Source organism: Camelus ferus, chromosome 11 (assembly GCF_009834535.1).
Source record: "Camelus ferus isolate YT-003-E chromosome 11, BCGSAC_Cfer_1.0, whole genome shotgun sequence".
NCBI lineage: Eukaryota > Metazoa > Chordata > Mammalia > Artiodactyla > Camelidae > Camelus > Camelus ferus.
The window spans coordinates 68,106,546-68,250,724 of NC_045706.1; the positions used below are offsets into that span (position 1 = coordinate 68,106,546).

Sequence of the window (144,179 nt, forward strand, 5' to 3'; positions counted from 1 at the left end):
ATTTTTTGAGGTTTTGTTTTATTTTGTTTTGTTTTTGGTGTGGGAGGTAATTCGTTTGTTTGTTTGTTTGTTTGTTTGTTTGTTTATTTATTTATTTATTTATTTATTTATTTATTTATTTATTTATTTATAGAGGAGATACTGGGAATTGAACCCAGGACCTCGTTAACGCTAAACATGCGCTCTACCACTTGAGCTATACCTTTCCCCTCTGAGTTTGGTTTTTTTTTTTTTTTTTTCATTATAGATTCTATTTCAAAAGCCCAGCTAGTTTAGATAGCGAATTGAAGGCCAGACATGAGAGATAATACCTCTACCATCAAATGGCCTCTCCGCAGATTCTCACACAAACTAGTGTCTCCCATTTTCTGTAATAGACCTTAGGGGTTCAAACCTTGGATGTGCCATTTACTGACTGCATGATTCTTGGTGAGGCACTTGTCTCTCTATGTCTGTGAATTGCACCAAGTTTGCAAGGAAATATGTACTTGATGCTCTGCCCCCTTGTGACTTAGCCTTTATGGAATAGTCATCAGTGCAGTGTTAGACAGGCTTTCAGATAACAGATGTTCCCTGAACAGCCCCTGAACAGGGAGCAGAGCACTCTAGGAACTCGTCTCTACGTGCAGAAAGCATACTCCGAAACAGACCCCAGTCCTTCCTTACACGCTTGGTCTCACGTACTTAGAAGAAAGATCATAGGATGACAGCCTGCCTATGGGCCCATTTACTGACCTCATTGGTAAGACACTGGGAAGAAAAGTTTTATACCTTAACTCATCATATTTAATGCAAAAGAATAACAAAATCAGGAAATAAACCTTTTCTACAGTAAAGGTCAGAACACATGTGGGGATTGAAACGCTGTGGTTTATAGAAGAAAGGAGACAGTATTAGCTGTTACAGCTATTTGCATATCTAAGGCTTGATTTTCTGGCATAATAACCACCACTGTTAACAAATATGAACATAAAAGTCTAACCATCACCACCAAGAACGGTTCAGGTGGCAACAGCTATTTGGCACTTCTTAGATGATGCTCTTTCATCTCATTACAATTCAGAGCAGTTCTTTGATAAAGGCCAATGCGTTTCCATGGAAACCTGCTTTATTACCGAGGCAACTAAGGGCCTATGCGGGCACTGTAAGATTATTTTAAAATTTTCAGGAAATTCAGGTCTACTTAGATAAAAATTATGCTTCTTGGCTAAGTTGAGACTCTTATTTCATTATTTCTCTCTGCCAGATTTGAAACTTTCCAGTTAGCCTCAATAAACACAAACAAAAGTGAAGTTTCCAGTTGATCTTGTGAATTCTACAACTCTTTATATTAATCAGATGGATATTAAAGGAGTTACAGTTGAGCAAACATTTTATGAAGGATCTATTTGGTAAAATCCATACTTTCTTTGGAGATTGATTGAAAACCAATCAATTCAAGGTTGAGATTCCAGTGTCTGGGACAGGAGAGACTTTGCAGTTTAAAGGAACACACAGTAAATTTCAATCACTTCATCTCAGAGAGCTAGTGAAAGGTTTAAATAAGATAATGAGTGTAAATCGTGTGTATTGAAGTGAGCAGTCAGTAATACCTGCTCTTATGTTGAGCACTGTGGACTGGATGCTGTTAATATGAGCATTACCTGGTTGGATAAGCATAGCCAAAGAATCTGAATATCAACCTGGAGGGAGGTCGCTTTTACAGTTATGACTAGGGCTGTGGCTTTTACATGTTTTGTAGTCAAATTAGAGAAGCATAATCAAGGATGCTTACCAAACCTGCATGGAGTCTGGAGATGGAGGAGAAAGCTTATCGTTTAATGAAAGACTCAAGGATCTCAACAGACTGGAATGATGGACTGGAATAAACAAGATTTGATCATGCTACTCTCCTGCTTAATCACTTCTAGTGGCTTCCTCTTGCCGATCAGCTGGCATCGAAGACCCTCACATTAGGACTTGGCCTGTTTCCTGACTTAATCTCCTGCCACTCCCCGTACCGTACAGACGCCCATCTCGTCGTCTGAGCTGTTTGCTGTTCCCAGATCTTGCCCCTAACGTTCTGCCTGTCTTCCTGCTTTTCCATTCATCTGAACTGCCTTGTAATCCACCTGTTTCTGAAAATGTGATTCATCCTATTAGGTCCAAAACTCACAAAGTTTTTTCCTTCATGACGCAGTTTCCAATCCCTCCGGATCAAAACAGCACAAAGTCTGCCCCTGAGAGGCAGGTATCTCACACTGCGTTGTATTAGAGGTCTTGGTGACCTTGACCAGTCCTATTGTTAATTTCTAAGTTTCTCAAAGCCAGGAGCTGGTTCAGTTATACAGATTCCATTTTTAAAGTATTTATGGGGCAAACAAATAAATGATGTGTGAAATCCTGTTTGTGTCCAAAGCAAAACAATTTCAGGAGAATAGGATGGAATGAACATCTAAATCTTGAAGTCTGGTTGATTTTAAGTAAAGTGAGTACAAATACTGTAGGCACTAAAAGCTAACATAAACATAGTAGGCTACCCTATCCCGATGAGAGAACTATTGTGTAACCAGATGTGAGGCTGGTAACCTCTGTGGGCTCTGATTATTGAATGCTTAAAAGAACTGCTACAAAGTGTGCTTATGGTGGGAGGGGGCTTCACCTGCAGGATGGTGAATTATCACTTACCTTGCCAACAACAGCATACTCCTCACCCTGGAACTTGATTATATCTCTCCACATCTCAGACCTCCAGGGACTAATAAGCTTGAAGTCTCTGGCTATGACTGGAAGAGGGACACACTGGCCAAAAAAAGGAATGAGTTCATCTTAATGGTGGGAAATAAAAATGTTGGCGACCCAAAGGGACAGGCTGAGAACCATGAATTAGAATGGGAGGGTAAGAAGGGTGACTACTGTGGGAGTTAGGCTGAAAAGCTAGGGGTCAAGCCAAGAGCTGTGAGGGAGGTGACCCCTGGAGGATGGGGAAGAGCAACCTGAAGCCTGCAGAAAGCAGCAGCCCCATCACTGAAGGACCAGGGAGGCAACTGGGAGAGTCATCTATGTCTGGAAAGATTAGTGTTTCTGTAATCATTTCTGCTTTGCTTCACCTCATTATTTCTAACTTTTTTTTTTTTAAGTAAGGAAAGCCCTTCTGGTTTCCAGTTTTAAGCATAAGGACCTTAGAATTTGCCACTCCATCCTAACAAGTAGAAAGCTGAACAGACTGAAACATCAACTCTTCTAGGATTTGTAAGAGAGCTAAGGACACAGGGTAGACCACTGCCCTCAAGACTGGAGAGACAGACAAATACAGAGGGTACTTAACCAGAGCAGTGGCAAACACGGGCACTAGTGCCGCGATGGGAAAGCCAGAACTGCAGTTCACAAGTGCTGGAGGCTTGGTGTGAACAACTCTGGGAGTTAAAAACTCAGGGGGGAACCCATTCACAGGGGGCCTCCACAGCATTGTGAGGTTTACCTCCAGGAGCTCAACCAGTTCCCACGGGAGACATCAGAGAAAAATCTTCTGAGCTCCCAGCAGTGGAAGGGGAAAAGGAACCCTTTTGAAAAATACCAGATCTCTCTGTTCTTCTTAATGAAGCTACCCTCCGGAGAAACTAGTTAATCCGAGCATAACCTACTGGGGTGTTATCAGAGCCTAACTGACCTGGGGAAGGGGAAATACCCAGCTCCAGTCCGTGATAGCCTTTCATGTGGAAAAAGGCAATACTCAACACTAGCCCACTGCAGCCATCCTCTCCCACCTAAGAGAGGAGAAAAAAAAAAAAAAAAGGACGCATTTGAGAATTCAGTCTAGAGCTCAGACTCGCTCAAAGACAAAGACCTAATCATAGGATTATGGAATGGTTCCCCTTCCCTCATAACTCATTACTAAAGTCCTACTTACATTGGTTCCTTTTACCTGGCAAATTGTATCTGGCTATCAAGAAAGAAATTTACAAGGCATATCAAAAGACAACATAATTTGGAGAGACAGAGCAAGCATCAGACCCAGATACAGCAGGGATGTTGTAATTTTGAGACCAGGAATTTACTGCAATGATGATGAATATGCCAAGACCTCTAATGGATAAAGTAGACAGCAGGCAGGAACAGATGACAATGTAAGCAGAGGTGGAAATCCTTGAGAAAGAACCAAAAAGAAATGCTGGAGATAAAAAACACTGTAACAGAAATGAAGAATGCCTTTAATGGGCTTCTTAGTAGACTGGATATAGTTGAGGAAAGAATCTCTGAGCTGGAAGATATATCAAAAGAAACCTCCAAAACTGAAAAGTAAAGGGAACAAAAACTGAAAAAAACGGAACAGAATATGCAAGGACTGTGGGACAACTACAAAAGGTGCAACACACCAGAGGAGAAGAAAGAAAAGAACAGAAGAAGTCTTTGAAACAATAATGGCTGATAATTTCCACCAAACCAAAGCCAGACATCAAACCACAGCTCCAGGATGCTCAGAGAACACGAAGCAGGATACACGCAAAATCAGAATGAATTGATCTAATGGATAACAGTTTACTAAAATAATAATAGCAACAAGGTACTCGATTATGTATGTGTATGTACCTTATATTTATATTTGTGTATGTATATGCTTATGTATGGTTGTGTGTAAATAAAATGAATGACAGAAATGACAACAAGTTATGGAGGAAATTAGGATTATTTTGTTATTATAAGGTACTTACACTACACGCGACATGGTATGATGTTATTTGAAAGTGGTTGGATTAGTTGTAAATGTATATTGCAAACTCTAGGGCAATCACTAACAATAGTAAAAAAAAAAAAGTAAGTATAACTGATATGCTAAGAAAGGAGACCAAATGGAATCATATAAAATGCTCAATATTGAAACCACAAAAGGCAGAAAAAGAGTGGAAGAGAAAAAATAAGAACAAAGAACAAGAGCAACTACCCAGTGAAAGAGACCCGAGCATCCCCTATAGCTAAGCCCCGTGCCAGCCCAGCGCCCTGCCCAGATAGACCCTCACCTGCTCAGCTGAGCTGGACCTGACAGCCACAGTGCTGTCACCTACACGCCCGTGAGCCTGGGCACACACCTGCTTGTTCAAACCACTGAGAGCAAGGTGGACTTTTAATGCTGCGTTGTCGTGGCGATATCTGACTCAGAAAAAAGTGCCTCGCAGCCCTGTGCCCTATTCTCTCAGGGGTGTATTGGGTGACTTACTGGCCAGTCATTGAAGCACAATCTGATTAAGTAAATTAATAGGATCCATGAGCTGAGTGGGTGGCTCTTTCCAGATTCTGACTTTGAATTTCAAAAAAGGCCTTTCTGGAGATGATGTGCTTTGCCTCATAAGAGTGACTTCAGTGTTTTCCAGTGACCAAGGTAGTGAGCTGATAGCTGTAGGCATGGACCTAAAGCAGATCTAAAGAATCTTTTCTGCTCTCCCACTCAAGGGGGTACTCAGAGGCTTGGTGTAGACTGGACTGAAGCTGCAAGCCGTTGAATATAGCAACTGCTGCTTATTCTTGTCACTGTAAATGTATCGAATATTGAATTTAATTAATAGAACCTCAAAAGTAGTGCATTATAGCAAAACATAGATGATGAAACAATCACTTTAGTGTCTAATTTTTAGTATCAAATCCTTAAAACAACTCCCAGATTCATACATGAGAGTGACAGAGTAAGTAATGCTCTTTCACATACATGTCATGTTTAGAATTGATTTCTCAGTCATAAATGGAGCATAAAATAAACTGGCACAGCCTAGAAGAGCCTTAAGATTCCCTATGGTTGAGTTGTTTGGAAATGTGTAGTGTTTCCTGCAAGCATCTATTATTAATTCTGATGTTAATAAAATCAACCATGTAGTATACACTTCTGAGTTCCCATAAAAGTTAAAAGAGTTTCCATTTTTAGTTGACTTTTCCGCTTGCTGACTTTTCATCAGAAATCCACACGGAACTCTCTCTGCCAGACCTTTGCTGGGGAACTGAAGTGCCCTCCTTATTGATTCTTTGCTGTTTGTATTGTTGCATGATTGATCTGGTCACATCTCTGTGCTGAAAGCAGCCACTCTCAATTCCATTAGCTCATTTTATGAGCATGGCGCCCAAGGACAGTCCCAGGTGGGATTCTGGGACCAGCCTGCTTCCAGCTGATCTGACTGTGAGCAGTCGCCCCTGCCTCTGCCCTTTATAAATACTTAGACAGATGTCTGCTGGCTGCTCCCTCCTAGAGTTCCATCCTGGTGCCTTGTGAAGAAGGGATACATCCCCACTGGTATTTTTGGCATTATTTCTTTTTAGTCACAGTCAGTTTATGTATCAGTCAGGAAAAGGTGGATATTTGAAAGAATATTCATGATTTGTGTCCTACCTATCTCTCTAGCACTGTCTTCTGCCATAAATATTTCTCTTTCCTCTGTTTTTAGTACTTCTCTTCCACTTTGTTTATCTTAAAAATGCCCACTTGAGGAGTATCTCCTCGTAAAGTCTTCCTGGGCTCTTTCTGTTCTAGGCCATCAGTCAGTTTTAGTCCCACCCCCTTCATCCTTGTATGTATGACTGTTTTAGTACTTACCATATCCTATTTTAATTTTTCTATATGGTATAAGGTAGGGTTTGAACCTCATTCTTTTGCAAATGAAGATGTATTTTTCCCAGCACGATTTATTAAAGAGACTAATCTTTCCTACAGCATCCTTGTCAAAAAGCAATTCACCATAGACACATGGGTTTATTTATGGATCTCATTTCTATTCCATTGGTCTATATGTCAGTCCTCATGCCAGTTCCACACTGTTTTAATTACTATAGCTTTGAAATAAGTTATGAAATCAGGAGATGTGAGCCCTCTGTCTTTGTTCTTTTCCAAGCTTGTTTTGGCTATTTGTGTCTATTGAGATTCCATAAGAATTTGAAGATCAGTTTTTCCAGTTCCACAGAAAAAGTTTGTTGGAATTTTGATAAGGATTCGGTTGAATCTATATATCAATCACTTTGAATAGTACTGATATCTTAAACAATGTTAAGTCTTCCAATCCATGAACATAGGATGTCTTTCCATTTATTTAGATCGCTTTAATTTTTTGGGCAGGGGGCAATGTTTGTAGTTTTCAGTTTCACTTCCATGGTTAAATTTATCCCTAGGTATTGTATTCTTTTTGGTGCTATTTTAAATGGAATTGCTGTCTAAATTTCTCTTTTGGATTTTTTGTTGCAGATATACAGAACACAATTGATTTTTGTGTGTTGATCTTGTACCCTGAAACTTTGTTGAATTAGTTTACTGGCTCTAGTAACTTTTCTGTGAACTCTTTAGAATTTTCTGTATATAGGATCATGTCATCTGAAAACAGAGGTAGTTTAAATTTTTCCTTTCCAATTTGGATGACTTTTCTTTTTCTTGTCTGATTGCTTTGGCTTGAGATGCCATTACAGTGCTGAAGAACAGCGGTAAATGCAGGTATCCCCGTCTTATTCCTAACCTTAGGAAGAAAGCTTTCAGTCTTTCACCATTGGGTATGATGTTAGCCATGAGTTTTTCATAAGTGCCCTTTATTATGTTCAGGAAGTTCCCTTCTATTCCTAGTTTTCTTATTGCTTTTTCATGAAAAGGTGTTTGATTTTGTGAAATTCTCTTTCTGCATCAATTGGGATGATCACATGGGTTTTTCTCCTTTGTTCTATTATTGTAGTATATTACATTGATTGTTTTTCATATGCTGACATACCATTGCATTCCAGGGATCAATCCCACTTGGTCATGGTGTGCAGTCCTTTTAGTATGTTGTTGGATTTGGCTCACTAGCATTTTGTGAGGATTTTTGAATCAATGTTCATAGGGGATATTCTGTAATTTTCTGTTTTTGTGATATCTTTATCTGGCTTAGGTATCAAATTAATGCTGGCTTATAGAAAAAGTTAGGACATGTTCTTATCTTGTCTATTTTTAGGAAGAGTTTGAGAAGGATTGGCATTCTTCAAATGTTTGGTGGAATTCAACAATGCAGCCATCTGGTCCTGGACTTTTCTTTGTTGGGAGGTTTTTGATTACTGATTCAATCTCTTTACTTCCTATAAATCATTGAAATTTTGTTTCTTTTTGAGTCAGTGTAGGTAATTGCATGTTTCTAGGAATTTGTCTTTTCTTCTAAGAGCATTAAGGTTTTTCTCTTATATAGGTTTCTAATCCATTTTGAGCTAATATTTGTATGTGGTGTAAGGGAGGGTTTGAACTTCATTCTTTTGCTTGTGGTGGTTATCTAAATTTATTAGTGCACAACTGTTCATAGTATTTTCTTATAATGCTTTTTATTTCTGTAAGATCAGTAGTAGTGTTCCCTCTGTCATTTCTGATTTTAGTTATTGGGTATTCTCTTTCTCTCTCTTTTTTTCTTTGTCAGTCTAGCTAAAGATTTGTCAATATTATTAATCTTTTAAAAAACCAACTTTTTGTTCTGTTGATTCTATTCTCTGTTTTATTTATTTCCACTCTAATCTTTATTATTCCTTCTGTTAGCTTTGGATTTAGTTTGCTTTCTTTCTGTTGTTCCCCAGGTGTAAAGTTGGGTTATTGATTTGAGATCTTTTCTTTTTTAAGTATGCATGAACAGCTATAAATTTCCCTCTGAGCATTGCCTTTGCTGCTTCCCATAAGTTTTGGTATGGTATGTTTTGTTTTAATTTGTCTGTAAGTATTTGCTAATTTCCTTTGTGATTTCTTCTTTGACTTGCTGGTTGTTTGAAAATGTTGTATTCCACAAATTTGTGAGTTTCTGTTTCCTTCTGTTACTGATTTCTAGTTTCATTCCACTGTGGTTGGAAAGGATAGTCTGTATAATTTCAATCTTTTAAATTTATGGAGGCTTGTTTTGTGGCCTAGCATATGGCCTATGCTAGAGAATGGCCCATGTGCATTGGAGAAGAACTTGTATTCTTCTGTTGTTAAGTAGAGTGACTGTATTTGGAGATAGGACAAAAAACCTACCAGTGACTTCAATTAGAAAGCAATACCAGAAAGGAACTTAGGGGCATAATGGTATTTGTAGAAAACTTCCAGCCTACAGAGCTTTCATGCTAATTGAGATCTTTCAAAGTCCCAGGAGACCTTTCTTCCAGAAGGGTCCTAGACAAAATCACGCAGCAGAGAAGCCTGTCCTAAGAGCCTTTCCCTTTGTGCAGTCTCACCACAAACAGGGCCCAGGGGACGGGGCCGTCTGCTCGGCCTCTCCCAGCCACATGGCCTTGGGCAAATCCCTTGGTAATTACTTAATAGAGCCACAGAACATTCTGCAGATTGTAAGTTGCTTTCACAGACATATCCTTGACAACCCTGGGGACCAGGTTTCATTACATTTTCTGTATTTTGATTGGTTTTAGCAGTTGACATTTAAGAAGCACATGTCCCTCTTTTTGTCTCTGGCCTCAAAGTCTTTTCATTCATTTTGTGCTCAGAAGTCTTGATCAGATGTTTTTTATGTGACCTCTTGGCATCTGAAATTCTAACAGCATTTGTCCTGTATGGGAAAAGATGGCAGAACCTGGGTTATTTTCTTAATTTCCTAGAAACACTAAGCAAAATACTCTGCAACAGATAAAACCTAGAATTTACTAGAATTTCATCTTACTAATGGTCATTAGTAAGAGCAAAAGATCTGAGAATTTAGAAAGGTAGTTGAGATCACTAAATAATAACTTGACACCTTCTCTCTGATAAAAAAATAGACAGGAAATTAAATGCTATCAGAAAATACAAGAAAATATAGACAAAAGCAACATATTAAAGCTTTTGATGCAATAATGCAGCTAAATGTCCAAACATGCTTTGGTCTTTAAATTGGTACTAATGATAAGATTTGACTTTTTAAAAAATTAAGCTTTGGAGAAAAACATCAGGGCCACCCTAAATGGTGATTGGATACAATAAGGGGTTAAAGAAAGTCAACAGGTGGTAGTTGAGTAAGTGTATGTCTAACTCTAAATGGTATCATTAAAAAAGTTAGTGATTATTATGCAGTGATTAGTTTGCATGAATTATTTACTTAAACAAAATTTAAAAAAATAGAAATAAACTAATTGGTTGGAAAGATGTGCTAATCAAAAGCCTACAGTAAATGTGGCAAATGCATGCGCGTGCGCGTGCGCACACACACACACACACACACACACACACACACACACACACACACGGGTCCTTGAGGAAATCCAGCACCTGGTGCAGCACTGTTTAGCAGGGCTACCCACTAAGTACAGATCCTTACAAAATCCTGGAAAAGTGCTAGGCTCCCAGCATCCCCACAAGGCTGCCTGCTTTACACACTCCAGATTATAAAGGCAGGTGTGTCATAAAATGCAGTTTCTCACTGCGGGGGTGAAAGCAGGTAACAGGGAGAGCGAGGGGACACTGGGTAAGTAAGTGCATCTACTTGGTGTAGTTGAATTTACAGTCCCCACGAATGGAGGTGCCACAGGAGGGTGGTCAGGGGCACAAAGAAACAAACTCTAATCCCTGATACACAGGTGTATGTTGAAAAAGAACACCATAGTGATATGCCAATAGCTTTTATTTACACCCCAGCTTCCCCCTTCTTGGTGTATAGACACTGGCCTGGAGGTTCATCGAATAGATCCATTTCCTGAGCTGTGAGCAGAAGGGTGGTGAGCTACCCCTCACACAACAAAGACACATACAACAAATGTCCTTTCTGCTTGTAAGATTTTGGTGAAGGAATTTTAAATCATTTTATGAGGCAGCAATTTATTTATTCATCAAGCCACCCGATTGAGATATACTTCACATACCAAAAATTCACCCATTTGAAGTGTACAACTGATCAAATTTTAGCATATTTGGAGAATTGTGCAACCACCGCTGCATTCTAATTTTAGAACAAATCATTTCTTTTCATCGTTGAAGATAAAGAGCTCCATGTTATGCATCCTTGGCTAGATTTGGAAACACCCTTGCTCTTAGGTCTAGACTCTGTCTATCCTTGGCAGCCCAAGTGAGGAAGAGCTCAGGGTCTGCACAGCAGGGGGGTTCCTAAAGATGGCTCTGACTCATTGTGGCAAGGGGCTGGCTGACCACTTTGCACCTTCTGGCCCCAGAAGTCCACATTCTGAAGGGGCGGCCTGGAGCAGAAGGGCCCCACATTCTCTTTGTATCCCTCTTAGTTTTACTTTTATTCCTTAAAGGAGCAAAAGTAGAAAAATCATTCCATTGCGTTCCAGACAGGCCTCTAGAGGAAAGACACTTCCCCAGAAAGAAAAACTGGAGCCTGTTTCCCAAAGCCACCCCAGGGTTCCGTCAGGAGGAACCCCTGCCTGAGATTTTCTAAACTCACGGATCCCTTCCTGGTTTGGCACAGCTCACCCCAGTTCTTGAAATCTGCGTGGCGGGGGTGGAGGGGCTGGGAGGGCTTGTGGTTTGTATTCTTTCTGGACAGAAATCTCTCAAATCCCCCTACCCTCAGCCCAACTCATGTTTATAATGCCCTGAAGGGAGCATTAACCTCTCCTGAAAGTTTTAACCTCTTTATTTCACATATCTTACCCTTCATAGCCTTTTTAAACATTGGCGTAAAATATACAGAAGATAAAATTTACCGTTTGGACCGTTTCTAAGCTCAGTGGTATTAAGTACAGTCTCATTACTGTGCAACCATCACCACCATCAACCGCCAGAACTTCTTTATCTTACAAAACTGAAACTCTGTACCCACTGAACAGTAACTCCTCATTCCCAGCCCCCAGTAGCCACCATTCTACTCTCTGTCTCTATGAATTTGAATCCTCTAGGGACGGCATACAAGTGGAATCAAATAATATTTATCCTCTGTGACCGGCTTATTTCACATAGGATAATGTCTTCAAGGTTCCTCTACATTGTAGCCTGTGTCAGAATTTCATTCCTTTTTCAGGATGAGTAATACCCCGTTGCATGTATTTACCACATGTTGTTTATCCACTCATCCTCTGAAGGACATCTGGGTTGCTTCCCGCCTTGGCTGCTGTAAATAATGCTGTGATCATAGGTACACACATATCTCTTTGAATCCCTACTCTCAATTCTTGTGGGTCTTCACAGTCTTTTATGGCCATGGAGAATAAGGCAAATCTGTTCTAGTGTAGGGTTTCCCAAGTTTTCATGTTAAGGATTACAAAGGAAATATCTGTTTGGCTCCTGGGGAAACTGGAGGAGTTGGGAGCCCAGACGGAGTCGTGGAGGTGCCTGGCTCCGGCTCCACTGTGGGGCTGAGGGGTCCCCCCTTCACAGCACACACCGGGATGTGCGCAGGGAGCTCTGTGATCTGGACAGCTGCTCGTGTCCTCCAGAATCTGACCCCCTGGAGCAAGTGGTGCCTGGTGTGTAGACGTTCTACATGTGGGTGGCAGGATGAAGTGTCTTGAGAGGATGTCATCTGCTCCCTGTTCACATGCCCTCTTAGAGAACATGACCCTTTGTGGACATAGGATGAGATATCAGACCTCACAGTCCCTGGCTGCAGCTGCCTGGAACAGTGGTGAACATGTTCAATCAAATTCTCTCTAGAGCCAAGACAAGTTAGGGCACCCAAAGCAGAAGTCAGGGGTGGGAGCTGAGCTGGGAGACGTCACTTTAGGGACTGAGGCTGCCACTTTGAGGCACCAGCATAAGGGATCTGAGGAGCCAGTCTGCACCGGAAAGGGAGCCAGAAGCATCACCAGAGCTGCACTGAGGGCAGGCACTGGGGAGATGGGGAGGTAGAGAATGGGGAGACGACCGGGAGAGGAGGGAGGGAGGGAAACGCTGCCTCAATATGTCTTTCCTTTGAGGCCGGCTCTGTCCTGCGTTTGGCTTTTGTGAAAGTCAACTCTGCCTGCAATGAGAATTTTCTTCCCTTGAGGTAGTTGGGTGGCTCTGTGAGCCCTGAAGGAGCAGGAGGGTGGGGCTTGCTGGGCGAGCCTGTAAGGTGAGGAAGCCAGAGTCTGGACCAACACAGCAGGAAAGTAACAAAGTCGCCACCAAGACAGCACTAAATGCTTCTTTTTTAAATAGTTTATTAATCTGTTTGGCCAAACAGGTAATGGAAACTGAGAATAATAATTTGCTAAAAAGTTCAGGTCGTGAATGCCCCTTTCCCCTATGAAACTGAAAGATTCCATGGGTACAGAGTGCACCATTGGGTTATGACAACATTTCAGAATAAGGTTTCCGTTTCGTATGTAACAATGTAAACTTCAAAAATAGTAAACTCTACCCCCTTGTCCCTCCTTACAGATCTATCACAGATAGAATTTTCTGGCCGACCTAAATTATGGAAGTAAACAGCCTGGTGCTTAAAAGTTTCATAAAAAGGTTTGCAGATTTGGTAAATAATTTTTCGGTCTTAGTCAGGAAGTAAAAGCAACCAGCAATTCATCTTCTGCAGAGTCTACCTCAGATGCACACCGTGCCCCGTGCTCCACTACACGAGGCATCAGCTTTGCCATTTTTGTACACACACACACACACATATATAGTGTTTTATTTGTTTCTAAAGATTTATACATCTAAATGATAAGACGGCGCCAGTGACTTATAATGTCACCTTGCTTCACATAGTTAAAGACGGAAATTCTGTAGAAGGCACTGTAATTTCTCCTCCATGATTTTACATAGACACGTGAGGGCAAGCCAGGTGGGGCTTGGACTTCACTTTCCCTTTCTGCTCCCTGGCTCCTCCTCCAATTGCCAGTCCCAGAAATCAGCCAGAGCTGATGGTTTTCGATGTCCAATATCCTTTTCTGCTCCACCTCTTCACAGTCCATCTACCCATCCATCCAGCTATCCATTTATCCAAAGTTAGAATTATCTTTTGGTTCATTGAAATCCCTTAAAATTAAGAGGACAGCTCTGGTATAAAAGAAAATACGACCTACCATAGCTGAAAAATAATCACAGTGTGCAATGTAATTTTCAGTTGCTAAGATTCAAAACACTTGCCCTGCCTTGTCAGGAACACCTGCCATTCAGAACAGCCTAGGCAAGGATAGTCTGAACCTGCTTTACATTCACTTAAAAAGAGCGGAGAGGTTCTTCTTTTCTCTTTCACACTGAATCGGTACCCTTAAGTGAGAGGTCTGATGTGAAAAAAGTGCAAGCAAGTCGGACATGCCAATAAATACCGTATAATTTACCGCAGATTACCAAGACTGTACAGGTATGTACACCTGACCAACCCGAGGTCCCCCGTCAGGAGCAGACGTCCGAGTCGGCAGCCTGAGGGTCCCCGCGGAGTTCGGAGCGGGCCGTCAGCGGGCGAAGGAGGGGCGGGCTCGTCTGCTCTTGCTCTGCGGTCCCAAGCCCAGGTCTGCGCCGCCCTCCGCCGCCTCCTCCTTCTTCCTCACTTTGAGGCGAGTGAGCAGCTTGATCAACCAGACGTCCCACTCCTCGGGCAGGAGCAGGAGCAGGAAGCCCAGGCCGATGATGATGATGGCGATGACCCGGACCTCGTTGAAGACGATCTTACTGGTGTAGTGATCGACCACTGCAGGGGACGAGAGGAGAACTGGGTCACTTGGGGAGGCAGGCCGGCAGGCACGGGCAGAGATGGGGCCCCAGTGGGGCGGGATCCTGGGCGCCCCTTCCTGGGGGCAGCTGTCCTCTCTTGACCAGGCCGGCAGGGGCTGCCTACAGTAAATCTCCCTTAACGTTATAGCTCTCGTCTGGTGTGAGGCTTTGCTGTACTTCACTTTCCCCAACTGACCTGGCACCTTAGTTTCCAGGTAGATTTGGGTGAGAGACAAAATGAGACATGAGGGACGGCTGGAGATGTGTGTACGTATCAGAGTTCGCTGTGGCCCCCTCTGGAGTGGCAAAATCCATCATGGAGACAGTAAAGAACAACAACAACAACAAAAAAGGTGGCAAATTAAAAAGCAAGAGCAAAGGCAATTTTTCCATGATTAAAAAATACGCTATTGCTTTCTCTATATTCTTGGTACTGTTCATGTTTTATACAGTGACATGTTTTATTTTTATAATTTAAAAGCATCATTTTATTTGTATATAAACATATAAATAAATACACACACGTATATATATATTGGAGTCTTTTTAAAAATTGAAATATAGTTGATTTACAGAGTTGTGTTAGTTTCAGGTGTACAGCAGAGTGATTCAGTTACACACACACACACGTAAAACCTATAATGGAAAAGAATCTGAAAACGAATGGAGATATATATATGTTTTGAAAGTCAAACCTGACCTGGTTCTTTGAAGATGATAAATACAAATTTTTGTTCCATCCCAGGGTATTAGTGTGAGGCTCTGAAGCCATCCACGTCATCACCGACTGGTAAAGTTTATTAAAGGCCCAAGGGCTTATCCCTGACTCCCATCAGGTGAGGGAACAGAATGAGAACAGGATTCGTGTCAGTTAGTAAAAATCCAGATCATCATTCTTTTCACAGCTAAAGATCAAAAGCATTTCAAATGTTGGTTTTCTTTTCTTTTCTTTTTCGCTGTCTTTCTTTCTTTTCTTAACTAGACTAGACAAAGCAAATTTGGAGCCTGCTTCCCCGCAAGAGAGAACCAGATTGCTTTTGTTTTATGTCATTTTGTGAAAGAGGGTCTTCTGACTCGAGTGTGCAGCTTTTGAAAGCTGACGTGCTGGACAGCTCCCCCAGCTCCCCGAGTTGGGGAGGGGGCTGCTCCTCCCTCCAGTCTGTAGCTTGGCCCTGTCACCCCGCCTCCTGTTCCTCCACTTCCTCCTGCCCCTCTTCTTCCCTCCCAGCCTGCCTCTCACCTCGGTCTTCAGGGTGGCCAGAGAGGGACAAATTACACCTGAAATAAAAGCACTTTGTTTTGGTAGCCTTTTTGTGGAATTAAAGTGCCTCTTTTATCTCATCGTAATTCAGAAATACTTTAATTTTTAATATTGGCAGAACAGTCTGTTAATTCACAGATGGGACAGTCAATTAGCAAATCATGTGAACTGCACTAGAGACGGGCGTCAGGGAAAGTCAGAGAGCGGAACAACGGCTCTGTTCTGACAGGTCCGGTCATAGCCGACCCCTCAGCTTCTCTCCTGTGCAGAACTGAACGCAATTCCTTCCTTTGCTGCATTAGTGAATCTCTTACATGGCAGAGAAGTAGGAAGAAGGGACTCTGAGTAATCTCTCACACCCTATCACACCATAGGGTCAGAGTGGCTTCTGCACAGGGGCCCCTGGAGTAGGCCTCCTTGAAGTAAGAACCCTGTGCGGCCGTAAAGACGCACTGAGATGTCGTTGGGGCAAGTGGGTGAGTTATTTTCAGAAGCGGGTGGTGTGTGGACCACTTTTTACAAGCTCTCCTGGAGCGAGGGGCTCTCTGTGTTTTGAAGTGCTGCCTCAGATCATTTCACATGTTCTCACATCAACCAAGGTGATGACATACGGATGCTCTCACTTCTGGGGGACAGGGAAGGCCCAGAGAGGCACTGAGTGGGGACCGCCGTCCTCCAGCGGGCAGAGGTGGTGCTGGACCCCAAGCGTCTGGGCCAAGGTGAGGCATATATACAGAACGTGTGGGATGAAACAGAGAAGCCAAATCCCAGGAAGAGGTTTAGGAAGTTGAGAGCTGCTTAGCCAACGCTTCCGGGCATATTAACAGCAGACTGAACGGGATGAGGGTCTGCCGTTCCCTGGGGTGAGCTAAGCCTCTGATGGCCCGGAGGTGCGTGGGTCGGGAGGTGGCTTTGGAGGAAGCTGTGCCAGGGCCAAGGAGAGGCGTGTTCTGGGGAGAAGTGATTTACACACAGATTCCACAGGGAGGTCAGGGGTGGGGTGGGGGGCGATTCTGGGAAGAAAATCCAAAATTCATATCCGAGTGAGCCAGGAAAGGGAAGGAGGTAAGGGGTAGGTGAGAGAAGGAGGTGACGACCAGCTTTGGAAGAGCTGCCCACCGCATGTGTTGGAGAGTCGCCAGGGAAAAACAAAGCACAGCCTCGCGCAGCTGAGAAAGGGCTCTCTTCTGGGAGGCGGGGGACACGCCTGCGCTTCTGCAGCTTGTGGACACGCCTCTGTGTCACGTCCACTGCACTTGCTCATCTGGAAAGTCACTCACAAAAAGTGCAGTTTTTCCTCTGCTACATATTTGTCTATACTTATCAATAATATGAATGACTCTTATCTCTGACCCTCACACCAGATCGGATCGAGATGGCTTTAGACTTTCTGTATCTTGGTGTGGGAAGTGAAAACCAGTCCACTCTGGAGAAAACACTGCAGGTGTAACAGACATCAGTATTTTGCCTAAGCGCTTTCTTTCTATACAGAAGGTTAGACATGCACAGCGAGAATACAGGCATGTGTACGCATGTGCGTGTCTGTGAGTGTGTGTGTGTATGTGTGCCTGTTTGTGTGTGTGTTTACAAGCAGATACAGAAAGCCACGTAGGTTTACCTGCATTCACAGGTACACTGAGGACGATTCCAAGAGACATCAGAGTGGGATATGTAACAGCAATTCCAAAATTTAATACAATATTGAATGCTGAAATAAAGAATAAAGAAGTAGGTGTTACTCACGACTGGCCCCAGACTTCCCATCCTACCTGGTCTGTCTGACCCCAGCTTCCCTGACAAGGCTGGAGTCATAAGCATCTTGCCCTTTGCTCTGAATCAGTGAACTTGGGGTTCCTGGAAGGGCTCTGGGACTGGGGGATTAGGGACAAACGTCCTGACTACCCAGATCTCCTCTCTTCCCTGAGCTTGAAGAAGGGAAGAGAAATCTGACAAAGGTAGCCAGTGAGAAGGCACCAGGAAAGAGGACTGGGGCGTCCTACTAACTGTGCCCTTCCCTGTTGCTGGCAGCGATTCTGGGATGACTACGAACAGGAGCTTTGGGATATGCATTTTTAAACGGAAATGGGGTGAGGCACTTCCTTGGTTGCTCTTCTGGTGATGATGATGACAATGACCAAGTAATGATGATAATAGTGACAATTGATAATATTTGCTGAACATCGACATTTATCAGGCAAGGTTCTAAGAGCGCTGCCTATATTAGTTCGCCAGCTTCTTACCAGTCCTATAAGGAATGTACTATTGTCAGCAAAAAACACACAGCTCACTGGGCTACAGGGCAGCAATGACCACGGCTCCTGCTGCAGTGACCGTGGTCCTGGAATTAAACCCAATGTCATCATCACCAAGGCTTGCCTTTGCAGGACCGATGACCTTGAAAACCACCAGGAACCGAAGGATAACGATGGACTGTTTTTCCTCCTTCAGGGCACGGGTTCCCAAAGACTTCTCCTGAGCTGCACAGGATCATCGCTTTCTGGGAATCCCAACAGGGTGCTCACCACTTACTCAATAAGAGGACTGAAAATCCACAAAGGTTCCCCCATGGAATGGCGTCGAAAGAGCTCCAGTATTCCACTTTGGTAAAGTAGAGGACGACAGGAACACAGGTGATGAAGAGGACGTTAAATACCCCCAGCACAGACAGAAATAAGGCGGCTTCTCCAAACTTGGCACTGCCCAGGAGGAGCTTGAACAGGACCTGCGGAGGAGAGCAGAGGACAAGGGGTCACGCCTCCAGCTTGCCGCCTGGAGCGAGTGCCCTGAAGGCTGCAGCTGGACCACAGGACCGACAACCACGTGACAGGTAAACTCTACTCTGCGTGGCTTTCCGTGAAGGGCGGTGGGATTTAACCTGATCTCAGTAACATCATGCTGGAGGGTCACTCTGAGTACCGAGAGCATCTTCAGGAATTCTGGGTTTTCACACTAGACCTGATTCTCTGTGCTGTATTCATGACACTGTATCCCAGCTTCAGAGCACCGAAGATGAGGAAGCCACGTAAATTAGAAGTAACTGCCATGATCACACACTCCTCTCAGAGACCCCTACAAGTGACCTCTGACCTTGAACAACACAGTTTGAAAACCAATGCCCCCAAGAGAAAGGGCTTTGGCTGCAAAGACATTGCCTCAAAGGAGGCAGGATTATAGCACTCAGCTCATCCCCGCTCCATCCCCCCATCCCCATTCCAGAAGGGACACGGGTTTGGAGGGAACACACCCAACTTCGATTTCTCGCCCCTGTTCTTGTTTATACATATTTCAGATGCATGAGAAGTGGGAGAGGGACATGTGTGCCTGGAGTGGCCGGGGAGCTGACCTCGCAGAGGCAGAGGCCCCAGCCCAGCCCACGTGTTTACTGAACTGGTCACGGTTAGGGAACTGAGGGTCCAACCTGCGTCTCTGCAATGTGGTCCCTCCTACTCTCCTCCTTCTTCCTTTTCCAGCCTCTCACATCTCTCTCGGGTATTTCCGGGCATATGTGCAGGAAGCATGGGAAGGGAAATATGGTAAATTGCTTTCAGTCTTCCGGCCTCTCTGGATAAAGGTCAGGCAGGGGAGGAGATAGAAATGGGGGTCTAAGTCGGATATTTGTGTTCATCAGGACTGCGTTTCTATGCTCTCCGCTTCCTGTGAGCACGCAGTTAACCGAGGACAGCAGAGTGTGGCTTTTTAATATTCTCTGCATTTGGACAGTGGCTTTGAAGTCCCAGAATGGTGCTAGGCTCTCACATCCTCCGGGAGATGTGTTCCAGAGAAGGAAGATGATCTATGTGTCTTGGTAGGGAGTGATCAGTGAGGGCCAGGAGCTGACACAGGGGAAGAAAGCACAGACATGTCACTTTCCAGAAGCATCCAGTGTGTCCTCACAGTGCTGGAAAAAATTCCTTTTCTTAGAACTTCCTACAGTCTTTGATTTTCTCTGTCCTACTGTTTGGATCCACAAAGAGCCAATATGTTTCAAAGCTAAAATCTCATTTCTCATTGAATCCTTCAGCTCAGTTTCCCAACCTGGAGACCAGAAAATATTTTCATTCTTTACTATGGACCCAACGAGGTGGGGAATGAGGGGAGAGGGGCCAGGAGGCAGGATGGGACTGGGGAGACAGTGAGGGATGGGGGCCAGATAAACATGGTTTCATCTAGACCTACCATTGGCACATGCCTTCCAACGGTCCCCAACATTTTGTCAAAAATATTTTATAATTTCCACATTATAACAGTTGTGCTTTTATTTATCCAGCCTATGGGCAAGGCGTGAAATGCATATAGATTCATGCTGGGTCCTGGTGGCTGCAAATACCATGTGATAAAAGATTTCAGTGACAGAGCTGTAGCAGATTTTCAAATTTTCATGTCCAATCTGGTGGGAAATTATCTGACCAGACACTGAGCCTGCCCCTGCCAGTTAGGGCCCCTGATCCTTCTCCAGTCTTTGCTGAACCACGGAGTCGCCAATCCGACTCGGCCGATCAATTGTTCACCTGTTTTATCTCAAATGCCGCAAATGTGCGGCCACCAATGGAAAGATCCAGAGGGCGAGAGCCCAGAGCTGCTGCGTGTCTCAGCACCGCGGCTCGGTGTGCCCAGCACACCTTGAAAACGACTGCTTGTCTTAACGCACAGGCACCATCAGAGACCCCTGGGGCAACGGGCTGGCCGTGCCGAGGCCTGCAGCCGCCCCCCCCGGAGGGCCCGGGGGCCTACCTTGTACAGGGCAGACATGGATGCGGAGCCCACCACCAGGGCTATGCCGATGACGGAGTGGCTGCGGAAGCCGTCCGCATAGGTCATCATCACGATGCCAGCGATGGCAAGGATGGCGGCCACGATCTGGAAGAAGGAAGACATGGTGGTCACGGCAGCGGCGGGAATCGGAGGGACCCCGAGGGCTGAGGAGAGGGCCCTAACGGGAACGGGCGGAGGTGCTCCTTTTCAGCCCTTCTTTGGAGACCAAGCAAAGGCTGCTCTCCTGCCTAACATCTGCTTGAAGGGGGCCCTCAGCACAGCCCGGCATGACCAAAGACCCTGAAACGGCTGGCAGCAAGGGTGTGCCCAGCCAGCCACCGTGAGTCCTGGGAGCTTGAGAGGCGATGCTCAGAATCCCAGCGACAGGCGATTTGGTCGTGACAGGGCCTCGTCGTCAATACCTGGAAACCACCTCTTAGTTCCTTCCCAGCCTTCCGAACGCTCACGTGGTCTCCTATGTACTTCACATCTCAACAGAGAGGGCGCGGTGTCGACCACCGATCTTGGCCTCCGTTTTACAGTAGAAGATGCAGCAGGAGCATCTTCTGGGAGAGCGTGTGTCACCCCAGTCGGGGCTCCAGTATCCCAACCTTGGATGGAGGGGCAGTTCCTTTTCTTGGCCGCTGCCAGGCCCAACACCCACGGCCCCCCTTAATCCTGTTCCTGTCCAGATGCAGACTTCTCAGGCGGCACGGACACTCCGGAGAGATGTACACCTTCCCCTGCACAAAGTCAACTGTCGGAGTGCACGAGGGATAAACTAACTTCGGATAACATTTCCCAAAGGAGAAATGCGTCAGCGGCAAGAATAAGCCCCAGTTCTAACCTGAGCTGGTCGTGGAGCTACGTGAACGTTGCTGGGTGGGAAAGAGCAGAGGCTGCCGCAGCCAGAACACGGGGAGGAGGGAACAAACGTGTGCAACACAAGTTTCGGCCACTGGATTTACTGGGAGTTTTAGTCCTCTCAGTGGATTATTCAGAATTGACCTCCACTGTATCTAACAATATCAAGTAGCTAGCGTTTACTGAGCGGTCATGGGATAAGGGTTTGCTGTGTATTTTCTCATTTAATCATCGAAACAGGTAGATAGATAGCATCATTCATTTCATTTTATAGACATGATAACAGGGTCAGAGAGGCCCAAATGCACAAGGCCGGTGTGTGGCAGAGTAGGGACACACATTTCAGGTCTGTCCACGTTCATATATACAAACAGGAGAGTACGATTCACACAGTAAGCCACTGGCAACCCTACTCTGAGATCTGAGTTCCCTGCCCAGTCAAGACACACCATGTTTAGGTTAGTGAAGGTGATTCGGTTGCATCTTGGCAGTTTGTCTCAGTTGCGGTGTCCGCATATAATGACCTGTCTCCCTACCCCAGAGGCCCTGAGAGAGCAGGTGATCACCACTCCCCAGAGAAGCGCCAGGCCCTACTCTGTCCAGCTGCCTCATTCTGCATCACACAAGGCACATACTTCATATCCACAGCTACATACACTGCGTACTACTCATTAAGAGAAAGAAACGGAGGTAGCAAGGCAAGAAGCAACTTTCCCCTCCAGGAGAGCAAAAGGCAGGTGAAAAGGCAGACAGGGAAAGGGGTGTGGTTTCTGCTCCAGAGGACACACACCATGCAAAGATGCCGCGTGGAACAGTTCTGCCCGGCTTGGCAGCCCGGTAAAGAGAACTGATGAGAAAAAGAAGGGGGGGGGGGGAAGAAACAGCTACGAATCGGACGATGTGTCGCATCTCCAAAGATACGTGAGTCTTTCCAACCTGGAAGATGATGCTTGGGGAAGTGAAGGAGAACAGGGTGGTTATTTTTTCCTGAAGGTTTTATAAGGCAGATTTCTGACCTCTTCTCCTCTCTTCTCTATTGATTAAATAATAAAACAGCTAAAAGCTTCCGCCTGAGCGGTGCTGTGCAGGAGAGCTGAGGGAAAGGGCGAGAAACAGAGCGTGTGGGTGGTCGCTGGCCTTCCGGCCAACATTTGAGAAGCCCAGGCAAGTGGGTTCATTCTGACAGGTGGCACTGGGGGGACAGTGACACCCACCCCCGTTCATGCGTCCAGGTCTTGTCCTCTTGGGGGTCCCAGCCACAGGTCACAGGATTGAGCGCCCGGGCTATGGGGCACACTCTCCGGGCATCAGTGGCCCAGCTGGGACCCCCCAGCCCTGAGCCTGGGGCCTGACCAGCGTGCTGGAGGAGAAGCTGGTGGCTCACCCCATTTCTGATACCCCTACCAGCAAAGCAGGGTGGAAACATTCCCTACAGGTCTAGGGGGCAGAGCTCAGAGCCCTTCCCTGAGCCTGAAATGCCTTTGAAGATGCCAGTCCTCTCTTTAAAAAGCAGGTGTGCATTTACATTTTACAGCATGCCGTGTCTGGCTTTCTTGGTTTACATTTGGAAATGTCTCCCTGCCTATTTCCTGCACTAAGATGAACTGTCCAAGAAGACAGACTGGAGCTGCGGCCTCCCGTGGCCCTCATCTCCATATGGGCATCCCCGGGAAGAACACTGCGTCCCAGATGGAATCAGGACAAGTGACTGTCCCTACCTCCCCTCGGCCCTCCTTCCTTTCTCACACGTTCCTGTCTATGCACCACCCCCCACGCTTATCCCACTGAACAAGGACTTGAGCACCCAGTCACAGGGGCCTGAGACCAAGAGGGATGAGAGCCGCCTCTCTACTCTGGCTGGGGAAAAATCAGCTGAAGAAGAGAGAGGAACAAGAGCATGGGGGCTGGGGCACCAAGGCACACTGCTCCCATCAGATGTCAGGCCGGGAGGGAAGGCGCACCAGGGACGGAGGCAGGCGGACGCAGCCCTCGGTGACGTCTGACCAGCACCGCTCCTGCTCCTGCTCCAGTGTGTGACGGCTGCCCGTCCTCTGCTCAGCAGAGCCCCACTTGCGAGGCATTTGAGATTTGTGCAATTTGGGGCAGTTTAAGAAAGGGAAAGGACAGACTAACTTTTTGACATCCTTCTCCCAACACTTCCCCTCTTGACTCCTGGACGGCTCGCTCTCTTCAACACTAAGAGTCTGGAGGTACTTTGAGATCTTCTTGTTCATCCCTCTTATTTCCGAGGCTGGAAAGGGGGCTGGGCTGTGAGCGCCCTTGCCCTCCTGCACCCCACCCCATGCTCTGTGTGCTCTGTGCCCGCCCCAGGGGCAAGGGGACAACCTCCGGAACAGAAGTTGGAGTCACGGTTCAATGGTCAGGTGACCACCGCTCCCTAGAGAAGCGCCAGGCCCTGCTCGGGCCTGGTCAGGGATGGCCCCCTGTGAAAGGCTGCGAGCGTGCAGTGACTGAAAACGCCAGCTGGAATCCAGCTGAGGTGGGCACTGCTCTCAGAAAAGGTTCGGGCTCCCCAGGCACATGCTGCTGGGGTTTGAGGACAACTAGGATGCTCTCCCAGCTCTGCCTTCTCGCTCCCTCGCCCGTCCCTCCAGGTTGGAGCGTCCTAGCTGTAGCGGGTGGTTCTGACCAGCTGAGAAGCCCGTCTTCCGTCTCGTCTCCTCTGGGACGTGGGCTGGGGGTGGCGTGGCCAGCCAGTCCTTTCTTTACCCACTGCTGACCCCAGCTGGGCGGGTTTTGGCTTAGGAGGGGCCATCCCTCCCCCCCCAATTCGGCTCGCTCTCAGTCTACTGCTGCTTCTGCTGAACGGAACGGCCTCCCTAAATGTCTGTCAGCTGCTGACACTGTCAACAGATTTGGGCTGATCCACCAAACCCCTCGAATTGAGAAAGAATATGAAATTAATGACACCAAAAAAAAGAGAACATTTATGGGGTTTTATGTGTCAGGCAGGCATCACCTTATTTTATTCTCACAACTGTTCACTAAGATGAATACCAACATTCTGTTTTAAAATGAGATAATTAAGGCTCAGAGATGTTAAGGAACTTGCTCAAGGGCCAACAGCTTATGAGAGTGGATCCAAATCTTTGCCACTTGACTCTAGGCTAGAGCACCTCCCTGTTGCTTTATAATCCCTGAGCCCGGAGATCCAGGAAACATATAAAGCACATCTAAGCTTGGAGTCAAAGGGTGACACGAGGGCCAGCCTGAGCGCCTCTCAAACAGTTGCCTCTGATGCCCTAAGTGGCCGTGATCTCCCCGGCATTCGAAGGTAAACATTTGCTTCTTTCTGGTCTGTCCACATGACGTGGACCCGTTGGTGTCTCCCAGGAACCACAGTCCTTGTGATTGGAGTCACTGCCTTAATGACACGGGGCCTCAGCGTCATCTGTTTCACAAACGTGGTGCTGAGCCTCCGTCACGTTCTCTGTGTCTGTGTGACTCGCAGGCTGGTCTGCTCAGCCCTCCGGGATGCACAACAGTTGTCAAGCCCTTTCAGTTTCTGGAAACTACCCTGTGGAAGGTGCTCGCTAACCCAGGAGTCTGAGAGATGCCTGAGAAAACCCGTATGCTAGTTAGATCTTATCTTGGGCACAAATCTCCATCTGTTTACCAAGGGGGACCTTTCAGTCACTCTGGCCAGATGCTGGCATCTTACAGGTGTTGCTAGCTCTCTGAACTCTTGCAGATGAGAAGCAGGTGCTCCTCCTTGACTCAAAGTGGGACTGTCTTAGATAACAGGTCACTTATTTCTAAGAGAAGCGATGATTATCAGAAAGACCCACAGCTGCGCGAGGCTTACACGTTATGAAATTCCACCACCAGCACCAGCTCCTTGGACCTTCATTTCTGTGCTGGTCTAGCACCGAAGGCTTCAACAAGACACTCGGTTCAGTCTAGAATGGTTAGCACAAACCACGCTGGTCAGGTGGCCAGGATGGCTAGACTGAATCACGGCTCAGGGATGTTAGGAGGAGACCCTCTTACCCACGAATAGCGACAAGGAAAAGCTCTGGGAGCGCTGCACTGTTCTCTGTGAGTCCGAGAGGGCCTCAGTATTGTCATACCTTTTCTTATTCTCAACAACTTCATTTGCGTCTGCTTAGATGCAGAATTAACCTCGAAGCGTCTCTTCCCATTTGGAAGACAGGGCGTGATTAGGAATTTGCTTTGGACATCAGAATCATGCCCCCAAAGCACCATGAATTCTCCTGGGTCTCTGCATCAAAATGAAGCCACCAGGGGCCCTGGGACATCCAAGTCTTCAGCATCCAGGCAGGCAGGCTGCTGGGCAGATTGCTGCTGGACGCATCTCATTTCTTGCGGGGATATATTAGATGGTTTATTTGCTCTAAGCTTTTCTGGGTGGTAGGACAGTGAGCTGAGATCTTATTCTAAAATTAACACTAAGCTTCAAAACAAATTTTCCCCCTACTGCAAGCTAAAAATACGCCTCGGCGGTTGACTCATGTCCTCACTGCTGTTTGAGTAACCAGGTGGGTGCGAAGCCACCATTAAGGGGATGGCATTGTTCCCAGGCCAGTGAGCAAAGGACACAGTAGAGGGCCTGGAGTCTGCACCTTGCTGGGTGCCAGCACGGTTCCCTCTAATGAGGCTGCCCATCAGAGGGACTCTCAGCTTCACGGCCGGCCTCCGTGGTCTGAGGGTGCAGCGATGGGGCAGTAGCAGCTCCTGGCCACCAGAGGGCGACAAGCGGGAGCCGCCAGGACCCTCAAGGCTGAACGTCACCTGTTCCTTCCTTCTATCCAGGGTGAAATCTGATAGTGCATTTATCGTGTTTCATACAACTGTTATGAAACTTGACTAGCTAAACTTGACTTGGTTTTCATGGAACTGACTCAGACTCCGATGGAATAACCAGAGGGATTTCAAGGGATATCATTTCATTGTCCCTTCGTCTGGGGTGTGAAGGGAGTGAGACGGTCCCTCCAGTTTGAACTCAGCCCGAGTGGGTCTGGCCCGCCTTGGCATTGTACACACGGTCCAGACAAAGGTCCCCCAGGGCTGCACGTTCGTGTGGATGCGGAACGACCTTTGGCTTTCGGATACAGCCTACGCGAAGAGCTCAGGCGGCAGGGCTCCGCTCGCTGCCCGGGAGAGACGGGGTGAGCCTGTCACTCCTGTCACATGGGTCCCCGACCGGCACACGCTTTAGAGAATGCTTGCTGAAAATGCTTGAAATGAAAGGCGCTTTAATGAAGGCTTGTCTAGGATGGTTTGCAAGCAAGAAGGTTTGCAAGGCACACGGAGCACCCGGCCCTCCAGCTGGCTCCTTTCCTGCTGCGAATCGGAAGGAAAGTGGCCAGCAGCTTAGGCTTACAGTCCAGCACATGGAGCTAAGCAAGCCGATGGGCAGGTTTTGGGTGGCATGACCGAGTGAGGGAGGAAGACAGAGAACAAGGAACTTACCCTCACGCCCATGAACCTGTCCCTGAGAACAATCCATGAGAGCAAGAACACAAAAGCTTTGTTGCAGCAGAACAACACGGAGGCATCCGTGGTGTTTATTGTCTTTATTGCATGTAAGTACAGGTAGTTTGTGAGTGTCCAAAGAACACCAAAGGGTGCTGCCTTGGTAACAAACACCTTCAAAGTCAAGCCATTGTCTCCAAAAAATCGACAGCATTCCCTAAAACAAGGAAAGAGAAGCAGTGTTATTATATTCTCGGGCTGAGACAGACCATTTATATTTTTTCCCCTATACCCAGTTTATTTATTTACTTTTTAGCAGATAGAGGGAGGGGTGGAGAGCCTTTTTAGTTCTTCTTATTTTTAATAAACATCTTTCTATTCAAGCTTCTCAATCGACTGCTTTAGTCCATTGAACAAAGGGTTGCCCAAGGATCTGCTGCCATGGGTTCTTCCTTCTGTTCTGTTGGGGCTGGAACTGATGGTTCTAGTGGGACTGTTTGACGGAAGGAGGCCCAGTCCCATGACTAAGGGCTAGAAAGAGAAGGGACTCATCAGACCTTTTCTTCTCAGGAGAGTGGATACTTGAAGAGGAATCACTGAAATATATTTTTAAAAAATTCGCCCCCAAGTGGAATTGTCTGTGTGGTCAGACAGCGCCAGTCATTTCCTGGCTACACGGAACGCGTTTGGGCTGTGGTGTACGTGGAGTTAGCGATCTACACATTTCCTCCAAGAGGCCACTTTAGAGTTGGCCATTTTACCATGTGGCAGGTCCTGCCTCCAGGCTGTCTGAGGCGCCAGCACAGGAGGAGTGAGCAGATCCAAGAGCTCAGCATCTTAAGAGAGAAGGAGATGAGGAGACACCTGCAGAAGAACGTTTCCCAACGCCTCCGTTCTAGATTCTAGGGGAAGGAGCATTGCTATTTGACAGACTACTTAAGAAAAATAAAGGCAGGTTTCCCCAGGCAGAAGAAGAAGGGAGAGGAGACTGTGGGACAGAGAGGGCAGAGAGAGCACAGAGAGGGGTTGGCTCTACACACAGCTGCAGCGGCCCCGGGGAGCGGGGAGCAGAGAGCATCGTTCTGCTGGGCCCCAAGAGCCAGGCCAAGGAGCTGGACTGGTGAGGACACACTGTCCCCACAGCCATCACCGTGCAGCCTCATGGCAGGGCCTGGTGTGGCCGATGTACCGGTGTGGCCGATGTACCAGCGTGCTAAGGACGGAGGCAGAGAGAAAAAAATGGAACTAGACTGAGCCAAACACACTAGGGTGGGGAGCAGCTGCAGCCTATGCCTCGTAGCATTAAAATGCAGCAGCAAAGGGGGAAAATGGAGAACAGGAGTCAAAGGGGATTTGACATGATTTGATTTTACTTTACTGGGGGTAATTAGGTTTATTTATGCATTTACTTTTGTATTTGTTTATTTATTCAATGGCGGTACTGGGGATTGAACCCAGGACCTCGTGCACACGCTCTACCACTAAGCTCTACCCTCTCCCCAATGATGTGATTTTAAATTTAATTTTGTTTGTTCTTTTCATCAATTTAAAATGAACTCTGCCTTTGTCCATTACCCAGCTGTGGGTTACCCATAGAAGAACACTCATCACCCTTCACTGAACTCAGTGTCTTAATGTTACTTCTAAACTAGCAACAGGTGAAACGTTCAAATCACTAAATTTACCAGGAAACCAATTCAACTGGATTGATTCCATTCTGACTTTATATGCAAGGAACTTTCTTCTGACTGCAGGTTGATATTTGTTTGCAATGTAATTTTCACACAGTACTTTGGCTGCGTTTTCCATGGGGTTTTCTCAAGCCCCGATTCAGAGAACAGTCTTCTTTCCCTCGGGGACGGTGACCAGGGGCATCTTCACTCATGGCTGTGACTATGGTGGCTACAAAGTGATGCCGGTTGCCTGAGTACGATCAACAGGAAATACAAACATTCTTTCCTGTCGTTAATGTCAACCTATTTTAACTAAACTTAGAGGTTATCCTTTTTATGGAAACGTAACACAGGGAGGACTTCCAAGTTCCCCCTATTATAAAAAAATTGTTCATGTTGTGACAGGGGCCACACAAAGTCAGCTGGACCCCTCACTTCCTCTTTGAGAATCTATATTTGATTCATCCAAAGTGTGCTGGTTGTTGAAGTGGTGGGGAACAGGAGGCGTGCAGACGTGGCTGTGCGGTGACGGCCCAAGCTGCTGACTTAAGTGGGAGGTGAGTGGGGATCCATCTCTGGGACGCTTTGAGGACCCAGGGTCAGAGAATTACAGAGCAGGTGGGAGGATTTTGGTTCTAATGAGACCAAGATGATTGCCCCAGTGCCAGTGAGCCTAGTGTGGTTTTAAGACCAAAGACTGTGCACTAATCCACATCAGCTGGCTTGGGTACCTGCCCCGCGCATGCCCTTGATGACAAGGGCGCGTGAGAGGCATGATGAGCACAAATCCATTTCTGCCAAAGACTTCTTCTCGGTACACCAGGAACAGAGCATGGTAGATATCTCTTGACTGAATTCCACTTGGCTGACTTGACAGTCCAGCGCCCTTCACTCCTGGCGGAGTAAAGGTCTGAGGCCAGCAGGTTGCTGTTCAACACGCCCCTGCCCTACTGACTGAATCACGTGTTGGCCAAGATTTCAATGTGTTTGCTTCCAATCCTGCATATGCCAATTGCTCTTGGTTGTTTTAAGAGTGTAATTCAATTAAATATTTCCTAAACCAATGAAATATAAGTGAGAAAAGAAAGTTGCGCTTTGCCTATGAAATCTAAGTTGAGAATTTCAAGGAAGACTTAATGAAAGCAAGTCACTGAACTACTGCTGCTGAATTAGGTGTGAATGAAACACTGTGCAAGGGACGGAGAACTAGCAAACCTTCCAAGTTCTACACTCATATTATCTATCAAATACCTATGATTTTGATGCTTTTTAAATAACCTGACAGGGGTGAGCCCGGCTTGGTGGGATTAGGACGGCTTGTCATTTATTTAAAATCAACAAGAACCTACTTACCACTTGTTAAAGTCACAATTCTAGACAAGGCACTGGAGCAGATACAGATCAAGTAAACAGTCCCTCCTCTTGAAAAGATTACGGTACAGCTGGGGAGACAGGATGATTCCTCACTAGGAAGCAATGCAGGTTTCAATGAAGTTACCTATTAGATCTATAATAATGCTAGAGAATTCTAATCTAGTGGAGAGAGCTAGACCGATTGGAGAAGGTCTCATAATAGGATTTTGAGTTGGACCTTGAAGGCTAGGTAGGGTTTACCCAGTTGGGGTTGTGGGAGAGATAACAGCCTTAGAGAGAAAAGAGAAGAAATTGCATCCACGACACAAGGACGAATGGCTATAAAGATGGAAATAATCTTGCAAATTAAATAGAGAATAGCCAAATTAAAAGAATTAATAGAAGAATTAGAAGATAAAGTCAAGACAATCTCGAGGTGGAAAGAGTGAGAGCAAGAGAGAGAGAGAAGGAAAGAAAAGATAAAATGAGGTCAAGCCAGAAGGTCCAATATATATTTTTAATATAAAGAGAGAGTTCTTTATTTTTTCACTCTTTATTTTTATTGAAGAACATGTAAGGTCCAATATTAACCTAAAAGAAACAACAGAAAGAGAAAGCTGGGAAACATGAAGTGGAGTATATTCTAAAATAAATGATTCAAGAGAGTTTTTAGAATTATGGAATTTAGAATTATAGGATGAGTCTTCACAATGCAAGGGCCCATCAAGTACCAAGGAAAATGAAATAAAGAACCACGAGTAAAAGGATAAAGATAAGATTTACAGGCTCCAGAGAGAAACGAAACAAAATTGGTCAAAGGACAGGAAATCACAGTAGATCAGAGCTCTCAACAACAAAAATGGAAGCCAGACAATAATGGCTTCTATTAAAGTTTGCAAGGAAAAATTTTTTCAAGCCAGAATTCTAAAACCAGCCAACCATCAATGGGATATGAGGGCAAAATAAAGATACCCTCAGTCAGGCAGAACTGGAGACATTGTCTCCAAGCCCCTGGAGGATCGGCAGCACGGAAACCAGGGCGGAAACCGAGGAAGAGGAAACCACAACAGCAGGGCACAGGGCTCCCCCACAGGCAAGGATGCAGAGCATCCCGGGATGGGACAGTGACCAGGGAGCCACGGAGGGCTGGGGGAGGGGTCTCGTGACTGAGCGAGCACAGGGAAAGTGCTGACGGGTTTCTGAGACGGTGGAACATTTCAGGAAAAGCTGCAATCACAAACGGAAATCAAGGTAAATGAGACAAAAGAGGCGAATGCTGCTGGCAGGGGAGACACAGGCTGTCCTCAACAGGGGAGAGGAAGGAAGTGGTGACATCTGCATGCTTATAATAAACACGATCAACCAAAAGCAGGTGGCTTTAGGTTGGAGGGAACAGAGTCAAGCCAAGTGAGGATGGGGTGGAGCAGAAACCAATGTATGTTTACATTTACGAAACACGGTTAGGTAAAGGGGCAGAAACACCAAAGGAAATAAATACCCACAAGAACTGGGAGTGGCTGAGAGTGAGCAGGTGTGGAGCAGGAGTTACTGTTTTTTTAAATGCTAATTCTTTTACTACCATTTGGCTTTTCCAAGGTATGTACATGCATTAAATGGCGAAAATAAAAATTGTTTAAAAACACACGGGAGGTCGAGTTGCTGTGGTTGAAGCTGAAATGTGAATGCGCTGAGACAGCTTTGAGGGGTGCAGTTTGAAAACCACAGACACAGAGAAACCCTACCACTTACAGGTAAGGATGCTGTAGCCCAGATTAGGCGGCGCACTCGAGTTCAAGTTCAACCAGACAGTGGTGGAGCCAGACCCGCAGCCTGTGCTCACTCCTCAGTGAACACTCCCAATGACCACCCCACCCCCTTCTTCTGGGTCCTTTCCATCACCATTTAAATACGTCTAAGCCTCCCCAACCTTAAAATACCTCCCAAAGCAAGAGCAAGCATGTCGGCAGCCCCTTTTCCTCTCTCTTTCAGAGCCAAGCTTTAGAACAGTCATCTGCATTCATGCCCCACCCCCATGATCACCTCTTTCTCTCTTCAGCTCACTCTAAGCCAACGTCTCCTCCCATTACTCACCCAAACCCCTAGATCAATTGCCCATGATCTTCCAGTTGCTGAATCTAATAGGCACTTGCTGGTCTTCATCTTACTCTTGGGAGCCTCTGACACGGTTGACTATTCCTCCTTGACACCCTTCTTGGCTTCCAACTCAGCACACTCCAGGTGGTTTCCTCCCATCTCTCCACACCCTTCCAAGGCTTCCTCCACCAGGCTTCACTGGCATTTTCCCAGAGATCTCTTCCAATGGCCCCTCTTTTCACCCTGCAAACAGTCACTGAGCAATCTCATCTACTGTTACGGTTTCAAAGCCCACCAGTGACTTTCTAGTCCAGACACATCTCCTACCTGGTACCATCTGCATCCTGGACGCCCAGACACCACAAATTCAGCCTTCCCTAGTGCAGGCGACATCTCCCAGCTCAGTCCTCAGTCAGGACAGGTACCACTATGCACATTTCTACTGGCCAGGTCCTTGGGAATCATTCTTAGCATCTCCCTTTTCTTCTTCCCATCTGATTCATCACCAAGGTCTGTAGAGTATTTCTTCTAAATATCCTACTGCAGTGACCGCTACCTGCCCCCTGCCTCTGTCCCCTCCCACTTGGACCACAGACGGAGGAACCTGAACATCCCTCCACGGTCCTTTCCTCCAACTCAACCCGTCCCATGATGTGTGCTACAGTCAGAGAGGGCCTCCTCTTCCCTCACTTTCCCTTAGGAGGACGGCCAGGCTCCCCACAGGCTTACCAGGTCTCTCCTGACCTGGCCCTCGCCCGTCCAGTAGTTTCATCCATTGCCATTTCTCCACTCCGACTCTAAATTTACGCCACCTTGAACTCATTTCAGTCACTTGAATCCAGTGCTCTTTCCTGCTCTGCTCTGGGACTCAATGGATTCTCTATTCCCCAGAAACACTCGTCCTCCTTTAATTGGTTTCTTTCCATCCATTGAGTATCATTTCATAGACCCTGCTTCAGTGAAGTGCCCTGGCATGTCCCCAAATGCCCTGTATGCCCTATGATATGTGTAGGACCCTTTATTGTAACTGAATAGTTTTTTTGATTGTAATATAGTCAGTTAACAACGTGTTAGTTTCTGGTGAACAGCACAATGTCCCAGTCATGCATATATATATATATTTGTTTTCATATTCTTTTTCATTAAAGGTTATTACAAGATATTGAATAAAGTTCCCTGTGCTATATAGAAGAAATCTGTTTTTTATCTATTTATATATATAGTGGTTAACCTTTGCAAATCTCAAACTCCCAAATTTATCCCTTCCCACCCCCTTTCCCTCAATGACCAGAAGATTGTTTACTATGTCTTGGAGTCTGTTTCTGTTTTGTAGATGAGTTCATTAGTGTCCTCTTTTTTCTTTTTCTTTTCTTTCTTTTTTTTAGATTCCACATATGAGTGATATCATATGGTATTTTCCCTTCTCTTTCTGGCTTCCTTCACTTAGAATGACGATCTCCAGGTGCATCCAGGAACTGCTTATTTAATCATCTGACCTCTTCACTAGAACATAAGCTCCCACATGGTCACTATATTTTTATTTTATCTTATATCCCCAGAACTTAGCCCATAATATGTGTTAATTAATTATTTTTTACAGAATGAATGTGCTTACTCCTTTATGAAGGACCACTGGTTTTTAAACAATGATGCATAGACCACCAGTCTTAGAAATTCCAGGGGACTTTTAAAAATACGAATTGCTCGGATCCAACTCTAGACACAGCCAATCATACAGTCCTGTGAAGGGCCTAGGATTCTGTACAGAATGGTGCAGTTTATATGAGGGTCACATTTTTGGCAACATTCCATAATTCAAAATTTACAAACCTTGATTTGTTTTCCCACAGCAGCACTGTATTTCTGTCAGCTAATGTTAACACTGCCACCTGGCTTTATCGTTCCCTTGGCCTCCCAGAGTTGACACTGTGATTCTTGTTTAACTTTTAAAATCTCAAGGGAGTCACATTATTTGAAACTTTATGCATAAATGAAACATTAGTCATAATATTTTGCGACTACAAATTTGCATTAAAATGTGACTGTGCTGGAGTTAAATTTTTTTTCCAAATGATTCTCAGGTGCAACTAACTTGGATCCAAAAGTTGATGCTCTCTCTCCTCACTTTATTTTTTCTAAAGAAATTCTTAAAATGTGGCAAAATCCATACAACATGTCTCCATGATGTTAGTGGTGATGACCTTTTTGGAAAGAGGGCCGAGAGACATGAAGGCATCCACAGCTCACAAAGAATCTTGTTCCCTGAGATTCCCCCCCAGGAATGGTCAAGTCCTAACCACGTCTTGGTGAGGGACCACTTAAGAAGCACAGATTGCACACGTGTCCCACTAACTAGGAATTTCACAGCCTCCTCCAGAGGAACGTGGTCCTCGTTTGGGGCTCAGCTGGTTTTGCAGGCACAACCAAACAGCAAAAGTGTCTGCAAAAAGCAGCGGGAGTGCTTGCTCCCGGAGTGTCTTCTTGTCCACAGGGCTCCCGGCTAACCTGATGGTTACAGTCAACCAGTTCTGTGTTCCATCCAGTGGTAAAGGCTGAAGCAGCAAAGACAGAAAGGACCAAGAGCTTCTATTACGTATGGAGACTAGAATGCCAGCTGAAGCAGTTTGGCCGCTTAGGAAAGAGGGGGCCCCAGAACTGCTATGCAGTTCCTCCCAATCTGAAACAACCTCTTGATGTCAGAAACCACTCCGCTTGCACTAGGGAGTTCATTCGAATATCTGCTGCACAGAATAAAGCTGCTCGGAGAATCGTTGCTTACAGTAATGCACTTAACCCAGTGAGACCGGACACAAAGGTTTCCGTAGCAGGAAGACACCACAGGACCATCTGTTGCGAGATGGGAGTCCTCTTCTGTGCAGGGATGAGGCAGACAGGCTGAAGACGGGCTCTACTGAGAACCGTCCGTGCTGAGATGGGACCAGGGGTTCAGGAAGAGCCCACCTCCTGCTGCGATGAGGCACATCCCGCTGTGAAGCAGAGGGACACCTGCACCCAGCACTCGGTCAACAGGTCCCAGAAAACAACAACGCTGGGCTTTTTCTATTTTGCCGCCTTTTTTGCTACTTCCACCTCAGTAAGGACTCATTCTGAGCTTCACTAAGCTGTCCAGAGTTGAACCAGGAATACATTTTTTTTTTTTTAATGGAGGTACTGGGGATTGAACCCAGGGCCTTGTGCATGCTAAGGATGTGCTCTATCGCTGAGGTAGCTCCTCTGCCGACCAGGAATACATTTTTACAACACACGAGCCAACAGCATTTGCTTCACAGTAGAGAAGGCGTGGGTGACCTGGGGACCTTCTGAAAGAAGCTGAAGCTCAGACTCTGTAAGGGATGGTGGGGTGATGTGGGACCCAGCGGTGCCCACCGGAGTCCCAGAACTGAGCCCCACAGCTGCGTGCACCTGCTGGCCGGACGCGCTTACTTCCCAGTGGGCGGTTATTTGCTTGGGGCTTTGGCGTGGGAGAAAGAGACACATTTAGCTCACATTGCCAGTAACTGTTCAACAAGAGAAGAGCCTTGTTCAACAGTTGAGCCCACTTTTGCTCTCCCATGCGGGAGAGACGACCGGCAGACATTCCAAAAATCTGACCGAATTTCCTGAAGACCTTGGGTGAGCAGCCCTCCTCTCTGTCCCGGCCCGTCTCCCAACTTTGCAATAGAAAGTCCAGGGCTCGAGACTGAGGCCTGGGACCGTGACCAGGGCGGTCCCTGCTTCTGTCACAGTGAAAGGCAGAGGCATTTGGTCACTGGGCAGAATGGCAATGTTCAAAGCCCAAGCTTTGAAGGGAGTAATGCAGTGTACAGTGAGCTGTTTCATACAGCGGCCTCACACATCCCTCCGCAGATACACAACGACAGTATATGGGATAGTTAAATTACACTATGGGGATTCCAAACGTCCTTTAGTCTGACTTTAGTCCCTTTGTCACTTATGTTAGATCTGCTGTCCGGGGCCTTTCTCAGAGGAGCGAGAGCAATAGTTTGTCCTGATGCTCTGTCTTCTAAAGTTGGCTGCAGGAATTCAGAGCTCCCGTCACGGGGTCCAGCTAGGACAGTGGAGCACAGAGGCGAGGTCCCGCCTCATTAGGGATCAAGGCATTTCTCTGCACTGGGCTGAACTTGGTTCTCCTGGGCTTCAGAAGTTCAGAGACACCCCTCCACTGCTGGCCCCTTCACAGGACCACCGGCATCTCCTCCTCCAGGGCTTCCCCTTCGACCTCCAGCTCTGCCCCGCATCCTGCAAACCTGCCCCCACAATGCTCTGTGTCCAGCTCCCTCACGTCTCCCCGGAGTTTCATAGCAGCCGTCTGCATCAGTGTCTCTTCCCGTTGATTGCTGGTCTCTTCCTGGAAGCAGCAGCCTGTGCCTCAGTCACATTTGTGCCCGCCAGGACCTAGGACAGCGCCTGACTCCGAAGTTACTGGGGAATAGACGAGCACAACTCAGCTCCTGACATTCAGGCATATTTGGCAGCATCAGCACGTTTATACTGCTAGGAAGTTTAGCAGGTGGATATCGTAAAACCAGACTATCCACGCTGGCGGGGATGTTAGAGACCCTTGTTCAGACGTGGGGAAGCTCGAGCCCAGAGGTGACTGAGTTCTGCCCAGGGTTGTGGAGTGAGTTAGGAGCAGGACTGGGTCTAGAACTAGGTGCTCCCAATTCACTCCCCTACTCTCTGCACTTATGTTAGTGAAAGCTTCATGGTGGCTGATGTGCCAGGTAAAGTGGATTACCTTTACCACGGAGAGAGCAGGTGCACACCCACGCGGCTGGCTGGACAGAGCGAGGAAACCAAGCGGACCCTGTTGCGATGGTTCCTTGGCCACTTCCTGCTCAGTGATTGTGGAAGGAGCCTGTGTAGGGTGCTGAGCATAAGGGACCTGTTTCCCTGGATTTTGCAGGACTGCGCATACAGATTTAGGGCATATTCCCTGCAACTAATTATGCAGAAGTGTGGGCAATGCTCTTTGCTGTATTCAGGAGCTGTGCCCGAACTATTTAAAACTACGGGCATAATTTGTCTTCAGAAAGAAAAATTCAGGGAAGTTATCCTAAAGGCTTTCCCTCTGGCTTTATCAATGGGTTTTTACTTTAAAAAAAAACAGCTTCCTTCAAACTGAAGAGATGTAAAGATTTGTGTAATTGAACGTCAGATGAACAGGCTACGTTCTCCTGATCTTGAACCTGGAGAAAAAGAAATGCCACAAACTCAGCAGGGGCTGAAAAATCAGGGTTTTACTAAGGAGAACAATTTTTCAAAAGTTGAAATGAAAGTTTGTTGTGTCTCAAGGACAGAAATGTTTCTGGATACGGTCAATTCCATAGTGCGCCGTTTCGGAAGGAACTGATTTATTTTAATGGTGAAGTTTTCCAAGGTTGGCATCAGGAGACTGGTGTGTGGATGTGTGTCTGCTGATTTTCGAAGGCGGTTTTCCTTTCTGTGTCTCTCTCTCTCCCTCACACAAACAGCCAGAACTGCCTCCATCCAAATGAACATCATCAAATTCTTCAGAATTGGACGGATTTCCTTGGCATACACCAACAGCTCTTTGAAAGATAAATTAGACTGGCCCCTAGGAACAGTCTAGATACATACTGCTTGGCCCTGACTATTGACTGGAGACACACACTGGGTACCCTGGAAGAAGACTCTGGTGGTTCTCTGAGATTCAAGGGTGTTCCTAGCTTAGCAAAAACTGCAGGGGACACCTGAGTTCCTGCTCTCATTCCCTCCCATCCTAAACCCAGGCCTGCACCCCAGGAGCTGTGTTCTCAGGGGTCCTGTTTCCTCCAGGCACTTCCTGATGGGCCTTCCTGCTCTACCAAATTCCGGACTGTATTCAATCATCTCAATTTCCTTATGCTGCGAGTTTCACCATGCTCCTTGAGGTCTCAGGTGCGGTGCTCTACCCTCGAACATCTGGGTAACAAAAGACTTGCCCTACACCGACGTCAGCACGGAGGCAGTTGTCTTTCAACAAAATCAATGCAAAGGAAGGAACTGGAATTTAAGCTGGAAGTAAAAGTAAAATGATCTTCCTCAGATACTGAGGTCTCACATACTTGGGCAAAAGTTCTGACTACACTCCAGCAGCCTTTCACTAATGCTGGGAATGCAGAGAAGCAGCAAAAAAATGTGGGCTCTTGGGCCAGACTGCCCGAGTCCAAGCACTGGGTAGGAGAGTTCCCTGGGCCAGTTACCCAGCCTGTCTGTGCCTCGACTTCATCGTCTGGAAAATGGGTATAATGGCTGTGACATGAACTGCTTTGTGTAAGATGCTGAGATGAGTGCCTGTACAAAGTAAGCACTCAATAAACACTAGCTCTTATTACTGTCATTTTTATATTATTACTAGCGATTTGAGGTGCAGAGAGCCCTCCTTAAGAAGGCTCCCTAGGCAACATGCCCCAGGAGAGCATGGATTTGGGTGCTGGGCAGACCTGGAGCTGAAACTTCATTCTTCTGCCATTTGCTGTGTGCCTTGTGTATGTGACTGAACCTCTGCGAACCTGTCTCCTCATATAAAACATGGGTGGAAGGCGTAACTTTCAGGATTATTGTGAAGGTTAAATAAGAGCACGTGAGAAACTGCAGTGTCTGGTTGGTGCTTCAGAAATATTAGTCGTTCTTTCTATTAATGCAAAACTCCCTATTTTTGTGGAAGTCTAGAGCTCTTTGGAGAGCTCTGAGCGAAAGCTCCTTTTATCCTGATTTATGACCTAGCTTCATATACACATACATCGATGGTGGTCCTAATTCTCCTTCTTAAAACCAATTTCACACCTTTTCTATTTAGATAGACAGTCAAATATTTGGAGGTCCCTTTTCTCCAGACCAACAATGTAACAATCTAACAAGTTTCTATCATGTCTTAGGGAACTTGATTTGGGGTCTTCTTGCAGCCATCGCTGCCACTCATCCTTGCGTCTCTTAAAACACGGCCCCACACGACATCACCAGTAGAATCTGATCACTGCAGGAAAGGACAAAGCTGTCAATTTCTAAATTCAAATTATTGTATGCTATTACATAACTTGGATTAAATACAAATTTCTGATAGCTTCATTATGCAAATAACCCATGTCACAATTATCATCAATGGAAGTCCTTTTCACACATGTGGCTGGCAGGCCGCACTATCCCCTCCATCCAGCCTGTTCCTGTAATTTGTGAGTCCACGTGGGCATGTTACACTTATTCCTGTTACATTTCTTGTTGTATCTGGCCCTGCTTTCTAGCCAGACAGATCTTTTTGGATCCTGGTTTTACCACACAAAACATCATTATCCCGCCTAGAGTTTGGGTCATTTACAATTTCGACAAATGTAAACTTCCATGATTTTATCAGTCATTGATAAAGCTATCCAGCAGACCAAGCCCAGCGAGAGGGCCTGAGAAATCTCCCTTGGGGGTTGTCAGAGCTATTCGACATACATCTTTGGGGGCTGTTATTCTAACCCTTACGTGTCTTGCTCTCAATCCTTGTTTCTCCACTCAAGCTTCTTACAAGACGAGGTCGGGTGCTTTTCTGAAGTCCAGCTATACAGTGTCTACTCTATACTCCTGAGCTACCACTAAGGAATTCTCACCAAAAAAAAGGAAAATGGTGCTAGAGGACTCGACACATCCTTGGAGAATATGAGCTCCTCCTAGCGGTCACCTCTGGGCTTAACGTAAAGGCTCACAAGCCACCCCTGCAGTAGTCAGCCTAGCACTTGGCCTGCGGTCCGATCTTGCCCGCAAGCTGGAATCTGCGGAGTCTTTCCTTCTTGCTCATCTCTGTCTTCTGCCCTCCTTCTTCCCAGAGCTCCTCAAAGACCACCAGCCGTGAGCCAGTGTTCTCACCTGCTAGTTCTGTGGATGAGAATGTCACCACTTGGAATCAGTGATCTGGACACTTAGAGGAGCCAGGCCCACTCTCCCCTCTCCTCCTCACTCTGGACCTTCACTGTCCTCTACTTTTTCCTCCTATGCTTCTGAGTTCCTTAACACAGGAGACAGAAAGACAGTGAAAGGCTTTCTGCCTTCCCCTCTACATTTTCCCACATTCCTCGAGCCACTCGAACAGAGCCAGGCACGCAGAAGGCACTCGATTAACATTTGTTAAGTGTATGAATTCTATTTGAAAACTGAACCAGGGTTCCAAGTTACAACTCATAGGGGTGGGGTGGTGAGGAATATTTATGTGGAACACAGAAGGGAGCAGCGGGAGGAGTGGACAGATGTCCTGTGCAAGAACTTAGAAGTCAGACACACCGGATATGAATTCTGCCCTGATCACTTCCTAGCTGTGTGATCTTGGGAAAGTTCACTTCCCTCTCTGAGCCTCAAATCTGTCATCTATAAAAAGGGGGGTAATAATATCTATCTATAAAAGCTATGATCAATATTTTATTAGATATTGTGTCTAAAGCTTCCTGACATGGAGTAAAATGCTCCAAAAGCTGTATCTATTATAATGGTCACCATCGTAAGAGTGACGAGCGTGTTCTTCATGGTTCCCGGTTCTGAGGGTGACTGTTCTGATGCTGCAGTGCCGGGGCACCACGCTGTCTGCCACCCACCAGCGTCTCTGCCGCAGAGTGCCCGCACGTCCTTGCTGGGGAAGAGACGTGAGGATTGAGCCTCCGGGCCCCAATTCCCTGGTAGGCTGGATTCTCCTTCCTTCAAAGATTTCTGCCCTGTCCAGCACTCCAGAATTTGGGCTGTCTTCCGGTGGTGAGCCACACTAGGGAATCCATTCACTCTCACGTTGTTAGGATCTGCCTCAGGAACACCTGACCCAACCAGTTTTCTCTGGGCCCGCAGTGCTGTTCTGTACTCCCCTCCAGGGACGCTTCAAGTAGACCTAAGCTCACGGCTACTAATTAGCAGTGAATTGTGCAGTTGTTTGTTATTTGTGGAGAAAACGACAGTAATTAGCAGAAAATACCAGTCCTTTGCGTTTTAAGAACATTCGTTGGATAAAGCATAAGGAAGGGAGATAGTTTGTTAGAAATAGTTCCTGCAAAATCAAGGCCTGGCTTGTGGTCATGTGCCCTCTGGCGCGGGGCCAGCCTCCTCAATGGGAGATGGCCACGGAGTCCAGCCTCCGACAGGAGGGCCCCTGGGGAGGCTCCGTTCTAGACCGTGGGGAAGGGCTCTCCTCCGAGGTCAGACCCAGATCAAGAGCAAGGTGGGAGAAACCAAACCTTAGGGACTGCGCATCAGTGGGGTGGGTCCTCTGAACGTTTCTTTCCTCCAGAACCGAACGCAGTAGAAACTGGTGAAGGAGTCAGGGCTGTTTCTTTCCTCCGAGAGTGACTGGCAGGGGCCTGTGTGCATCCCAGCACACGAGTGTCAAAAGGTACGGAGAGGGGCCTTATTCTGCCCGGACCCTCACCGCACAGGGCTGAGGCCAGGATCCCCCTCTGCACCCTGCACCAGGGCAACGCACGCTTTGCGAAAGGCCAGGGAGCTTCAGCTCAGCGCAGCCGGCAGTCCCAGCCTGCCTCTCGCTCCCCGCTCCCTGGGCACGGCTGCAGTTCTGACAGTAATTTGACCCGATGCGTAATAGATGAGCGAGTGCTTGGCTGGGCCTGCACCATGCCCTCTAATCCCGAGGCCAGGTTCACAGAAGTCTTCACGCTGGCTGGATGCGACTGATTCCCCGGGGCCGCCAACACAGGGCTTCGCCTCCCAAGTGCAAAGCTGAGCCATTTTGAAGGTCACCTTGGGGATGGGGGGGGGGGGTTTGACTGCTCATCAAGGACCTGTTTCCAGTTCAAGATAAAAACCGAGCTGCCGACTTTGTTTACATACGCTTATTCTATGATGTGTGTCTAAAGATTTGATTTTAAACCACCGGTTATTTTTTTGGTGGTTGTTCTGAGGCTTTGAAAAAGTCTGCTTTAGCACCTCATGGCTTCCCTGTTTTTCCGGTGGAGGATCACAGTTGATGGCAGCTGACTTTATGTGCATTCTCCTCTGCCAACCGGCGACAACGAGGAAGCAGAAGCCTCAGACCACGTGTATTAGCCTGCGAGGGCTGCCGTAACAAAGCTGGCTACGCGGCTGAGCCAGCAGACGCCTGTGTCCTCACCGCTGTGGGGGCTGGAAGTCGCAGATCAAGGTGTCAGCAGGGCTGCGTCCTTCTGGGGCCGCTCTCCTTGGCCGGCAGACGGCCGTCTTCTCTCCTGGTCTTCACATGGTCCCCGCTTTGTGTGCGTCCGGGTCCTAATCTCCTCTCCTTATAAGGACGTAAGATTGGATTAGGGCCCAGCCTCACGACTCAATCACCTCTTCTAAAGGCCATGTCTCCCAAAAATCAGTCCGATTCTGAGATCCTGGAGATTGGGATTTCAGCACAGGAATTTCAGGGGCACACAACCCCCGTCGCACGAGTGTCCGAGAAGGCTGGCCCTTGTTTGTGGTGGTTGTGCAGACACTGAACAGAGTGGAGTCTAATTTCTTGAATTCAAATCCTGCTCTGCTACTTCATAGACTTGGTTCCTGTAAATGTCGGGTGTGACGGTGAACATTACGTTGTTGCCACACAGGGCTCAGGAAGGGGAGAATGTCTCGGTCCTGGCGCTGTGTGATGGGGGATTGCCCTTCTCCCAGTTCCTGGAGGCACCTCTGAGCTTCTGGAACTCCAGCCATTGCTGCTGGAGGCGAAAGAGGGCAGGATGTGTGGCAGGTCACTCAGAGGATCTCTAGGAGGTGACTTAAGGCTAAAAGGATCTGAGAGCAGAGAGTAGCCATGGGTGGGGGTCTACCCCAGGGGACCTCTCTGAGGCTGGGAGCGGGTACCAGCAGAGAAGAGTCTGTGTGGAGAGGAGCAGAAACAGGAGCCGCTCAGGGTTGCTGGCAAGGACGTCGGTGCCTCCAACAGAACTTCCAGGACTTTGTTGGGCTGATCCACAGACCGCACTAAGTCAAGGTCAGGAAGCTGTGCGTGAGTCATTTGGACCTGTACTCCCAGGACTGAGGACCCAAAGAGAAAGCCGCCTGCTTTCCTGAGGACCCAGGGGTTGAAGAGGATGCCTCCTATGTGGTAGCACTTTTTAAGAAACAGTAAAAATGTGCCCCTCCTTGTGCATGACAGTGCCTTAACATGCCAAAAATGCTGAAAAGATACCCTTCTCCAGGCCCTTTCTCTTCATGTTAAGCATTTTAAAATCTTCCTAAAGCTAGACTGTACAATATGGTGGGCTAGCCATATGTGGCTTTTAAAATATAAATTAATTAAAATGAAAGAAAATCAAACATTCTGTTTCTCAGTGGAACCAGCCATTTTTCAAGTGGGCAATGATAATGGGTGCTGAGTAGAGGCCTTACTGGACGGCGTGGCTGGAACATCTCCATGGCAGGGAGATCTACTGGACCGTGCTGCTGTGAGGACCCCCAAGGGCCATATGCGAGTTGTTTGTTTGTTTACTTATTTATTTATTTATTTATTTATTTAAGTGTAGTTAATTTACAATGTTGTGTTAGTTTCTGGTGTACAGCACAGGGATTCAGTTATACATATACATACATATATATATATGTTCTTTCCCATTATAGGTTATTACAAGAAATTGAATATAGTTCCCTGTGCTGTACAGTAGGACCTTGTTGTTTATCTATTTTATATACAGTAGTGTGTATCTGCTAATCCCGAACTCCCAATTTATCTCTTCCCCCTCTTCCCCTTTGGTAACTTTAAATTTGTTTTCTATGTCTGTGAGTCTGTTTCAGTTTTATAGTTAACTTGTTATCATTTTTTAGATTCTACATATAAGTGATATCATATGTTTTTTATCTTTCTCTTTCTGGCTTACATCACTTAGAATGACAATCTCCAGGTCCATACATCTTGCTGCAAAAGGCATTATTTCATTCTTTTTTATGGCCGAGTAATATTCCATTGCATATATATACCACATCTTTATCCAGTCATCTGTGGATGGACACTTAGCTTGCTTCCCTGACTTGGCTATTGCATACAGTGCTGCTGGTCCATATTCCAGATGCATCACCATCACGCTCATCCTCCTCTGTACATAATTTCAGGGGGTGGTGAGCGGACCTCTGGCCACACACAGATCTTGTCCCCCTAGTGCGGAATTCCAAGCAACTTGTTCTGGCTCTTGTTGTGAACACACTCGTGTCTGCTACACACACGCTGTGGCCGCTGCCTGTGATTCACAGTGTAAGCCTCCTAGGGCCATGCCAGAGAGAGTGAGCACGCCCTTCTAGGTCTGGGGCTTTTATTGGGGATCATATAATTTGGATCTGAAGACTGAACTGAGTTCCAGGGTGTAATACCTTAGACTGGGACTGGGGTGGCTGGGGGTGAACTATGACTCATTGCCAAATCCTGTCTGACACCTGGTTTGTAAATAAAGTTTGACACACAGCCATGCTCATTCGCTTCTGTACTCTCCAAGGCTGCACATGGCCTCCTCGGTGATAGAATTCAGTAATTGCCAAAGAAACCCAAAGTATTCACTACCTGATCCCTTTCAGAAAAACGTTTGCCAGCCCTGCCTTAGGTCCAAGAGCTCCGACTGCCTCGTTAGACTAATACACTATTACAGAGGGAATCGGGGGTGCACACAGCACACAGGAACTGAGGGTCCACTTCTGCCAAAGAAGCGTGTCTGCCACCGTTAGGGCCTCTCCGGCGTTCTCACTCTAACCCGTATTCTCACAATCCAGTACCTTTTGGATAACAATTTCTAATACGTTTAGTTGGGTTAACTATGGTGACTCAGTCAGACTGGGACATTCAATCGCTGAAGCCAAGGAGCCTACTTAGGAAATGGGTTGGTCAGGGAACATTTGCAAAGCGAGTGGGCCCCAAGAGCCTGATTTTAGCAAGCCTCTGTGGGCCCTGGGTTCTGCATCTTCACAGGCTCCCAAGTGGTTTGTTGCAGGTGGACCACTCATCAGATTTTGAGAAACCCGTTTCCTTAACCAACCAGCTCCCCCAAGGTGTCCCCTTGGACAGCAGAGGTTCCCTTCGACTTTCCAGGAACATCTGTGCCCAAAGGGGCCTTTCTCTTGCAAATGAAAGCGGGGTTGTCACTTTCTCAGTTCCTTCTTTTTACCCGGGTCACCCCTGGAGCCCAGTGAGTTTGTCAGCCCTCCAGATCCCTGGACCCATGTCCTTGGGAGGTGGGGAGGAAGATGTGACGGCTGCCGGCGGGAAAGGCAATGCCATAGAACTCTCTGCAGCTTAATGCCCACTTGGGGAGCACGTCTGTGCTGTGATGCCCCAGTTTACCCCGTGGACGATGGACTGGTCCACGCTGGGTGAACAGCTCTGGGCAGCCGCAGAGTGGGGCTCCAGAGCTGGGGAAGCTGGTGGCCATAGGCGTGGAGGGAACTGAGCCGGGCCGCTGGCTGAGGCGCATGGGGTCGGGGGTGGGAAGAACCAGCAGTCGCTGCAGGACCAGAGGAGTCTGAATGGAAAGAACCCCCCCCCCCCGCCCCGGGTGGGGAGTTTGGAGACTGGGTCCCAATTCTGGCTTGGGTGATCCCTTAAGCAACTTGGATTTTATTTCCCCATCATTAAAACCAGGGAACTGGATTGGATCTATGCCCTCTAAGACACATCCAGTGGAAGTCTGGTAAGCTCGCACAGAGCTCTGCGAGTCCTCTCCCCAGTCTCCCGGCGGCGCCCCACGGCAGCTGGAATAAAACCGGAGCTTCTCCCCACAGAGTCCCCCACTCCCTGCGCTTCATCACTCGGCACTGCTCTGTCCTTCTAACTTTCAAGCTTCCTATCACCCAAGACTCTTTTTTAATAATTTTCTTCCAGGGACCCACATCATGTGAGGTGGCAGGAATGCGTGTACTATGTATGCACGCACACATCTTTATATACGTCATCTGTATACGCATGTACCTGCGTGTGTGTGCCCATGTGCAAGTACGTATGTGTGCCTGTGTGTGTTTGGATGTGGTGTGTGTGCCTGTGTGTGTTCAGTGCCGCCTCCACAAGGAGAACAGTGGTCTTGGCTGTGCTATCACCAGCAACTGGAACAGGGCTTGGTACGTCTTAAATACGCAACATGTGTCTGTGGAAAGAACAAGTAAGTTATGTGTCAATTATATCTCAATAAAACTGGGGGAGAAAGGACGCATAAGTGGTTAAATACATCAGTGAATACAAAATAAAGCAGAAAAGGTACACGGGAGCTGTAAAGAGCCTCTTCCCATTTTGCAGACGAGGCAGCTGGATGGAAGAAGGACAAAGTGCTTTGCTCAAGATCCCATAAAAGCCGGCAACCTCCAGGGCAAAGAAAAACCCCAACCCAGGGTGGTCCGCTGTTCCTTCTGCTCCAACCGTGGCGGGCGGGCGCTCTGACCAAGCTCGCGGCCCCAGGGGTGGTGCAAGGCACACCGTGTGGGATACGTTCCTGCACTGAACGGGGCTTTTTTTTTTTTTTTTTTTTTTTTTTTGCTGATAATGAATTTATTCAATATTTAAAACATGCATTCTCACAGAGAAAAAAATGTGACAATGAATATATATATGTTCATGTATAACTGAAAAATGGTGCTCTACACTGGAATTTGACACAACATTGTAAAATGATTATAACTCAACAAAAAAATGCTAAAAAAATGCATTCAATATGCATGCAGTATTGGCCACACTGGAAAAATCTGGGAGTCATGGTTTGTTTTATGGATGTAGACCTTAAAAGGTTCTGGTCTTTCTCCTTTTCCTCTTAAGCAACTGCTATTTTAAGTCACCGATGTTCAGAGCCCAGCATGGGGGAGACAAGTGGGAAAGTTCTGCATGGGCCCCTTTCCCACCTGCCTTCACCGTTGATGTTGGTGGCAGGTGGCCAGATGTTGGCCTCTGTGGGCACCAACTGCCATTCATTACAGGCCCCTCGCTGGAGTCCACTAACATCCAAAGCAAGATTTGACCTCACTTTTCACTTAAGTCGAATAGAATTCCTACCTATTACTCTGCGCGAAGCTTTTCTCTTCTCCGTGGGCTTCCTCCAGGCCTGCAAGCCGATATAAAACAAAGACACGGAAAGTGACCCGCCTCAGGAATGAATCTTCTAAAAGGAGAGCTGTTATGATGTGTCTGGGGGCAAGTCCCTGCTCGGGGCTCCGTGTCCACCCCGGCCTGTTCGTATTTAATGATCTCCTGTCTCAGACGCTCATGGTATATATATACAGACCAATCAATGGGAACGGGGTCCTGTCTTCATGGAGCTGACCACTGAGTTGGTTAGAAAGAACATTTGATAAACTGTAACGTCAGGCTCTTTGCATAACGTGCCTCAGGCAGAGTGGAGACAAAGGCCCACAGAGACGTTGGGAGGGCTCCCGGCCGCCCCCAGGGCACCACGGTGGGCTGTCTCCTCCGCCCGGGGTCTCTGTTCTGAGCCCCTGCAGATTCTGGTGGGCACGTCTCACTGCGGACCGGGAAGGCCAGACAGGCCTGGAGGGCTTAGCTCTGGTCCACGGCCAGGTCGGGCCTGAGGCCCTGGAATGTGCGCTGTGTTTCAGTGTTTCTGGAACAGAAGAGACTTAGACCATTTGTACGACAACTGTTCCTGGTTTCTGCTGCACAGAAGTGCTCCCCTAATCGCCCGTGAAGACAGAGCAATAAATGCCAAATCAGGGACTACGGCCCGTCTCACGGAGCCACCTGCCGCAGGGGTTCTGAATGCTCGTCTGTCTCTGCAATACTGAAAAAAGAATCTGTGCGCCCTTAACTGGGAGTGACATAACATGAGAAATTTCAGGACATGAAATTGGAACCTTACTGAACTAATGAGATGTGAAGTGCGGAATTCTTCGTTCTGTCTGCAGCACTGAAGGTTAATGTTGGCGAGGAGAAGACAGACGCCGACTAGAGGCAAAGCCGCCAGCCAGGGGGTTCTTCCTCCTCTGTGGACGCTGCCCGCACACCTGCTGGGCTCTGCCGGCCCTTCTCTTTGGGGCTGGAGATGCCGGGTCACCGACAGTCACACCTGCCTGGGCTCGTTCGCCCGCTTGCTCCCTCTCCTGAAATGACTGCCTGTTTATCTCACTTGGCGACTGACTGCGTGCTGTGTGTCTCCTGTGAAGTTTCTCGGGTTTCTTTTTATGTATCTATATGTATTTGTTTTATGTTATCTATGTGTCGTTCTTTTCCTAAACGGAGCCAGATTTCCCCGGGAACACCAGACCACGTCTTTTTTGCGTCTACTCCCATTTTCCCTGATTCCTACACTAGTGCCTCTATGTGTTACGGTTCATATTAAGCCTTTATTAAGACTTCTAACAGCCCAGAGACTCCAACAGGACACCTTTAATTAGAGACAATATTCCCCCGAGAACTCTCAAGATTTTACTGCCAACAAGTCTAGGAGCTGAGCTATATCATAAGTTACTTGTTTCATTTCTGCTTTTTTTTTTTTTTTAATGGGCTTCAATATATACGGATACACCTTATTTATTCATTTTGCTTTTTTAGGAGGGAGAGGGAGGTAACTAGGTTTATTAATTTATTTTTAGAGGAGGCACTGGGGATCGAACCCAGGACTTCCTGCATGCTAAGCGTGCGCTCTACCACTTGAGCTATACCCTCTCCCACTGAATACATTTTAAATCAAAATGCTATGTCCTAGAGTACGGCTTATTTTGTACACAAATGTTTCTAAACGCAATGAGAGAGGCTCAAGCTCTCTCTACGGGTCAGTCTGACCTTCTCCTGGACTTGGACGCCTCCTGGAGCCGTTTCCTGGCACCCCGGGGGTACAGGGCTTCCCAGTACTTCCTCCCACATCTCCAGCTGCTCTGGATGTCATTTCATGAATTTGCCATCCTTCACCAAGGCCCCATGTGTGCTTTCAAATATCTCCCCGACCCATTCCTACCTGATTCCAGACTCTCATCACTTTGTGCGTGAATTACCGCAGCAACCCTTCTGAAAGCGTTCCCAGCCCCTCCAGCCTTCACTGTGCCCTGTCCCGAAGCCCTGTGCCATTTATAATCTGTGTCACAGTTGACCACTCACTCACGCCTGTGTTGGCATCACTGATAAAGGGTGAGTCGAACGAATCTATCGCCGACACTCTGAAGTCTCACAGGCAACTGCCCACAAGAAGAGAAGGAAAAATAAGTAAAGACATAGGGGAAGGCAGATGTCTGGCTTTGGGAATGAGTCAAATAAAAATCAATGCATTGAAGGAGGGAGGTTCATCTACAGAAAAACAGGCAAGGACAGCCAGCGGGAGCCGATACTGGTAAATGCCTAGGATGCAGGAGGTATCAGGCGAGAACGTAAGAGTCACATGATGAAACGGTGGGCTGGGGAACAGGAGGAGGAGGCTGCGGGGAAAGCCAGAGAGGTCCTGGGATGTGCTGACCCCGCAGGCACTTCTAGACTCAGCCTCTTCTTGTTAATGAATCCCAGGGTGGCACGCATCCTATGAGGACTTTAAAGTCCTTTTGATACTTCTGGGGCTGTTCTGACTCCTGTGGCTCACCAGGGGCAGCATCCCTGTTGTCCACGCAGGCAGAGAGAGGCAGCCACCAGGCCAGAGAAACCACAAACAGGGGCAGGCACTCAGGTCCCACCACGACAGCACACGGAACCAGGCAACGTTTCATTTTGGAAAGCAAATGCACCCAGGAGCGGTCACCGCTGTAACAGGGGAGGAGGGTGGGAAAACACATGGGGTTTAAGAAAGATCCGACACTGCCTTCACACGTCGTCAGAAAGAGCGGTAAGGCTCCGATGAAGTCCCAGGACACAGACTCTCGGGTGGAGGAGACCCTAAGGGCGCCAGGCCAGCCCCACACGCGTCTCCTGACCGCCTTCGCAGTCCATCTGATGGTGGCTGGAGGCGCCAACGCTCGCACCCCACCCTCACCCTACCCTCCAGCCCACTCTGTCTCAGGACAGCTTCCAAGGCCGGGGAGGACCACAAATAGAGAGGTCGCAGGTGGAACAGTGCTCCGACAACTATGTGTGCAAAAGCAGTGCTGGCGGCGTCCTTGACGTGCTGCTCCTTAACCTTTCTGAGCTGGCAGACTGAGGTTGGGGTGAGCTGCTCTGCCTCTGGAACCCCTTTGTGTTCTATTTTCCATCTTTGAAAAGTTTCGTTGACAGTGATCCACCGCTCTCTCATCATCCTCCTTCCCACACTCTGGCAAGCACACACAGTTTTAGACTATTCCAATTGGGACGGGGGAGGGTAGAGCTCAGTGGTAGAGTGCGTGCCTAGCATGCCCCAGGGTCCCCCCAGTCCCTCCATTAAATAAATAATAAATAAATAAATAAACCTAATTGTCTCCCCCTACAAATAGTGTTAAAAATTAAAAAAAAAAAAGAATATTCCAATTGGATGGCCAGCCAACGATCCACAAGTACAATGGGTTTATCACTCTCTGCTTGAGGTCCTCACTCATTTACTGAGTAGAGCTCAACCACTGAATTAATCAATGGCCAAGGTATTACCAGTATTCACTGGGACATTGACATCGGATTGATTCATTGGTGATTTTTAAGTTTTTCTTTGCAAGCAAAGTCTAATAACGCTATGATGGAGCTTGAGACTCGAATCTCTGATGAATGAGATTTTTGCTTCAGGCCAGATTTTTATTTTAAATAACACCCTTTACTTTTAATAGCATTTTTTATGAGTCTCAAAGGACCTCACAAGCACCTGTAAAATAAAAGAGTAAAGAAGAAGGCATTATTTCTGTTTTGCAAAAGGAAGGAGCTCTGAACCAGAGAAGGTGAGACATTTACTAATAACCCCAGGGACGAGTGCCTTAATCAGTAAGACCAGACGCTAGACATTTTCAGTTTCACAAGATTTCAGTGCCCAGTATTTCAATAACTTTATTTTTTTTTAATATCTGATAAGAATAATGAGTGACTCATCACCCTGTTGGTGCTCTGTACATGGTACTACATAGCCGCTCCTCTTCTCAGCCCTGTGTCTGTCCGGGACCCCTTCCCAACAGCAGAGAGAAACCTAGACAGAAAATCCCTCTCAGCGGCAAGTGCAGGAGTCACTCGGTGGACGGCGCCCACTCATGTTTCCCCACATCTTAAAATTTACAGCTCGTCTCCTAATATTCCAGGAAGCCTATGATTTGAATCTCGCAATGGAATCCCAGTGGTACAAAGAATCCAAGAAGGACACGCACAGGCTACTGCTTACAGCAAACTGTCCTGCTGTCCGAGCTGTGCTGCTGGAGAGAAGGACCCTTCTTCCCTAAAAAGGGGCCACATTTCCCCATTTCACAACCTGCATGGAGCTGGCGTAGCTAAATGCTAACCCTCCCATAAGCATGATGATAGCATTTTTGAGCGATTTATCCAGACCCCCTCCCCTGGACTGCCATGACACCTGCCTCCCACCTTCACACGACCCTGAACCAGGCAGGCCTCATCCCCATTTGGCCTTGATAGTTGTTACACAGAACATCCTTCAAGAGTGAGACCAAAACCAGACTTCTCACTCCCAGCGAGCCTCTCTTCTGGCCGCAGCCTGGGAGGACCTTCTGTCACGATTAGGAAGGCTGGGCCAGCACGCACCTCCAGAATGTGCGGCCGCTGTGCAAAAGAGTAGGATGGTTCCTCTAAAAATTAAAAGTAGAATCATCGTATGATCCAGCAATCCCACTTCTGGGTATATATACTCAAAAGACTCGAAATCAGGGTCTCAAAGGAGTATGTGAACAACCGTATTCATAGCAGCATTATTCCCAATAGCCAAGAGGCGGAAGCAACCCAAGTGCCCACTGATGGACGAGTGGGTACACAAAACGTGATACGTACACACAGCGGAATATTATTCAGTCTTAGAAAAGGAAGGCAGTTCTGACATATGACAACACGATGAACCTTGAGGACTAACGCTGATTCTGCACAGTGCTGCGTGGCGTCACAAGTCACACAAGAGGCATGATGCTAAGTGAAACAAGTCAGTCATAGAAAGACAGGTGCTGTATGAAGCATCTGGAATAATCAGACACAGAGAAGCAGACAGCGGAATGGTGCTTTCCAGGGGCTTGTGGGAGGTGCGGGGTGGGATGCTGTTGCTTTAATGGGGCAAGAGTTCCGGTTGGGGAGGATGAAAAAGTCCTGGAGGCAGACGGTGGTGATGGTTGCACAACAGTGTGAAGTACTTAATGCCTTCGAACTGTACAGCGAGAAATGGTTAAGAGGTCAACTTGACATCACGTGTACTTTACTACTGTTGAAAAAAAACAATCAAGTGTCAATTCTCTGCCAGGCAGCATTCTAGGTTCTGGGATGTGGCAGTGAGCACAGCAAAGGCCCCTCCCTCACACATCCCAGAAGAGAGAGTACACACTAGTAACTCAAGACTGTACCAGATGCTCCCAAGTTCTTTATGCATGAGATGATATGCTGGCTGCTGGGGTTCGTTTCAAAATAACACAGGAACAAGTAGGGGTAGGGAAACAGGAGACATGACTGGCCATGAGTTCATAATTGTTGAAGTTGGATATAGGAGTCCACGGAGAGGTCCCTGGACTATTCTGCAGTCTTTGTAAATGTTTGAAGTGGTTCAGAATAAAGTGTTTAAAAATTTCCTCTGAACATAAATACCTGGCCTTTGGCCACAGGCATCAGGAAGGAGAGAATCTGCATGTAAATAATTGGTGTAGCTGGAAGTTTGGAGCTACAGAAAGGAGCTCGGGTGCTGAGAGCTACAGAAAGAGCAGGGCTCCTGGCGATGATGGAGCAGGTGGGGGCATCTACCCCCAGGACCCCTTAACAGCAGCGGGAGCTGGATCGGCCAAATGCAGCTCCATTACTGGGCTCTTTCCACACATTGTGAAAGAAACTGGCTTTCAAACCATTATGATATATTACTTAGAAACTGTATACCAACATCCTGCAGGCATTCAAACGATTACTATGAAGACTGTAGCACCACCAAAAAAAAATACTGTTCAAAGCAAAAATCAGGATGCAAAATTTGACCTCTCATCTCTGCTATATTAACATATGCAAATGAAGACATGTCAGGAAACCCATCAAAGTGATAGTAATGGTTGTGCTTGAATTACATTTGATTTTTTTCTTTTATTCTAGTCTATTATTATTTTGGAATAAAACAGGCTTTTATAATTCAAAACACACATCTATTATTTTCTTTTAACACAAAGCCAAGTCTTACGGAGTCTGCCCAAGAGAGTCTGGTTCTCTGTGTGGAGTGAATTTTTTGACTTGGTTCCCCATAAACGGCTGGGAGTCTAGCTGTACACTCCAGCAACACCTGCCTAAGGCTCGGTGACATCCATTCCCTGTATTCGGGGTTGAAATTTCTAACTTTATCTGGAGACTCTGTTTTCCCTGACACTAGATCAGGACACAAGGAAATCACCTGGAGGGCTGCCCGGTCCTCCCCACAAAGCTCCTGGCTTAATTGGTCCGGGGTGGACTCATCAAAGCCCCTATGGCGATTCTGAGGCCAGCCGGGGTGCAGCATCCCCGTCCCTGCCCGCTGAGTGGTACCAGCGCAACACAGGTGTTGGCGATCGCTACGTGCTGCCTCCGTCAGACACCAGCGCTTCTCAAACTTTACTCTGCATCACGACCAACCAGACAGTGTGTGAAAACATCCACTGCTGGGCCCCAAACCCGGAGGTTCAGATTCAGGAGGTCTGGGGTGGGGCCTGAGCACGTGCATTTCTACAAAGCTCCCCAGTGGTGCAGACGCCGCTGCTTCAGGGACCACGCAACCCTCAACCATGGCTCAGAACACTGCCTGCTCCCCTCCCCAGCAACGGAACACGGAGGGAGCGGGACACATTCTGCTTAAGGGAGGTCGGAGAGATGGGCTTATTTTGCACACCAAACACTGTTGTTATAAGAATACAAATTCTCATTAGAAATGTCTGTTTTCCTTTAAAATCCTCCCAAGCTCTCTTGAACCTTCTTCTTTTAAAATTCTTCTCGCGTCTAAGCACTCCTGCTTCTGGCTCCCAAAACAACCAAATCTTCCCTGCCTCCTCGTCCACAGCTCCCAGATTCTCCCTCTGTGCTTCTCTCTGTCTATCCCTCTCTTGCACAGAGCTTCCCTGGTCTCACCCGACACCCCCTGTGAGGTAAGCAGGCGTAACAGATTCCTTCGTTTGAGTTCCTGTACATAGCAGCTCTCTGCTTTTATCAGCAATTTTGTGTGTGTGTGTGTGTGTGTGTGTGACCCCACTGGCAAGGTAACCAAACACAGAGCCCCGTGACCAGGGCCACACCTGCTCCAAATACGAACCCTAACCCAGAACTGTGACAACCTGGACACGCACACAGGCTGCTCCTGTCCCAAGGCCAAATAGCTGTCAGCCCAACAAAAACTCAGCTCTCTCTGGCTAACCGAATGCGAGAACACAAACAGTCCTGTTTCCCTAAAGTAGACCGAGTTCCAGCAACCCCCCACCTGGGAGTGGGCGGGGGTGCAAGAGGAGACAGCAGGGACCAGAGCTCTGTGCCTCGGCAACTGCCCTGAGGCCAAAACCGGAACCCCATTCCGGGCCCAGCTGTGTGTCATTCTGAAGCTGTCATGTGGGATGGGCACGAGAGAGGCTCCAATCTGGCACGTCCAGGCCTGATTCTGCCACAATCAGATGCCAGGGGACTCCCCAGGACCAGGAAGGGGGGCAACGAGGATAGCTCTCCTGAAAGGAAGGGGGGCTGTTTCCTTCTCCTGAAGAAGAGCCAGACCTGAAAGCTGCCACCATGGTCACCACCACCATTTCTCGAGTGCCAAGCCCACGCCAGGGCCCGGGCTAGGGTTTTCACGTGCACTTTTCATTAGCGCATTGATTCTCAAATTATTTCGTATAGTCATAGCAAACCACCCTGTCAGGTCAGTCTTATCAACTCCATCTCCCAGGTGAGGAAACTAAGGCTCAGAAGAGTAAATGCCTTGCTCAGATATCCCCCCAGTCAGTGCCACAGCAGGTCCGCCCCTTTGCCAGCCCACTAGAGGGTGCCTGGAGAGTTCAGGCTATGTCTTAGTCATCATTGTACCTTCTGGCTCTCAACACCGAGCTTGGCACATAGCAAGTTCTAAGTAAATACCTGTTGAACACCAAGAGCCTCCTATTTACCTAGCCAGTGATAGTTCTGGGGGAGACGTAGAGGGCGGAGATGTCAATCTCATGAGGACATAAAGGCATAGGATTTCTTGCCCACACACCCAGATTTGAGTCTTTGACCTGCTGGCCCTCTGACACCATTTAAATCCTTTAATTTTTCTCAGTTTCCTTATCCATGTATCTCCTTCAGGGGAGGTACAACGGTGTCCCCAGACAATACCATCTCATCCCCAGCAGGAGGGTGACCTCCAGGATTCTAGGTTGGCCACAGCCTCCTCCTGCCCAGAAGAGGGTGTGGGAGGCAGCCTGGCCCATCTGCCAGCAGCAAGCCCTTGCTGCCACTGTGTTTGCCCAAACTTTACTTAATAAAATTATTCTCATTTTTAAGAGAAAAAGAATTTCAGTCCATAAAGCTTTGTTTTTCTGGTTTGGTCTCATGTTAAAAAAAAAAAAAAACAAAGATAAAAGAAAAGGTGTCTCTACTGATGTTTTGATTTGTAACTTCTTCCCTCTAATGGGCCCCCTGTTGTGTGTACCTGGGGCTAAAATGAGGGAGCAGAGAGGTCCAGCCAAGCACCATTCCTGCTGCTCCTGGTTAATGCCGGTGGCGGGGGGGCGGGGAGTGGAGGAGGGGGGAGGGACTAACGTTGTTTGCTGGCTTCTCCCGTGAGCTACGTGCTCACCCGCGAAATGACTCATCTTGGCTAATCCTCATGTTAGCCTCACTGTGTTACGATGATGTGTTTTCCCATCTCAGTAGGTGAAAAAGGGACTCCAGAGGTTCTTCCAGTGACCCCTGGTACTCAGACATTTGAATTCCATATCCCAAGCCCGACACCAGAATTTCATTCCAGCTAGCCTAGCCTAGACAGTCTTCACCACTCTCAACCTAAAAAGGAGGATGCTGGAATCCAACAGTGAAGCCTCCCTCCAGGGGGCTCTTGGGGACCCCGAGCAGACTGACAGAGTGCACGCCTCAGACTCCCTGAGTGACTTTGACCTTAATTCCAGATGGTTATCACTGCATTCATTTCTGAATTACAGAGCAAAATTTCACTCCTTTGGTCTCAACTGGTAGACTCGGTTTTTTCCTCTTTAAGTGAGAACATATTGAAGAAGATCAGAGGGGCAGGTTTTCACTTCTGAATCCACACAGCATCCTCTCAGAAACTGTGGACTCACCTGGGGCACGTCTTATAAATTATGAGCCCCAGATCCACTCCTGGTTGAGAATAAGGCCAGGTAGACAAGAAGCCTCGGAATCAGCATTTTAACCAGCTCCCTGGGTGACTGTCCAACACTGAACTCTGAGAGTTGCTGAGGAACAGTAACCGGTATTAAAAAGCATGATGTTGCTGTAGTTTAATTAACACAGATGAGAATTAGCTCCTTGTAGAGCTGTCTAATCCTACTGGCTTGCCTGATCTGGACAAGACCTAAAACTAAGACTTGTCCTGTAAGCACCGGTGCGACCAGCCACAGGTAAATCTACGCTCATTGTTTGAAATTAGCCTCTTAACTTAAATGGGAAACGTGTGTTAAACCTCCCCTTGCTGGTTTAGGCTGATCCTTCCCATTTTGTCAATATCTTTCCGAATCCCGATAGAGCAATTCACTGTTTTACCCATTCATTCAGCTTGGTTTCATCTACATTATTTGATTTTAAAAAATGCATCCAGTTTCTCCAAGGCATTCTCACACCTTTATTATTGCAGTCTGCAGTTACAAAGTCATAAAGGAAAGCAAAAAATCATCTTAATGTGAAAGTCTTCCCTAGTGAACCAAGTCTAATGCAATGTAAAAGTACTTCCTACTCAAATATCTTTCCCTAGTCAACACTACCATCTATGCTTATCCTTTGATTGAACATCCTTGTCCACCTTCTTTGGCCGAGTTGCAAAGCGTACAGCAAATTTTGTGCCCCAAAAAACCCCAAAACAAAACAAACCAGTAGTCCACGACACTGATTTTGGAGAGCAAATCAAGTCACACACTGAACCATGGACCAAGGGAGGGCAGCAGATTTAGAAGACTTAGCAACTAAAGAAGAGACATTTAACAAGGATGATGACTTCAAAGAGGGTTTAAAAGAGAATGGTCTAAATATTAAAGTATTTAAAGGAGACTTGGAAAAAAACTGATAAAGCTCTTGTAAAAATAATTCTCTTTAGAATCATGCAGTAAAAGTCAAGTACAAAGTGAAGGACTGTGTTTTGTGCTTTCACACAATTTTGGCATAAAAATGACATCCCCAGGTCACTCACCTCACTTAGAAAAAATTCTTCATTAAGGTATAATTTACATACAATACAATGGATGAATTTTAAGGCATAAAAATCCATGAGTTTTGATTCATTTATACAACCATGTTACTATTACTCTCAAGACAGAACATTTTCATCACCCGAAAAAGTTACTTGATGCACTTTTTTATTCTTTCTAAGAATTCACAGTTGTATTTATAAACTAAAATTTGGTAATTAGGTTTATTTATTTCGTTCTTTTTATAATGGAGGTGCTGGGGATTGAACCCAGAACCTCATGCATGCGAAGCATGCACTCTTACCTCTTGAGCTACGCTCTCCCCCTAGAAACTAAATTTTAAAAGGGCCTATTTTCTTAATTCTCAGTTTTATTTTCAGAAAAGCTCCCAGTCAAATACTTTTTCTACTTTTAATTTTGACATTTATAAAATAAACTGACCTTATTTTTTTAGAGCAGTTTTAGGTTTACAGAGAAATTGAGCAGAAAGTCCGGAGAGCTCCCATATATTCTACCCCCTCTTGCATTGGAAGTGTACCTGTTACAGCTGGTGAACAAGTACTGATACATTATTATTACCTAAAGTCTATAGTTTAAGCTAGGGTTCATTCTTTGTGTCGTGCAGATCTTTCTGTGCTTGTTTTCGGTTGCTACAAATGCATAATGTCATGTATCCATCGTCACAGCATCGCACAAAACAGTTCCGCTGCTCTAACTGCCGTCCCCCCTCCCCATCGCTGATCTGGTTTTTACTGTATCTATAGTTTTGCCTTTTCTAGAATGTCATATAGTTGGAATCACGGTATACAGCCTTTCAGATGGGCTTTTTTCACTCAGCAGTGTGCATTCAAGGTTCCTTCCTGCCTTTCCAAGACATCTCGGCGGCTTCCACATTTTGGCAATGGTGAATGAAACTGTTATAAACATCTCTGTGGAGGCTGTTGTGTGGACGTGAGTTTTCATCTTATGAGTAAACACCAAAGAGTGCAACTGCTGAATCATACTGTGAGCGTATGTTTGGTTTCATAAGAAACCACCAAACTGCCTTCCAAAGTGGCTGTACTATTTTGCACTTTCACCCGCAGTGAATGAGAGTTCCTGTACCTCCACGTCCTCATCAGCATTTGGCGATGTCGGTGTTTTGAATCTTAGCAACTTTAATAGGTGGGAAGTGATATCTTACTGTTGTTTTAATTTGCAATTCCACGATGATATGATGTGGAGCGCTTTTTCATATACTTATCTGCCATCTGTATATCTTCTTTAGTGAGGTGTCTGTTCGTGTATTTTGCCCATTTTTAAGTTGTAGTTTTCTATTGTTTTTTCCTGCTGCTTCAATTTGTTTTTCATTGTGGTAATAAAATACCCATGGCGTAAAATTTAACATATTAACTGTTCTAAGTGAACACTTCAGCCATTCATCTTTATAGATCTTTCATCTTGTAAAACTAAAATTCTGTATCCATGAAATAGTAACTCCTCATTTCCCCTTTCCCCTAGCCTCTGGCAACCAACATTCTACCTTCTGTCTCCATGATTTTGACTACTCTAAGCACCTAATATAAATGGAATCACACTGTCTTTGTCTTTTGTGATTGGCTTATTTCCCTTAGAATAATGTCCTCAAAGTTCATTCATGTTGTAAAATATGTCAGAATTTCTTTCCTTTTAAGGCTGAATAACATTCCACTGTACATATAAACCACATTTTCCTTATCCATTCATTCATCAAGAGACATGTGAAATGCTTCCACCTCTTGGCTACTGTGAATAACACTGCTGTGAAAATGAGTATTCATATCTCTTTGAGATCTTGCTTTTAATTCTCTTGGGTATATGCCCAAAAGGAGAATTGATGGGTGATACAGTAATTTTATTTTTAGGGTACCATCATACCATTTTCCATAGTGACTGTACCATTTACACTCCCACTAACAGTGAACAAGGGTTCCATTTGCTCACATCCTTGTCAACACTTGTTATTTTCTGGGTTTTTGAGAGCAGCCGCCCTAATAGGTGTGGTGAGGTGGTCCTATTGCTGAGTTGTAAAAGTTTTACATTTTGGATACCAGTTCTTTGTCAGACGTTTGGCAAATATTTCCTCCCAGTCTGTGGCTTAGTCTTTTCATTCTCTTACCAGTGTCTTTCACAAAGTAGAAGTTTTAATTAGTTATGATTTTTCAAAATGCATTATGTTAAACAGCATAATAATGGGATCACATAGCCCTTTGCTCCCTTGCACATCTTAGTTACTGACGGAAGTGTTGACTAGGACAGTTCAAAGGTGTTGAACATTGACTATCTCCCTCCAGGTTGACAATGGTCAACCGAAACAAGCTGACAAAGATTTCCCAGCTAATCTGGCATATTTTTATAAACAAATCATCCTGGCTTCTAGTTACGCATTTCTTTGTTCAGCGCTCACACCCTGTTTAATAACTCATTCACGAGTTTTACTGGGAGTCCACGTTGTGCCTACTTGGTGGAGAATATATTTTCCCACCATTTGAAAAACGGAGAAACTATTCTCCACAATCCTTGCTTTTCTTATAACATCTTTCACAGTCGTGTTCGCAAGCATTTTTGTTCCCCTGGGATAGAATTAACCTGGACTTGAAGACTTGACACTACTCAGTGCCCAAGTGCACTTCAACCTCGTCTCCTTTCGGAGATGTTAACTGCTTCTTGGTGAAGTTTGCCCTTCATTTTCCTTATTCTATTTGAAGATTATCCTTCTTGGACTGGAGAAGATAGCGACGCATCTCTCCAATGGTTTGGTACCCAAAGAGCGAAGCCCACATCTGCACTGCTAGTGCCAAGGCCTGGCGGGAGCATTCTTGGCTGATTTAGCGGGTCTAGTGCAGCTGGCTGCAGGCTAAAGTGAGTTCCAGAATGAGTTTTGAGACTAGAGGAGAGTGTAAACGCTACTCAAGGACACATAGAGTTAGAGCACATTCTGAAGGAGCCAAGAGCAAGCATAAAGGGGAGAGTCAGGAAGATGGTCTAGCCAAGCACAGTGCTCCCAGGTTATAAGCAAAAAAAAAAAAAAAAAAAAAAAGAGCACAAAGCAAAAAACTCCAAAATAACCCCCAAACAACCAGGGCCAATTTTGTCAGAAGACAAGGAACCCAGACAGCCACACAGGAGCAAATAACCTGAGTGCCTGGTGAACTCGGCAGGATTGCTCCAAGTCGTAACAGACTTTCCCTGGCTTTGGAAATGAGGCAAGCTCAGAGGGTCAAAGGGTCATAACCAGGGAGCAACTCTCCTTGCTGTCTGTCGCCAAGGAGCAGTCTGCCATCTTCCCCTGGGAGTGGTGGCGTTAGCCTTTCTTGTTACGTTTTCACTGCAAACAACCAAAAATGTCCTCGCTCTGGGCATCTTCCACAAGGCCAGCTCATCCCGGGAGTTATTCCTGCCTTTACTAGGCACCCAGCCTTGGTTACGTGCCTCTCCTATTATCTGTATGTACCTTTTTTTTTTTTTTTAAGAGAAGTTTTTATTTGTCTTTTTTTTAAATTGAAATATAGTCAGTTACAATGTGTCAATCTCTGGTGTACAGCACAATGTCCCAATCATGCATATACATACATATATTTGTCTTCATATTCTTTTTCATTAAAGGTTTTTACAAGATATTGAATATAGTTCCCTGTGCTGTACAGAAGAAACCTTTTTAAAATCTATTTTTATACATAGTAGCTAATGTTTGCAAATCTCAAATAAAACCCCCTGAGCTCATCAGAGAAGAACCTGGGTAGTCATACTGAAGTTCTGGGTGCCCCTCGCTTTTTGAATTTGTTTAATTAAAAAAATTATGTATTTCTTTTTGACTACATCATGCAGTCAACCATTTTCTCTGTTCCAATCCCACTGTTAGGTAACTAGTTTTTAGTTTATTGCTCATCCTTCCGGAGATTTCTAAACGCATATTAATGAAGTACAAATAACTATTCTTTTGTCTTTCTTCTTTTTAGTATTTTTTTAAAATACAAACAGTAGTACACTTTTCTTTTTCATTGAACAACATTTCTTGGAGATCTTCCTTTGTCATTGCATATGCTACTGCTGTTCATTTATTCACTTGCTAAAGCTTTGAGTTTATTTATATTGACGAAGTTTCACACGGAATTGTATGCAAAATTTCAAAAGCACATCTTTTTGGTGATGAAGTACAAGACATAAAAATTTCAGGTAAAATATAGGACAATCAAGTGCTATTTGAAAAGCATCAGAAGATTCTTATAACTTAAATTTCTTCATATTATTCTATTATAACAAATAACACGAAAGAAACTAATAGCCAACTTCAACCATAGTAATGATATTTCTTGGTGCAATAGAAATGTATGACACAGAGTCTTGATAATGGGGCTTTAAAAAGTCATTCTCTGAGCCTGGGATGGTGGGAACAGTCATCTATATTAACCACAAACTGCTTTTCCCTCTTTGTATTGGATAGCTATTGCTGCATAACAAATCACACCCCTCCCCCAAACTTGGCAGCTTAAACGAAAATGCATTTATCATTTTACAATTTCTGAGAGTCAGGAATTTGTGTTTCAGTGGGTGTTTCTGGTTCAGAGTCTCTCATGTAATAGCTGTTAAGATGTCAGCAGGGGCTGGCAGGAGGCCTCAAACCCTCAGTAAGGAGTTTTCTCTACAGGCTACCTGAGTGTTCCCACCAAAGGGCAGCAGAACTCCCCCAGAGCACACACTCCAAGAGAAAGCAAGTAAGATGCCACAGTGTCTCCGAGGACCTAGTCATCCACCATCACCCCCACCATATACTATTCATCAGAAGAGTCACTACGTCCAACCCATACTGAAGGGGAGAAAATCAAGGTCCATGTCTTGAGGGAAGACCATCAAAGAATTTGAGGGTATATTTTAAAACAACCATATACTACATGCTTTCCTGTCTCTACTAGCCTTTTGCTTTTTTAGCTCAGTTTTTTAAAGTAAAAAACTATTTTTTCCAGATAATTTTTCTTTAGTAAATTTCTTCAGTCATTTAGGGCAAATAGACTATCCTCACGAGAGATCTCCTGGCTGTCACCATGAGAGGAGTTTGACACTCTGGGCATCCTCTTGTCACCACTGGGAAGCTAATGTTCCAGACTAAACGCATCAGGACCTGTCTTCTGACTGCCATCCAGTATTGACCCAAAAGTCCGGAGCCAAGCTATAAACCACCTGGTGAGCAACCTTATACACACAGGTATCCACAGGTGTCCTAGAAGTGGAATGGGTGGATTCATGGGCATTTAAAACTTTAATAGACATTGTCAAATGGACCTCCGAAGTGTCATGTTCATTCAGCATCCATGATGGCATTTTACTGGTGTTTAAGAGTAGAGGGTGGGAAGTGAGGTCAGAAAGGTGGGAGATGGGTCAAAATGAGATGGGAAACAGCTTTAGCTGACACTGGCTGAATGCACCTAATCTTTATTTACGGCTGAATAGCATTCACCATACTCTCATTAGCCAGTCTCCCACTGATGAATATTTGGGGCTGTTTCTAATCTTCAGCTAACGGCAGACAACGCTGCAGTGCTCCCTGGTTTATACTCCATGATCTGTGCTTTCTTGTAGATCCTGTGATGTAGATTTCCAGACGTCAAGTCCTAGGCCAAAGTGGATACTTTGATTTGTGGTTTTGCTCAGTACAATTATACCAATTGCCCTATACATGGTTTACTAATTTACACCTCACCAGCAATGCACTAAAGCACTTGCTTCTCACAGCTTTGCGAACACAGCATATTATCAAAACTTCATTTTGTTTATTTTTTGTTACTATCACAGGGTAAAAAAAAAAATTACAAGTTTTAATTTGCATATCTCTCATTAATGGGTGAGATTAAGCATTTTTTCCCGTTCATTTATAAGCTATTTTCATTTCCTTTCCTATGAACCACTTGTCACATCCTTTGCACATTTTTCTATTGAGTTGTTGGTCATTTTTATATTGATTTGTAGGAGCTCTTTATTTATTAGAGAGCTTAGCTCTTTGTCTATTATATGAATTGGAAATATTTTTCCCAGTTTGTCAGCTTTTTTTTCACTTAGCTTATTATGGTGATTATTATTTTTTTGACAAGTGGTAGTCTTTAAACTTTTTTAAAAATGTAGTTTAATTAATAATTTTGTTAATCTTTTTTGATGATTTCTAGGCTTTGAATACAGTAAGAAAGGTAATGAAAGAAAAGCAATAGAGGATTATCTCATATTTTATCTAGCACTCATAAAATTTTAGGTCTTACAATTAACTTCCATTTGGAATTTATCTAGACTTATAGTAGCCAAATTAATTTTTTCCTAGATTGCTTACCAGTTGCCCCAACATCACTTACTAAACAGTTCATCTTTCCTTCGCTTATGTGAGACATCACATTCATCAAAAGCTAAAGTTCTTTATGTATTTAGGTCAACCTGTGGACGTTCTGTTATGTTTGATCCATCTTCCGTCTAAATGTGTGCCACATCGCTTTCATTCCTGAGGCCTCCCACCACATTTCCCCTCTAGAACAGCTAGTTCCCCTCACTGCTCTTGTTTTTTCGGGGCTTTCTTGTCCATTTTGGTATTTTAATTGGGATACCATTATCCTCATAAATGAATGTAGGGAGGATGGACATTTTTACGTTGTTGCATCTCAAGTGTTTTGAAGTTTTCTCCATAGAGGTCTCATAAAACCTTGTTCTGTTTATTACTAGGGATTTAAAGTTGTCTTGGGTGAGCCTGTAATGGGCTCTTTTCTTCCATACACTTTCTATCTGTTCGTCCCATTACTCATCTACAGGGCCAAAGGGCCAAACTCAAAGGATCTCTTAATTGACCGTCTCTCCATGCCCACAGATGTGTGCTTCTCTGACACAAGCCTTAGGATGACGTGGTCACTTTCTCTTGTGTCCCTGTAACCTTCACCACTAAGCTGTTTCTCCTTATTGGTTCAATAACCCCAGTCCTCACTATTTCCTTTACCTCTTGGGCAATGAAACTGTTCTAAAGAAGGTCAAAGATTTCACAGAGGACTGAAGTTTAGCTTCACGAGGCGGCCAGCGGTAGTCAAGAATACCCCATGGCTCTTGCGCGTTCCCTCCGGTGTTTGCTGGCACTGTCATCTGTACAAAGCAGGATTCATCTCTGGCCTCGCTCTGCTGGGAACCCAGCTACCCTCCTCCCTGCCTCTGCTTCAGCCTCAACCAAATGCTCTTTTTTCTACCCGCCAGGCTCACCAACTGCCACATATTACATCTCTTTTCACATTGGGGTTCCATCCATCTCTTCTTCTTCTATTTGGAACAATTACTTAAATATCATCTCCAAAAGCATGCTTCTTCAGATGTTAGAATGTGTTACATTCAGCAGGAAAAGGGCTCAATAATTAGCTATGCTGGGAGACAGCCCATGTTATGTGCCACTTGTAAGGTCTCAGTGTGTGCTAACACTTTCAAGACTGAGAAGTTCTGGAGTAAAGCATGATGCATTTCACCAATGGATCTGACCACAGAAGCCTGTTTAACACCCCGTGCTACTCATTCTGCGGATCACATTTTGCAGGAAGCAGGCTCAAGACAATAGGCACCCAAGCCTGCCTGAGCCACTCTGCTGGGGACCCCTGTGATAACACTTAGCTACCTGTGCTGACGTGTCAAGTTCACCTATGAACTATGACCTGGGAGAGAGCGTTTAAATTAAAAGTTGCTTATTTACCCTGAGGACAACCTCATAATTTGCAGGGCCTAGTTTCATTTCCAGTAAAAAAAAAAAAAAAAAAAAAAAAAGAGGCCCTGCCTTGGGGCAGGGCAGCCAGTCCCTCTTTCCCAAAGGCACGCTGCCCCAACCCACAGCAGACAGGTGACTCCAAGAGGTTGCAACCTCCATGCCACAATGCACACCCAGATGGTACCTGGATAAGGGTGAACAAGGGGCCCCCAGTGAGACACCCACCAAATGTACCACCAGAGGTGAGAACCAGAGGGATCTGCTCAGACACACAAGGCAAGGGGGAGGCACTGCTCCCTCCTGCAGGGTCCCCAGTGATGTGAGGTGCACATGCTGGCTGGCCTCCCTGCTGGGGAGAAGGAAAAGGAAAGGAGCGATTCCTCTTCCTCATTAGAGGGATGGAAGCTTCTATGTGGGATAGAGGAAAAAACTAGCAAAGAAGCTAGAACTACATAAGGAGGCAGAGGGTACCAACTGGAGGAACGCAAGCCTTCCTGCCCGGAGCTGTGACAGGCACGGGGCTGTCCCTGCAAGTGAAGGTGAACCTGTTCGGAGGAGCAGCCACCAGAGCCGGCAGACAGAGGACCCCGCAGCCCTAGTGTGTGCGTGGGACAGGATGCCCTCCCGGCGCCGGCTCCGCCTCGGCCACCCCCACGAGGATCGCACCCAGGAGGACACAGCGCACCCTGGCGGTCAGCGGCTCCCCGCGGGTAACGCGCGGCTTGTGACTTAACCCACCAGCTTGCTTCCCGGGTTAAGTTCCCTAAGCCTCACCCACAGAACTAGCAACTCTCCCCTCCTCCTGATAGAAGTGCAAACAAGAGATCGCATCAGAAGAGACCTAGAACACACCTCCCGTGTATGCCGAAGTCCCCACTGTGGCTGCACAGGGGAGGTTTGCCCTTGCACCCGAACTTCACTCTGAGCGGGGGTCCCTGCCTCCGGAAGGGCAGCGGGTGGGGGAAGACATCGTGTTCACCTAAGCCGCAGCAAAGAACAGAGTTTGGTTTCTGGGCTGTGATGTGATGCTTCTGGCGGGAACAGACCAGCATCGCAGGCCTCAGCATCTCATCAGGAACAGAAGCACGTGGGACAACCATCAGTGTCTTCTGAAGACAGAGCAGTTCCTCATGAATCTCGTTTTCTGTGTGGCACTTCCCCTGTGATTTTTTGTTTTAACTAGAAGAAAGTATTTCTCTGCTAAACACCACCAAACCAAAAACTAACCAGCCAACCAACCAACCAACCAACCAATCGACAAAGCAACTCATCAGACAGCCAAGGTTAAAAACTCTTGCTATATTTCTCTCCCTCTCTGTCCGTCTCTTTCTCTTTTTTGTTTCCAGCAGGTCGCACCCACTATGCCGGCGCACTCAGCCTTGGATCTGCTTAGTGCCTGCACTCCACCCATATGGTTCCACACCTTGGTTTCCAGCCCCATGGACTCTGCCAAGTCTTGGACTTGGATGTGGTTTTCCATCCTTCGAGACCATCACATCCTGCCATGGTCTGTCACTTCTCCTGTGCCCCTCCACCCCCAGCTCCTCGGACAGCGCACCGTCTCCCTTGCCCCTCACCTCTATCACCTGCCTTGACCACACCTGGCAGCCAACAAAGGCTCCCGGTCCCCAGAGCCACCAAAACATTCTGTCCTGCTGTCCTTGCCGCTTCTGAGCGATTTCCTATTCACACTGTAACCCATCCTAGTGGCTGTTTTTGTCCTATGTGTGGTTTTTGTTAACGTTGGGTCTCCTGGCAGCTCAGTGCATAAAAGGACCTGACTTGAGTTATAAATGACTGCGCTGTCAGCGGCCCGTAACACCACAGTCCTGGAATATTATTTGCATAAAAGGAATTCATGTACTTAGAAGGGGAAAAGTCAGTACGGACCAAGGTACCAGGGAGATACCTGGGTGGGAAACACATTCCGCATCTGCTCTTGGAGTCTGGCAGCTCCAGGCAGTTTTCCACTCTCTGAATCAGTCACTGTTGCCTTCATTAGCCTTCTCTATCTGGGCTGATATGATTTTTCTCCTTTAGTGAGAAAAGTCCTGATTCTCAAAGGAGGGAGACGGTGGAGGCAGCGGTGGAAGTCTGGGGAGGGGCTGGAGCAGACGCTGACTGAGACCCCGCAGGTGTCCTGATGGGCTGGAAGGCTGGTCAGGCGCACGTCCCCCGGCTTCAGGAGAAAGTCAGGGTTCTGACGTCTCCCCAGGCCAGGACAGACAGAGGTTCCTTGAGGACCTGCTGCTTCTCTGCTAGAATCCCCTTCCAGGAGCCAGTCCTCCTCTGCCTCCTAACCCCAAGCCTCCTGCCTGCCTTCTGCAGCCCAGAAACACCTCCTTCTGACAGAGGTGAGCTTGCCGCCCCCCCCACCCCCAAACCACATTTGCTCTGGATGTTGTGTATTTTCCGGAGGTGGTGGCAACAAAAACCTCCCATCCCACGAGCTCTTCCCCCAACTGAGAGATGGGGTCCCTGTTCTCCCTGAAACTGGGCGGGCTGGTGACTGTCTTGATGGAAGAAGTCCAGCGGAAATGTCGCTGGAGGCTTCGGAGGCGAGGTCCTAAAAGGAACGAGGCCTCTTTCCATGGGGACACTCGCCACTGGGGCACTGAGCCGTTAGGAAAGCAGTCTGCCTCCCCTGGGCCACCATGCTGTGAGGACGCCCCGCCACCCGAGGAGGCCACAGCAGGTGACAGCCGGCGTCAACCACCAGACATGGCGGGGAGACCTGCCAGATGACTGTAGCCCCAGCTGTCGAGTTACCCCACCCAGCATATCTTCCCAGCGGAGGCTCCGGGCATGGTAGAGCAGGGAAAATGCATCCCTGATGCCCCGTCGGAATCCCCACCCCCCACCCAGAGTCCCAGAGGATAACGACGTGGGTGTTGACGCCGTTAGGTGTTGGGGGTGGCCTGTTAAATGGTAATGTATCGGGAACAGATGTAAAATCTCAAGCCCCACAGCAGGTTAAAATGTCCACAAGTCAGTTAAGACCCTAAATGCACGAGTCCTCTAAATGCCTTTCTTCTGGGGTGCAGTGAGCAGGTAGTTTTAAAATAATGCAAAATTCGAGCCAATGAAAAGGCCAAACTGACCTTTCATGAGGATGGGCTTTCACTCTGGCTTCAACCAGACGTGCAAAGGGTCCTCCGTGGAACTGGAGTCAACTCATTTCAGAACTAATGGCCAAAAAAAAGTCTGAAAGTCCAACACTTATTTTCTTTCTAAAACAGTTTTTATAATGAAAGAGGTCTTTCTGAATTGAGTCTGTTTATCATTCCTGCTGGGAGGGAAACCGCCTGTTGTGAGGATGGGCTGTCTTTCGAAGGGCTGCCCCCTTGAAGGACGCCTTCTGCGTGCTGGTCTCAGCATCCCGCTCGGGCAGTCAGCACGAGGATGGCAATATCAACGCTGCCCCCGTGATAGCTTCTCCCCAGCCCGCCTGCCCCGCCTCCTACCAGCACCGTCCTGCGCCAGGCCCTGGGCTGGCTGCTGGGGATATGCAGGTGAGACCCCGTCTGTGTGTTTAGAAGTTGGCATTATCTGTCCAGGCTCACTGTCACAATTCTCCTTCTATTCAGAATTAAAAACAAAAAGCCACATGGGCACTTTTGGGTAGTGGGACGCCCAAGCGCTCGTGGTGGAGAGCGTAGGTTTTCAGAGGGGCTCCCGCCCTGTGGGTTGGGGTGGGGATGGGGTCTGCACTAAATGGCATATTAGCTGCGCGTCAGAGTCCTGATTCAGACGCTCAGCACAACAGAAGCTCAGTCTGATTCGTGTTGTTGGAAGACAGGTAGTGGTCACCCACCTGGCGACTCTCCTGTTTGTGGTTCTGCTACTTTGGGAACCTGGGGGCCCTGTGTGGGCAGTCGGGGGAGCACCTTTCCTAGAGGAGGGTGGGGAGTGCCCATCTGGTCCTTATCTGCTTTGGCCAACACATACCACTTAGAGGGGGAAGTCACCTGGCCCAACTTAGATGCCAAGGACGGCTGGGAGATGTAGTCGGTGACTGGACAGTCTGTCCTGGCAGCAGCCCCGCACGGCAGTAGGAGGAGCAGGGACCTCTGTCCTGCATCTCCCCATCTCTGCTGCAGGAGGTTCCCAAGTCCTCCGTGGTGCCAGCCTGCCATGGGACGCCAGGGTCTGGGCTCCCCCCACCCCCACCCAAGGGCTGGAGGTTTGGCCAAGAAGCTCACACAGCTCCACCCCTCCTCTCCAGGGAAGATCTATGAAGCCTCACAAGTGGCCCCAGAAAGGATTCTGTAAAATGCATGCCTCTCAGTCCAGGCTGTCAGTTCCCTCTGCTCCTGACATGGGAGGAAACATCTTCAGCAAGAAACAAGGGCTCCCTCCGAGCTGGGCTTAAACACACCAACCTCATCTACCTTTCATAAAACCGAACACTTAAAAAATAACCAACAGCATTTAAAAGACCCAATCCTCCCAACTCATCATAATAAAATATTCACAAGCTGTCTCTGCTCTGTTGGTGGAGCACACAAAGTCTATTACTGAAAACATTCACTTCCATTTCCTCCTCCTCCAGAGAAACACACAGCAAAATATTCCACATAATGGTTCTAACGAGATGTTCCTGTAATGGGGGTGCTTTAGTTTCCAGGGCTTTTAATTTATTTTAAGTTATAAATTAATAATGCAGGTACGATCGTGAGTAACTCATTCAATGTAAGTGTCAGAAAGTCGGGCATTTCGATAAGAGAAGAGTGGCAGGACTGTGATGTGCTCCTAAATGTTCCATTAAGTGCGTAAATCCCTTTGCTTTCTCCCTTCTTAAAGAAAACAGCTGAAGAGGTAAATGTAATAACTCTAATTTTATTTTTTTTCACTTTAAAAAAAGTTGAAGTATAGTCAGTTTACAATGTGTCCATTTCTGGTGCGCAACACAGTGTTTCAGTTGTCCACAGACATACATATATTTGTCTTCATATTCTTTTTCTTTTAAAAACTTTTTTTTTTCATGGAGGGGAGGTAATTTTAGGTTGATTTACTTGTTTATTTTTCATATTCTTTTTCATCATAGGCCATTACAAGATATTGAACACAGTTCCTTGTGCTCTACAGTAGGTCCTTGTTGTTCATCTCTTTTATATTACAGTAGTGTGTATCTGCTAATCTTCCTCTAATTCTATTCTAAAAGTCCAGGAAGCATGAGAGGAGGATTTGTACAAACATCCAAAAAGGCAATCAGATTTGTCATCTTTTGTGATGAACTCAACAAGCTGGTGTGGGATGTGGCCATCAAACCAATGTGTACTTGTGACTGAGAGCCGGCCAGGACCAGGCGCACTGGCTTTATGGCCCGGGGAACCCACTACAGCCGGGGTCTCTCTTAGAATGTGATGGCCCAGTCTGGGAAACGCATCTGTATTTTCCCAGGGCCCCTCAGCTGGAGACCTCCCCACGCCTCTCAGCCCTGGGTGGTGGGCAGAGGGGATGGGTGATAGGGGGAGGGGAGGATTGGCCCGAGGGGCCTGGTCAGCTCTGGCTCCTGCTTAAAGTAGATAAAATGTGTTTCAGTGAAAGGAGAACTGACTCTCTGAAACGCTCAGCATAGACACCGGCTATATAAGAGAATTTGGTTTGGTTTTGCTTCAAAGCAGGTATAATGATTGCTTTCCCCACAGGCTTCCAGTCCCTCAGCTGAGGAAGGCCCATGTGGAACGTGATACAATGAAATAACGTAGCAGAGAATCTAAGTGCCAAAAGGTGCCTTCACTCTGTGGCTCAGTTAGAAGTGAAGTAGCTCAGAGAAATACGGTACGTGCGGCAAGGCTGTGTTCAGACAGAGACTGTAAATGAACAGCTTCCACCACAGGAATCACTGTTCCAGCAGCGGGGGGAGCGGTGACCACCGTTAACGCAGCAGGGACTAACGGCCAAGTTCAGACAAGCACCCCAAACCCTGCAGCCGGTCTGCGGAAACAGGCACTATCAGCCCTACTGTTAAATATGAGATCACTGAAGCGAAAGGAGTGCTTATAAGTAACTTGCCCAAAGTCATACACAGATGGTAAGTGGTTGATCTAGAACCTGAAGCAGCCTGACTCCAATGCCTGGGGTCCCTTCCCTCCGCCACGTGGCCTTGCTCCTCTCTGTGTCCTGGGTGCCTGGTGCAGGCAGGACCCTGGCACGTGGGCAGATGCTGCAGGGACAGGAGGCGTGGTGAGGGCTGTGGAATCCAGGATAATGGCTGCTCCTGTGGACAGGGTGGCCACTCCAACTCAGCTACGAGTCGTACGCAATCTATGGTGGTGCCAGTGGAAGAAAAATAACTCAACAAGGTGCGTCTGCTTCAGTGTTCTGCACGGCACCAGCATTTCCACCCGCCTTTTCTTTTCCAGCCTTCAAAAACCCAAAACAAACATCAAGAGCCTGATGGGACATTGCTTTCTAGGCACATGGATCACCCTGCATCTCTGCCTCGCTCTCAGCTCATGTTCTAGAATGACGTGACAGTGGCACGTACCACATGAGTTGTCTGTCCTTTTCCTGTCAAACTTGTCTCAAAGCTCACCTCTGCGAAGAAATGCTCCCTTCCCAACAGCCCGAAATAATGACAAGGTGTGAAGCTGCCCTCTTTGCTGTGGGCTCCACATCAGCTACCTAACTTATCCGAAGCTTCATGAGGAGAAAGACTCACTCATGTGTGGTTGGAATGTTCTCCATCACTATCACTACCATCATCACCATCATCACCATCATCACCATTCTCATCACCATCACCCTCAACATCATCATCACCATCAGTACCATTCTCATCACTATCATCACCATAATCACCACCACCACAATGACCACCATCATCATCATCACCATCATCTTACCCTCTCCACCATAACTATCATCACCACCACCATCGGTACCATCCTCATCACTATCACCACCATCACCATCATTATCATCACCATCACCATTCTCATCACTTTCACCATCATAACCATCCTTATCACCATTACCACCACCATCATCATTGCCATCACCACCATGACCATCAGATTCATCGCCACCACCTTCATCTTACGATTTGCAGAGAGCAGGAACCAGGGTTTGCATCAGTTTTGGGATTCATGTTTGGAGTTAACCAAAGATAGGAAATCTCTGGGCCAAGGGGCTTTGTATACACTGTCACATTTAATTCTGTTCTGTTCAAACATAAGATCTCTGCAGGGACTGAGAGGGCCTGGAAGAAGGGAAATATCAATTGCAACCCTCAGAGGTAGGTATTAGGGTCCCCATTTTATAGATAAGGAGGGAGGCTTAGAGCTTTTGGTGACTAATCTATGGCAATATAGCCAAATAAGGGCAAGCCTGCGTTCTTATCATTTTATCACAGTGCCCCAAGCAAGGGCTAGTCGCGTTCCCCTCAGTCCACCCCGCCCGGGCACTGCCTCCATGCTCCTCCCTGTGAGGAAAGTGTGTTGATCATTTCTTCCCAGCTAGCACTTCTGGAGAGGTCTGGGACCGAAGTGAACAAAGGTCTCATGCCTCTTCTCTGTGGCCTCTTTGATAGTGTGGTTGATTTGGATTAGAGAAGTGTTGATTTTTTTTTCCATTTTTGAGATTTCTAGGCGTCTTGATTTCTATTCATCCTGCTAGTCTTGATTCTCTGATTAGGAAGCACACAGAGAGTAAGAACTGGCTGGACACTAGCTGGTAGGAGGGCTGGGGTCTGGGCCTCCTGGTCACATCAGCAGTGTGTGCTCTTCCTGCACCTGTCTCTGCACCTTCCTGCACACGGAGCACAGGAGCCCTGCTCCCCCGCCCGACCTGTGCCATGTGCACTGCCCCTCAAGGTCCACCGGCCGAAGCATCCCCCTCTGGGATCTGGGGACCTTCTATGCCACTGTGACCCTGATCTTGCAAATGTTCACAGTGACCCTTGCTGCTTCGTGCTAAAACAGTTAATAAATCTCTTGTTAATAAGCCCAGCCTAGGGTTCCTTGACCCTCAAAGAGCCATAATCACACTGACATGGCAATTAGTTAAACAGCTGGCATTCTCAAAGACCAAAATCATGAGCATTGGAATGGACGTTTGGCAAAATTTCAGTGAAACTGCCCGGGGAAACAATTTTGCTGCAGCTGAATTAGACATGCTCTGAAATGATAAAGGTAAATAGCATAACCTCCTTAAACTGCCGGACTTCAAAGATACCTGTTCAAGGGTTAACAGAGACCTCAGATAACTGGGGGGTGAACGGTGGACGAAGCACATGAGAAACAGAGGTCGGCAGCTAATACAACATGTCCTGTTTGCCTGCGTGAAAGCTGAAAAATCACTTGTGGAATGTTCTGGACTCATCTCTGCGGGTGCCTGGCTGCCACTGAATTTCCCTGGGATGAGGTGGCCCGCAGTTGTTTACCTGGGACGTGGGGATGCGGTGGTGGTAACATCCGAGGGGAACAAATGAGCCAAACTACGAACGCCCTGATGACAGGACAGAGCAGTGGGGACCTGGCGTGCGTGTGTCTGGGGCACGGGGGTGATGTGTTGCGGGAGACTGAGGCATCCTTGAGTATTTCACATGCTGTCTTTAAACAGGCAGAGACCATCTAAATCTCTGTCAGCCACCCCCCTCTCACTTCTCCCTTTGCTGATTCCGGGACCCGTTGTGTCTGCCTTCTTGGATTCAGAGCACTGACTACGTGCTATCCTGTGGCTGCACCATCTGTTCTGCTGCTCAGACGGCTATATGCGTGTGTGTGTGTGTGTGTGTGTGTGTGTGTGTGTGTGTGTGTGTGTGTGTACAGGGGAAGGTACTTCGTCTCAGCAGCAAGCCTGACCAGAATCTCGTGTGAAGATGTTCATATGTCACTGCCGTTATTTACCCCCAGGCAGGAGACACAGGCCCAGTTAGAAACTGCAGTTTCCAAATATTTTGCCCATTTCACCTAAACCAGCTACAAAAACAAACAAATAACAACAACAACTTCAAGTGCAAGGGCTCCAGATGTTGCTTTTCGAGGTTGATGATTTTCAGAATTAAGACTGGAAACAAGACGGCTACACGTTAGGAGGCAGGGGGAGGGCAAAGGGACTGCTGAGTGCGGGACATTCTGCCCCTTCCTCTGCCCCTGGGCCTCGAGCTCGCGGCCAGGCAGGGCTCTTGGGCCCCACAGAGCCATGCTGGTCAGACTGCCTGGCTGCTGGACTCCTGTATCCTAGACTCCAAGGGTGGCTGAACCCCGGGGCGCTGGATATCCCAAGGGCAGGAATGTGCTCAGAACCTCCCCTCCCCAGCGCCCGGCCGTGCGTGGTCAGAGCAGACAGTCACAAGTGAACATCGCTGTAGGAATGGGTAAGAAAGGAGTGAGCCAGTGAGCAACCCGGGCCAACCAGCCGTTTGGGTCTGCTCAGGTCCCTCCAGACAGTCAGGGCCCCCGCTGGACATCAGTGCCTCCCGCCCAGCACGCCACCCTGCAGCCTTGCGCCGTCTTGCTCCACAGCCCCCAGCAGCATCTGACGTGGTATATTTTACTTGTTTGTTTCCCCGCTGAAAGGTAAGCTCCTTGAAGACAGGGATTTTCCCTTGTTTTGGCCATGCTGTGTCCCCAGCACCTAGAACAGTGCCTGACACACAGAGAACCGTTGGCAGACTTTGTGGCACGAGTGAAGGGCTGTCTCTGTCTCTCTAGGATGGAGGCCCCCTGTGGCCTTGCTTCCTGAGCGCCCTCACCCTCCGAAGCACTGCATCAGGTAGGAGGCCTGACAGCGCCAGGATGGCAGGGACGTGCCAGGGCATCCTTACTTAGGGCAACCTTGGCGATGCCCCCGCGTTTACACTGGGCCTGAGAAACATGTACCAGCCTTTCCCGGGAAGGAGACTCCCCCATACCTCCCAAATGCCCGAGTTCGGTGTTAAAATGACCAACGAAATGCTCTTCACCAGCACAAGAGTCTGCTTTCGGCTGAAGAAGAAGCTGACAATTTCAATCAAAGGACCCGGCCTTGTAACACTTCAAGGTTTACACTCAAACCAAAGAAACAAACAGAAAATCAAAATGCTGAGTCATTCTACCTCCAGTGTGAAGCAGGCCCATGTTCTGTAACCTGTTATGTAATTCACACTCTGACTCCTCGTTTTGAAAGCAGCTCTGCTCACATCAGTCCTTGATTCAACAAGTTTTGGAGTTTACTCCCCTGGCCTGGGGAATAAAGCTCCGGCCCCTTGACCCAGCGTCCAGAGGCCTTTCCATCCCGGCCTCTGACCACTGAGTCCTGATATATACCTGGCCCTGACCCTGCACCCCAGCTGCAGCCCAGCCCGTCCGCCCCTCTCTCCTGCTGCCTCCTCACACCCCACTCTGGTTTTCATAATGGTCTCTCTCCCACTTGGATGCTGGGAACAACATCAGTGTCACCACACCGGCCCACATGCCGGACCCCTAGACATCGAGCTTGTTCGACTGGCCTGGCCTCCACTGGCGCTCCATCCTGTCCTCGACCGAGAGACAGAGTGGTATTTCTAAAGATCCAGTCTGATGGCTTCTCTGCCCTCCCACAACAGTCACACAAGAACCCACACCTCTCGGCACGGTGTGGGAGGGCCACAGGGTCCATTTCTGCCCACCACCAGGAGGACCAGCAGCTTGTCTTCAAAGAGGCTGCTCCTTGGTCATTTCCTCCAAGAACCTTTCCACCTGCCCCAGGACCTGCACACCTGGGCTTCTCCCCAGGTCCCCTGCACACACACTCCCCCCACTGGACTATCTGACTCCCTTGCTGGGATGCAGGCTTCTTAAGGATGGGGACCATTTATGACTGTATCCCTGCGGAGATGTGCAATAACCATTTCCAGAAAGAACAACCCTCCAGAGTGTGACTGCTCTGCTCCTCGGTTAGACTTTGAATGTTATAGGTGCAGGACCCCATCCAGAGCCTGCCTGTCTGGGCCTTGTAGGACGGCAGACGGAAGGCACCAGAGCCCTTTCCCCTGTCTCGGCTCAGTACGTCTGCTGGCGTTTCTGAGGCAGAATCAACGGGCTAGCTTCCAGGAGCCAGGGACTACAATAGGCAGAGGGAAACATCTGTCACCACTGACTCGTTCGCTTTTTTGGCAGCCGCGTGAGAGCAGAAGGTCCCAGCGTTTGCTCATGAAAAGAGGTCACTACTAACAGGAATTCCTGACAGAACTTCCGACAAGGCGGCAAGTGCCCCAGATCTACTCTGGCTGTTTGTGCTGGCCCGGGCAGGCCCCTGGGATCCGAGGAGCCGTCCTCCTTCCTGAGATCAGAGGGGTTGGGAGGCTGTGTGCCGTCCCTCCAGGGCCACGGACCCGATACGGCCTCCTCTGTGTGCCTCCTCCAGGTGCCAGGCTTGGCGGGAGGCTCCTGGGAGCTGAACCCCCTTTGAGGTCACACCTGCGGTTTCCGCAGCCCCCACACGCACCTCCGTGGCCAGAGCCCTCCCCGAGTCCTGCGTGCGGCTGCCTCCCCAGGGGCATCCCTGCGGCCAGCTGTCTGCGAGAAACAGGGAAGGTCAGGGTGGGGTGTCGACTGTCTGGGGAGAGAGGGGAGCTCACTTTATTTCCAGACATTTGGGGTTGCTCACGAGGGACTGAGGCTGAAACCCAGGACAGCTGGGCTGGCAGGTTTTCGCATCCACACTCTGGTTCCTGACAACAGTACCCGATCCCAGGAAGCCCTGATCACTCCAGGATGCCTCGTACAGCCGGCACGCCTGTGGGGTGATTTCTCCCGCACAGAACACCTGCGCGGCACTGCGGGGGGCTGGCACTCCCTGCAGACCCGCTCCTGCGGTTTAAACAGGCCACCAGCAGGTGGCCGATGAACTAAGCACGGGCTACCTCGTAACCCACAGAGGAGATCACGCTCCGGGGGTGGTTCCTGGCATTCCTCTGGCATCTCACAGCTTTTAGGACACCTGCACTGTACGGTGTTTCATCTGATTACACAACCATCTTTTGTGCAAGCCAGGGCGTGTGTCATCACCTTCCGTTTACAAACAAGCACGTGAGGCTCTCAGAGGTGAAAAGACTTGCCCACAGAGCCTCCCCTCCCCCGCACGTGGCAGAGGACCAGGCTCCAACATCCTTGGGGCCCAAAGTGAGTCAGTCCCTCGTCAGCTGCACATGGGAGGATGGGTCCCGGTTTCTCCATTGGGTCAGATCAGCAACATTTTAAGATGTGAGCTGAGACTCGACAACTCCAGGGCCGGTACAGTCCAAGAGCAGCCCGTGGGCCAGCAGTGCCAGCATCTCCTGGAAGCTCATTAGGAAAGCAGAATCTCAGGTCAACTCAGACCTACGGAGTCAGTGTCAGCCCTTTGACAAGATCCTGGAGACTCGGAGAGTTTGAGGAGCCCTGTGTCCCCCCACTGCGGTGGCTGGAAAAGTTCCACATGAGGGAAGCAGCCTCAGTGGGGAGGGCTCGGAGAAAAGAACCTTCCACCCGATTGCTTCCTGATAACCGCAGGAAATGTGGGCTTATCTGTCTAGCTTCCTTCTCTGAAAATGGCCCCGACCTTTCTCCTTTCATCCCCAGCTCCCTGCAGAAACACTCTTAACCTAGAGGCACATCTCCTCAGTTGACTAAAGGTCTTTTCCTCTCCGGCATTCACTTCAATAAAAGCACAAACATGGAAGATGTGATTTTAGTTTGCCTCGATGTCTGGGCATCCTAAAGTCTGTTTTACAGGACTCCCAATTCGGTAGGGGATTAAAAGGTACCAACTATTAGGTATGAAAAAAGCTACAAGGATGTATAGTACAACGTGGGGAATAGCGCCAATACTTTACAATAACTATAAATGGAGTATAAACCCTTTAAAAGTTGTGGATCACTATACCACACACCTGTAACTTACATAATATTGTACAACTATATTTCAATAAAAAAAAAGCCTCTTCCAAAAAAAAAAAAAAGAATTCCCAATTTGAGTTGTGACAAGGAGTTGTAACTTCCTACATAAAGTCTGTGATGTGAACATTGGCCTCTCCTGTTTTTGAGAAAGCAAGTCCCTTCAACCCTCCAATGGTGTGCAGGGCTGCAACGACACACCCAGTCACAGCTCTGTGTAGCCACAGGGAGCACGCAGTTTACAATCGGATTTTTTTAGGGGGTGATCTAAGCTTTATTACAGAAATTGGGCGAGGTTTTAACTGGCTTCTCTAATCAAGCCATGCTGATCCCCACTGCGCCCCACCGTTCTCCATCTGATGCAGCTGTCACCAGATTCCTCTCATGATTCCTCCCAGAGACTTCTCACAGGAAGACAATGAGCTGGAATCAAGGTGTGATGTCTTTCGTGTTTAATCTGCTTCCTTGACTTTGCATTTTTTTCCTCCCCTGACCTTTTAACTACCACCGAGCTCGGTTCCTCTGGTGGTGTTCTCGGCACGCTTGGTTAACGGTGCCGGGCCTGCCCTAAGTGGCCAGCGGGGCCCGTCTGGCCCCAGGGTGGGCGTGGCCATGCTGAGGACACACGTTCAGGGCAGCAGCCCGGGAGGCCCTCTCTCAGGCTGCACGGGTGGCGGATGCGGGGATAGAACATTTCGTCTTCGCTCCAGCAAATCCCCCATCGAGAAAGGGCACTCACTTCTTTTAGCCCCTTTTTAGAGGCAGAGGCATAATCTTCTACTAGTTCAAAGAAAGGCAAACTCGTAATTACAAAATGAATACACTCAGGGCTACTTTACTGTTAAATACATCATTACTGAATACTTGCTTTTCTGTATGACTAAAAGCAGGCCATTATTCCTCTCTTGCTTTGGGACAACCCACGGCCCTCTCAAAGTTTCTAAACCTATTTGTTTGAGTTGCGACAGAGTCATAACTCAGTCTGCTTTCAGGAGCTGTTCAGAAGAGGCACAGTAAGTGGTTTCTAGTGATTTCTGGCTGGTCCACGAAGCCATGGGTTTAAGGCAACACTGAGAACTGCCCAGGCCTGGGTTCCAGTTCTGGGCTCCAGGCTCCCACATGCTTTGCTTCCAGAATCTGCTCTGAGTCCTTTCCACTGAGACATGTGAGGCTGGCCTTGTGAATCAATCCAAGCTGCATCAGTGCCCCTTCCTCTAGAATCAGTCCGCCAATTTACAACCTGGTCTTTTAAAGGAGCCAGTCCAAATTCCCTCTGAACATTAGACCAGTTTGGACCCTCACACCTCCAACTGGTAACTTCACAGCAACGTAATGGTAGAATCTCAGAAAATTCTGATCTGAGTATAAAACTCCATTCCCAAACCTCCTTGCCCCTTGGACCTGATGGTTTCAGTTATCCTGCAACTTCTAAGCGCAACTCCAGAACAGGATTGAGGTTTGTAGGAGACAGTAAATGGGACATAGTCATTGTATGAGGAGGGTGCATGTTTGGTGGGGTTGGGGTAAGGTGGGGAAGAGGGCAGTAGAGATGGAGTAAATAGCCCTGGACTTTCACATTTTTTCCACCTCTGGGACTGGTAAAAGATAAATTCCCAGGGCCCTACCTGGTCACCTTGGCCAGAATTCTTCACTGAGTTTTTTTCTGGATAGATCTGATTTGGGCCAGCAGCAGCAGGCCCATACACAGTCACGGAGAGCCTCGGCTCTGGGTGACCATGAGACCCAAGGATTGACACAGATGAGGTCCCAGGGCCAACACAGACCATCTGGCTCCTGAGGGGGCCGGAGGACCCCTGCTGTACATTGTGGTAGATGGCTGAAATCAGGGTTTCCGGCTTCTTTTTGAAAGGGTGGTCATGCCAGTGAGAAGATACGGTCCACAAAGCTGACACAGTGCCTTGATTTTGACGGCCACGTTGCCGGATATTCAGATCCAAGCAACTATAAAACCAAAGGAGGGAAGGTCTTGGATTGGAGAGGGAATGAGTAATCAAGTCTTTGCAATGAGCATCGCCCTGCGGGGGGGGGAGGTAAGCTACAGAAAGCAACCAGTTACCCAGCTGCATGGACCTGTCCTCAGCCCCGACTCGGGAGGGATAACAGACCAACAGACTTTTCCCACTTCCACCCTTTCTGGGGACTTAGAACAGGCCATCTCTGGAAGATGCTGCCCTCTCTAGTCTCATATAAAGGAGTTCCTGGGGTTGCCCGGCGAGAGGCGGAGGAAAGGTGTTCACCACTCCGAGGGGAGAGAGTTACGCTCCTGGCCCCACCAAGACAGTGGGTGACCCTGGGGCTTCTCGGCACTGTGTCCCTGGCCCGGCCCAGCGCCCGCCGCCGGGGCAGCCCAGCACCGGCAGCGCTCCGGAGAGCAGCCCCAGGGCCGGCCGGCATCCCGGAGGCGCCTACCTGTATCTCTGCTTCACCGACTGCTTCTCCGCCGACTTGCAGACGTGGCCCGCGTAGTAGAGCGGGAAGAATAAAAAGTTCCAGTTGGTGGCAAACCACGTGAGCGTGAAGGGGGCATCGAACTTGCCGAAGGTCAGCTTGGCGAGCTGCGTGGCGCCCGCCCAGGAGGAGCACACGCACAGCACCACCGCCACGCCCCAGAAGGTCTTCCGCAGCCGCGCGCGGGAGCATCGCCAGCAGCGGCGGCCCGCTCTCCCGCCGGCCTCCGCCCCCGCCGGCGCCGGGGCCTCCGCCGGGCCCGGGGGGTCCCGGGGGCGCTCCTCCCCTGGGGGAAGAGAAGGGGCGGTTAACGGGGGCCTCCACACCGTCCCGGAGGGCGGCCAGGACCCAGGGGTGAGCAGGAGCAGGAGGGCAACCACCCCACTGCCATTGTCATAGCCGGCCACCCTGGGGAGGGGAGGGGGAGGTGGGGGATGGGGGGGCGTGGAGGCAGCTTCAGAACTTCAAAAACATTGAAAAAAAATACAAAGGAGCTTATTTACAAAACAGAAATAGACTCACAAAGAAAAAAAACTTATGGTTATAGGGGGTGGTGAGTGGGAAGGGATAAACTGGGAGTTTGGGATTTACAGATGCTAATTAATATATATAAAATAGATAAACAATAAGTTTCTACTGTACAGCACAGGGAATCATATTCAATATCTTGTAGTAACTTCTGGTGAAGAATATGAGAACGAATGTTATGTATGTTCCCATGTGACTGAAGTATTGGGCTGTACACCAGAAACTGACACAACATTGTAAACTGTACTTCAATAAAAACATACTTTAAAAAAAGATGCTAAGAAAGTAGATCTTAAAAATTCTCGTCACAGGAAAAACAATTTTGTAACTATGTATGGGGACAGATGTTGACTAGACCACCATGCATACACATATGGAATCAGTATGCTGTACACCTGAAACTAACAATGTTATCTGTTGATTATATCTCAATAAAAATCAGCTTGAACAAAGAAAAAAAGACATTTTCTGTGGTTTTCTTCTCCTCTAGAATTGATCTTCCAAACATGGTTCATGGTAACCTTAGTTTGTTTTCTATGTCTATGAGTGTTTCTGTTTTGTAAATAAGTTCATGTGTATTATTTTTTAGATTCAAAGGGAAGGGGGGAGGGATAAATTAGGAGTACAGGATTAAGGGAGACCCACTACTGTATATAAAACAGATAAACAAGCATTTACTGCATAGCACAGGGAACTGTATTCACTATCTTCAATATCTTGAAATAACTTATAATGAAAAAGAATCTGATATATATCCGAACTGCCTTGCTGCACACCTGAAACTAACACAATATTGCAAATCAACTACACTTCAATTAAAAAGAAAAGGTATGGTTCATGGGCTGGCGACATCAGTGCCATCCCCAGCCTGCTGGAAATGCAGAATCCCTGGGTCCCTAGAATCAGACTCTGTAGTTCAACAGGTGATCTCTGTGCACATCTGGAGACGTGAGGAAGACTTCTCCAGAACACACAGGGTGGCTGAAATATTTACCACGTGTCAGCTCACCCAGCCTGATGTGCTCCGGGGTGCTGGGCACTGCTGGGGGCGTGGGTTCCCACCTGACGAGGTCGTGGATCTTAACCTTTAAAAGCTCCCCAGACATTGACAGACGTTCCTCCCTGCCTGTTTCTTAGGGGCGTGGATGCCAAGAGTTTCATCTTATTTTGCACTTCGTGTCCCTCTTATTTATTTGCTCTTACTGACTTCCTGCTGACGGCTGTCAGTCTCGCTTTGAAGTGCTACTTAAAAACCACAGCTGCTGGCAGCCGGTGCTGTGAAAGGCCTCAGACATTCCATTCTAGAACCATGTGACTTCTGGAAACCGGGCTGTGGCCCAGAGCGTGGCTCGGCGGTGCCGTTGTTCCCAGAGACCATGAGAAGGTGGAAAAGGCCTTCTCTTCCACTGTTTGGTTTTCATTCATGATTGTGTGCATGCCAGTCAGCTGGAAGTTTAAGCAGCGCTGTGGCTTGCGTAAGGTGTAGCCATGGATGGATGCAGATTTCCAGGAGACAGAGCCTCCTTGCTTTTTATAAGTTCAGCCAGGCACTCAGCTGAATGGGGACTCTTGGCACTAAAGGGGTACAGGGGATGGGTACAAAAGGTTTTGGGGGGTCAAACATACTCTGTGTATTTTGTTTAAACTTAATAGTAATTTAAATAGCTCTAGTACAATTAGACCAAGTTTTGTACACCATACTTCCTGAAATATATAATTCCATGAGGCGAAATCCTGATTCAAGGTAGCCGATTACACAGGTGTTAGCCAACCCAGTCATTCATGGCCAGCCCTGGTGGTATCTCTCAGCCAAAGGTCATCCTAGGCCTGTGTGGCTAGTCAAGGAGCGACCATGTCCTTTACTGGCCAGAATCCTCCTTGACACCGTCTGGACTGTGCTTCCTTTACCTGCTCTGTGAGTACTTCACCTCCCTCCTTCTCCTTCTTTTCATGCATGTATATATCATAGTCAGAAGCCCCTGGGGACGCAAATGCTCTGAGCTCCTAACAAGCTGTCTGTTTCTGGCAGGGGCTGCAGGGCCGGGAGAAGCGGAGGGGGCAGAGGAAGGCACATTCCTCTCTTTTTGCTCAATGACGTCCCACCAGGATGTCCTGACTGTGCTCTCAGGGAATCCCCACAACTTCTGGCAAGTGCAGTTTCAGACAGAAGCACGCACGTTTCAGTTGACACACTGATTACCCGGCATCTGGGGTGAGCCCTGCAACCTCTCATCAGGGGGATAATTTTCAAGCAGTGTTGGGGGCTGGGAGGTTTCTGAACGACCAGCATCAACTGTCAAAAACTCACACTGAAAAGATAATTACAGAGGTGAAAGAAAGGTCCACAAAGAAATGAACCGCGGTCTCACGGTACTCACTTGCTATCTAAGAATGGACGCTGGATTCGTGGGTATATGCCCAGGAATGCTGGGCCACATGGTGGTTCTGTTTTGGGGTTTTTGAGAAACCTCCATACTAATTTCCACAGGATCTGCACCAATTTACATTCCCACCAACAGTGCACAAGAGTTCCCTTTTCCCCACATCCTTGCCAACACTGGTTATTTGTGTTCTTTTTGATGATGGCTATTCTGACAGGTGAGGTGGTGTCTCACTGTGATTTGGATCTGCATTTCCCTGATATTGGTGATGTTGAGCAACTTCTCACGTTTCTGTGGGCCACCTGCATTTTTCTCTTTTGGAAAAATGTCTGTTCACTTCTTCTGCCCGTATTTTAAATGGATTGTTTGTTTGCTTGCTTTTTAATTGAAGTACGGTTTATTTTAAATGTTGTATTAAAAAAAAAGAATGGACGCTGGAAGAGGTTGAACAAATTCAGGCTCACGGCATGTTTATTTCACCTAGTTTTTCATTATGGAAAACGAACAGTGAGAAGACGGTGAGATCTGAAACCCATCACTGCCTTGCCCTACTGCGACACCCAACCCAGTAAAGATGCCCCGTCTTGCTTTGGTCAGAGTCAAGCGGGAGAAACTGCCAGGTTGGCGGAAGGGACCACCACAAATACGGATATTTACCCTCCTTTCTTTAGGAGGTAAATATACACTACCCATGCCCCAGCGTCCATGACAAACAGAGCAAATGAGTTAAAGAATAAATGTAGAGTGGCATGATGAACTTGGTCAACAGATACATTTATTCTCCGCTATTTGAAACACAGCAAATACATCCCGTAGCAAATACATATGGTTCCCTGGGTCATTGTCAACGAGCTGTCCAGTGTATGCTCAGAGGGAAGGAATTACACTGAGGGGAGCAGTATCCTGTCTCAAAAGCCTCTCAACGCTTCCAGCGCAGGAAGCGTCTGTTGATTTTCCCTCCCATCCTAAATTGTAAGTCAAGCCATTCCTTTGTGTTTGGTTTCACTCCTGTGTCACAGCCCAAAGAGGCAGTGCCAAATGCCACCAAGAAATCGGTGCTGAATTAGCCTCACGCCGTCTCCTGTCCCAGCTCCTCTGACCATTATTAACACAACTAGAAATAGTACTTATGTCATCCTCACTCTCCGACACCCCCTCCCCACTAACACTCCCCAAACTCATGATCTTGCAACTTCCATCCTAACCTCGCACTTTAGCCAAGAGTTCTGGGAGCAACGCGATGCAGATGGCAGCCCCTGGCCCGGTGGCTGTGCCGACACACACTGTGATTGTGGACCACGCATCTCCCCCTTTGACTCCCTCTAAATGCTCTGTTTATGTCGCTTAACTCACTCAGAAGCCCGAGGAGACAGGCGGGCTCTTCCTAGTTCTGTTACTGGAGTTGCTTTCATTGAGCATTTTGGAGAAAGCTGCAGTGTGTGTGTGTGCGTAGGGGGAGTGCCCTCTTGTGCACACGGCATGCTGAGATACAAACACACTGTCCGTGAACTTCCATCCTGAGCTCTGTCTCCGAGCCGGGCAGTTTACTGAAACTACGCATCAGCCATGCCTCCTGCAAAATCACACTAGATGCCCGTCTCCTAGCAGGGATTTATCAGACATTCACACTCTTTGGTCGAGAAGAAGCAGTTCCTACAGGAAATGTCTGCCCAGCAGAAGGAAACTCTAGGTCATATGGGGTGAGTTGAAGGTCTGGTTTAGCTGCTAACGCATCCTGGGACCAAGGCAAGTCCTCTTCTCATGAGCTGCCCACTGCTTTCCCCGGAGAAAATGATGAATTGCATGCTTTTATGTTTATCTAGTAAAAGTCATTTCTACAATAAGAAAGCAAGAAACATTGGAAAATAACTCACTGTCAACTTAAAGTTCTCATAAAATGGCTCATCCAAACTTCCAAGAGAACAAAAATGTTTCTTTTCTGAGTTCCCCTAAGAATAAGTGGACCCTTATTGACTTTATGAAAACGTGCCAGGAAGTTTTGCACTGAGAAGGTGCCAGAGTCGTGTCTTAGGGATGACAGACCCCGGGCTGGGATCAGAGACCACCCATGGGCTGGTGGGGTCCCCGCCTCCGGAAAGCAGAGGAGAAGTCACGTGAACAGAAGAGAAGGCGCCTCTCAGTGACATCTCCATCAAGAAGATCCGTACAGTTAATTTCTTAAAGCTTTTTTGAGGCGTAATTTTCATAAGCATAAAATTCACTTATTTCAGGAGGACAATTCACGATTCTCAAGACATTCACAGAGTTGTGAAACCATCACCACCATGCAATCTGAGGACATTTCCCCGCCTCAGTGAGTCCGCACGCCCATCTGTAGTCACTCCCCATGGCCACCCCCAACCCCAGGCAACCATAAATCTGCTTTCTGTATCTACGGATTTGCCTACTCTGGGTATTGCCTATAAATCTATAAACTTTTGCATCTGACTCCTTTCACTTAGCAGAATGTATTTGGGGTTCCTCCATGTTCTAAGACGTGTCTGTAGTTCATTCTCTCAGTGGCTGGGTCACATCCCATGGGGGTCTTCCATATTATGTTTATCCATTCATGAGTTGATGGACGTGTGTGTAATTTCCAGGTTTCTGGCTACAGTAATAATTCTGTCATGAACACTCCCATGAGTCTTTCTGTGGATGTTTCTGTTTCTCTTGGGTGGACTAGTTACATTTTTAAGCCACTCATCCAGCAAACACTTACCGACACCTACTGTGGGGCATAAAGCAGACACACTCTCCCCTAGTAGAACTTGCTTAGTCCAAGTGGCAATGCTTAGAGTGACCATGTCATGGAGGGTTCAGTGTCTCCAACTCTGACCAAATAGGACACAGCTAAGAGCCGCTCTGGGAACAGAGACCCCTCCCTTTCCTGTTTCTGGAGTGCCCAGGAGAAGAGAGCTTGACGAGTAAGTTCCCATTTATTGATCACTGATGCGTATACAAGTTCAGGGCCTGGCCGCCCAAACTAAATCGCTTTTATAAAACGAGGAGCTTGGAAGAAAGCTTCTGCTTCTGGCCATTTGCAAGTGTAATTCATTTCCCAAAAATGCAGTTTGGGTTTTGTTTATATAATCTACTCATTAAATACTTGCTCAGTGAATTTATGTGTGATTTTTTTTTTTAAAGCAGTGCTTTGGAGAAAAGGGAAGAGACGACAGACACGAGTATCAGGCCACCAAAGGCCCCAGGTGTCCCCAAAGCAATCTTCATGTCACATTTTCTGACCACGATGCCCACCTGCACTTGCCAGACCACCTGTTTGGGTTCCTGGACTTTGGGTCAGAAAAATTGCCACTGTTCCTACACACTAAGGCCTCAGCCACACTCCTGACTGGTACTGGTCCCTGGGAAAAAATGGAACCCACAGATAATTGAAGCTGACCCCCAGTAAGGGAGAAGAAGGCACAGGGAAGTAAAGGGAAGAGCGACAGTTAAACACCCAGTTTACATGTCCTGCTCTTGCCGGGAGATAACATATCTTTTTTAACCTGTTTTAATGTTGGTGGAGGGTGACTAGTCTTTTTTTTTTTTTAATTTTTAAAATTTTATTTATTTTTATTTAATTTTATTTACTTTGTAAATTTTGTTGGGGGGAGGTAGTTAGGTTTATTTATTTATTTTTTTAATGGAGGCGCTGGGGATTGAACCCAGGACCTTGTGCATGCTAAGCACGTGCTCTACCACTGAGCCACCCGTTCCCTCGGAGGGTGACTATTCTCGCTTTGCCATTGGAGCAGCTGAGGGTCAGACAGTTGCTCTCCCACGATCACAGGGTAGTGAGGGGCAGAGGTGAAGTACAAGCACCTGTCTGACTCCAGAGCATTGACAGGGATGGAGAGCACCCTCATTCACCCCTGGGAAGGTGATTAGGGCCACAGTGCTGACCACCCGAGTCAGAACTGCCCATCACTAAGGCGGGCCCTCAAGTTCCCAAGAAGACAGAATCCACTGTTAAATTTGGAACAGCCTGAGTCTGTATGGAACTCTGGGCTGGGACCCGCCACTACGGAATGAGGGCTCTCGTGGACTGTTTGTGTGCTCCGCAATTTATATGTTAAAATTGTAACCTCTGGGATGGCTGTGCTTGCAGATGGAGACTCTAGGGATGTAATTAAGGTTAAATGAAGTCATAAGGGTGAGGCCCTGGTCCGATAGGGTTGGTGGCCTTGTAAGGAGGGATGAGGGAACCCTCATTCCCTCACTCTGCTCTCTCCGTAAGCACGCAGAGGGAAGGCCGTGTGAGGACACAGCCAGGAGGTGGCCGTCGACAAGCCGGGAAGAGTCCCCACCAGAAACCCAATTTACTAACAGCTGGATCTTGGACTCCTGGCCTGTAGAACTAGGAGAAAGCAAAGATCTGTTAAGTTATCCAGGCTGCGGTACTTTGCTATGGCAGCGAGCCACTGACCCGAGGGCGTGACACAGGAGAGCGCTGTGCACATGAGGGTGTGAGGCACAGGCCCGGAGCTGCCACCGCACAGAATCGGATGCAGTGACAAGCGGTGGCTGAGTATTTATTTTTATACCTCTTAGGAGAAGAAATAACTGCCCTGGATTCCTAGCTGGGAACCATCAGATGCTGCCCCTTACTTATTTGCCGCGCGCCCCACTCCAGCAAAGTTGTCTTTAAAAACCAAAGTTCTTTCCCTTGTGCGGATACAGAATTGGGAGTGAGTGAGGGCTGCTTTTGCAGGGGTGGAGTGGGGCGGCGTGAGGTTCTTCCCAGATTCCCCTGAATTCTGCCCGACAGTCGGGCCCAGATCTGCCCACCCTCCGGCCGTCACCACCATCTCAGTAAACAGACGCCTGTACTGGCCTTCTGTCCCCACTCCTCACCTCCTTAGAGGTCCCCGAATAACACCAGTGTCTGAATCACATCGTCTCCCGCAGAGCATTTCAGACAATCCTGGGAATTTACATAGCCCGAGGCCAGCGTGACTTAACTAGAAGAGGGTAAGCTTTAAATGATGCCCCTGGCGCCTCGAGGGAAGGAAGGGCCATGCGGCCCTGGGAGGGGAGCAAGGGCCCTGTTTTGAGATGTGGTCTGAAGACACCTGGGCTGGAGGGGATCTGTTTTAATCTGCCTGCCTGCTAGTCATGACCTGTGCGCCTCCCAGAATCTCACTGTGTTCACCGCTGGGCACATCGCACCTCCCTGTACACAGCAGGCACTCACACAAGCACTGCCTTAGAAGCACTGTCTTCTAAGACACACCACTAGTTCTTAGCAGAGTCTTGTATCCTACGTACATCTCTAAGGCAGGACTGAACGTGCTCAGTTAAGGACCCAGGTGGGGTAGGCCTTACGGTACCCACGAGTCCTCCTTGGCTTTATCTCCTCCCTGAAGGCGAGCCTCCTGCACCGGGTGATGTGGCTGAACTCATCCCAGGCAGAGAGGTTTTGCTGTGGGAACACCCAGGCCAGCCACCAGCAAAATTAGGAAGTCGCACCGCTCCCTTCTTTGGGGACTTTCTAGACCTCTTTGGTACCACCCATCATGGGGGCCTGTCTGTAGTCTGGTGCTTTCCTGCTGCTGAAGATTCCTGGGACAAGTTGTGCTCACGTAGCTGTTTTTTCCTCCCCTGCTCAAATGCCAGGTCCCACCCTGGAAAGTGTGTGCATTTGCATGAACACACAACACACACACACACACACACACGCATGCACAAACAGGCCAAATTTCTTGCATGTTCTGGGCCTCATCCCCGTAGAGCTCTGCTCTCTGACTCGAGCTAGAGAAGGATTTTAATCAACTAAACCAATCTGCTAACGAGTAAGCTACTTAATAGACTTCTGGAACGTTACTGCTAAAAGGGCCGATGGAAAATCTAGTCTTCTTTTTTTTCCTGGAAGATCTATTCTAAACCCCTTTCTTTTCAGAAGAGAGGCCCAGGCCCCAGGTGGTGAGGAGACAGGTTGGAGACATTCATGAGCCAGTGGAGGAGCAGGACCCCACGGACGGTCAGCATCCTGCCCCTCACACTGGTCCTTCCCTGAATACGCTTTCCCTGAGTCACATGATGTCTTAACCAGTGAGAACAATCACTAGCCAAGAAGGCTTTTAAGAATTACATCTCTTCTTGGCTCTCCAATATGGCTCCTCAGAACCCTCCCCCACCTTGGCCAGCCTTCAGTCCTCACCCATCATTTCCAGCAGATGCTGCTGCTTCCTACACTAGGAAGAGATCAAAGACACCTGCTCAGGTCCCTGGCCTCCCTGCCCCGCAGCCGCCTGTTCTTCCATGTGTCTTTGCCCTCACTTCTTCCCTTCCCCTTTGCTGGGCGACCCGACCCTCCTCTGGGGGGGGGGGCTCTCCTCCCATGCCCTCTGCCTCCCCAGGCCACCGCTGCCTCAATCACATCCTCCTGGGGCAACTCAGAACATACTGGAATGGGCCTCCTTCCTCGGTTTACCCACACCGGGCTCTCCGAATCTCTCCCCTTCCTCCTAAAGGGAGCGTGCCTTCCTCACTATCTCACTGCCCAGCGCCTTCACCAAGTCCCCTGCCCCGCCTCTCTGCTCCCTCCTCCCTCCCCAAGCTCCCAGCCTGCAATCTGATCTGCCAGCAGACCAGCACCTGCTTCAGACTGTTTCTGTAGAGCTGAGGCCTTTGGCTGTACCTGATACCACCACACCTCCTCTTTCTTGGTCTTCTTCCTGTGGTTTCTGTGATGCCCTATGACCTCAGTTCGGACGTCCCCTCTGCCTCCCCATCTGCCAAACATCTGTGGCCAGCAGGCTTCTGTGCCGGCCCGTCTATCCGCACAGAGCCGCCTCTCTCACCTGACCTGTCCCTCAGCCGTCACCACATCTCCTCCCAGGCCCTTGCCTGCCCTGCTGCACACCTGCACGTGAAGGTCCTGCCCGGCTTCAGACTCCACCATCTCGGCTGGACGCCCCACGTCTCCCCACAGACCTGCCTCCTCTCCCCTCTTGCTGTCACTGTCAATGGCCTCTTCATGTTCAGCGCCCTCTTGGATGACTCCCTGGCTGCCTTCCTACTTAAACTTGGTGTGGGGGACACTTTGGTATATTTTGTATTCTATTCTTAATTCCCTTAGTTAAAAATATTTATTGTGATCGATGAAATCACCTTCCTGGCTCATTCTGAACATCGCAGCCGGGCATCTCAGATCCAGACAGTGTCTTCCTCCTCTTCCAGGCCCTTCCTTCTTGTGTGGGTCCCCTCTCCTGAGCCCAGCATTCAGGAGGCCTCCAAGTTTGCCCGTGGTCAGCCTGGCCCCTGGCCCCTTCCTCCCCTCACTTCTTTTGATAACCACCCGCAGGTCTCTGCCAAGTGCTGTCCTTTCCTGACTCTGCATCTTGGTCTGTGGAGCCACCTCTGCAAGGAACACTGTGTTCTGACCTCTTACCGATGACAGCAGAGGACAGAGGGACAGCCTCTACCAGGGTGCCCTGCTCATGCTCCCAAAAGACCAATTGCAATGACGATGTAGTCATCACCTGGAGTCTGGCGATAAGGCTTCTGAGGCCACATCCAGGCTTGGCAGGAAAGAGCTTCCTGTTAGATTAAGTCATTCTGGCAAAGCAGCGGGTAAAGGTGACGAGCCCGCTGCGTGGTGGCCACCTGCGTCCCAGCCAGCAGTGAGCTCGCCCTCTGCTGAAACTCACCATTTCTTTCATGGTCCTTTCGTGGAATGAAAAAAGTTAATCTCCACATGCAATCCTCATTTGCATGCATTTGGGACAGCTCTCCTTTGCTGAGGTCAAGGTTTGTAACTGGCTCCTCTTAGCATCCCCAGGAACTTCCGGTTCATTCTCTTACATATTTTAGGTAACATATTTGATCCGTATGTGGATGGTTTCCTGTCACTGAGGTTTCAGGCCCTGCAGAATCCAACCTGGGAAACACTTTGGGCATGGGAACCCTCTGGCAGGATACTTCTCAAGATGAGACATCTCTCAGGTTGGCCCCCAGCGCTGTGTTCCCAGCATACATAACAACTGAGCATCCCAGGATGACAGTCCTATCCCTTTAATAGAAACAAAGGAGCCAGACCTTGGGGGCAGCTGAGACAGGCTGACTGCCCTGCACGGGGCATTAAGAACGTCAGCAGCCGGGGGGGGAAAAAAAAAACAGAAAAGATGGGTATGAATAGCTGTGGGCCCTCTGGACCCCAGCAGTCCCCAGACCTCCAAGTCACACTGCGAAGGGAGTTTCAGGAGCCAATGTTTGCTGAGCACTTACAAAGCACCTGGCAGACACCGATGTGAAACCTGGCCCCCTTGCTCTCTAATTGCATAACCTTGTGTGAATGATTTCTCTGAGCCTCAGTTTCCGCGTCTGTAAACGGTAGTAACAATGCTTACCCTTCCTTTGGGTGGCAGAGAGACAATGTAACCATCTCTAGCACAGTGCCTGCGACAGTTGTAGGCTCATTAGCAAAAGCTGTTATTCTCATGATTAAGAGGCAGACGTTGTCATCATCATTTCCATGTGAAAGAACTCATCCCCAGAGAGCTTTCACCATTCTGCCAAAGTTCACTGGTTCAGCATGAGAGGCGGGCCCTAACCCAGTCCTTCTAACTCCAAAGCCCTCATTCTTTCCACCAGACTGCATGCTGCCTGCCTCTTGGGGGAATTTACGCCACTGTTCTCAGCCATTAATCCTCCCGAATGTAATTTTACTGAACATGAATTAGCTGGTTGTGAATAGAGGTGATCCAAGTAAATATCACTCTACTAAAGGAGTGTTACTGATCAATATTCAGTGTCTGAGTCCGGTGGAAAAGCCAGGAAAAAATGGGAAGCCAAGATACACCATCAGATAAAACAGACGCCAGCAACCTGCCTGGAAGACGCTTTTCGAGCCTCAGCTCCTGTCTGAGGCCCAGCTGCTTGTTCCCTCCTTCTCGTGCATTCTGGCCAGGCCTGTGCGCACACATCCCTCTGCCTGAAGCAGCCTCCCCTCCCCGTTGTGCTTGAAAAGTTACCTCAACTCAGGTGCGATGCCTCTCCCCACGATGCCCTCCTCTGAAAGCTCTTCGCAGATTACCCAGTTCTAAGTGTCCCTGCCATACTCTGTTCTCAGCTCTGGACCAGAACTTACTACGTTGACCTGGATGGCTCATTCATCTCTGGGTCCTTTCCCCACTAGACTGAAACCCCTCAAAAGAACGAAGCTAGGATTGCCGATTTCTGCATATCCAGGGTTTTGCTAAGTAGACCCAGGACACAGTGCAGGGTCGGATGAGGTGTCTGTTGAGCCAATGAAGTCAGCCCGTCCACCTCCTGTGTCTGAGTTCACCCCAGCATCGTATTTTCTATTTTGGTTTTATATGTACCACATGCTGGTGCCTTCTTGCCTCCCCTTAGAAGACACACTGCACGAGCTAATAAATATTCCTCTCTGGCTGCGTTCCGCCACTGTGGCTGGGTCTGCCACCCACACAGAAACAGCCACAGTATGGGGACCACCTTATCTTGTGCATCCGAGGCAAAACAGAATGATTCAACACTCCTAAAACAAGCACCCAAGATGCAAATGGTTTCAAAAAATAGACCGAAAGCCAAACTGAACACAAATACCAAGGGAAAAAAAACCAGGCCGAGATAAAGAGCCACAAGGAAGGCCAGGCATGCCAAGGGCAGGTTCCATCAGGCCCTGCCCTGCAGACCTGCTGACACACACAGAGGGATCCTGTACAGAAAGGGGACTGGAAGCCTTCTTGCATCACTGCAACTCTGCAGATGCTTCCAGACGCTGTCCCCACACACGCCCTCTTTGAAAGCAGCGAGAAGGTTCGCTGAAGGTGTGAGACAATCTGGGACGGGAGGATTTCCAGACATTTATTAAGTGTCTACTGTGTACCAGGCGCGTGCTGGGGACCGTCACTCAGCTACCTCGCTGCACTCCCCCCAGGTCTGCTGAGCTCGGATCTTCTGTTCTAGAGCCCTGGAAACGGGGGCTCAGCGTTTATGATTATACACATCAAACTGCACAGCAGGGAGAGCGCGGTCCTGATCCCCCATCTGTCTGATTCTCAGTTTAACACACTTTCCATTATCCACAGACATTTACCTGCAAAGGATGGTTAAGAAACCAAGCCCACGGTTTGCTATGGCTGTCCATGTGAACAAGAGGCGTGGAGCTCACCTGGCAGTGGCCCTGAGGGAAGTGGCAGAGGGGTTCCTCATCTTCACCCCCTGAAGGCAAAGCCCAGGCCTGGCTGGAGAGGAGCATCCGTGCTGAGCATGTCACTGCCTACCTCCTGCGGCACATCCAAGGTCCAGTGCCCAGCCTTGGAAGTCTCACCATTCACACCCAGCCTGACGCCAAGGACCCCTCAGACGCCTCCTGCCCGAGGGAGGTACCCTGCCACTGGACAGCAGAGTCACCCTGCCTGACTTACACAGTGATGGCGGGCCAACTTCCCATGAAGACCCCATGAATGAGCAGACCCTTCCAGCTTCCCCATGGGAAACAGATATCTGACCCTCCCCACCTTGCACCTTGCAGGGACATCGGGGCAAAGCCCCAGAGCAGCAGGCTTGGAAATGTGACCTCCCTGGGAGAGGTAACACATGCACTAAATTCAGGTGGAGGTGACTAATACCAAGTCTTTCCCAAGATTGGGACAGGGAAGGGGAGGAGACAGGCACAAGAAGGAAAAGAAATGACTTCCTAAACGCAGAAGATGATGAGAAATAGGTAAGTAGCTGTAGGTTAGTGCAAAGCAATGTTCTGCAAAGCCTGGTTTTTGGATCAGACAGCCTAGGAGTCCCTTCCTGCTTCGCCACCTCCTAGCTGTAGGTCTTAGACCAGTGCTTCCACCTTTCCCGGCCCCACAGTCCTCATCTGTGGGTGGGGGGGTCATGGTACAAGGGTGGCTACTGGTTGACCTCTCCTGGTCTTCCTCTCCTGGTTCTCAGTCTCATTGTGACAAACAACTGCTCGAGAGGGAATACAGGGTCCTCAGAAGCCATCATATGGAGGCTCCGAGCACCTTGGACTCCTGCTTGCACTGGGCTGGTCAATTCAGGAGAAGTGAGGGCCTGGAACTGAGGGGTCGGCTTTCCTCTCCCCGCTGACTGTCCCTTCCCAGCCCCCACTCGGCCAACGTGGCCAGCTCTCCGGAACCTCCCTCACGGCACCTTTGCCTCCTGGGAGGAGGAGTTGGGAACTGAGCCTCCCTCCCTCTGCCCCCCCTCCCCCACCATGGGAAAGCCAGGTCCTCTAGTCCAGCAGGAGGCCGGCTGGGTCTGAGTGAGGCACAGCTCTCCAGGGCCGCTGGGGGGCTCCTCCGTCCCCCAGTGTCTGCCTCCAGTCTCCGGAGGAGGAGGAGGTGGAAGAACACGTTTCCAGGCTGCTGGTGGCTTGGCGCTCACCTGCTCGCCCTGCACGTTCCCACGGAGCGGGGCATCACTTGGCTGCCGGTCTGGGGAAAGCTCAGAGCCCGGGGAGGTGGGGATCTCAGCCTGCGGCGGCCAGCTAACCCTCTCCCGCCTCCAGGAGCCGGGCGACACCTCCGCTCTTCCGCCTGCGGGCGGGGGCGGGGGCGGGGGGATGCTCCAAAGCCAGGGGACTGAGGACAGGCCTGGGAGGCGCCGAGGCGCTGCCGCTCCGCCAGCTGCGCGGGGTCCTCCCGGGAAGGAGGCAGCCGGGTGGGCAGCCCGCAGCCCCCGCAGCCGCTCCGGGCCGACGCCACCCCCGCAGGAGGCAGGAGCGCGGCACCGCAGGCGACGCAGCCCAGGGGCACAGGTAAGGTGATGCGGGGCCCCCCGCCAGGCCCCTCCGCCCCGGGCCGTTACCTTCCACTTTGGTGAGGGTCAGGACCGGACTGTTGCAGGCGCTGAGCGGGGCCACCCGGGCCGAGTGCTTCTTCATGATGAGCCGTCCGCCTGCAGGAGCGCCGCCGCCGATCGCCTACATCGTGGGGCCGGCTGGAGCGCGCCTCTCGGGCCCGGGGGGCCTCCTCCGGGGAGGAGCGCGAGCGGCTGGCCGCCCCGGCCTTGCCTCCCGGGCTCGCGGCCGGGCTCCGGTCGCAGCGCCGCTCACTGCGGCGGCCGCCCCGCCGAGCGCATGGTCCCCGGCCGCGCAGCCACTCCGCACCCGCGCGCACGGCCTCCCGCTCCGAGGTTGCTGCCAACTCCAACGTCACGTCCAAGTGCGCTCCCCGCTCCCACCCCGCGGGCTCACCTGCTCCGCCCCCGCCCTGGGACGCCCAGCCCCGCAGCCCGGCTTCCCCGCTCAGGGCCCGGTCCCCGGTGCCGCCCCGGGTCGGGGCAGCGGGCGGATCCGCACCTCCCCGGCAGCCCCAGCCCTTGAATGAGACCAGCCAGGAAGAGAGGGAGGCCTGAGAACTTGGATGGCCTCAGCGTCGCACAAGTTTAAACGGGGAGTTGTTTGGATTGAGCGTTGCTTCCTCCCTGCGCAAAATCCCAAATTGCTGGTTTACAGGAAGTCAGAAAAAAGCAAAGCTTCCAACGGCTTGCCTTAACTTCTTGGAAAGAGCCTAGGGGTACAATATTCTGTCTGACCCCGGTGGATGGCTCTTTTTTGAGAAGATGCCAAGTCCAGAGAAGCAGAGCAGCCAGGAGAAGGCAAAGGCTTGAGAATCCTGCCCCTGCCCCAGTGCCTGGGCCAAGAGGCCAGGCTTCCCGGGAGCCGAGACAGCTTCATCTCTGCCCAGCTCCCGGGTTCTTGCTGCAGCACCTGATCTGGCATCTGCCTCTGCAGGCACTGGTCTCACTGCTCCCACTCGGACCCACCTGTAAGCTACTGGCCAATGATGCTTGTGATGAAGCAACGACATACCTATTGCTTCACTGGCTGGGTGATTCCTGAGTGACTTCCCGGTCCCCAGGGCATTTATCCCGGGACAGCGCATGATCAAAGGTGCCCTGCCCTCGTCCCTGCAGGTAGGATGCACAGGACTTGTGTGACCCCAGAACTCCACGCGCTTTATGGGCGTCTCATTCACGCATGCCTGAACATCACTTACCGGTTTTGGTCTCAGTCTCCACTGGGAATTGGAAGGTTCAGTGGTGGTGCAAGGTGGGTTTTGTTGTTATTGTTAAGTCCTCACCCAGAGTTTCAGAACCTTCCACTATGCCTGGTTTCCTGTCTCAGAATTGACATTCTGCTCTGTGATGTCATTCTCATCCCTCATAAGGGTAACTCAGTGGTGGGGATAGAGGCAGAGAGTGACCTTAGAGCTATAGGATTTCCCTAGCCTGGCATCTACCAGCTGTCTCTGGTGACATCCACCTGCACACCCCCAGGTCTCTGGTATAAGTGGTTCCTACAAGTTGCTCTTGCAGGGTTCATGTTAAGACTTGTACTCTTGAACAGTGGTGATGAATAGAATGTATGGCTCCTGGGTTTTTCCAGGGCGTCCCAGGGTCTCTTCCTCATCTCTGGAGCCAAAGAAAGGTTTTTAGGGGCTCCTCAGAGCCCTCTAGTGGTAGCTTCCACACTATATGCCTCTCATAGGGAGCTTGTTCCAAGATTCCGAGATGACACCACAGGAAGTCACTAAGCCATTCCCTTCTTCTTAAAAATTAAGCACAAATAGTTTTTTTAAGTTAAAAAATAATCTCATCTATAATAGTCCCATGTGTTGTTGCATCAAGTTCATTGATCAACACTTATTATAAACACAATACTAAGCACCATATCCTAACAGTGCCCATGTTTTAAGCACTATGTATCGAGTACTATGTTAATTAAGTTTTACATAAATCACTTCATTCTCTGCTCACATAAAGCTCTGTAAGATCATCATTATCTCGTTTTACACATGGGGAAACGGAGGCTAAGAGAGGTTAAATAAAATGTCCCAGGTCAGAGTAACTGACTTAAGCAGGGATTTAAATCTATGTATGAACAAGTCAAAAGCCTCCCCTACCAATTGCTATGCTATTCTCTTACATTATAAGTGGAAAATGTGAAAATTCCACAGAAGTATTCCAATTCAGGTGGGAGACCCAAGTTAAGTCGTCTGTAATTCATTTCCTTGCATGCGACTGCGGTTTTGAAAGATTCCATCATGCTCCTGGAGGACCTGACTGTGCTTGTCTGGGTCTCCCCGGGTCTTCCCGCTGGCCTGTCCACACTCATTCCTCTGCCAGGTCACAATGAAAGTGTCTAATAAGTAGTCATCTGAGTAGTTTTTGGATATCTACTTTCTATGTATCACAATGTACATAAGTACAAATCAAGGAGATTTTTTTTTGTTACAGACCCCATTAATTTCACTCATTAATTAATTGTTACCTTGCTTTTTTTGTCCCCTGCAGGATACCCCAGGACCTTCTGATACCTGAGAACTCATCGCTTCCCCATCACTGTCAATTTCTGCTTATCCAAGAGTAGGTACCAATGAGCATCTCAACTTCCTCCCCTTAATTTTAAGTACTGAGTAGTTTCCTTTTCTTTTTTTCTCTATTCAACTCTATCAGCCTTGTGTGTTCCCTCACCTGGTGTTTCAACCAAAAAAAAAATCTTACCCTCCCTCCACTCCCCCTAAAAAATCCTACCCTCCCTCCACCCCCCAAAAAACACAAACTTCCTACACTCCTTTTTAAATCAGGAGTCCCTGATGCTTTTCATATGAGCACTGACACTTCCAGCTCACATCCTTTTGGGGAGTAGGTGTGGTGGGGATGCATATTTAAAAACTCACATAAATAAAATTATTATAGAAAGTTAACTGTGAACTGGTGTATGAGCACACACTAGTATGCTGAGAACTCCAACAATTTAAAACTCTAATTTATACAATGGACTACTACTCAGCCATAAAAATGAACAAAATAATGCCATTTGCAGCAACATGGATGGACCGAGAGATTGTCATTCTAAGTGAAGTAAGGCAGAAAGAGAAAGAAAAATACCATATGAGATCACTCATATATGGAATCTTAAAAAAAAGAAAGGAAAAGAAAAAAGAAGACATGAATGAATTCACCTACGAAACAGAAACAGACTCACAGACATAGTAAACAATCTTACGGTTGCCAGGAGAGAGGGTGTGGGAAGGGATAAATTTGGGAGTTTGAGATTTGCAAATGTTAACCACTATATATAAAAATAGATAAAAAAACAAGTTTCTTCTATATAGCACAGGGAACTATATTCAATATCTTGTAATAACCTTTAATGAAAAAGATTATGAAAACAAATACATGTATATACTTGCATGACTGGGACGTTGTGCTGTACAGTAGAAACTGACACGTTGTAACTGACTGTAATTCAATAAAAAAAATTAAAAAACAAAACAGAAAAAACCTCTTACGCTGGAGTTAGGCTATCCCGATCTAACTCAGATACCTAGAAAATCACCAAATTCCCCACTTAACACTCACATCTCCACTGACCTCAAAAAAGGTGCTAATAGTTCCTTCAACAAAGGAAGAGACACGATTCCCTTGAATACCAATGGAAACAACACTGTATAAATAAGAGCCAGGCAAAAGGATGGGTCCCTTGACCTGTGACCTCTGTTCCTCTTGGGGGGGTATTAGTGTGAGCTAGGAATTGAGGGATGTCATTAAAGTTAGCATTACAGAGATTTATCTGAAAGGTGATCTGGGGTGACAGTTTTCAGGCTGTATTCATTACTAGATCTTCCTCGTCATCCTCTAAAAATGTATGGTATAATGGTTTGCTGGCCCAAGCCAAGCGTTTCCTCAGCTCTACACGCCATGGCATCTGCGGCGACACAAGCCTGTTCTTTGTCACCAACCCCACCGTCCTGTTCTCTTTGCATCAATGTGGTTGAGGAGGCGCGATATTCAATGGCCGTTTGTGGCCACCCGGTACCGCAGGCTCGTAGAGAACAGATGGCTTTTGGGTCCTTCCCTTAACAGCCCTAACACTGAAAGAAGTTCCCCGGAGAGATACGAGGGTAGCCAGCCTTTGATGTAGAACTTACCCACCATGAACCTGGGTTTTGCATTCCTTGTCCTGCCAGTTTAGAGTTTCTAGAATTGTGGGCTCCACCCTCCTCCCAGACTGTGCCTTTTGCCCCCGCCAGTAACAGAAGTGACCACTGTACTGGCTGTTTCTCTTCTGCCCAGGCTCTCTGCCCTCACTGGCTTCATCTCAGACAGAGGAAGTGCTCTGGGGACCAGGACACGGGACTCAAGGTGAGGAGAGGGATCCGATGCCATTTAGTTCAGAAATAGCTGCCTGCCCTGTTCCGGATGATTCATCGACCACAGCTGGCTTCCTGTCTCATCCCTTCGCTCTTCCTGCTCTGGGGGGTGGGAACCAGGATGCTGAGCAACATAGGAGCCCTGTCAATGCCACGGGCAGACCCTCTTGGCTGGTGTTTGTTTCCAGGGGTGAATCGAGGGGACTTGCCTTCAGACTTGGCGTGAAACAAGGGCAGACTATGGGTTTGGGGAGGAGCCACTACCCTCTTTAAAAGCTCCTAAGTGCAGGGCAGGCTGGGACCTGCAGGCAAGGGTCACATTCACCGAGGACCCAGGAGACTCCCACTTGGGCAGACAGTGGTTCAAAAGTTCTTATCTCGGAAGGAGACTCACGGACACAGACAACAAACTGTGGTTACCAGGGGAGGGGTGGGGAAGGGACAGATTAGGAGTTTGGGACTAATAGATACACTGGTCCCAAGATGTGAGTCTATATATATGTAAAAGAGAGAAACTACAAGTACCTACTGTAAAGCACAGGGAACTGTATTCAATTTTCTGCAATGATGGGGGGCGGAGCTTGAAAGATGACAGAATAGAGACCCACAAACACACCAAGAATTACATCTACAAACCCGTCGTATCACACAGAACACCTACTGAACTCTGGCAGAGTTTCTCGTTTTGAAATACAGGAGGATTCCTCACAAAATCCAGTAAACAACAAGTTCATACAGTACAGTGCGGGGAACTGTATTCAGTATCTTGTAGTAACTTACGGTTGAAAAGAATATGAAAACGAATATATGTAAGTTCCCATGTGACTGAAGTGTTGTGCTGTACACCAGAAACTGACACAACATTGTAAACTGACTATCCTTCAATAAAATATATATTAAAAAATTTTTCCTGGAATGAGCTGTAACGGGAAAGAATCTGAAAGAATATATATACGTATGTATATGTAAAACGAATCGCTTTGCTGTACACCTGAAACTAATATTGTAAATCGACTACACTTCAGTAAGAAACAAGAATTAAAAAAATAAGTTCTGGTCTCTGGGCCCAGGGCCTGCTGCCTCAGAGAGCCCTTTGCACTTGGCAGTGACCCCGCTGCCTTGCCCTGCAGGGATCTGTGAACTCGGTTCAGCCCTGGGCGGGGCTGTGAACACCAGGAGGCAGGGCCCTCGCCCAGGAACAGGGCCTCAGTAAGCACCATCAAAGGAAGGAGTGAAAAATCACTGGGGCAGAAGGAAGCTAGAACTTGCCGGTGGTTTAGGTGGACAGGAAGCTGTCTCCAGGGCAGTGGACCCAGCGGGATGGCAGAGGCAGGTCCTGTCGGGATGGGCTTCCTGAACCAGCCCCGGAAATGGCCCCTTCAGGAAACAGGAGTCCTGCCCATTCGTCAGAGGAGCTCCAGGCAGCACACACCCTGGGGCACTCATCCCTCACCCTGCTGGCCTGGCTCTCCTGCCTGATTCCTCACCTAGGCCGGTGGGTGCAGGAAACAGCTCAGCCCTCCTGAAGCCTGGCCGAGCTCTGTCCCTCCAGACACCCTAACACCACCAAAGCCTCCAAGGATCCTGGGGTCTGCGTTTTCCTTGCAGGGGTGGGGTAGCGGGTCACTGAGCGTCACACACAGGTGCCTGGAAGCCACCTGGCCCACCTCCTGCCTCCCAGCATCTTCTCAGGCCCCTCACCCACAGGGCGCCCTCCCTGCTCCTCCCTGCACCCCCATCCAGGCCCCTGTCCTCCTCGCCAAGCGGGGCCTCCCGGAAGTGCCTTCTGCTGACCTGACCCCGGAATTCCCACGACAAGCATCCCCTCTCCTCGCTAGCCTTGCTTCTCTGAAGTCCTGGTCTGGCTCTTTCTTTCCTGAGGAGGAGCTGTCTCCTCTGTCTACTGTGCCCTCTGCTCCCACCCCAACAACAGACCCTTTGCTCACAGCCGTGGGGTTTGCCCTTGGACGAGCTGCTCTCTCCAGAAGCCCTCAAGCCCTGCCCCGGCCTCAGGCTGGCTTCAGGGAAAGGCGGGGCCCTGGTGGAGGCCAGCACGGCCCCGTTCTCAGTGTGGGAGGAGGGACCAGAGCATCCGGCTCTCTGGGACTCACTCTTACCAGCCATCTCCCTGAAAACCCTTGATGAAGCGCTAATTCTGTTCCCCGGGGGTGTGCTTCCTGCTGGTGACAATGAAGGTGAAGTCTCACCAGTGACACTCCGTGCATGACACGCTGAGGCCATCACCTCTGAGCCCAGTGGACCAAGCCCAGTGGAACATTTTGTGAAAACAGTGACCGTCAGAGACTACCAAATGACCCTGTTGGCCAAGAAGGATCGAGGGCTCCAAAAAAATATTTGTGTCCTCCCCAAATCAGAACTGAGAACTGCCACTTTTCCCTCTCGCTCTGCACGAGACACCTGTTGACCTACGCCAGGCTCACGGAGGCATGGCTGCAGGAGTCACCACAAGGGCGGGTGCAGGACAAAGGGGGAGAGATGTTCCACCATTTCAGCAGATGTGAGGGACGCACCTCAGTTTCTGCAAAAGCAAACAAACCAAAATCTCGCTTAAGGCAAAGTCTGTTCTTGGCTTTGGGGCTGAAGGAGAAGGACCCCTAAATTCTGGACAAAACAGGAAGAGGCCAGAGGTCTAGAGGTACATCCTGCTCCTGACTGAGGTGGTTAGTGCTGCCCTGCCCCCTAAATGACTGGCCCTTGCAGAGCGGGGACCAGCCCCTAGAATTCCCCAAGGCCCCAGCGGGGTTTTGAGGGTTAAATGCATGCATGGTTTGTTCCTAGACTGATCTCACTGATATTAGCGTATTTTTGTTGTGGATTCCAAAACTACCTTCCAACAACTGACTCCTTGTCACTTTGACAAAGGTGAACTTCTCAGGGCTTCAGGGACAGCTTTGAGGCCACGTGTTAGTGACCAGCCCAGAGCACTTGGTTTGCCATCCACACAATTATAATTTTATAGCTCAATGGGAACCTTTTGACGTGATCTAGTCAAAATTTGTTATTGGATTTTTGTCAATCCCCATTTGGGTTTTAAGATGATTATCTTTGAAAGTTTCACGTACTGCTGATGGGAACAAAAATGTACCCTTTCTGAAAGCTGGCAGTAAAAATATAGAGATTCCTACAAAACAAAAACATCATGGTCCATTATTCACTATTTCCATGTTTAGGAATTTTTCCCAAGAAATAATCTGATGTGACTATAGACCTATTATAAAGATCTTCACGCAAGTTTTCTTCTTAAAAAGTAAAAAAAAATTGGAAACAATCTAAATGGTCAAGAACAAGGAAATGGGAAATAAAGCATGCTGATAAAACATTATTCAGTAACACAGAAAGTTCTAGGAAAAAACAAAACACACATTTTATCCAACATAATCTTTACGTACACAACATATTCCCTTCATTTGTACAACATACCATTCATATATATAATATACGTATATATTACATATTCAGAAAAAAACTAGGCTACCTCTTTTTTTTCCTAACTGCCAGAAATTAAAAAAAAAATAGTGATTCATTCACTTTCTCCTTGAGACTTCTTTAAAGGAGAAAGTTGTCTACTTTTAGAAGTTTGGTTCAGTAGAGGATATGGTTGAGCCCAATTTTGATACTTAAGAATAGTTTAAAGGGTCTAAAAATGTGATTCTTGTAAACAGATACAATGCTAATAAAAACAGGGGAAGTCTTCACGTACAGGAGTGCATAAAATAATGGTGTGGCTGTTTTGGCTTTTAAAAATATTTAGACAATTTCTATTCTTTTTATAGAAAAGTCTTTTGGGTCCGTGCTTCTAAAGCCATTGTTCCTCTGTCTCTGGAGAAGTGTCTATGCTAACTTCAAAAGTAAATATACAGTTCCGTTTTCCGTATTTTAAATATTTTGCTTTCTCACATCCTTTTTATACCCTTGCTGTGTAAATCTGCAGGACACGCTAGTAATGAACACAGAGAAGGGAGGATGAGAAAGGTGCTTTAATAACAGCGTTGACTTCTCTTTTTTTAATTGAAGTCTAGTCGATTTACAATGTCATGTCAGTTTCGGTGTACAGCGTGGTGATTCAGTTCTGTGTGTGTATATATATATATATATATATATATATATATATATATATATATTCCGTTTCATATTCTTTTCCATTATAGGCTATTACAAGGCATTGAATATAGTTCCCTGTGCTGTACAGTAGGACCTTGTTGTTTATCTATTTTATATACAGTAGTGTGTGTATGAACAAGGATGGGAACGCATCTCTCAAGGCTCTTGAGTCGGCGAGAAGCACTGGTCCCCCTTCTACCTGGACAGAGCTCCCCTGGACTCAGCAGCAGCCAGTCGCCTGGCCTTCTGACTGCTTCTGTCTTTGCTCCAATCTCAGTGAAATCGTCCCCACCTCTCTCTCTCTCTCTCTCTCTCTCTCGTCTGTTCGTTCCTGCTTAGATGTAGCTTCAGTTTTGCCCTTGTATGTACATGAGTGAAGAGGCTGTTGTCTCAGCACCTGTCTTAGGAGGCGGACAGCCACCTCCTCGCATCCCGGCATCCTGGCTGGGCTTTTTGCTGTCCCAGCACCTCACCTCCGGCCTGATGGTGGGAAACCAGCAGAGAAGACCGCAGCGTGTGGATTTCACCTCTCTGCACAGCGACCACAGTGCTCAGCTTCAGGGAACAGGGTGGGAGTTATTACCAGGCCTAGTTTTTGTTAGTGGATTCATGAATACCCACCACCTATTATTTATCAGTATAAATACTTCTTTTTGTTGTTGTTGTGTTTTTTTTTGTTTTTTTTGTTTTTTTTGGTAGGGGGTATTTTGGTTTATTCATTGACTTATTCTTAGAAGGAGGTACTGGGGATTGAACCCAGGACCTCATGCATGCTAAGCGTGTGCTCTACCGCTTGAGCTATACCCTCCCCCCTATAATATAAACACTTCTTAGCATGGATATATTTGGTCTGATGCATTCTCTCTACTTCCTGAGAGAGCAAATGAACAAAGTGGGACGCAATCTCCGGCATCCGGCCCCATTCTCTCAAGCTATCTTTCCTTCCTTGATACCACCTAAGACACGCCCCTTTCCACCTACACCTTAGCCATCCTTCAAGCCCACCCTTCTTGGAAAACTACCAAAATCGAAACAAAAAAACAGAGCATCAAAAAAATAATCACGCACACAAACATTCAAATCTTGAGATCCGTGCTCAGGACAGGGAGGACCAACTCTGGTTGCAGCACTGCGTGGGGCCCAGCTTATGGGAAACATGCAGGAGAGAAGCTCATCGATTTTTGTTTTAACCTTGACCACTTATTTAACGTGAGCTGGCATCAAATGCTCCATTGCTTGCAGAGTTCTAATTTGGGACTTAGTAGCAATCTAAAACACCTAAGACTGTCGCTTGGAAATCTGTCCCCAGCAGTGACGGTCTCATAATTTAAGACACACTTCCCCTGTGGCCTCTGATGCATTATTTGAGTCATTCACGAGATGGGAAAAATAAACCACAGAGGGTTCAACTCAACCGTCCTTGGAGCTAATCGAAGATAATATGGCAACTTAAGGTGTTAGCATAAACTGGAATAAAAATGTCACTGTCATTGCAAAATATTTATCTCCAGCCCTGCCCAAGAAATGATGTTGGTAAACGTAATTTGTATTCACCCAGATGTATCTGTAGGAAACTTCTCCGTGACTTTGAACAGTAGTGATGAAATCACGCTGGGATTCGGAGCACCTGAGCCTGATCCATCTCACTGCTGGGCCTCGTCTGCATTTTGGTGACAGTTCACTCCTGCTTGGACTTTGGGTCTGGCTTAGAGATGACACGCTGTGGCCATGCCAAGGAGGGCCCGGACAGTGTCTGAGAGCACAGACCCTCCGAGGTGGAAAGGGTTTTGGAATGTCACCTAGCACAGCACCCTTAGTTTGGGCCAGGAAGGAATAAAACTTTAGAGAAATGCAGAGAAACAAAAGACGATGGCTATTCTGGGAACACTAAATAGAAGTGACCTAAATATACCTCCAGGAGAGCGCGACGGCCGAAACGAGGAGGTCCGCCTCACAGCTGCCGCCGCTGAGAAACCGGCAGTATTTTAGATCGATGGAACCTGCCTGCATGTCAGATACTCTTCTAGATGTAAGATAAAGTGGCCACGCTTTCTTGGACTTCAGTTGTAAACTTTTGGACAAGACTCAGAAAAAATACAATGCCTTTAAATGGACACATTTTTAGGGAAAGAAGTTGTGCCCCTAGGGGAAAAAAAGAATCTCCATCTTAAGAGAAAAAAGACAAAAGACAATGTGTTTCCTAGCTCCACTTGGACATCTTCTAGGAGGTGGGGGTGTCACGAGGGGAGATGTAAGATGAATTTGGGCACCTGGCAAGGTGTTCTGTCAGAAAGGTAGACTTAGGAAACACAGCAAACTATCTGCTTCTCACCATCAATAAAGTGAAAAGATAAGAGAAAGGGGGAAAATAGTTCCAGACCACGTATCTGATTAGAGACTTGTATCCAAAATATATAAAGAACTCTGGTGATTCAATAATGAAAGGACAACCTGATTAAAAATATGACTGGACAAATATGACTTAAAAATAAAATAAAAGGTGATTTTTTTTAAAGTCCAAAGACCTAACAGACACCTGACCAAGGAAGATTATACAGACGGCAAATAAGCATATGGAAAGATGTTCCACGTTGTATGTCATCAGGGATATGCAAATGAAAGCAACAACACACTCATCAGAATGGCCAAAATCTGGAGCACTGACAACATGAAGTTCCGGCGAAGACGTGGAGCCACGGGAACTCTCCTGTATTGTTGGTGGGAATGCAAAATGGTGCGACCACTTTGGAAGACCGTTTGGCAGTTTCCTTCAAAACCAAAAGTACTCTTACAATGGCAATTCAGATACTGGTGCGTAATTCTTCCCTGCCCCATCCAGCTGTCATTCGTGTTTTACCCTCCCATCCATCACAGTTTCCCGAGAAGAGTTTCACCTTTCAAAAGAATCCATAATCCAGGCAATCAACAGGACAATGAGCAAAACACCTCCATTCATGAACTAATATCTTACCTGAGCAGAAGGTGCTAGTCACTCCATCAGAACACCTACTGATGGTTGTTCTACACATTCCCTTTCTTTAACCTCTGAAATCACTCAGCTGCCAGAGTTGATACTTACTAGGTCAACCATGGACTATAAATCTCTCCAGTACCTCTGGGGTGCAAGCGGGTATCCAATATGTCAACACATCCTCCTGTGTTTATGTTTACAGTATATTCCAGGTGAGGGGAAGTCCTGGCAAGGATTCCTAACAGCTCAATGTCAGTGATGACCCTCGTCTGTATAGTATCTCAGAAGAGTCGATCTGTTTGATCTCATTAAGAATATAAAATGTGTGGGTTGTTCAGCTGCCTGTTTTTCTGGTTGGTTTTTCAACACAACAGATGTGTTATTGCTGCAAACACGCTCACATTACAACCCGATGATGCTTCTTTGGAAACTCCAGTTTCCTCACATCAGTGACACTGAGTCAAGGTCAATGGAGATTCTGAAGCATCTCGGCAATCTTGGCAAACACTTGCGGACAGGACCGCAGGGCTCTCTAGGGGAGTGACAGCGGGCACGTGGCCTGATTTCCCAGCCCGGGGTCTCCTGGGCTGTCCCCCTCCATGCTGGGATTCTCCATACATGAGAGAATGCCCTCCATTTCTCTGCACCCACCCACCTACCCAACCCAGGCTCTTCCTCACTCATTCACCCATTTGTTTACTGATTCCATAGATGCTTACTGAGCACCTACTTCAGACCAGGCCCTGAGCTGGTGGTGGGGGACTGATAGGCTCTCTCCTTGACCAAACTCTATCCAAGCTCTTCTGAGCCCACTTCTTAACTGAGCTTAGAAAGACTGAAACAAACACTAAGATACTTTCTAACAGCTCAAGGCACACCCTGGGGCTGACCCTAGCTTCCCTTAAAGAGCCCACCTGACAGCCTACTGAATGGGAGAAAATATTTGCAAATGATGCAACTGACAAGGGCTTAATTTCCAGAATGTACAAATAGCTCATACAACTCAATAACAAAAAACAAACAACCCAATCCAAAAATGGACAGAAGACCTAAATAGACATTTCTCCAAAGAATTCATACAGATGGCCAACAGGCACATGAAAAGATGCTCAACATCACTAATCATCAGAGAAATACAAGTCAAACTACAATGAGGTATCACCTCACACAGGTTAGAATGGCCATCATTAAAAAGTCCACAAATGATAAACACTGGAGAGGGTGTGGAGAAAAGGGAACTCTCCTACACTGCTGGTGGGAATGTAAATTGGTGCAGCCACCATGGAAAACAGTATGGAGATTCCTTAAAGAACTAAAAACAGAGTTACCATACAATCTGGCAATCCTACTCCTGGGCATATATCTGGATAAAACTCTAATCTGAAAAGACACATGCACCTCAATGTTCATAGCATCACTATTTACTATAGCCAAGACATGGAAACAACTTAAATGTCCATCCACAGATGACTGGATAGAGAAGCTGTGGTATATCTATACAATGGAATACTACTCAGCCATAAAAAGAATGAAATAATGCCATTTGCAGCAACATGGATGGATCTAGAGATGATCATACTAAGTGAAGTAAGTCAGAGAAGGACAAATACCATATGATGTCACTTATATGTGGAATCTAAAAAAATGACACAAGTGAACTTATTAACAAAACAGAAACAGACTCAGACATAGAAAACAAACTAATGGTTACCAGCGGGGAGAGCGGTGGAGGTGAGGGATAAAGTAGGAGTTTGGGATTAGCAGATACAAATACTATGTGCAGAATAGATAAACAACAAGGTCCTTGTTATAGCACAGGGAGCAATATTCAATATCTTATAATAACCTATAATGAAAAAGAATATATACGTGTAACGGAATCACTATGCTCTATACCAGAAACACCAGAAACTAACACAACATTTAAATCAACCATGCTTCAAAAAAAAAAAGATAGACAGACAGAAAGAAAGAAAAAAAGCAAGAGAAAGGAAGAAAAGAAAGAAAGAAAGAAGGAAGGAAAGAAAAAAAGAAAGAAAAAGCATGCGCACGCGCACACACACACACACACACACACATCACCAGAACTGGGACATTCTGGGACCAGGATGCGCTGGACAAACAGGCCAGTCACCGTCTTCTATCACAGACAGAGTCCAGAGACGCCCAGTCTCTCCCGCCAGTGATCACATCTGTTCCTAAGCCCTTGTGGGGTCTCGCTGACCCTCCGTGCATCCAGAAGCTGCTCATCCTCACCTCCTGCATCTGGGACCCTCTCTCTTCCCACTTGAACCACTTCCTGACAACCCTGTGCTTCTATGGGTGAGCCTGGCTGGTTTTCTGTTTACCCAGGAGGTGGCAAACTTTAGGTACAGCATCTGATTTAAAAACCTTATTCCACCCAGGGGTGGGTAGGCAGAGGTAACCAGTAACTGGGTCCCCTGCAGAGGTGCTGACAGAAAGGGACAACAGGGACATTGGCCCCAGAATCAGGAACCCTCAATTTTCTCCTCCCAGCAGCAGGTTGCTGTGCAAGGGCAATTTCCCCGGGAGCCCAGAGCCCGGAGGGCTGGTCACACGGCGGGGCGGGAAAGCTGGGGTAGCTGTGATGAGGAAAGAGGAAGGACAGAGAGGAGACAAGGAAAAGGGAGGAGGATCCAGAGCCCCGAGCGTTGCTCAGGGGCCAGGCTCATCCTTGGGCCTCTCGCCAGGGTGCCCCATCCTCAGGACAATAACAGAGATTGTGACCTGCGAGGGTGCCAGGAGGACGATGGGAGACACACTCAGCTGCAGTCCTCAGACTCCTGTTTTTGTGGTTAGGATGGACCACACTTCACTCCCCACTAATAAATGACGTTTCTTTCCCTGTGGCGCATATGCACATTCCACTGTTCAATATAGTTGTTGCAAATGCTTGAAACATATCATTTAGGTAAATTGCCTAAGATATTTTTACACTAGTTTACTGAAAATTAACGTCTGGAAAGGTTTACTAGCTAATACAATGAAACAATTTACTAAAGGAGCAATAATCCAAAGACTATTAAAATTCTGATTTCAGATTATGGTATTAAGCAGTATGTTACATGGTTAATCGTTTTGGTGAGGCATGCTCACCAAGCGCCCGGCCCTTTGCACATAGTGACTCATTATTTCCATGGTTATTGAAAACAAGTGCTGAAATGGCAGATGGACGATTGGATGCGAGTTGTGTCAACAGAATGGACTATTTGAGATCAGGGCCATGGGAACAAATCATGATCATCGCTAGTGATCCCGCTGGCCTGACTACCCTCTCCACCTGCCCTTTGACCCTGCACGTCTCAGGACACATGCCTCAGTCCAAACAGGGTGCCCCGTTGGCTCCTGGAAAGAATCTGGAAAGACTGGGAGGAGAGGGTGCGGCCAGGAGAGGGTGCCCTGGAGCAGGGGAGTCCACCTCAGCTCTCTGCCCCCGGGTTACTGAGAGTCCGCAGGGACTTGGCACCCGTCCTTACACTGGCTCTCCGCTTGCTGGCCACGTCGTCAAAAGAAACGCCAGTCAGTGCAAAGTCGCTTGGTCATGACAGCCAATCCCAGGACTTGGTCAATACCATAGGATGACTCCAGCATAGGCGGCTGTCGCATGCTTGAAGGATGCTTTAGAGCAAGTCAGGAACATGGATGCAATGCACCTGCCTAGCCCACCTGCGCCCTGCGGGGCGGACCACACACTGGAAGCCTGCAGGGGAGAACGGTAGCTCACAGCCTTCCCTGCAGCCGAGCGGATGGTGCAACCCGGCCCTGGGCCTCTTTTCCACTCTGTCCATGGGGACCTCCTGGAAAATGCTGCCCCCAGACAAAGCGTCATGCAGCACCCAGCCTAGTTACTCAGGATGCAAAAACTGTCCTCTTTTCCCAGACAGTGGAAATAAAAACCAGCAGAACACCGTGAGTGGCTTCAAAACTCAAGAGAAGGATAAAAGAATTAGTGCCAGGGTTAAAAGGGGGCGATCTCATGTTAATACAGTTGTCACAGAGTAAACATTATCGTGAAACCAATGCGACCTGCAATTTAGCAGGTACCAAAACGCCGGTGTGATTAATGGTACCCAAACCTTGGAGAGCTCTAGAATCAACCCCACAGGTGCACCCCTGAGGATTCCTTAAATAGCTCCTCCCAAGCCCCTGCCATGACCCCTGGGTGTTCTTCTACAAAGCAGGTGGGCTTTGCGCGGTGGCCCTGGGGGAGGTGCACTCAGTCTCCGGGACAGAAGTCACTCCAGCCCCTCGCTCGGTGGCAGCTCCCCTGGACAGGCCCCAAGCACCTGCCAAGCCAGACAGGTTCTAGCCAAGAGTCCTGCCTCAGGGGGAGTCCTCAGGCCTCAGGTACAACATAAGCTCCTAATGGAATAATACACAGAGACTTTCGAATGGCCTTGTATAAAGCTATGCTGTGAAATACATTTGCGAGATCCCTAAACTTTCACTTCTCTTCAGGCTGCCTCTGCCTATTCTTTGAAGCCGAGCTGAGCCGAGCCGGGGAGGCATCTGGGCTCCTTTCCCACCCCTGTCCCTGCGATGGTTTTGCCTCCTGAACTCCCCGCCCCCTCCCATCTGCTCAGATCCTACCAAGTCTCCAGAATCAGCGTAACCTCCTCAGAATGCCTTTTTCTGATTACTGTACCCTGGACAGCTCCTCCTTCCTCCGCACTTGTCAGCAGATCAGGCCTGTGTCTTGCACTATGATTAGATGATCCCGTAGCCTGCGTCCTGTTGTAGGATGCTTTTCTGGTTCTCGGAGGCCCAGACTGTGTCATCCTCATCCTGGTGCCCTAGAGAATGCTTCTCAGATTTCATGTGTAACACAAACACCCAGAGGTCTTGTTCAAATGCAGACTGATTCAGTAGGTCTCCCTGGGGAGGGCCCAGAGATTCTCCATTTCTAACAAGCTCCCAGGAGATTTCAAAGCTATATGTCCAAAGACCACCCTCTGAGAAGTGCGGGACTATCTGGTATTTAAGGCAGTGCCGTGTGCATGGTAGACTCTGAGAAGATCGTTATTTGTCCCGTGGTGCGGTCCTTCTCCGCCTGGCTTGTGGCACTGCATCCCTGGTCCCCCTGGAGGAACAAATGAGCTTAGACCCAGGCTTGGGATCATCCCGGGACCAGGATGGGCCTCGGGGTCCTCTGGTCCCACCTGCTCCAGCCTGGTGGCGGCACTAATTCCCTCTCTGTGACAACAGGCACTCTGGGATGCGCTGATGAAGAAGAGACAGAATGCTGTTCATCTCAATAGATGAAAACGTCCTGCCCATTCAAGGTTCATTTCTGTTTTCTCCATCAGGGCTAAAAACCAACGTCATAGGTCTGGGAGCTCAGGTAGGCTCAGGGCACGCCTCTGACAGAAGCCACCAGGTTTTGTAGACTTTACAAAGCATGCATAACAGTTTGGACACTTAAAACATCAATCTTATGCAGAAGAAGAGTATTTTCCTATGAGACTGAATATTTCTTTCCTAAGATCCTGTTTCTCATGGAAAGTAGAAAATACCACTAAGTTGTATGACTCAGTGGTATTTTCAACAAGAATGACCACTGTGGTTCATCAGTGACCTAATTACTGATGATAAATCACAGTGATACGTGCATTTAGTGTTTGAAAGTGTGTTCCGTGATGGCAGAGAACGAACTATCAAATCCACTGCACTTACCAACAACTAGATTTGTTTTCATAGCACTGAACACCTCGGCTAGAAATGAACCAACATAGATCTGACCTGAACACCCTTTTTGTTGTTATTGTTGCTGCTAGCTCTCGTAATAGCTCAAGGAGCGTAGATCAGATCGTAATATCTCAAGGCTGACAGAAAAATTAGAAGAATAGATTGTAAACGGCTTGGCCCAGGCCCAGCACACAGTAGGTGTTCCACAAAGAAATGCAGCTAAACAACGAGTGAGCGGATGGAGGGACAGACACCTGGGCAAGCCGCTCTCCCTGCTTTGTAAATGAGCCCACAGGCGGGCGCTTTGCACTGAAATTAGAAGTTTCATGAATATGACACAAAAATGTTCACATGCCTCCAACATCAGTATTAAGTAATGGGTCCCACGTTGTGTGGCTAGTCCCTACCCGACCAAAGAGAAACTCTGGGTCCAGGCATCGCTAGTGTCAAGACAGGAGTCCCAGTGACCCAGCCGCCAGCCCCACAGACAGTTCTGTGTTCATACAAATGAGTCAAATTTGCCATGTGTTTATGAATGAGTCACCAAAGCCTCAGACCATGTCATGTCCTGGGTGCTTAAGATTTTCACAATGACAGTAAAATGAAAAGAATCCCATTTAAAAAACCAAAATACCTCACTCTGATATGTTCAAATATATTTAAAAAAAATTACGCATTTTCTTAAGATAATTGTTTCCCTCAAAATCTGGACAAAATCAGGGAAAAGGCTGATACATGTGATTATATAAAAATAAAAACGTTTACATTGTTTCATGAATACCTTCAGTGACATAGAAAGACAAATAAATTGGGAACATATTGTGAATTATAGCTCAAAGGGTTAATACCACTCATATAAAAGAGGTTCTAAAAATAGAGAAACAAAAGTAACAATCTTGTAGACAATGGGCTAGAGATGGGATGACAGTTCAGAGATAAAGAAATGAATATAAGATAAGTGAGTCCCAGGGATGTAAGATACATGGTGACTAGAGTTAACAATACTGTACCATATATTTGAAAGCTGCTAAGAGAATAGATCTTAAAAGTTCTCATCACAAGGAAAAAAACTTGTAACTATGTGCTAACCTTGTTGTGGTGATCATTTTGCAATACATACATCCATCAAATTATTACGGTGTACACCTTAAACTTACACAACGTTCTATGTCAGTTACATCGCAGTAAAACTGGGGGAAAAATGCAAATGGCACTTAACTGCAAGCTCCATCTCATAAGAGAAATGTAAGTTAAAACTGCAGTATTTCTCATTTATCAAACCGACAAAAATCCAGAAGTTTGACAAGAGACTGTTGGCAAGGCTGTCGGGAAACAGGCACCATCACTCATGCTGGTGGGGATGTAAAATGGTACAGCTGGTCCGAAGGGGAACTCGGTATCACCCAGTAAAATGATGTACATGTTGAACTTTTGCTCCAATCATCCCTCTGCTAGTGAGCAATCTCAAGAGACGTACCTAAAGATGTCTGCACAGGGTATACCGGTTGCAGCTCTATCGGTGATAGCAAAAGTCCGGAAAGAACACAAATGCTCACCAATAGGAGATGGAGGGTGATCCAGGGCGCGGTCACTTAAGCAGCTAAAGAAAGCAGCCAGCTCTCCCAGCGCCTTGACTGCGGTCTCTGGGTACCACTTCCCACCAAAGGACACAGGGCTCCTTAGAAAAACGTGCAAGATAATCCTGGAACATACTGTCCTACTAGAAGGAGAAAAAGCTATCAGAGTCAGGTTAAAAGGACACAAGAGACCTCTGGCCAAAGACGGGACAGCTGGACTACTGACAAGGTTAATAACTGTAACGGATTCAAAGACACCAAATATGTCTGAATCCGTGCGTTTATAACAACACTTGGGGAAAAAGTATGGGTTACCTTTGAAGGATGGAAACCAACTTCTTACTTTTTCAACTGGTAAAAGAAAGTTAAAATTAAAAAAAGGAAAAATTAATTGATCTCATCATTTGTATGTGAACTGTGCTTCAGGGTAATGAAACAGCTGACGAAGGGAAATTTCTTTTTACAGAGGTTGTACAGCTGAGTAAAATGAAGAGAAAAATCAGAATATCATTAATTTTGTGGTCTCTGGTGAATGAATGGATTTAGGCAATTCATTCATGGTCGCTAATACACAGATAATCAGATGATGTGTGTCTTGTGATGAAAATACACAGCACCACATATGAGTTACTCTGGCAAAACGAAAACAAAACACCAGAATTAAACCAGAAAACAACCTGTCTTTTATCTAACTGCATCTAATTATCAATTTGCAGGAAATACAGAAGACTGAGTAATAGGTTAAATGACACCAGAGAGATGCAACCAGCAGAATCCAGACTGTGGAACCCTCTCCAGATGAGAAACAGAAAAACAAAACCAAAAATAACCACTTTTTTAAACAAATAAATTACAAGTGTCAAAAAAATTTTTTTTAAGTTTTTAATGGAAGGAACACCTATCGATTAAAGGACACCGAGGAGACATCACCTAATTGCAATGCATGCTTCTTACTTAGATCCTGACTCAACAAACTGCCAAAGGGATTTACCAAATGATTCGGGAAACCTGAACACTGGATAATTTATACTAATGGTACTGTAAGGTTTTTTTTTTTTTTAAAGAAAGTGCTTATTTGTATTTTTAGAAATACATACATTTTGAAAGACTTCAAAATAAATGACACGATGTCTGGAATCTTCTTCAAAGCAACCTGATGGAAGGAGAGAATGGATGGGCGAGTGGCTGAAAGGAGACTGGCCCTGAGATGCTAACTGCTGATGCCTTGTAACAGAGACACGGCGGTTCACAGAACTATCCTTTCTCCACTCTGTAAATGTTGCGTTTTCCACAATAAAAAGATAAATACATAATGCAGAAAATTTAGCAAGAACATTAGTCCCCTGTGTCCGCCCTCCTTCCTTGCCTGGGTGGGTGATGGTTTTTATTTCTAAAACACTTGACTCCAAGGACTCTGGGACCTTCATGGAGCTTAAATCAGCCCTCAGGTGCCCCTGCGGTAGAAGGGAGCAGACACGGGAACTAAGGGAGAGAAGTGAATAAAATCCCCAGGATGGACTTTAAACACACAGCGATCTGATGACTCTAAGTTCTTTCCCCAGGAGCTCCCCTAACTGGGCATCTGGAGTGGAGTGGGGGAGGTGTGTGTGCACAGGTGAGTGGTGTGTGCGTGCATGTGTGTGCATCTGTGTGTGCTCGTGTGTGTTCTGAAGTCCTGGTGGGACATGGGCACCCTCCTTGAGCCACTAACGAGGAGGTGCCCTCAGCCAGCACTCTGCTGCACTCACCACGCATGTCTTTCATCCTCCTGGTCCCCTCCTTCTTCGGGGATGACTTTCAGAAAACCTGAAGGTCAAGGTGGCCTTCCCTCTGTCCCTATTGTATTAAGCCCTGAAGTTGTGCCCAAAGAAAGGCCACACTGGCCCCTAAACCAGGCAGGCATCTTTGAGAAGATCTAGAGTGAAGAATTAGGCACCTCCTTTTATTTTATTTTATATATTTTTATTGAAGTATAGTTGATTTACAGTGTTGTGTTAATTTCTGGTGCGCAGCACAGTGACTCAGTTATACACATATATTTTTTCAGACTCTTTTCCATTATAGGCTATTACAAGACGTTGAATATAGTTCCCTGTGCTATACAGTGGGTCCTTGTTGTTTATCTCCAATGGGAGGAAGACACAGAAAGACCCGTAGAGGTGAAATGACCATCCGAGGTCGTGTGCAGAATCAACAGGATGGACTGAACTACAGAACCACATGGTCTCCTCACTCACCCTCATTTGCTAGAGGTTGACTGGATTGTAAAATCTTATGCAGAAATCAAGTCCAAACAATTCTAGGATAGAGCTGCACGTACACTACTTCTGAACTGCTGAAATCTCCTTCCGCAGTGAGTCTAAGTGATGATCCAAGGTCACGGAGCTTAGGAAGAGGAGAGACTCGGGGAAGAAAGTTTTTGTCTTCTGCAAGTCATTCTCAAGAAGCATTTCTGAACTTCACACTGAAGTCGGAGGCTCTTGCAATCAGTCCCACATCACTGGCAGAATTCATGCCCCTCCGCTCTCTCTACTTTCTTCTTTAATTGAACCTGAATTGTGAAGTTATTTTTAACATAATTGGTAAAAATTTAAGAGCGTTAATGCCCTGTCCCTGGGCTCGTAAGAAACTTACTTCCCCTTGGATGTGCTTCAGTTCATTGCTGATAAGAAAGCTGGGTATTAGTGAAGGAATTTTTGAACATTCAAGTTAAGCCTGTTGTCCCAAGAATTAGGATTTGATGTTTCAAACAATTTTTTTTTGCCTTAACCTTAAGAAGCTTTCAAACTCCCATCAGTCAGCTTCACTGAGATGGGAACAAGAATACAGACCTTTAGCTTAATTAGAACATTCTCTAAAAGTTTTCTACTCACTTAAACCATCGCCTGATTCCTAGCCTGAGACCATCACAGCTGACGCAATTCACAGGCAGTGGTCCGGTGGAGGGAGGGGGGACCAGGAGTCCCAGGACCCATTTCTGACCATGTCACTCTGAGCCACCACACATCTCTCTGGGAGTCAGTTTCCACATCCATTCAAAGGAGATGGAAGTCCAGGTGTATGCCATTCTGGAAAAGGCGAAATTACGGAGCAGTAAAAAGATCAGTGGTTGCCTTGGTGAGCGGGAGGGAGGATGAACAGGTGGAGGACAGGGGAGTCTCAGGGCAGTGAAACTACTGTCTGATACTAATATGGTGGATACAGGTCATTGTACATTTGTCCAAATGTCTAAATAGGATGTAAGACACCAAGAGTGAACCCTAATGTAAACTCTGGACTTTGGGTGATTGTAATGTGTCAGTGTAGATTCACGGAGTGTAACAAACGTCCGGTCTAATGGGGGATGCTGATGGTGGGGGAGGCTATACATGCATCAGGGAGGGAGTATATGGGAACCCTGTGCTCTCTGCTCAATTCTGCCGTGAGCCTTAAACTGCTCTTTAAAAAAAGGTCTATTTTAAAAAGGGAGGTGGTAGAAGCTGCCTGACCTATCGTAAAGAATTGCTGTGAAGTTCAATGAGGGAAACAAGTAAATCCTGCTTGAAAGCAAGTGCGGTGTGGTTATGAGTAAACTGTCAGAATGAGGTCCTGTTCCCACCGACTGCGGGCGCCAGAGGGGGGCGCTCGGGAGCAGGTGCGGGCTCCTGCTGCCTCTCCCGCCGGTGCCTTGCTACTTTGAGAAGCTGGACAGACCAAGTGCAGGGCGGGACTACCATTTATACCGGCTGGAAAAACACACCCAAATGACCCCTGTCCTTCAGAGTCTTGGGGAATGGTGCTCTTATATTCAAATGCAATCACTCCTCAAACACTCTTGTAATTCCTCCTTGGGAACAAGCTCCCAGTATCCTAGGTTAGACGTCTCTGGGTATGGACTTAGTTTCTGTAAAGGGTTAAGTTGGATGAATCAAGTATGCCCTGAATGAGGAGGGGCAGTAAAGTAACCATGAACTGTTTTCTCATCTGGTTGCAAGAAATGACAGAGAAACCATAACTTGCATAACTATGATTTGCACAACAGGAAGTCTGTCCCAAACCATGACCTGTCACAGAAACCATGGAAGCGGATCTGTCCTTAGGACCCGGCCTGAAAATGCTTCCCGCGAAGGAGCATTTCGGTTCCAGCCTGAAGCGTAGCAGATCAAAACTCAAACCAACACTCTGAGACCCCCAAGAGTAATTCTCCAAAGACAGCAGCCTGGCTGTGCAGCTATCCTGGCGTGGGGAAGAGCTTCCTCGGAGCTTGGGGAACAGTAGTTCGTCAGAGTTTAGAGATCTGAGCGCAACAGGAGCCTGAAGGGCGCTTTTCTAAGCAGGTTCTCGGTCTCCTCTTGCAGGAGTTTCTAATTCAGCACCTCTGGCGGCGGGGGTGGGGGCGCCCAGAAGTTTGCATCTTTCACAGCTGCTGGGCTGGACCCTGAGCTGGGTCCTCTCCCGGTGGGCTGTCAGAGTGCACGAGAGGATCTGCAGACTGACTGTCTGGAAGGACTTTCCAGTACGTTCCAAGGGGTTGCTGTTCTTTCACAGACGGTGGAAATTGGGGGCGCCCGAGAACCAGCTCCTTCCGCACATTTCCGCTGGTGCGGGGGGGGGGGGGGTTGCTGCCGGGTCCTCACAGTTTCCCAGATGGAACCTAGGTTTCCTGGGGCTGATTCTCCCCACAATATCCCCCGAGAGAGCTCAAAGATTTTCTTCTTCCCTCCTTGGAAATGGTTTTTTCCATAGAAGGGAGAGAATCCAGGCACTTTCAGAAGAGATGAACCAGCATCCTCTTCTCAAAAGCGAACTACCTTCTGACACTTAAAATTTCTGACAACCAGTCTCCAGTGTGAAAGTCTTCCCTTTTGGCCGAGACTGCAAACCTACCAAACGAAGCAGAAGTGTGTGTCAAACCTGCAGAGCCACTTGAGGGGATGGGTGTCACGGAGAACGCCAGCACATCTCACAGAGGACATTCATCGACATCCCAGGAGAAGGTCGCACTCTGCCTCCTGACCCCTCCAACCTCTCTGGCTAAAGGGGCCCGTGGGCGGCGGTGGGGGGGGTGAGTGCTGGGCACTTGCTGCTGGGACGCACTTCAAAGGGGAGGGGTGGGCTCGGAGCTGCGCTTGGGTTTGGCAGGGGCTGGAGGGAGGAAGAGACTTACAACAGGGAAGAGGCACGTGCAACAGTCCAGAGAGAGGTGTCGAACGCAGACTGTGCCCTAGGAGTGAACAGAGGGTGTGGCATGTGTCTGGGTCTGATCCCGTGTTCCTGGATTCCTGAGCTGTCTTCCCTTCATGCTGACCTGGCTGTGCTGTTGGGGACCTGCTGGCTCTGCTGGTATCTCTGGTCTCAGACTTGCCGCCTACCCACCCATCAGTTTTCCACATACAACTGAGCTCCTGGCCACAGCCCCGTTGAACAGCATTCTGACCACTGGCTTGTCCAGACTTCTCTTCCAGCCAGGTGATGAAGAGCCACCATTTTTTCCAAGACACAGCATGACTTAAACAAGTGTGCAGAGTAGCTCTAATCAACCCCTTCCTCTTGCTCCTGTCTCCTTTCCTTTACCAAAGGGTGAAGACCTGTTTCCTCTTGCCTCTCGTGCACAAGAGGAAGTTAAGATGGTACTTAAGAGCAAAAAATAATGAACTGTTCCACTTTTTCTAAACAGGGTGAGAGGAAAAAAAATAGTTAATACAGATTGTTCTTTTTGATCAAAACGAAGAGGATTTTCCCAGAGGAGATACTGCTGGAGATTTGAATAAAATCATACATTGATGTGAGAGGCACAGAAATGAAAAAACGTGATTGGATGGGGTAACTACAATGACATCTCCACTTGAGATCCAGAAACTGTGGGCCTGTCTCTGAGGCTAAGAAAATTCTGAAATTCACAGATCTCAAAAAAAATTAAAACCCACCTCCACGTCTGCTGGTCTCTCAGATGTAAGATGTTTCGTTCTCCCCGGGACTGAAGTCCTTGTTGGACGAGGGTTTCAGCCTTCTCTCCCCACTTCCCTGCCTAATGTTCCCTGACAGCGAAAGCTTTTCCCGGGCAGCTCAGGTGAGAACCTTGCTCTTGGTGGGCGGGTCCCGGGGGCGTTCCTTGAATCAGGTAGACAGGTATGTCACAGGGGACTTTTCATACAAACATTTCCCAAGCCTGCCCATTCATAAAGAGGCCCTTACAGCCTCCTGGTTGTGTGTATTTGGGATTTTCTCCAGTGATGGGGTTTCGGGGGATTTCTGGCGGGGAGGGGTGAGTTTCTGCATATACACGCACACAGTGGAGCGGAATCTGCTTCAGCCTCTGGTTCCCAGTCTCAGACAGGTCGCTGATTATCTGAATCTCAGGTTCCTCGTGCACAAAATGACCACCTCTCTCACAGACTCACTGGAGCGATTAAATAAGATGGTATCTGTATCGCACCCACACAATGTATGGCACACAGTAGGTGTTCAGTAAACAGCAGTTATTATAATCATGATACATCCAAAGTGGCTGAAACTACAGGTTTTTCATCAACTCATGCAAGGTCTGGTTGTCATAAACTAACGGGAGAAGGCCGGGGTGCGGGACACAACCTCCACTGGGACTTGTTAGAGGTCTTGCTTGCTTGTCCTTGGCGTGAGCACAGGGTGAGCAGGGTCCCCAGGTGCCTCCCTTTATCTACCTCACATCCTTGTCACAGACGCGCAGTGAAGGGGCAGAGCCAGTGGCCACTCAGAGGCCCCCAGCACAGGGACAAGCCAGCCTCCTGTGGCACCATGGCAACGGCGCCCAGGACCCCCATGCGGAGTCACCCAGGCTGTGCCTGCGCCAGGCGAGGACGCAAGGGGGCTGGGCTCCGTCTCAAAGAGGCGTCTCATTCTAACTCCCCAGGGGGCCCTTTGCTACTTGGCGTGGAGGCTCCAGATGCCAGCAGCAGCTGTGAGAATGGAAGGGAAGGACCCCCCCCCCCCACCTCCATGTCCAGGGTCCAGGGGAGAAAATCGCTCCCAAGCCCAACTTCTCGCACTTAAACCTGACGGATCTGCCGGGGAGAAGAGGAAGCGCTTGCTGTGTGCACGTGCTTGGACGGTGACGCAGACTCTCCCACGGAAGGAGTCCCAGTGCCCTAGCGGGGAACAGGGTAGCTTCTGAAGGCAGGGGCTTTGGTCAGATGGGCCTACGGTTAAGGCAAAAGGTCTTCAAAGACCCACCTCTTATCCTAGAATTTCCCACGGAGTTTGCATTCTAATCCTCGTGATGACTGCTTCTGTGGTCACATGAAACAGTCCACCCTCCTCAAATCTGGGACTGTGGCTGGCAGAGCTTCTGACTCTGTGACCCCAGAGGTCGTGTGTCTCTGTGGTTAGGAAATGTGGGTTTAATGTTTTTACGGAGCAGAAGCGCAGAGAGTTGGAGGCGGCCTGGCTCAGTTCCGGCTCCCCTCCTTGCTGCTCTGTGACCCTGGGTAAGTCACTTAACCTCTCTGTGCCTCTGGTTGCTCATTTATGATCCTGGGATGATGACAGGGCATTTGTAAGGACTGTAAGTTCATCTACATAAAGTGCTGAGAACGGTGCCTGTCAGGTAATGATGTCATGAAAGTGTGTGATGTTTTCTCAATTCTCCCCCATGAGCTGTCACACCAGAAGTAGAAGATCGCAGCTTCCATCCAGCCCCTCCACTAGCTTTTGATGTGATTTTGGACAAGGAACCTCACTCCTCGGTAAGTCAGATACCAGAACCCTGAGTTAATGGGCTATATGCATTACAAAAGCACACAAAAATGACTGGGCAGGGAAATCTGAATCAGGTCTCTAACCTAGTTAACAGTTTTGTACCGAAGACTTAACTACAGGCAGGTATTTTTTAATTTAAACTTTGATTTCATCATCGACCCATTGGTGTTTTAGTAGCATGTTGTTTAACCTCCATGCTTTCCTTTTTTTCTCCTTTGTTTGTTTCTCTGTAGTTGATTTCTAGTTTCAAGGCATTGTGGTCAGAAAAGATACTCGAGATAATTTCTATCTTAAAACTGTTGAGGTTTCTTTTGTGCCCAAGTACATGATTAATCCTAGAAAATGTTCCATGTGCACTTGAAAAGAATGTATATCCTATCTTTGGTGGGTGTAACACTTTGAAAATATCCACCAAGTCTAATTTTTCTATTGTACCATTTAATTTCTCTGTTGCCTTATTTATTTTCTGTCTGGAAGATCTGTCTAGTGATGTTAATGTGGTGTTAAAACCTCCGACAATGATTGTACTCCCATCAGTTTCTCCCTTTATCTCTGTTAGTAATTGTTTTATGTACTTAGGTGCTCCTATATTGGGTGCATATATATTAATGAGTGTAATATCCTCATCTTGTATCACTCCTTTAATCATTATAAAATGTCCTTCTTTATCTTGCTTTATGGCCCTTGTTTTAAAGTCTATTTTGTCTGAAATCAGTACTGCTACACCTGCCTTTTTTGGCTTTTCCATTTGCATGGAATATCCTTTTCCATCCTTTCACTCTCACTCTATATGTGTCCTTCTCCCTAAAGTGGGTCTCTTGTATGCAGCATATTGAAGGTTCTTGCTTTATTATCCAGTCTGCCACTCTGCGTCTTTTGACTGGAGCATTTAGTCCATTAACATTTACAGTAATTAATGATAGATGTGTGTTTATTGCCATTCTGAACTTATCTTTGCAGTTGATTTGGTATTTCCTCTTTGTTCCTTTCTTCTTCCTTTTGTGGTTTGGTAATTTTCCTTTGTATTATCTTGGGTTTTATTTATTTTTTGTGACTCAATTATAGTTTTTGGCTTGTGGTTACCCTTTTTTGTAAGTCTATTAATCCATTACTGTAATTGTTCGTATTAAACAGATAGTAGTATCAGCTCAAACCCATCCTACCGAGAACAAAAGATTGAAAAAAAAAAAACAATGCTATCTTTTCTTGCTTCCCTCTCCCACTCTTAATGATTCAGATATCTTCTTTCACAATTTTATGTTTAGGCAGGTAAGACGTTACCAGTGGGACGGCTGGATGGAGGGCACGTGGTACCTCTTCATACTATTTTCACAACATCCTATGAGTCTAAATGACTTCCAACATAGATAGTTTAAGAAGTGATGGGTTGGGAGTCGGGGTGTAGCTTACTGGTAGATCGTGTGCTTAGCATGTGCGAGGTCCTGGGCTCAATCCCCAGTACTGCGATAAAAAAAAATTTAAAAATTAAAAAAAATTTAAATGATGAGTGTGTTCTTGGGGCTGTGACAGTGACCACACCGCAAGGCATCTTGAGATTTCAGCTCAGGAACTAGCCAGAAGGGCAGGTGGGCATCGGGAAGTAGGTGGGGGCTCATGGCCAGTAGGGAGGCTGGAGGTTGGGAAAGGTCAGGACACAGAAATCCACGCAGACAACTGTCAGATGCAAACTTGTGCTAAGGCAGAGACGGCTGAACATTCCTAATGGCCCTCCTCACGGGCCAGTGCTGGTGATAGTGGTTTTAGCTCTGCCCTCAGCTCTGCAAGGAACGGCGTTTGGTGTCCTCTCATCTAGAGGGATTGAAGTGAGGAACAGGAGTGGCCTGGGTTTGTTTGCGACAAACCAAACAAACTTCTTGTTTGACCACAAGAAGTCTGTGTCATTTCGCTTAACTGCCTGGCAGGACTGTCTGCTCTGCAGACATGAGGAAGGGGCCAAGAGATCTCACAGAGAGCAAATAGGGTGGAAGGGAAGGCAGAGGAGCGGGGGCAGGGAGGGCCCAGCGCCCACCAGGCCACACCTGCTCCTCCGTGGCCCCAGCCATGGGCGGGAGGCCAGGATGCCTTAATCTTCCTCTGGGGGCTTCAGACTCCCCACGCCCTCTTCTCCCACCTCTCCTATCCCTCCTCCGCCTGAACATTTGGAATTCCCTCCAGCCTGGACCACAGTGGGGCTTGAATTGTGTCCCCCCTCTACCCCACCCAAAAAGTTGAAGTCCTAACGCTCAGCACCTCAAAATGGGACTTGACTTAGAAACAGGGACACTGAAGATACACTTAGTGAAGAGGAGGTCCTGCTGGAGTCAGGAGGCCCCTAATCCAACATGGCCGGCGTCTTCAGAAGGTAAGAGACACAGACACACAGGAGGGAGGCGGCCAGGTGAGGACAACACAGAGACGGGGGTTCCGCAGCCACAAGTCGGCCAACGCCGGGGCCCCAGCAGCCGGGAGGGGCCCGGGAGGATGCTCCCCTGGAGACCCTGACGCTAGCAGGGGCCTGACCACACCCTGATTTCTGACTTCTGGCCTCCAGATGGGTAAGAGAATACATTTCTGTTGTTTGAAGCCACTGAGTGTGCAGAATTTGTTATACTGGCCTCAGGAATGAATGTGTCCGTGTTGTCGTCTACGAGAGACACTGGGCGCCTGGGCCGCAGCCCCTGTGCTTCTCGCATGGAGCTTCGCAGACCATCGGTGTCAAAATCACGTGAGATTGTATTCTGAGTCCAGATTCCTGGGACCTGACCTGCTGCACAGAGTCAGAACCCCTGAGGGTCCAGCCCGGGAACAGACAGGCGTCACAGGCTGTCTAGGGGATGCTTACACACCTCAGCGTCTGAGAACAGTGGCTGCGCCCAGGTGCCCCCAGACCAGGCGAGCAGGACCTCTGAGCCCGGGGCCAGAGCGTCACCACCCCTCAGAGCGCCCTACGGCCCCCACCGGTGATTCCAGGCACTGCTACGTTTGGGAGGCGCCTCTCAGAGCCCCCTGGAGGGCTCGCTGCAACCCAGACCCCTGGGCCCGGCCCCAGCCCCAGCTTTCTGACGCAGGATGTCTGCAGTCAGGCCTGGGAGTGGGCGTTTCTCACAAGCTCCCGGGAGACGCTGATGCGGCCGGTGCGAGGGCCACACTGAGAGAACCACTGAGCAGAACCAGGAGGCTCACGGCTGGGAGATCCTGACCTATTTCTATTATACCTGGATGTACAGAAACTTCTCTGAAGTGAGCAGAGCATGAATTTGCAAATTAAATTTCTTAATTGTACTTTTGGCGTCACCCAAGCAGGCCGGTCCAGCTTGCCAAGATCCTGAGAGGGCGACTGTCCCCACAGCAGGGCCACGTCAGAGTGACTTGGGAAGGAGGAAATGAGGTAGTTTTGCTGCTGGGCCTACTCGCTGTAAACGCACTTCCTTGAACACCCCCTGAATCCATGACTAGGCAACCCTGTCTCCTCTCTGCTGCTTTGGGGCCAAACACTGTTTTCGGCTCCAGGCCTCGGCCTCTTTGGTCTTTAGGTCCTGTGGACGCTGCAGTCGTAAAGCTGGATTCTGGGGCCCGAGGGCTCCTACGGGCCAGGACACACGCAGGGCTGCAGCGAGAGGGGGGAGGACGCCGGGGGTCGGAGCTTTCGCCTCTATGCCCAGGGAGGGGTGGTCACTGGGGGATCCGCTGTCCACTTAGAGCTGGCCTTGGGTTGCAGTGGGTGCTGTCTGCCCTGGGATCTGCCTGCTGGTCAGTGGCCTAACCACCACCCAGCCCGCGAGGACCACCGGCCACAGTGCATGAGCTGCAGGGGTGGAGTCCTCCAACCTGTGTGCTGGCCCTTGGGTTTCAGCTCCTACCCAGAAAGCGGTGGGGGAGGGAGAAACAGCCCTGTTTGGGACGTCAGTTAGATTGAGCTGAAGCACAAGCAACTTCCCTTCCCGGCACATGCTCGTGGAGCCTCAGTGTCCACTCTGCCAGGGGAGTAGGCCGCTGGCCTCGGAAGGCTCCGGTGAGAACAAAATGGGACAGGGATGCTGTGAAGTCTCGCACAGGGCCAGACACCCAGGGCCCAGTTCACAGCAGCACTATATACAACAGTCAAGCATGGAAACAACCTGAAGTCCATCCACAGATGACTGGATAAAGACGACGTGATATTTATTCAGTGGAATACTACTCAGCCATAAACAAGAATAAAACAATGCCATTTGCAGCAACATCGATGGACCTGAGGAATGTCATTCTAAGTGAAGTAAACCAGAAAGAGAAAGAAAAATACCATATGAGATTGCTTATATGTGGAATCTAAAAAAAAGGACACAAATGAACTTATTTACAAACCAGAAACAGACTCACAGACACACAAAACAAATGTATGGTTACCAAGGGGGAAAGGCGATAGGGAGGGATAAATTGGGAGTTCAGGATTTGCAGATACTAACTACTATGTAAAAAAATGATAAACAAGGCCCTACTGTACAGCACAGGGAACTATATTCAATATCATGTAACAATCTATAATGAAAAAGACTATAAAAACTGAATCACAATGCTGCACACCAGAAACTAACACAGCCCTGTAAATTGACTATATTTCAATTAAAAAAAAAAGGTAACCTGGAGGTAGAATCTGCACTTTCTTGGAGAAAGTCAATTTTTTTCATTAAGACCTTCAATTAATTATGGGTCCCCCCACAGGACAGAGGGGAATCTGCCTTTTCCCAAATGTACTGATTTAAATGTTAATCTCATCTACAAAGGAGATTCACAGCAACATCTAGACGGGTGTGTGCCCAAACAGCCGGGCACCATACCCAGCCCAGTGCACACATAAAATTAACCATCACAGAGGCGGAGAGAGGGCAGGGCTGGAGTAGACACATGAAGGCTTATGACGTCCACTCAGGAAGACTGTGCTTCTCCTCCGTTACCGGGCACCTGGGGCTCTGCGTCCGTCTGCTGGACCAGAGGCTGGCAGCCTCCCCCTGGAGGGGGCGGGGGTGGTGGCTGCCTCCTGTAGTGGGTCTGGGCCCTGTGGTTAACAAGGCTTCTGGGAGCAGGAAGGATGGAAGGATGCCCCTGGCCAGGGCTTTACTCTCAGTCAGTCACAGCCATGAGCTCTCAGGGACCCGATGAAGCTTCCAGGCGGAGGCCAGTGCCCCTTGGCCGCCCACTGCTACAGAATCACAGAAAGTCAGAGCCGAGGCCCTGACAGGAAAACTGAGGCCCAGTGCGGGGGTGGGGGCGCAGGACAGCTTTTCCGAGGTCACACGGCTATCTGGCTACAGAGCTGGGTGAGACCCCTAGACTCGGGCTCCTACATGAAGAGACCTTGTGAGAAGCCCCCCAGGGACAGCCATGCCTCCTGGGGGGGGGACTCCCTTGGAGGCCTGTCTCCACCAGCGTCCACACCAGCCCTAGCTGGTGATCCAGGACCCTGACCAAAGCCAGGCCAGTCTACCCCCTCTCCGGGAAACTGCAGCCTGGTGGAGACACAGAGGCTGGGAGTCTTGGGGCCGAGCCCCAAGAAGGTGGCCGTGCCATGCCTTCCTGCTGCAGCCGTCCTGTCCTCCTCTCCCTAGACTGGCCGACCCACAGGTCTGAGGACTCCGGGAAATACCTCGGGTCCTCTCACAGAATTTCCTTTATGCTTAAGGCAGCTGGAAGCCCAGCCCCAGGCCCTGATGCTGTGTGTGCGGATGTGGTACCCACAGCCCTTTCCCCCGAGCCGCTGCAGGCAGGTGGGCAGACGTGCCTCTCTTCCCTGTGCACCACCCCGAGTCCACAGCAGGCAGGGGTGGGTGGTGAGGCTGTGTGTCTGCTCCCACCTAGAGTCAGCTGGTTGGAGGGGGTCCCCGTTAGGGGGGGGTCAGGTTCTCGAGACCCCAGAGGCTCCCTGTACAGCCGTCCCAGCCCCACCACCCAGCGGGCACGGTAAATCGCAGCCTGAGCTCTCACCCAGCCCTTCCTGGCAGGCGGTCAGCAGCGGCATCACACACACTGTGCGCCACATGCCAAGGGCCATTAACAGCCACCGCCATAAATAACGGTGACTCTCTGGCCTGCTGTCTTGTCCTGTCCCCTTGGAACGCCGTTCAGAGAGGCTCGGGGCTGCATGATGGCCAGAATGCGACACTTCCAGGATGCTCTGAGCCACAGCCTGGCACTGCCGCCTCATTAATTACGGGAAATGAGGACGCAGGGCTCTGGAGGTTACTGGAGAGGCGACCGCAGCCTGGCTGGGCTGTGTGGGGTGACCTGCGGGTCAGCAAGGATCTGGAGGGACCCCTGAGGGGGAGGGAGGGAAAAGCTGCAGAAAATCTTTAGATCATCTGAAAGTCATATTCCAGCCCTAAGGTGCAGGGCCCTGCACACGGAAAGATGCTAAATATCACTAATTATCAGAGATGCAAACCAAAGCCACAACAAGGTATCAGCTCACACCAGTCAGAATGGTCATCATTTAAAAGTCCACAAAGGATAAACGCTGGAGAGGGTGTGGAGAACAGGGAGCCCTCCTACACAGCTGGTGGGAATGTCATCTGGCGCAACTACTATGGAAAACAGTATGGAGATTCCTCAAAACACTAAAAACAGACTTACCATATGATCCGGCAGTCCCACTCCTGAGCTATATCTGGAGAAAACTCTAATTCAAGAAGACACCTGCACCACAGTGTTCACAGCAGCACTATTTACCACAGTCAAGACGTGGAAGCAGCCTAAATGTCTATCGACAGATGACTGGATAAGGAAGTTGTGGTATATTTATACAATGGCATACTACTCAGCCATAAAAAGAATGAAATAATGCCACTTGTAGCAACATGGATGGACCTGGAGATCATCATACTAAGTGAAGTAAGTCAGAAACAGAAAGACAAACATCATATGATATCACTTCTATGTGGAATCTAAAAAAATGACACAAATGGACTTACTTACAAACCAGAAGTAGACTCATAGACACAGAAAACAAACTACGGTTACCAAAGGAGAAAGATCGGGGGGAGGGATAAATTAAGAGTTTGGGATTAGCAGATACAAACTACTATACATAAAACAGATAAACAAGATAAACAACAAGGTCCTACTGTACAGCACAGGGAACTATATTCAATAGCTTGTAATAATCTATAATGAAAAAGAATGTATGTGTGTATAACTGAATCACTATACTGTACACCAGAAACTAACACAACATTATAAATCAACTATATTTCAATTATATGAAAAAGATTGGACTGTTCTGGGCAGATATAATAGATTGTGCACAACAAAATACAAAGTATTTATTTATTTACACTGGAAATGTTTCTCTCTTTATTGAAATGACATCCTATTTGGGAAATTCAAAACCATACACACTCACACACACACAAAGGAGGCTGCTCCTGATTCCACTGATTGGGGGCAGCGATAGGAACAGTGCACATTCCTTTGGAAACAGCAGGGGTGTTTTCAAGGGAAGGAAGAAAAGAGCCTATGAAATGGATGTCCTGGAATTCACAGGATCAGGGATGCCTTTTTTTGGTTCTCGGAGGAAGTCATCAGGAACAAGTGGGTGGACGGGAGTAGGGCTGTCAGGGAATTCTCGGAATTAAACTACCGTGTGGAAGCCGTTCATCTAAGTGTCACAGTTACAGTATCACAGCCACTTGCAACAGCTCCCCACAATCGCTCAGCACAGGACCACGCTCCCAAACCATCACTAAGTCTTTAACGATGCGTAACAGCTACAAATGCCAATGCTGGGGAGAAAGATTAAGCCTTCAGATTGGACTTGGGGGACAAAGACTCCTAGGAGCTTAAGATGAGAAAATCACTTTATCCAACTTCTGCCCTCATGTGGGAATCTTGTCAACAGCGCCCTCAACAGGCGGTTAAGCAGCTCTGCTCCAAAATTCACCAAGGTGGATGTTGCCCCAAGATTAGGTTCCAGGCCTCTTTTCCACCTACACAACCATACGGGGTATGATGACCTTGGTGACCAGAGTCCAAAACACGGTAAATACTCTGGTGCCTGATTTAGTGGAGAAGGACCACGCTGCAAATGCTGGACCACGCTGTATTTGCAAGACTTCCCACCACGGGTCCCACATCCCGAAGCCTCTTTTCTTTTCTCTTCTCTTCTTTTCTCTTCTTTTCCTTTCTCGTCTATTCTCTTCTCTTTTCTCTCCTCCTTTCCTTTTTTCTTCCTTTCTTTACTTTTTTTTTCTTCTCTTTATGTTTTTTTCTGCTTTCTTTCCCCTTTCCTTTCATTTCCTTTTTTCTGCTCCCCCCCCCTTTCTCTTTCTTTTCCTTTTCTCCTTTCTCTTTTCTTCTCTGGCACAAAAATTTCATCAAAGGCACAGGAGCCTGGGCTCACTTCCTAAGACCAAACTGTCCCTCACCGCATGCCCTTGGGCAGGAAACATTCCCGTTGGACTGAAAATGGACTCCCATCCTGGGACAAGCGCCATGCTGATTCCAGCTGTCTGCCCCTGGACCCAGAAATCTTCAGCATCCCTCCACACCAGTCCTGAGACAGACCGTCTGTTGACTCTGCTGCCCCAGGCGCTCAGTCCTGTGGGGTGAACTCCCTCCTGGTTTCTGCCCAGCATCTCACCAGCGCCTCTGGGACCAGGAGGCAAGCTTTGGTGCAAAGGCAAGGTTCTGCCGATTAGTTCCCACCCTCAAACGCACCTTCTTTGTTTTTAAGCTCTGCTTTTCATTCTCTCCCAGCCAGCACTTCACGCCCCCAGTGCAGCCTGGAAGAACAGCACTGGGAAGAGCCACGTCAATTTTGACCCCCCCCCCCCCCGAGCCCCTTTCAGGCACTCACGACCACGTAACAGATCGTCCTCATTCCTGCAGTCAGCCTCCTAGTAGCATGAGCTTAGTCTCACGATGATCCACCTTCATTCCGTAAGTACTTCCTGAGGCGCTCCCACGTGCCAGGCTCCGGGGGAGGCAGTGAGGGACAGGGCAGTGAAGAAGACAGATTCGGTCTTTGTCGTGGTCTGCTGGGAGCAAAGATCACTACAATGCAGTGAAGCAAGTCAGAGGGTAGGGAGGGGCCTGTGGGGCCTCCCAGTGGGGACGGGGGCCCCCAGGAGGAGAGGATATTGAACACACGTCTGAAGGATGAGTAGGGGCTATTGAGGCAAAACAGCCAGGGCTGACAGCGTGGAGGGGAGACAGACAGAAGTGCTTCAGGCAAAGGCTTACAAGCAACAGTCTGGGAGTCAGAGGATGAGCAAGGCTTCGATGGGTGGGACTTCAATGCAGAGGAGGGTTTCTTCAAAGAAGAGCTGGAGGGGTGAGCCCCGCCAGGCAGGAAGGCCCTGGTGAACTGGTGTGGGATTTATCTGAAAGGACGGTGGGGGACAAACAGAGGTGAGGTGAGCTGCGTGTCACGTGCACATGGTGAGGGGCAGTGCTGGGCCTGGGCCTGGGTCTCCCTGGCACGAGATGGAACAAGACATATATCGAACATCAAAAAAGGCTTTAGAAAGGATGTCACTCATCAGCTGATAACGTTTTGTGATTCTTTTGCATTTTACTTTTTTCACTTATTATAAACCTTCATTTGGTAATAAATATATTCTCCAGGAAGAGTGTCAGTGAGGACCCATCGGCACAGCAAACAAGAAAACTGCCTCTCCTTCCCTGGGTCTGTCCCTCAGGGGCTGCCCTGAGAAATGGTCTCCGTGCCCCCACACAGAAGCCCCATAACTGAATTGCTGCCCTGTGCAAAATGCCCAGTGATGAATGCAATCTAGTCCAATCAAGAGCTGCACATCCCTTGTCATCTTTCTCTCTTTGGAGCTTCAAGCCCACCCAGCAAGGATTCTAAACAGGTTACGGTGCCGTAAATTGTTTTGTTGGACCCAGAACAGCGCCAGGCTTGAATCAAATCGCCTTTGGGCAAAACGTCTCCCTGTGGGATAGACAAGGTCAACCTTATTGTTCTTCTCTTGAGGATAAAGCCAGGAGGCTCAGAAAAACGTTCTCTGACCCTGAAGGAGAGACAAAGGAGGAACGAGGAAGCCAAATCATACATCAGATTTTTTCCTCTGCTGAATTTTTATTATGAACATCTTACAGAGAGCTCATCTGTCACTTTTGAACTTCTGTGTGATTTACTGAAAGCCTCAATTCTAGCAAGGCTGGAGATGAGCTGATCAGTGGGAGTAAGACAGCAGTTTCATTAGAACTTACAAGTCTTTCTGAGGGCAGGGTCTCACGACTCTGCACTCACTGAAACCAGGACGGATTGATACAAAAGATGATTTTAAAAAAAGCTGTATGTCATATTACACGTGCCTTATATGGTATTTCCATAGACTACTGCAGACTGAGTTTACTTGGAAGGTATTTTTTTTTCTTTTTTTAATGTCATGTACCTGTCTTTTGGGAATACACTGCACTGTTTCAGGAAGAAGAGTTAAGTACAGTTTGCTGTCTTTTTGAGCCTCCTACATCTTGTACAAGAATCTGAACTGGACCCTGAACTCGGAGAGGTATTAGAGGTTGCATAGTACATGTCCCCAAACTGTCCTAATATCTTGTGAACGAACAATACTGCAAACCATGTAAGTAAACAAAGAATGCTGAAGCCATCAAGTCAGCAGCGGCTGCTGCCACCCTGCAGTGAAGAGAACCCTGCAGCCCAGCCTCTGCAGCCACTCACAATGGTGCACCCTGAGGGGACTCAGAATAATAAAGGACAGGGTACTGGCCCTGGATAGCTAGGCGCTTGTCAAAGGAATGAATTCAATGAGCCCACATGTTTGCTTCCTCCCATACATAGAAAAGCACTACATTCTTTAACTTGAGATGCCTGGTTTTCTTTAGATAACAAGCAATCTTCTATTGTTCCAACTCCCTGGTCTTTGTTGTAAAGCTCCTGTATATCCTAGCTCCTCCCCTACCTCTTCAGAGCAGTCCCTCAGAGCGATCTGAGAGGCTGTCATCCTGGCTCGGCTGGAGTCCTCCCGCCAAATAAAACATAACTCAACTTCTAGGCGATGCATTTATTTTAGTTGACGATCTCAATGTAGGAAAAATCTGAAACTACATCTTGTGAAACTTTTAAGTGACTTACAAGAAATGGCCACTTTGGGAATTACAAAAAGGTTGTTCTAGGAACACAGAGAGGCTGTCTGGCCCCGGGCATGTGGCACTGTCGGGAGAAAGGGTTAACACAGCAGGACTGGGACTGCTCCTCTTTGGAAAGGCCCCTGGTGGGCGTTGGGGACTCAGATTTCAGATAAACCACAAACACATGGTTGATACTGAACACCTGCTTTCCTTTCAGGAGTCTGGACTCTTGGTACATGTGAGGCGAGGGTGCCTACAGGTCCAGCCCCTGAGAAAGACCCCGGGCACTGCATCTCAGGATGCATTTACACACGACATGTTACACATTGCCACAAATTGTTCCTCCAGGTCTTAAGCACATCCTGTGCGACATCAGGGAGGAAAGACTCTCAGAAGCCTGCACCCAGTTTCCCCGGGACTGTGCATCTGATTCCCTTTCCCTTTGTGGATTTTGCTTTGTATCCTTTTGCTGTAATAAACCTCGGTCCTGCGTACAACCGTATGGCGAGTCCTCTGAGCAAATCGCGAAAACTTGGGTGGGCTCGGTGACCCCCGACATAAGGTGCCCTGTTAATTTAATCCTCTCCAGACAAGCTTCGCTGACACCATCCCATATACTGAGGCCATCAGTTCATCATTCATTCATTCATTCATTTACCATTTCATGCCCACTCAGAGCTAGATGTCGGGCAGGGTGCTGGCAATACAGCTTTTCCGGATGTCTGCCTGGTCTCTGCTCACATGGAGAGGCCCTCCCCACCAGGCCACCTAAAAGGCACCGTCCTCATCCTCTGACCTGGTGGTCCTCACGCTGGCTGCACATTAGGAAATATGACCAGCCGGACCCGTCCTGAAGGTTTCACCTTGTCCTCAGGCAGGGATCTGAGCATCACTGGTTCCCAAAGCTCTCTGGAAGACTTCAGTGCACAGGCAGGCTTGAGGCTGAGGACCACGGCTTTGTCACTTTATCCCATTTTCTCTTCCTTCAACATACTTAGTGTCACCTGATAAGTTATATTTATTATTAAAAAAATAGTTTTTGCTTGTGTTTCCCTCTAGAAAATACTTTTTGTAAGAGTAGGAGTTTGGTCTGTGTGGTTTTTTTTTTTTTTTTTCTCACTTTTTTCACTGCTACATCCTTGGTGCCTAGAATGGTACCTGCCATGTGGATAAGCAATAAACATCACAGACACATAATAATACAAAATTTCATACCATGATAAAATGGGCAAAAGATTTAAAAAGGTAATTCACTGATGAAAAACTATAGTCAAAACATGACAGTTTCCCAAAAAACATAAATACTGAAATCACAACATATGATATTTCTTCTATCAAATCAGATTGCAAAGACCAGATGAGATGTTAATATGCCCAGTAATACAATGGGCGTGCTCACATATGGCTGGTGGGAATTATAACCTTCAGATGCCAACTTGGCCATATATTTCCCCAAATTAAAAATAGCATATTCTTAGATTCAACAAATCCACCTCCAGAAATTATCTCAGGAAAGTAATTACGGGCATACAGAATGGATACTCACCACAGCACTGCTTAGAGCAATGAACTCTTTGAAATTACCTAAATATAGATCAAAAGGATATAATTTAAATTAGCCATTTATGAGGTAGTAGTTCCCAATGATTTTTGAAGCAGGATATGCTTCAATGTGAGAAAATGCTCAAAACAAATTTTTCAGGGAGGAAAGCAATGGAAAGGCAGGCTGCACAACAGCAACCTTTTTCTTCAAAATCAAACGCAAACAGAAATACTGGAAAAACAAACAGCAGCTACCTCTGAGCAATGAGGTGGCAGGTGCATTCTTTCTTTTTGTTTGTCTTACTTAAATGTTCTCCACTGGGCATGCATTAATTTTGTGGTAAGCAAAAAGTAACCACACACACACACACACACACACACCCTTAGAGAGAGAGAGAGACAGAGAGAGAGAGAGACAGAGACAGAGAGAGACAGAGACAGACAGACAGAGACAGAGGAACAGACAGGAAGGTAGCAGGACTGTGTTCCTCTCTGCCATCCACCTTATTAGATGAAGTAAGCTCATGGTCTCCACGCCCTACAACTTCCTCCTTCTATCTTCCTCCTGTCCACTGAAATAAATGCGCAGCCTAAAAGTCAAGAGTTGCGTTTTATTTGGCGGGAGGACTCCAGACCTCAGACTGCTCTGAGGGACTGTTCCAAAGAGACAGAGGAGGAGCTAGGATATACAGGAGCTTTACAACAAAGACCAGGGAGTTGGAACAATAAAAGATTACTTGTTATCTAAAGAAAGCCAGGCATCTCAAGTTAAAGAATGTAGTGCTTTTCTATGTATAGGAGGAAGCAAACATGTGGGCTCATTGAATTCATTCCTTTGACAAGCACCTAGCTATCTAGGGCCAGTACCCTGTCCTTTATTATTCTGAGTCCCCTCAGAGTGCAGCATTGTGAGTGGCTGCAGGCTTGTCTTCATTGGGGGGTGGTGGCAGCTGATGACTTGATGGCTTCAGCATTCTTTGTTTACTTATATGGTTTCCAGTACTTTTCGTTCACACTCCTGACCTTTGTGTTTACCAATGTTTGTGATGTTCCCCGTCTCAGCTGCCTCAAGGGAAAAATCTACCCAGCCTTCCCTCTGCCCCGCCCCCCTCAGTTTACACACTGTATAGAACAAACAAAACCTTTATTTTCACAAGAGAACCTCGTTATTACTACTTATTATCTGCTGAGCATCAACAGCTCTTTATGAAAAGAGACACGTAATCTGTTCTAAATTAGGCTAACTAGTAAGTGCCTGGCTCCTGGGAACATAGCCACTTGCCAAATGCTTTCTAGTTTTCAGGTCTATTAAAAGCTAGTCCCCTCCAGACTCCTCTATCTTGTCAGGAGGGAGACCCTGGGTGGAGGGCACGGTTGATTTTGTTACGGGTCCTAGTTTGTAACTGACAGGCCCGCCCACATGGATGCTGACAGATGTTGGACTCGGACCCCTTTGGTCCATGACCGCGAGCTTGCACAGACATGACGTAAGACAGAGCCTTCGAGCCTAGTTCCAGCCCTGGTTTACTTCTGACCTTGGATTAAGTCACTGAGTCACACAGTGTGCAGAAATACTCCATGAGGATGTTAGGCAAGGGAAGAGCTGCTGCTGAGAGGGTGGGGGAGGAGAGGGGGCTGGGAGGGGGAGGGTGGCTCACCTGCCTGGGGCCAGAAGGATGGGAGGGGTGGGGTGGCCGCAAACAGCCTTGCTGACCTTCCACTTACAGCTCCAGGGCAAAGCTTCCTCTCACAGATCAAAACCAGAAACACAGGCAGAATCATTAGGTAGTATAAACTGATTTTAATATGATTTTAATCTGAGAGCAATAATGCTGAAAAAGTTTTCACATGTTTATTGTCCCTTTAGGTAATTTATTTTGTAAATGCCTTTTGTCCATTTTTAAAAATCAGGTTGTTTGAATTCTTATCATTAAATTGAAAGTATTATTTAGGTACTGGGTAAGTTCTTGTTCAGATGCACACATCATAAATCTGTTTTGCAGTTGGTGGTTTGTTTGCTTAGTGGGTTTCAAGCTTTTATATTTGGAGACATTAGTTTACCACTTTTTTCTTTCACTGCTAGTGCTTTTTTTCTGCCCTTTCTAAGAAGTATTAGCTCAAGGTAATAAAGATATCTTCCTGTGTATTCTTCGAGAGGTTTTATAGTTCTAGCTTTTACATTTAGGTCTATGATTCGTCTAGAATTAATTTTTGTTTGTGGTGAGAGGTACAGGCTGAAGTTCATTTCTCCCCATATGGGTATTAGGCTGTCTCAGTGTCATTTATTGAAAAGGCCCTCCTTTCAATATGATCGCGTCATCAGCATCTTCGTGAAAAACCAAGCGGCTTTGGGAGTCGCTGTGTTTACGAACCCTGTGTTCTCTTCTATTATCTTCTTCATTTACCCTAACGCCAATCCTATGTTCTCTCACTCAGTGTAGTGTCATAATTTTCAGAATCTGGTGGTCTAGGTTTCTAAATCTGTTCTTTGTTAGTCTAGGGGTTTTGTTATAAATTTTAGAATCTGCCTGTCAATTTCTTTAAAAACAAAGTTCTCAAGGATTTTGATTGAGATTTCACTGGTTTTTTGGAGCAATTTTGGGGAACTGGCATCTCAATATTGATGTCATAACATAAACGTGGTGTATCTTTCCACTTATTTAGGGCTTTTCTAGTGTTTCTCAGCAATGTCTTACAGTTTTCACCAAAAAAGTCTTGTACATCTTTTATTTGTTGTATTTATGCCTAGGTGTTTGGTGGTTTGGGGGGGTCTACTGTAATATTACTTTATTTTAAATGATGACCATTCTGATGAAGATATGAGTAGATCATCTTGGTTTCAACTTGCACTTCCCTGAGGACCAAGGACATTGGGCATCTTTCGCTGTGTACTCCCCGACGGAGCGCCTCTTGCGTAAAGTACTGCTGATGTTCTTAGGTCATGTCAACAGAAACGGTCTGCCTTTTTCTTCTTTACTTGTAGGGATTCCTTATAGGTTCTCAACACAAGCCATTTTTAGGATGTATGTGTTGTCCATATCTTCTGCTCCATTGTTTACCTCTTTACTCTCCTAACGAGCATCAGTGCAAACCCACCCCTTCACCCTGTGTTCAGCTGCAGGAATATCGACCTTTTCCAACGCTGGAGAGAAATGTGTTCGTGTTGTATTCACTGCAAGGCAGGATGTCTATTCGCTGCATTCGATGGACAACCTCAGAGACTTTTCAAGAGCAACTCTGACATCTAATTTCCCCCTTGCACACTGCCTTTAGAGCCCACTCCCTAAGTTACGAGTCTACCGAGGGGTCCTAGACATTATGATAAAGTGAATGAGGTGTGATGTTCTGCTTTTGCTCTGCAGACACTCAAAATTTAGGTAAGGAAACAGACCGCCCCCATTATAGCACCCAGGAACTATTATGATTCCCTGAACATAGCATGCCTTTTCAGAAACTCTGTCCTCTCTGTCTAGAATGCCCTTTCCATTTGATCCCTATTTATCTTTCAAAATGAACCTCAAGGTCACTTCCTCTTCATATGCGACCCTCACTGAAGCAGGTTCTCTGTGGTGTCTCCCACACCCTGCTCTTGTTCAGTTCCAGCTTTTCTCCAGCACTCTGCGAGGTCCACCCTGATTCGCATCCCACCATCCGAGGTGCTGACTTTCGGAGCAGGCACCTTCCAACCCAGGGAACCTGGGCACGTCCCTCTCCGCCGACAAGCCTCATCCCAAAGCGCTCATCGCGCAGTAGCAGTGGATTTCAGGGCTGGCCCCTCCCGCTCTCCTACGGCAGGTGAAGGGGGACGGTGACTGGTACACGTGCATCAAACATTTGCAAATGAAATCAAGACAACCCCAGACACACCAGCTGCCCGAAGACTGAGTGCCTTGGACCTTCTCACTGCCTTCCTGACTCCTCCCGTGCTTCTGAACACGCTTCCTTCCTGACCTTTCTAGATGTGACTCTTCTTTACAGTCTTGAAGACAATTCGTTTTCTCCAGTTTTGCTCTTGCAACTTCGAGGACGCAGGGGGCCAGCCCTTGCCCTCTGGCCTTTCTGACCCCTGATGACCACGTGCCCTGGTCCTCTGCATGGAGCCACAGACAGGGGAGTCTTGAATGCATGCTGGGAATCACCAGACGCGGCTGATTCAAACCACGTCAGGACCTCAGCTGTAAGTGTGTATGTGTGTGCACTTACGTGCAGGCGATGTTTAAGCAATGTTTATTTTGATACTTCCATGCATTATTAGACAACATATAATCCTTTTTAGATTTACGCAGAAAAGGAACCCTGCCATGCTTACAAACCTCTTCTGCTGTAAACCTGTGTTCAAGTTACTCCCTTCAAGGAAAATCTAGGGCATCGTGTTTTACTACTCTGCTTTTGGTACAGTAATCCTTGTGTACTGAAACACCTAAGCTATCGTCCCCCAAAGGAGGCTTTTAAATCAGAGTATTTATGACATTATCTTACTTTAAAAAAAGCTCCACATTCTACAGTATTTCTTTTACGCAGAGCCAGGAACACCTGCCCCTTCAGCTGCACTAAAATGACAGGATGATTCAGCCTGCTAGAATCATGCCCCGAAGACACCTTTATCTACAAAATACATCTGAAAGGCTCTCACCTTTCAGCATCCCCTGGGGGCCCGCTGTGCAAGGGGTGGTGCCCTGAAGGTTCCCCAAGCCAGGGGAGAGGGCGCAGCCACCTGCAAAGTGGTGGCTATGCGTTCATACTATCACTCTTTGACGGGAAAAAACCAAAATGAAACAAAACCCACCAAAAAAAAAGTCAACCAGTGATTTCAGAAGAGTCAGGGTATCTCATGTTTTAGCACATCCTGGCAGAGTTTAAAGGTAGATTAGAGAGCTCTCTCTGCTGAGCTCACACTTTTCTGTGGATTCTTGCCTATCAAACTGAGGTGATACGGGCACAAAACTCTTCCAACCAGAGCTGTCTGCAATCAACATCTGAATTTAACCTGCAGAGCTGAAAATCATGCCCAGCATCCCGGAAGCAAAGGTGAGCCAACAAAAGAAGACTTCATCTCTGTGTTTTGAGGAACCTAGAAATTCTATTGCTCGGAATACAGAGATGGAGCCAGGAAAAAATGTTCATGAAACTCCTCTTATTAAATTTGTGACAAGACTAAGGATAGGTGATTTTAAAAAGCCATCTACCCTGAGATAATTCCAGTAGTTTCTAGATCTCTGTTACCAAGGACCACCCTCCACAAAATGAGTCAGGGCTCCTTGGAGAAACGGCTGGTTGCAGGGCTGAGGCTGAGAAACTACGAAGTAAGCCTGGAACTTCTTGTTGCAAAAGAAAGTAAATAATTGATCAACGAGTGATCGGAACATGTCAGAAGGACACAACAGCCAGGTTCAAGTAGACCCCACTGGCCAAACCGGGACGGTGTGAGCATCAGAAGAAATTATAATAAGAGACAGGCTGACATCCATATAATGAAGTAAGAATACACGAACCCTTATTATAAATAGATCAAATATTTACAAACAAATGGAGGGGAAGGGAAAGCTTTTCCTTAAAGCTGAAAACCAGTCAATGAGTGTAGAAGGAACAGTGGAATCACTGTTTGGCAAAGACCACAGTAATACCAGTTTCAGACATGAATTATCAAAGGTTGCTAAGACTAGGGGAAAGACTAATGACAAACGGGATACTAATTTAGTCTCCATGTATCTTTCCATAACGTAGCTATTAATTGTGTTAATTGCAAAGCTAATAAGAAGTAAGTTTATACTGGAGAGACCCGTGGACATCACCTTACCCAAGGGACCGACATTAATGCCAGCAGCAGTGACGTCACATACCTCCTGATATGACGCCCTGAGAAGGACACAGCATCACTTCTGCTGTATTTCTGACAAAAATGCAGAGCCTGCATCTAGGGAAGAGGAAACGTCAGTCAAAACAAACCAAGAGACATTCTACAAACACAAATGGGCTCTTCAAAAACGTCAAAGCCGTGGCAAACAAAGAGAGAAACTGTTCCAAATTAGAGATTAAAGAGACACGGCAATTAATGCAATCTGTGATCTGAGATTCTATTCTGGACCAGACAAAACATTTTTCCCATGAAGGACACTAGTAGGATGGCTGGTGAAATTTGATACGTAGATAGATTAGAGAATATATTCCCTGGTGTTGATAAAAGTATTAAGATTATGGAAGAGCATCTCCTTATTTTTGGGGAAATACACTTGAGGTATTCAGAGGTAAAGGAAAAGGATCACTATATTCATATTGCATTCTCAAATGGTTCAGGAAAGAGGGGAAATAATAAAGCAACTGTGGTAAGTTAATCATATTTGGAGAATCTGAGTATATATGGAAATTATTTTACTATGTAACTTTTTTCTGAGTCTCAAATTATTTCAAAATAATTTGTCAGGCCAAGTAGGGGTCAGTGACTAGCTCTTAGGTTTCCCTTATTCTCCATTATTTGGACTTCAGAAATGGGCCATAATTTAAGGCAACAAATTGGGGTCCTAAGCCCTGAGACAAAGCCGAAAGAGAAGTGGAGGGTGAACACGGGAGCAGAACAGAGAAATGCTTTGGGTTGGCAACCAGAAGGCAGCCAGGAGCAGCCCTGTAAGTAAGGGGCCAGAGGACAAGGAGAGACACAAATGAAAACCACCCATTCCCCAAGCACAGGTGGAGACATCTACGTAAACAGACACACAGGCAGCAGTGGGCAACCGGGGCCGAGATACGAACGAGAAAAGATGGGGTAGGTGGTCAGACTATGAAGCCCCACCAGAGGCAGAGAGAAATCCTGCACATCAAGGTTCTTCCTGGAGATTCTGACACACTTCCTTCCTGGAGCAGAAACCTACCTGAGCACTGAGTCAATCACAAGCAAGAGCAGGCAAGATGAATGTGCTTCTTTGGAGGGAAGGCCGGTCAGGGTGACAGAAGCGGAGCCCACGACCTCCTCACCTTGATCTGTTCATTGTACAGACCTTGTGAATTCTTTTCTACCAATTTAACTTTTTAAAATTTTTCTTGAATTAAAAAATTTTTATTGTATTTTTAATTTTAAAATTGTTTATTTTTACATGTTATTTGTTTTTAATCTGTCACATTTTTATATTCACTCAATACCTATCTCCCCTTTAAAGATCTTTAAAAACAAAAACAAATACCAACATCTAGATCACATCTTAAAATTACTCATTTCTAAACAGTGTTTTAAAAGGAACCTGCTTAAAAAATACTCCTTTAGCACCATCTTGTGTCTGCACATTTACGTGATGAAAAATTCCTCTTCCCAACTCTCCCCCGAAATGGCCAAGAAAGGACATCCCTTCTAAAGCCAATCTAAAATTTTGCTAAGTGTTTAAATCTCTTGTTCTGAGGCTAACCTTTTTCAAAACAACATTGAAAACAATCAGATCTATATTCTCGGCAACAAGGACAGCATTTCCAATGCTAAGTGTCCGTAAACCCAAGGAGAGAGGTATGGTTCTGTCCAAAGTAGAATGACAAAACTGAAGCACTCATGACTCATAAATATTTCAAATATCAGATAGTATTTGGCAATTCTCCCCTTAAACTAACAGTCCTCCACAAAAATGCAGCCTCTCATACATAAGTCATATGTATGTCTTATATATATGTCAGTTTATAATGAAAGATAAATCAGTCATATTGAATTTGTAGTTTTATCCACTTTCATTTCTTCACATTTAAAGAAACAAATAAGCAATGTTTTTTTTAAAAAAAAAAAGAATTATAAGCCTTGCACAGAAATCCTAGAGCATGTGTTTCAAATTTTTCCCAAACTTAAGCAAAAACGCAGCATCTTCCCATCAGCAATGACTACACATGCTACAACCTTCCAGAATAACAGCAGAATCTACGAATGGCGTGCAGCGATGTGCTCAAGCTAACGCCTGCTCGTGAGACCACGAGGAACATCTTTCCCACTGGTCGATGTCACGCTGGCAGCTGGAGGTCAGCTATGGTAGCAGCATTTACACTATGGAAATCGGCCATCGCTACCAACCAGGGCCCCTCCCCTCCCAGAGGGCAGGTTGTGAAACATCCCCCAGCACAGCCCTGCGTCACGGGGGTAAAATAACACCTGCACCAGCATTCACGCTTCGTGAGAAGTCTCTTACACGGCATCGTGTGTCATGACTAAAGCCACGGAGAAAAGACCTCATTTCAGGGTGTGCTGTAATTAAACAGGTACCTGTCTCTCACCCCAGTTATACGTCCCCCACTGTATCTACATATAACAGGTTCTTCCTTTCCTATTGTCTTTTCTTAAAATTTGGCGATTTGCAATTGGACAGAGAGGATGCATGTAGGAATCATCAGACGCTTAAAAGACGTCTTGCCCTCCCTGAGAAACTTTAAGCCACGGGAGATACTGTTGCTCCTGGAATCAGCCATTAAGGAGGCAACTTGCGAACTTCTCTGAAAGACTGGGTAGAACCCCCAAATAACACAAAAGAACGGTTGTTGGAGATTTCTTTTGAAGATGACAAATTCTGGTATGTGATTTTTTCTGAGAGAAAACGGGGAGTGGGGTGTTCTGAGCATCACTTTCACGATAGGAACGTATTTCTCTGTGTTGAAGATTTAACCAGCCAGCTGTGGCCAGGATGCAGGGAGGCCTGGTGGTACAGAATGCCTGCATTGCACTCCAAGGGTGAGCTACTCCCATGCATTTGACCCCTCCTCCCCAGAATCCTTACGGGGATTCCAAGGGACATGGTCAACCTCTACCAGTCGCTGAGTATGAGGTTAGCTCTGGGCTGGCCATATACGGCCTTTATTGTGTCGACGTATGTTCCTTCTATACTCAGTTTGTTAAGAGTTTTTATCATGAAAGGATGTATTTTATCAAATGTTTTTCTGCATCAATTGAGAGTATCATATGATTTTATCTTTCATTCTATTAATCCTATTAATTATCTGTCAATGTGGTGTATCACATTTATTGAATTGTCTATGCTGAACCATCCTTGCATCCCATGGATGAAGCCCACTTGGTCATGACATATGATCCTTTAAAAGCACTGCTGAATTCAGTTTGGTCATATTTTGTCGAGAATTTTTGCATCTCTATTCATCAGCGTTAGTGATCTGTGGTTTTCTTTCTTTGTCTTTGATTTCTGACAGTTTTATTAGAATGTGCCTTGGAAAAGACTTTCGGTTTGAACTAATGGGATGATCTACTGGCTTCATGAACTTGGATGCCCAAATCTCTCCCTAGGTTTGAGAAGCACTCAGACATTATTTCTTTGAAGAAGGTTTCGGCCCCCTTGCCCCTCTCTTCTCCTCCAGGGACTCCAATGATTTAAGTGTTGGTTTCCTCAATACTGTCCCATAGATCATGTAGGCTTTTTTTCCCTCCTCAAGTCTTTTTTCTCCTCAAATAGGATTATTTCAAAGCTCTTATCTCTACCTCCCTGACTGTGTTTTTTTCCATTTAATCTACTGTAATGTTAATTCTTTCTATTACATTTTTCACTTCATTCACTGAATTCTTCAGCTCCAGAATGTTTGGTTCTCTTTTTATGATTTCTACCTGTTGTTAAGTTTCTCATTGTGATTATGTATTATTTTCCTGATTTCACTGTATTATCTTTCTGGGTTTTCTCATAGCTCATTGAGTTTCCTTACAAGAGCTCTTTTGAATTCTTTATTGGGTAAATTGTAGGTCTCCATGTCTTTGGGGTCGGTTACTAGAAGATGACTGTGACCTTGTGGTGATGTCACATTTCCTTGATTTTTCATGGTCCTTGGAGCTGTGTTGTTGTTTTCATATCTGAAGTAGCAGTCACCTCCTCTCACCTTCACTCGCTGCCTTCAGGGCAGAAATACCCTTCATCAGCCCTGCTGCAGACTCTGAGGCTTTCTCAGACCCTGTGTGGATACACCTGCTCTAAGCTTCCAGCTCCCTCTTGTGACAGAATTCACAAACTTGAAGGTGTTAACTCCTTCCTACAATGCACCAGGTTGGCTGCTGGTAGCCTTTCTTTGGTTTTCCTGCAGGTGGCA

General features: G+C 47.5%; 1 protein-coding gene and 2 long non-coding RNA genes across 4 annotated transcripts; 2 read left to right on the top strand and 1 right to left on the bottom strand.

The window, feature by feature from the left end:
- Window positions 1–12,995: 12,995 nt before the first annotated feature.
- Window positions 12,996–95,777, bottom strand: SLC35F3 (solute carrier family 35 member F3). 2 transcript variants are annotated; one of them, XM_032491804.1, is made up of 7 exons: window positions 95,065–95,140; window positions 80,324–80,648; window positions 26,841–27,060; window positions 20,502–20,627; window positions 18,300–18,492; window positions 17,389–17,478; window positions 12,996–14,486 (listed from the first exon to the last, which is right to left on the bottom strand). In XM_032491804.1, exons 1-7 carry the CDS (start codon window positions 95,138–95,140, stop codon window positions 14,251–14,253), a joined length of 1,266 nt encoding a protein of 421 aa, XP_032347695.1. In that variant the 3' UTR covers window positions 12,996–14,250. The 2 variants fall into 2 exon arrangements, with proteins under 2 accessions (XP_032347695.1, XP_032347696.1); XM_032491805.1 differs by lacking the exons at window positions 12,996–14,486; window positions 17,389–17,478 and adding an exon at window positions 79,519–79,855 and having other exon boundaries at window positions 18,302–18,492; window positions 95,065–95,777.
- LOC116667259 lies at window positions 61,821–80,500 on the top strand. The gene is made up of 3 exons (XR_004324087.1): window positions 61,821–61,904; window positions 69,057–69,059; window positions 80,489–80,500. It is a non-coding gene; the product is annotated as an uncharacterized LOC116667259 (long non-coding RNA).
- A 35-nt stretch (window positions 95,778–95,812) lies between the features above and the next one.
- Window positions 95,813–100,128, top strand: LOC106730152. The gene is made up of 3 exons (XR_001366590.2): window positions 95,813–96,310; window positions 97,555–97,626; window positions 99,340–100,128. It is a non-coding gene; the product is annotated as an uncharacterized LOC106730152 (long non-coding RNA).
- Window positions 100,129–144,179: the final 44,051 nt, after the last annotated feature.

What these genes read in the sequence shown, in the direction of transcription:
- SLC35F3 (XM_032491804.1), bottom strand. Translation starts at nt 95,140, where the DNA reads ATGAAGAAGCACTCGGCCCGGGTGGCCCCGCTCAGCGCCTGCAACAGT. An exon ending in CCATGTCTGCCCTGTACAAG is followed by an intron (nt 18,493 to 20,501) that starts GTAGGCCCCCGG and finishes TCTCCTCCGCAG; the next exon opens with GTCCTGTTCAAGCTCCTCCT. An exon ending in CAGTGTACCTGTGAATGCAG is followed by an intron (nt 14,487 to 17,388) that starts GTAAACCTACGT and finishes CGTCCCCTGCAG; the next exon opens with TGGTCGATCACTACACCAGT.